At 31.3% G+C, this 141,643-nt stretch overlaps 9 protein-coding genes across 12 annotated transcripts; 7 read left to right on the forward strand and 2 right to left on the reverse strand.

Annotated features, from left to right (window-relative positions):
- Positions 1-14,786: 14,786 nt before the first annotated feature.
- LOC101203890 lies at positions 14,787-19,946 on the forward strand. Its single transcript, XM_031883651.1, has 5 exons — positions 14,787-15,431; positions 15,545-15,694; positions 15,812-15,979; positions 18,464-18,517; positions 18,650-19,946. Exons 1-5 carry the CDS (start codon positions 14,945-14,947, stop codon positions 19,879-19,881), a joined length of 2,091 nt encoding a protein of 696 aa, XP_031739511.1. The 5' UTR covers positions 14,787-14,944; the 3' UTR covers positions 19,882-19,946.
- A 1,861-nt stretch (positions 19,947-21,807) lies between these two features.
- On the forward strand, positions 21,808-30,774 carry LOC101204378. The gene is made up of 5 exons (XM_011650260.2): positions 21,808-22,388; positions 22,467-22,622; positions 28,130-28,291; positions 29,092-29,133; positions 29,273-30,774. Exons 1-5 carry the CDS (start codon positions 21,827-21,829, stop codon positions 30,460-30,462), a joined length of 2,112 nt encoding a protein of 703 aa, XP_011648562.2. The 5' UTR covers positions 21,808-21,826; the 3' UTR covers positions 30,463-30,774.
- Positions 30,775-35,066: 4,292 nt separating this feature from the next.
- LOC101215219 (pyrophosphate--fructose 6-phosphate 1-phosphotransferase subunit beta) lies at positions 35,067-40,194 on the forward strand. The gene is made up of 16 exons (XM_004145380.3): positions 35,067-35,448; positions 35,728-35,889; positions 35,994-36,115; positions 36,249-36,302; positions 36,377-36,483; positions 36,702-36,807; positions 36,972-37,035; positions 37,367-37,455; positions 37,731-37,862; positions 37,995-38,165; positions 38,257-38,375; positions 38,685-38,796; positions 38,937-39,021; positions 39,489-39,533; positions 39,637-39,705; positions 39,948-40,194. The coding sequence occupies exons 1-16, from the start codon at positions 35,253-35,255 to the stop codon at positions 40,022-40,024; spliced, it is 1,710 nt and encodes a 569-aa protein (XP_004145428.1). The 5' UTR covers positions 35,067-35,252; the 3' UTR covers positions 40,025-40,194.
- Positions 40,195-41,874: 1,680 nt separating this feature from the next.
- LOC101215462 (plant UBX domain-containing protein 4) lies at positions 41,875-45,561 on the forward strand. The gene is made up of 4 exons (XM_004145381.3): positions 41,875-42,282; positions 44,081-44,363; positions 44,636-44,731; positions 44,940-45,561. Exons 1-4 carry the CDS (start codon positions 42,137-42,139, stop codon positions 45,321-45,323), a joined length of 909 nt encoding a protein of 302 aa, XP_004145429.1. The 5' UTR covers positions 41,875-42,136; the 3' UTR covers positions 45,324-45,561.
- A 4,008-nt stretch (positions 45,562-49,569) lies between these two features.
- On the forward strand, positions 49,570-53,543 carry LOC101215848 (chromatin remodeling protein EBS). The gene is made up of 5 exons (XM_004145383.3): positions 49,570-49,863; positions 49,946-50,288; positions 50,414-50,482; positions 51,304-51,442; positions 53,142-53,543. Exons 1-5 carry the CDS (start codon positions 49,791-49,793, stop codon positions 53,166-53,168), a joined length of 651 nt encoding a protein of 216 aa, XP_004145431.1. The 5' UTR covers positions 49,570-49,790; the 3' UTR covers positions 53,169-53,543.
- A 1,852-nt stretch (positions 53,544-55,395) lies between these two features.
- On the forward strand, positions 55,396-67,098 carry LOC101204623 (subtilisin-like protease SBT2.4). The gene is made up of 9 exons (XM_004145421.3): positions 55,396-55,405; positions 55,657-56,284; positions 56,420-56,515; positions 57,904-57,973; positions 63,410-63,692; positions 63,772-64,115; positions 64,839-65,106; positions 65,898-66,170; positions 66,545-67,098. The coding sequence occupies exons 1-9, from the start codon at positions 55,396-55,398 to the stop codon at positions 66,961-66,963; spliced, it is 2,391 nt and encodes a 796-aa protein (XP_004145469.3). The 3' UTR covers positions 66,964-67,098.
- Positions 67,099-68,413: 1,315 nt separating this feature from the next.
- Positions 68,414-75,374, reverse strand: LOC101204861 (O-fucosyltransferase 15). 3 transcript variants are annotated; one of them, XM_011661998.2, is made up of 10 exons: positions 74,465-75,374; positions 74,280-74,363; positions 74,088-74,187; positions 73,912-73,973; positions 73,694-73,782; positions 73,103-73,214; positions 72,879-73,022; positions 72,420-72,754; positions 70,518-70,758; positions 68,414-69,080 (listed from the first exon to the last, which is right to left on the reverse strand). In XM_011661998.2, exons 1-10 carry the CDS (start codon positions 75,002-75,004, stop codon positions 68,772-68,774), a joined length of 2,016 nt encoding a protein of 671 aa, XP_011660300.1. In that variant the 5' UTR covers positions 75,005-75,374; the 3' UTR covers positions 68,414-68,771. The 3 variants fall into 3 exon arrangements, with proteins under 3 accessions (XP_011660300.1, XP_011660299.1, XP_011660301.1); XM_011661997.2 differs by having other exon boundaries at positions 73,103-73,223; positions 74,465-75,372; XM_011661999.2 differs by lacking the exon at positions 74,465-75,374 and having other exon boundaries at positions 73,103-73,223; positions 73,912-73,999; positions 74,280-74,297.
- A 4,260-nt stretch (positions 75,375-79,634) lies between these two features.
- LOC101216091 (protein STRUBBELIG-RECEPTOR FAMILY 8) lies at positions 79,635-85,326 on the reverse strand. The gene is made up of 16 exons (XM_004145384.3): positions 84,901-85,326; positions 84,318-84,450; positions 84,155-84,226; positions 83,982-84,047; positions 83,835-83,906; positions 83,659-83,730; positions 82,898-82,969; positions 82,742-82,807; positions 82,590-82,655; positions 82,174-82,487; positions 81,827-82,083; positions 81,027-81,298; positions 80,791-80,926; positions 80,521-80,660; positions 80,263-80,419; positions 79,635-80,153 (listed from the first exon to the last, which is right to left on the reverse strand). The coding sequence occupies exons 1-16, from the start codon at positions 84,986-84,988 to the stop codon at positions 80,001-80,003; spliced, it is 2,136 nt and encodes a 711-aa protein (XP_004145432.1). The 5' UTR covers positions 84,989-85,326; the 3' UTR covers positions 79,635-80,000.
- A 31,142-nt stretch (positions 85,327-116,468) lies between these two features.
- On the forward strand, positions 116,469-121,994 carry LOC101205111 (malonyl-CoA decarboxylase, mitochondrial). Of its 2 annotated transcripts, none has more exons than XM_031880451.1 (16): positions 116,469-116,830; positions 116,934-117,034; positions 117,119-117,209; positions 117,352-117,478; positions 117,580-117,763; positions 118,117-118,261; positions 118,333-118,423; positions 118,813-118,871; positions 118,947-119,024; positions 119,532-119,615; positions 120,223-120,404; positions 120,505-120,633; positions 120,730-120,802; positions 121,075-121,160; positions 121,514-121,598; positions 121,710-121,994. In XM_031880451.1, exons 1-16 carry the CDS (start codon positions 116,744-116,746, stop codon positions 121,740-121,742), a joined length of 1,635 nt encoding a protein of 544 aa, XP_031736311.1. In that variant the 5' UTR covers positions 116,469-116,743; the 3' UTR covers positions 121,743-121,994. The 2 variants fall into 2 exon arrangements, with proteins under 2 accessions (XP_031736311.1, XP_031736312.1); XM_031880452.1 differs by having other exon boundaries at positions 117,363-117,478.
- The last annotated feature ends 19,649 nt before the right edge of the window (positions 121,995-141,643 follow it).

The following is a 141,643-nucleotide window of genomic DNA, read 5'->3' on the forward strand; positions in this document are numbered from 1 at the left end:
GAAAAAAGAAAAGCCATTTAGGTAACGAAAATGTTGTGTGTGTATAAATAAACAATTACGTGTGTAAGTAATTATTTGTTGAAGTGAAAGAAGAAAGAGAGAAAAGGGAGGAGACAAGAGGGATAATGTTCAATATGACTCGAAATTTTTACAGAGCAATGATTAAAGAACAATGGAAGAAGGCGGCAGAGGAATTTACTAAGGAAGATGAATTGAGGTCAACGTTAAAGTTTCCGATGACGACCCAGAAGGACACGGCATGGCATCTGGCGGCATACAGCGGTGGGGAAGAGCCAACTAGGACGCTATTATTGCTGGCGACAAAATTCGAAAGCGAAGAAGATATAGAAGAAGAAGAAACTGAAGAAGTATTTTGGAAGAACAAGGAGGGAAATACGCCGCTACACGAGGCTGCGGCGATCGGGAACTTGGCAGCCGTTAAGCTTCTAGTTGAATACAAGAAAAAGGATATGTTGGTGAAGAACATTTATGGAGAAACGCCGCTGTATAGAGCTGCTAAACATGGACAGTTTCACATTGTTGAATATCTTTTGGATAATTGTGAAGATTTGTATACTCGTTCTCCTTTCAATTGGACTGCTGGTCATGTTGATGCTCCGATCATTCATGCCGCCATTCAAAGTGAAAATTTTGGTTTGACTCAATTTCTCTTTCTGACTTCGATTCATTTTAGATTGTTTGCTACGTAAAGTAACAAAGTTGAATAAATTTATTGAAATATTTTTAAAATGGAAAGAATATGAAATAATAGAGAGGTTTGAAATTGCAGAGGTGGTTTGGAAGTTGATAGATTTTGATGAGTCGTTGTTGAAGATGAAGAATTCACAGGACGAGACGGCTCTCCAGGTGCTAGCAAACATGCCCCATGTTTTTGAGAGTGGATTCGCTATGACATTAGTAGAGCGTTTTGTCTACTGGTGTAAGAATACTCTCATTTCCTTTTCACCCCTTAACTAATAACCAATAACCCCATCAATTATTGCTTCTTAACCATTACTTAATTTACAAGTTTAATCTTTAAATTTATACATTCACTTCTATTTTGTTAAATATTCACTTCAAAATTAAAAATTTCAGCTTCTAACATTTTGATTTTATATATATACATACATAATGGGTTAGTGATCAAGATTAATTTAATAATAATCTTTGTATTTTGCTAGAAAAACATTTTTAAATTTCAAAAACAATATTTAAAAGTATAACAAAATTTTACTTTCTATCGTGATCCCACCTGCTAGACTTAGATACTATAATTATAGAGCTCTTAATTTTAATACTCTTTTTATTCTTTTTTGTCGTCGTTGTTGTTGTTCTACAGTTCTTCCAAACGAGAACATTTACAAATACAAATTTTGTAATTTTGGATCTTTTGACAACAATGATAAAAGTTCAACTACACAAAATCGTAGGAATGAAGATTTGGAAGCAAGATCTAACCCTAAACGTTGTCGCCCTTCAAATTGTTGTAAGTTAATTTATTTTATTTATAATTTTGCTATTTAGTCAATTAAATACATTGATAGTCACTAATAAAATTCTATCAATTTCTTTCAATATTACCAATAACCTATGATATATGGATACACTACCAAAAATCTGACCTTTGATGTCGGTTAGGAAAAATGAAATTTAAGGTTTAATGCCGTTTGTTATAAGACGGATGTTTAATGACAATTTTAAACGACACTAAAGACTAAATTTCTTCTGGTGATAGAATCTAAAATATTACTATATTTTGTAGATATTTAAATTTAAAAAATATTATGTCGACAATGGTTAGATATAATTAAATTTATATTCTTGACGTAGGACATTAATAATATTTGGTTAAAAGAATCTATATTTGCAAATAATTAAATAAAATAAATCATATCTATATATATGATAGAGTAGTATGTTGTGAAAAAAAGTAAGATTTTGTAGGAAGTTTTTGTGGGCAATCCCATTTATCTGTTTGACCCTTCTTCATTAACTCATGGTAATTTCCATGCTTGAAAGAATAGTCTGTTTATTGGTGTGGCATGCAGGGCTATATTTTATACATGGTTTGAAGTGCTTGTTTTGGAGACTCATCATATTAGGTCCACTCCTCTTCCCAATTCTTATTTATTAGTCTTCTTGTTTTTTCTTTTCTTTTCTTTTTCAAAATATCTCAATTCTATACCTTAATTCATGATGTAATTACAAAATTTAGCTAGCAACATCTAAGTATGTAAAAATTATTATGGTAGGATTTTAGATAGAGGCACATGTTCATATCATAAATATCATTTTCGATGTATTGATCTAGCATTCAAATTGTATAACATCACCAAAATGAACATAACTAGCTAGAGAAAAAATGGAGTTGCATAGAGAAAAAACATAATAGTAATGGAACTTTGCAAAAGTATGTTGAAGGCAAAGAAACTTCATGATCAATTTTGGGGAGATGCAGTAACTTGTGTTGTTTATCTTCTAAATCGAGCTTCAACAAAAAGTGTTTAAGGTATTACTCCTCAAGAAGCATGAAGTGGATTGAAATCAACTGTTAGTCACCTAAGAGTATTTGGGTGTGTTGCTTACTCTCACATTTCAGATGAAAAAAGAGGTAAGCTAGATGATAAATTAGAAAATTGCATTTCTATTGGGTACAGTGAGAACTTCAAGACTTACAGATTATACAATCTTGTAAGTAAGAAAGTTATTATTAATCAAGATGTCAATTTCGATAAAGCAAAATTGTGGCATTGAGATGCACCAAATGAAGACCAAAATCCATTACTTGTTGACATGGATGGCAAAGAAGATGCTCGAGACTTGGAGCTTAAAGAAACTCAACCACTGACTTTACTTTCTTCATCACACTCCACAAGTGATGAAGAAACTACTCTAAGAAAGACAAGAAATATTCAAGAGATCTATAATACTTCAAGAAGAATACTAGATGATGAACATGTTGACTTTGCTTTATTTGCAGATGTTGATCTTGTATACTTTGAAGATAAGCAATTCAAAATAAAAAATGGAAAGATGCAATGAATCAAGAGATGGATGCAATAAGAAGAAACGAGACATGAGAGTTAGTCAAATTACCAGAAAATAAAAAGGCTCTTGAAGTCAAATTAATCTATAGAACAAAGCTAAAGCAAAATGGAGAAGTGTAGAAATACAAGATGCATGCTCGTTGTAAAAGGTTACAAACGAAACTTTGGTGTGGATTATGAAGAAGTTTTTGCACCAATAACTCGCTTGGAGACTGTTCGTTTGTTGTTAGCCCTTGTAGCAAAAAATGACTGGAAAGTTCATCAAATGGATGTAAAGTCAGCATTCCTAAATGGGTATTTAGAGGGATGAAATATATGTTGAGCATATCCCCGATTATGCAATGATTGGAGAAGAAAATAAGGTGTGTCGATTAAAGAAAGCCTTGTATGGGCTAGAGCAAGCACCAAGGGCTTGATATAACCGCATCGACAACTTTTTCTTAAAGGATGATTAAAAAGATATCTATATGAGCATGCTCTCTACACCAAAGAAGACGAAAATGGTAATTTCTTGATAATTTGTCTATATGTTGATGATTTAATCTTTATGGGAAACTCAAACATGATGATTGAAGAATTCAAAGAGAGCATGAAAAAAGAATTTGAGAGGACTGATATGGGTTTAATTCATTACTTTCTTGGTATTGAAGTTAAACAAAGTGATAATAAGATTGCAATTTCGTAAAAGAAGTATGCAAAGGATTTGTTGAAAAAGTTCAAAATGGAGAATACTTATCCTACTAGTACTCCTATGGAATTGGGTTTAAAGATAAGTAAGCATGATGTTAGTGAAGTTTTTGATGTCACAATTTATAGAAGTCTTGTTAGAAGTTTAATGTATTTAACTACAACTAGATATGATATTATGTTCCCAATCAACTTATCGGGTAGATTTATGGCATCACCAAAGAGAAGGCATTGGAAAGCTGGAAAGAGAGTTCTTAGATATATTCTTTGGAACTGTTGATCATGGAATCCACTATAAAAATAATGTGGATAATGTTCCTTGTTGGCTACAGTAATAGTAATTGGGGAGAAAATATTGATGATTTCAAAAATACTTCTAGGTATTTATTTAATATTTGGTTTTGGAGCAGTTTCATGGGCATCAAAGAAGCAAGATGTTGTAGCATTGTCAACAATAGAAGCTGAATACATTTCTTTGTCTGTAGCTAGTTGTCAAACACTTTGGCTATGAAATGTACTATATGAATTGAAGTGTCCTCAAGAGAAAGGGACCATCATATTTTGTGACAATCAATCATCTATTTCACTTTCGAAGAATTCAGTTCTTCATGGAAGAAGCAAATATATAAAGATCAAGTATCATTTCATCAGAGAATTGATCAAAGATGTAGAAGTATATATCAAGCGTTGCAAGACTCGAGATCAAGTTGCACACATATTCACAAAAGCATTAAAGACAAACTCATTCTTGAAAATGAAAGAGAAGCTCAGAGTCCGGGAAGTCTAGCTTAAGGGGGCATGTTAGAAATTAATAAGCTAGATACATTATGGATAATACATTAATAGATACATTTCTAATTTCAAGATACAGGCATTTCTAGATACATGTAATTATTTCGTATATGAATTATATGTATACATGTACTTCATTTATTTTGTGTCGTTTAGGAAGTGTCTCTTGAGTACTATATATAGAGATCATTTCCTTCATTTATACGCAAGAGAAAAGAATAAAATCAATGGAAAAGCAAATTGAAGTTTAGAAAGTAAGTGAGTTTCAAGAGAACAATATTCTTCTCTTGTGTTTTCTTGAGTTTTCTAAGAGAATAAGATTTCTTCTCTTAAAAGTTAGTGAGATTTAGAGTAAATTTAGAGTGGACTCGTCATCACTTCCAACACTTATTAGAGTTAAAATTGAGATTTAAGATATTTATCGATCATAATTTTAAAAACTAAGGAGTTAACTTGAATGTAATTTTTAAAATAAGGCTAAATTAATAATAGAGAGAAATAAAGTTAAGGTTGTATTATTAATGGTATATGAAAATTTCAACTTTTCACAGGGTGGCCACAATGGGGAGAGTTGTACAAGAAAAAGAAAATACATAAATCAGTTGTAAACTTAGTTTTGATGCTGGCAAACATTGATGATTCATGGTGCCATCCCAAACAACACCATGAGAACACTAAATTGCTTCCAGTCTTTAGCTACCAATATTTTGAAAACCAAAATGTTGATGATAAAAGTATGATATACAAGGACCACCATGAGATACCATTGTTTGTAGCCACGGCTAAGGGAATAATTGAGATCGTCAAAATAATCATCGAAATTTATCCGGAAGCAGTCGACTACGTGACTACCTATAACAGAAACATTCTACACTTGGCCATCGTGCATCGACAAAAAAATATCTTGGATTGGCTCGAGAGTCAAAAACTACTAATGGCTAGACTCGTCAAAAGGATCGACGTAACGGGGTTCACAATATTGCACCAGGTTGGAATCACTAAATTCCTCCACGAACACCTCCATGGCCCGGCTCTACAGCTTCAACATGAGCTCATGTGGTTCGATCGTGTCCATAAAATGGTCTCTCCACCATATGCCACGCACCACAACAACGCTGGATCGAAACCGCGTGAATACTTTGATGAAACACACAAGGAAATGCTTGACAGTGCCAAAGAATGGCTCAAGAAAACCTCTGAGTCTTGCTCCGCCGTTGCCGTTCTAGTTGCGACCGTTGTCTTTGCAGCAGCTTTTAGTGTTCCCGGTGGTCTCAATAATAAAACTGGCTCTCCTGTCCTCCTCACCCAACCTTTGTACATGGTATTCACAGTCATGGATATTGCCGGACTCACCACATCACTTTGCTCGGTCGTTATTTTTCTCTCGATTTTGACTTCCTCGTTTAGGATGGATGATTTTCGACATACATTACCAATTAAATTGTCATTGGGTTTTCAGTTGTTGTTTTTCTCTATCGCATGTACGATGATGGCATTTGCTCTAGCAATCTTGTTGACGATGAAATCGACGGAGATGGAGTGGGCAGTGAGTGTTTTGTATTTGGCCACATTTTTGCCGGTGTCAGTGTTTATGATAATTCAACTCCCCTTGAACATGGAACTGATGAAGAGTGTTTGTACTTATCAACCCTTTCTTTTTAAAGTCCTTCCAATGGGTTTGGTCACCCGATTTTTAAAAAACTTCGATTAAAATTTCTAAGTAAGAAATTTACTTGATTTTTCATGCATGGGTCACCCAGTTCTTACTTAATTATTACCTACATTTTCAATAAATCTCAAGTTTGTTACGTATGACGATGTTCCGAAAGTATGAATTTTTTTTCACTCATGTAAATGTCAAAGTGTGGATTTATGTTTACTTTTGTGCTTGGGACGATATATAAAATAATCAATTATATGAACCTTTGGATGTGTTCTATATGTGTTTTGTTCAGACAGTTTATTATTTATGAGATATGTAAACTAATATGGAATCGATTTGAGTTATAATACATGTATTAAACATCCAAGCATTTTGAAAAAAGAGCTTTTGTTGTTGTAGGCATGGTCAGTAGGTATGGATCCAAACCTAAATACGATCATTGAGCTGTCATTATTAAAAATATCCTCAACTATCTTCAAAGAATGGAGGAACTATATGCTTGTGTATGAAAGCAAGGATCTGATTCTGATTTCGAATATGACAAAGGTTCAAGACAATCAACATCAAAATCATCCTTCACTCTAAAAAGGAGAAGCTATGGTCTAGAAAAGTATCAAACAAAGTTTTATTACTGACTCCATGATGGAAGTTGAATGTGTGCCTGCCTATGAAGCAGCAAAGAATTAGCATGGATTAAGAAAGTTCATAACAGATCTGGAAGTCATTTTAGATAAGCATTATTGCTTAATCACTTTATAGTGTAATAACAGTGGAACAATTGCAAATTAATTCTAAAAAACCCCGAAGCAATAAATGTGGTGCGTGTTGGAATGCCTTGAATTCGTTATGTGATGTTACGAATAACTCAGTCTACGGAGATCTCCCTGCTTCATAGGCAGTTACATATTAAACTTCCTTGAAAATATGTAGATATTTATGTTTCTTACCCTAGGATTTAGAGAAGTGCAATATATAAACTCTCTAATCTATTATCATCGTATTGTATTATAAAACATTCTCTCTAATAATATATTTGTTCTTTTCCTCTACCTGGGGATGTAGTTAACACACTATTAGTGAACCATACATATGCATGTGTGGCGATCTTTGCTTTCTATACATTATCTTTTTACTTTTCATAAAAATAAATTCAACTTTGTTCTAATCTACCAATGAAAAGAACTGAAACCCATATATACCACTGATAGACTATCAAATACAAAACAAAAATATAATTGAAATGATATATTTTCTTATTTTTCATGAAAAAATTCAATTTTCTTCAAGTCTGCCTGATCGATAGACTATAAGTAATAGCAAAAGAAAAACAAAAGAAAGAAGAAGAAGCTATATGATTTTCTCAATTTCATGAAAAAATGTTCAACTTTTTTCTACTCCTATCACTGTTAAAAACCTATTATCGATAGATAGTACTAATCAACAACCTCAAAAAACAACATTGAAACTATGTGTTTTCTTACCATGAAAATAAATTCAATTTTCTTCAAGTCTATCTGTGATAGAAACATATCATCAATAGACTCGAAACAAAAAAAAAATAATGAAACTACACATTTTCTCACTTTTCATGAAAATATGTTTAGTTTTCTTTAAGTGTATCACTCATAGACACTAATCAACAACATATTAAAAAAGCATAACATCAAAAACTATGTATTTTCTTACTTTTCATTGAAAATAAATTCAACTTTCTTCAAGTCTATTAGTGATATAAATCTATCTGATAGACTCGAAACAAGTTAACAAAAAAATAAATAAAAGCAATGAAACTATACAATATGCTTTTCATAAAAGTATATTCAATTTTCTTCTAACACTGGTAAACACTTATCAACAACATTAAAAAAAAACAAAGAAACTATGCATTTTTTCTTATTTGTCATGAAAATAAATTCAACTTTCTTCAAGTTTATTAGTGATAAAAACCTATATCATCCATAGACTCTAATGAGCAAAAACACAAAAAAAAAAAAAAAAAAAAGTCAATCACTTTAAATATATTTTCTATGACATGGTTCTATCATTAATCATGGAAGGGTTATCGATTATAAAAGTTTCCTATTCATAGAAGCATTAACGATTAATTTCTACAAATTATTATAAACTAAACAAAAGTTGTGAATTGTGGTAATATGTTTTCAGTGATGTGCGTATTTTGATCGTCAATAGAAGTTTATCAATAATAAAACTGTAATCGCTTTATAGGTTGGAACAATTATCAATCAATAATTTTGATCATTTATAGAAAATAAAAAAATATCATGAACCACACTAATATGTTTGCAATGATATGCCTCTATCGTTGACAAAATTATATCACTTATAAAAGTATGTGTTATCACTAATAGATTGGTGATACAAAAATATTGGTGATAGACTTCTATAAAAGGATTCCATCAATGATAAGTTATTACCAAGTGTATCAATGATACGCTTTAAAAAGTGGAAATTCCATGTCTTCAATTAGTTTTTTTTTTTTTTTTTTACATTTTCCATGAGCTAAAGGGTTAGAGGCAAATTTGTTTAGATTTACAACTAGTTAAAAAAAAACACTCTATCTTCTTTTTTGAAAAGGATACCAATGTGGGTCAATAGGCGCATCCAAGCATCCTCACTATTTGGACATCGTGTTACTTTGAGTCTTACTTCGATCAAGTCAGTTTTCTTCCATGTGGCTTTTGAGATATCTAATTCTACACACGTGTTCATAATCTGTGTGAATGTCTTTATATTCCAAGCAGTAAGCGATATTCCCCTGAAATGTGTCTGTCCTCCATAACTTGGCACGAACTTTGGACGGGCATGAAGATCTTCTGTCCATGTACACTCTATCAGTCATAAACTTTTATAAAATCAATTTATCAATGATAAACTTCTATTAGTGATAACAAAGTCTATCATTGAAAAACTTAAAAAACTGTGAATTTTGTAACTCAAGCATATTTTGATGTCTTTAATTGAGTTTTTGAACATTTTACATAGGCTAAAGGTAAGTTTTGCTATATTTGCCATTAGTTTTAAGTTTTGCCATTTTCTATTAGTCTTGGTTTGCTATATAGGCAAGGAGCCTTTTTTATTTGAAAAAAATATATATTTAATCAATTTTGGAAGAAATTTAATTATGAAAAAAAAATTTAAGTCATCCAAATAACTCTCATTTATTTTTCCTTCTAAATTTGATTTAATTTATATTTCCCTAATTAAGAAGAGTTTGAAATTTCTATAAATTGGAGGTTGATTGACACAATTTTACACAAGTGAAAAAATGTGAGCTCCCATGTGGCAAAGAGAAAAATAGCAAAATTTAAATATCCAATTTTAAAAATAACAAAAAATATTTAAAATTAGGAAAATGGCACAATTATTATTATTATTATTATTAATTACCAATTATCTATGTACGAAAATATCCCTAAACAATAAAAACCAATTAATTAGAAAATATAAAAATACAAAAATAACCCCCAAATCATTAATTTGATAAAAAAAAAACTAAAATCAAAATCATAACTGATAAAAAGATTTCATTAACCATAAACTAAAATAGATAGTAAACTAAAAAAAATTAAATTCAAGGATGAAAATAAAATTCTATTCCTAAAAGTTATAAAATTTGAACTTTGAATTTTCTTATCGAGAAAATTCTAACCAAAAAAATTACACAAATAGAATGTAGTTAAAGAAAAAACAATATATATAAGGGTCTTTTCAACCATAAAACAAATCGGCAAAATATTTACAACGTATATAAAAATTTCGAAAACGAAAAGAACTCACACGCTCACAATAGAAAATCCCAAAAATGTCTCGATTAATTGGCATCGGATGTGCATAATATATTTGGAAAACCATTATCATTTAGTATTTGATAAACCATTGTTTAGGATTTGATCGTTTAGATTTGTTGAAATTTCTCGATTAATTGGCATTTGGTGTGCGTAATATATTTGGAAAACCATCGTTTAGTATTTGGGAAACAATCGTTATTTAGATTTTGCTTTTAATAATTTTTTTTGTACATGATCGTTTAGATTGATCGTAAGATTTTTTTTTAAGATGTTTTGGAAAAAGGTCATTTATATTTATATTTGATACACAATTTTTTAGATTTGATCGTTTTAATTTGGGCAACAAAATCTAAACGAATTTTTTAAAAATATTATATTATTTGTAGACGATAGTTTAAATTTGGCTATTTTTTTACGGGATCGTTTAGATTTTATGATTTAAATTCGGGTAGCCAAATCTAAACGATTTTTGTTTAAAGATTCTTTTGGTAGATGATTATTTAAATTTGGCTATTTTTGTACACGATTGTTTAGATTTGATCATTGAAATTTGGGAAGCTAAATTTAAACGATTTTTTTTTAAAGATTCTTTGGTGTTTAAATTTGACTATACACAATCGTTTGGATTTGTCTATCTAGTATCCTATGATTTTCTTTTCACGATCTTTTATATTTGTCACACTATCTACACAACCAAATAACAGTTTAATTTTTTTTTATAAAAATATATTATATATTTGGAACACACGACAGAAAGAAAAAAAAAATGGTAGAAGAGTAGAAGAAAGATGATGAAAAGAAAGAATATTGTTGAAGATCGTAAATAAGAGAGAATAGAGAATGATGCAAAATAAATTGGGAAGACGAAGAATATCGAAATTGAAAATTCGTTATAAATCTAAAAGGAAAAATATGAAATTCTAGAAAAATAATAAGTCTTAATAGGCTTTTCTTAGGTCATAAATATTTTGCGTTTTTGTTCTATTTATAAAAATTAACCTATATATTTAAAGAAATTTGATAATAAATTAAAAAAATATAAAATTCAAACATAAAAATAAAATACCATGGCTTATCAAAAATTCCAAAACTTTCAAAATTTGAACTTTAATTTACGGAACGAAAATTTACCTAAAAAAAGAAATTGTCCACCAATTTTAATATGATCAATCGAAACTTAAACTTACATAAAAAAACTAAAAAAATATATAATACAAACTTGAATAATATTTTTGCTTATTAAAAAATCCTAATGGTAGTGTATTTTTGTTTGGTCGGTGGATAATAAAATAGTAAAATAAAAGGTTTACTTTGGATAAATGACAAATTTATTTTGAAATTGATAAAATAGCAAAACGGAAAAATCTAGAAAAAAAATAGATGGAGTAATGTCTTAAATGCCTCTACCTAAGTGAAAAACTTGAATCTTAAATACAATTGTTCAATAAACCTCAAATTTCCTATAATTAAATAAAACATCCAACGCACAATTAAAATTTAGGAAAAATCTAATTTCTCTCAAAAAAAGTAAAAAATAACATATATCACCGTAGAAGTTCCACCTAAGCTCTACAAAACGTTCCATCTCCTTCCAATCGTGTAAGAATTGAGAACTTCCCATTAATTTCATGTTTTGAAACCTTAGGAATATTTTAAACGTCTCTTCCAATTGCATCTCCAATATCTTCTCTTACCTATCTTCAACAATTGTTCCATCGAAAAGTTTCAATATCTTCACCGAAAACTTTCCATTAATTCCACTAAATAGAAAAACAAAATTCTTTCATATTTGTTTTCCAAACAAAAGTTCCCATCAATTATTCTCTAAACCAAAAAAATATTTTTCAAATAAACCAAAAGTAATATCCATAAATGTTTTCTAAACAAAAAAAAAAAATCCATAAATTAATTTTCAATATATGATATTCTAAACAAAAATATCTCTTAGAAATGTTTTCTTAACAAAAATATTTTCCTCAAGTGTTTTCTAAACCAAAAATGTTTTTCTTAAATCTTTTCTAAACCAAAAAATGTTTCCCATCAATGTTTCTTAAACAAAAATAATATTTTCCATAAGTCGTTTTCTTTAATTATTTTAAAAAAACAAATAAACAAAACAAAAAAAAACGATTTCATAATAATAATTCTTTCATTAAAGATTAATTTTTATAAATATAATAAACCGATAAAATATTTACGGCCCGTGTAACAAAATGAAAAATATCATAAAACTGACCTTATTTTTTAAATATTCCAGGTTTCCCTTCATTTCCATTATCTTCTTCTCTTCCTCTTCTGCAATTTTTTTTTTCTTTCAATCGTCTCGTTTTTTCTTCTGTAATTTTTAAAATACTTTTGTTTGTCCTTCATTTCCATCTTCTTTCTTCTACAATTTTTCTTTTCCTTTCAATTGTCTTTTTCTTTCCATTGTCTTTTTCTCTTCTTCTGCAATATTTTTTTAAAAGAATTTAAAATTGTTATTTGGATTTTTAAGATCGTGTGCCAGATTTATATAAAAGATCGTGAAAAAAGTTAGATTAACAAATCTAAACAATCATATACTAAAAATAGTCAAATCTAGACGATCGTGTAAAAAAAAAATAGTCAAATTTAAACGATCAAATATAAAGGATCGTGTGCCAAATCTAAACGATCATGTACCAAAAAATCTTGAAATTTTGTTTTTAGATTTAGCTACCCAAATTTGAACATTTAAATATCTAAAGAATAGCAAAATCTAAATGATCGTGTATAAAAAAATCTTGAAAAAAATTTGTTTACACTTGGGTAGTGGTTGTCGATTTAGACTTACCACTTTCGTGTGTGTAATGTAAGTGCAATACATAACCGAGTCAGGTCATCGCACGTAATGCACTCATCATAGCTCTTTTTATAGCATACTTTGATTCTAGGTGATGAGTCATGAGTCATGATCATTGCATTTGAAGTGCTCCCATGGACTTCTTCATTGCATAGTCGTTTCTAAGTCCTCGTTGAGTACAAGTTTTTCTACGGCTCGCCTAAGTGGAAGCGAATAGTAGGTTTACCTGGGTGATCCAGGGTCGAACACAAGGAATTGTTATAGATGTTAGTTCCAGATTTCACTAATTGTTTAGGCTTTAAAGTAATTAAATTGAAAGAATGAACACTAACAACTACTTATTTACAGCTCGAAACTCATGCACAGAAAGCAATTTAAGGTAAGAGAGGATGAGTTGAACTAACTTATATGCCGATGACGGACAGGGATTTGAGATTGAGATTGCATCCATAAAATTAAAAGATCCATACAAAAAATTCAAATATCAATTCAAGATCCATAATTCTAATAAAGTCTTCAGTAACATCATATTTTTTAAGATAGAGCAACATATTTTTTAAAGAAAAGTTTATGAATCACAAGTCAAGGTTCCACATATACATATACTATTTAGGAAAAGTTTACAACATAGAAATGGATTTAGGAAAAAAATATTAAAACCAGTTCGGAATAGAGAAAAGAAGGAAAGAAAGAATATCAAAATATGTTTTTTTTTACTCTTTTACATTATCATTAAATAAGTAAATAAATATTTATATTTATATTAAAGTATATATTTGTATATTAAATTATAAATATTATATTATATTAAATTATATTTGTATTTAGGATAGGGCGGGGCCGGGACTGAGGAATGTATTCTTCGTCCTCAACTCCGTGTTGCAATTGGGAAAAAGAACTTCTCCACTCCACTCCCCCATTCCCCGTGTATTCTCGTTCGCGGGTGAGGGGTGGAGTTCCCATGGGTCCCGACTCTACGAGTTATATGGACATCTCTATCTATAAGTAATATCTCTAATAGGCTAGTATTTATATCAATGATACTAAGGTAATGCTACTATAAAGTGATATTGTGGTTGTTTGTTTTTAGCATAAATGGACAAAGAAAAAAAAAATCAGATTAGCACGCTAGCGATAACAGTTTTGAATCACACTAATAACACAGCATCTACATGGTAGCTTCTATTGTTGATAGTTTAAACTAAATTGATAGTTGCAACTTTTGTTAAAATAAATTATTAATTTCAGGTTATGCTATCAACATTTATATCATTTAGAAATTCAAAATTTAAGTTATCAATAAAAAATTCATTAAAACATATTGAAATATTAGACATAATGTCATTAATAGAAGTCATCACCGGTAGCATGATATCAGCTGTGATAGAAGCGATCACTTATAGTACGAGAGGAAAGAAACTGAAGGGCAAAATTAACATTCAAGAAAATTTACTACATGACCGATCAAAAATGGGTGTTTTTGCAAACATTGTTTCCTTGTACAATGTATTATATTATTTTCTAATTTGTGCTCGGGTGCAATTTTTTGAAGATAATGCTAATTAAACAAAACAAAAAAGAAACTTACAAATCAATCTAATCATCTTTTTAAATTTCTCCCACAAGTAATCCAAGAACAATTGTTGCTTGAAAAGAGGACCATATATGCACATGATAATCTCAAGGTAAGCAAATCTTAAAAGAGATCTCACTCAAATTAACAATTTAAAAAGAAAATATATAGATTGTTAAAAGAAAAAAAAAAAGTAAGAGTTTAATATAATTTGCTAAAGCAATTTTTGTATTTTAAACAAAAGTAGCTCTATTATTCTGATAATTCACTTTTTATTTGATTTAAAATTATTTGTAGAATTCCAATACAGTACAAAAGTGATCGTTTGCTTCAACAAGAAAGTGAAAAGTAAGATTGTTGGATGAAAAATTTGTGAAAGGAAAGGGAAAAAAAAAGGAGAAAATTATTGATGAATGTACTTTTGAGGTTGAGGATTACTAGTCGAAGAAGCAAAGGATATGTTTGTGAATCATTGTGAAATATATATGAACACACACACACTTTGGGGTTCAAAACTGAGATTGAAAAGAGTAGAGGAAAATTAGGATCATGGATTTTTTGGTGACAATGATAGAGCCTTACAGGGCAGTGATAAAAGAGGAATGGAAGAAAGTGAAGGAAGAATTAAAAGACGAGACGAAGATTGTGTTTCCGATGACAGCTAGCAGGGACACGGCGTTGCATTTGGCAGTGTACAGCGGAGGAGAGGAGCCATTGAGAACATTCCTGGTGGGGATTTTTGAAATGGACGAAGCGTTCTGGAGGAACAGTGCCGGAAACACGCCGTTGCACGAAGCTGCAACGGTGGGGAATCTGGCTGCGGTTAAGCTGTTAGTTGAGTACAAGAAAGAAGATCTTGTGGCGGAGAATATTTACGGAGAAACTCCTCTATTTAGAGCAGCAAGATGTGGACATCTTGAGATTGTTAATTATATATTAGAAGACTGTGAAGATTTCTTCTCTCGGTGTTCAAGGCATTGGACTAATAGGAAGGGTAATCCCATCATTCATGCTGCCATTCAAAGCCAAAAATTTGGTGAGATAGTCTTGTTTTTTTTTGGTTCTAAACATAAACATGCACTCTTGATCCTCTGGGAAGTAATTAAAAAATAGTTATGAATTAATTGAGATTTGGTTTAATTATTACAGATGTGGTTTTGAAACTGACTGAATTCGATAAGTCGCTGTTGGAAATGACGAATCTAGAAGGCAAAACGGCTCTTCATGTATTGGCCAACATGCCATCTGCTTTTCAAAGTGGATATCCCATGAAGTTCTTTGAATCAATTATCTATAATCGTAAAACCCAAAACCCCTCCTCCTAATTAACTTCTCCTTCAATTTTTTCCTTAAAACTTCACATTTTTCAAATTAAACTGATATATGATGTGATTAATTTGTTCTGTGTTATGACAGTGCTTCCTACTCAGGACATCTACAATTATAAGTATTCAAATTTTGGGTCTTCCAACAATGATCCTAATGGCTATTCTAAAAGCTCTATTATTCAAAATAAGAATGAAGATTTAGAAGCTGGAATTAGCAACTCTGAAACTCCAAACAAATTATGCCATTCAAATTGTTGTAAGTTAGTCTATTTTATAGTGTATACTTTGTGCTTTACCAATTTTCACCTTTGTTTTCTATATATATGATAAATTAACTACTCTACTTTTAAATTCTTATTATAATATAATGCCTATTTAGTCTTTCTAATTTAAAAGTTTAATTTACAGTTTAATCATAGTCAATAATAGATTGATCTATTAGATACAAAATTAAAAATTTAGAAATTTATTAGACATTTTTAAAGGTTGAAATACAATATAAACACAACTTCAAAGTCTAGATAATATTTATGATTTGAAACCTCTTAATTTTGAAGGATTTTAAATCATTATAAATTTGGGGATGAATTTGATTGTTTGTTAGAATGTTTTGATTTGAAATCATATGTTGATTTTGCAAACAATCCTATCTAAATAGCCAGACACTTAGTGGGATTTCATCCGATTGTGAGGTAAATTAATGAGTTACTAAACCTTGGTCATATTCTAAGTTCTTAAACAAAATCTAATTAAAAGCCTATTTATTTAAACTTTTTAAGTTTTTAAATTCGTTTGATAGTCATTTTATTTTTAAAAACGAACTTGGTTGATATTCAATATTAGGTTTTCTATTTTTTTTTTTCAATTTTAAGAAACATTTCTAAATTATTAAAAATCTGTTGGATAACAAATCGATTTTTTTTATTATTTGTTTTCCTCTTTTGAAAATAAAGTTTATTTTCTTTCATTTTCTTATAATGGTTTGCATTATTTTCTTATAGTGGTTAGAAACATTTCTTAACTTATTTTTTTCATTCTATTATTATCTTGTGAACTTATATATTGACTTCATTTCTCTAGTTATCTTTTTGCCATTTTCTATCATATATACTTTTGATACTATTATATATTTTTGACCTATAGTATAGGTTTATTGTGCACATATTATAAAATTAATCAATTTCATGGGTATATTGCGAAGATATATCTATGTATATTACATGAATCACATATTATTAACCAACGTTAAAGTCCATCCTATAAGAAAGATGGCAGAAGCCATGAATGAGGAAGAAGAAGATAGAGAAGGAAAAAAATAATATGGACGTTGTAATTGATAAGGAAGAAGATAGATTTTTCTTTTTTAGGGTTTTTAAAGATGAGAGAGAAAAATGGGTATTTCTAATTTTCTTTCCATATGGGTAGCATTTCGTATTTTTGATAGGCATGGGTGAAAATATCATTCGGGTTTAATTTTATTTAATATCTTAACTCATTATGCTATCTGGCAACTTTAGGCTATTAGTGTACCTCAGCATATTTAAATAGGAGTATAAGAATATGAGTTGAACTCGAATAATTCAGACCACCCAACTCATATTATAAGGGTTGAGTGGTTAAGATAAGTTAAAATATGGATTTGGTCTCGGGTTGGAGGGTTGAAAATTTCATTTCAATCCAACCCAACTCGAATTAATATAATATAAAACATATATATATGATTTAATAAAAAAATAAATTAAGTATACAAATTTTGAATTTATTGTATGAAATTTTGAATCATGTAGGTTTGAAATTTAAATGTAACAATTTTGAACTTTTATAACAATTAGAAACTAGAAACGGAAAAAAACAACTATACAACGGCACAATCGAACTCAACCAACTCTATTTTACAGGTTGGATTGGATTAGAAACTAAATTCGAGTTATTGGAGTTGTCAACCAAAATAATTCGAAAATATGAGTTGGGTTGAGAATGTCCCAACCCAACCTAATTTCATCCCTACTATTTAAATATGTTAGTATCGTAGAAAAAGCTCATAAATTAAAAAAAAAAGGTTTATAGCACATATTTATTTAATTTTGCAAGAATGGCAAATTCCAACCCACTGATATGCATTGATATACATTTGATGCATCTAATACATCTGATATACCTAATATACTTCTATATATCATTGATACAAACTCAATATATATTACTAATAATTGATACATTATTGATATCCATTTTGACACTCTGGATACACTTGATATATCTAATACATCTTATACACCTAATACACTCTTATACACCACACTGATACACACTTGATACATTATTGATAATCATTTTAACATACTTGATACACTTGATATACACGTGATATATGCACTTGGTACACATTGAATATACAGTTAATACACATTGAATATACAATTAATACATTTAGTACACATTTTGTTATACAATTTGATATAGGTAGTTAGAAAAGTGGTAGAGAAGTTTGCAAATTCCTAAAATAAAATTCACATCCACTACAATTTTTCTAATACAAATGGTATTAACTTCAATTCTTTCTCATTCAAAACAAAGTAACAATTATAAAATAATTCCTTGAATGTCAAATCACATGTTTTAAAACCATTTGTTGAGGGTGATGAACACAAATGGAAGGTGAATTAATTTGATTAAATGTAATCATTACCCTTAAAAATCACGGTGTCTAATAAAGTCTTTGTGTAATATAATGTTGCAGGGATACATTTAGTCCACTTCTTGGCTTGCTTCTTTTGGAAATTCATCTTCTTAGGTATATCTACTTAATGAATTAAATTAAATAATATTTAGTGTTTTAAACTAATTTCAAATTAAATGATAATAGTTTGAACTATATATATACATATATGGGAATGGGACACTAAGAATGTGTACTATATCTAAGGATGGCCCCAATGGAAAGAACTGTATGAGAAAAAGCAACAGCACAAATTAGCCCTGACCATCACCAACATGCTTGCTCACATAGATTTTTCATGGCGCCAAACCCAAGCCACCCCACCGGAGATTACCGAAGTCGACTCCTTCGGACTCCCCCTTCCCAAAGAAGGCGATGTAGACCTCCACATCTTAACAACTCATCCATCTTCCGACCACAACCAAGGAGAAATTGGAGATATCGAATTCTACGAACATCACGAAACCCCTCTCCTACTTGCCGCTGCCAATGGAATCATTGAGATCGTCCAACAAATTGTGGAAGTTTTCCCTCAAGCCGTGGATTACGTAACGGTTCACCAACGAAACCTGCTCCATGTGGCCATTGCTCACCGTCAAAAACAGGTGTTCAAGTGGATTCAAAATCATAGACTAATCATGACAAGGCTAGTGACACGAATCGACACCTTAGGATTCACTGCACTTCACCATGTGGGCGTCACGAAATTCTTCCGCGGTGGAACCCACGGCCCTGCTTTACAACTCCAACAAGAACTCATATGGTATGAGCGTGTGCAATCTCAAATCCCCGCCCTTTACAACATGCACCACAACAAGATGAAATGGACCCCTCGCGAGTATTTCTACAAGACGCATGAAAAAATGCTTGACCAAGCCAAAGAATGGCTCAAGAAAACCTCTGAGTCTTGTTCTGCCGTCGCCGTCCTTGTTGCTACTGTCGTATTCGCCGCTGCCTACACTGTTCCCGGTGGGCTTAATAGCAAGACTGGGTCTCCTATTCTACTCACTGAACCTATCTACGTTGTGTTCACTGTCATGGACATTCTCGCCCTCGCCACTGCCCTCTCGTCGGTGGTTCTGTTTTTGTCGATTCTAACATCGTCCTTTAAGATGGAGGATTTTCTGCACACGTTGCCAATGAAACTCTCGATTGGATTCCAACTTTTGTTCTTCTCTGTGGCGAGCACGATGATGGCATTTGCATTGACGATTGTGTTGACAGTGAAGTCAGAGGAGATGAAGTGGACGGTGAGTTTGTTGTATATGGCGACGTTTTTTCCGGTGACCATGTTTATAATAATTCAGCTCCCTCTGTATGTGGAATTAGTGAAGAATATTTGGAGATATGGCCACAAGATTTCCAAGTTTCTTCCCATGGGGTTTCTTGCTCTATGTTGTAAACTTCCTTCCAAAGTTTTGAGTAGGAAATTTGTTTGATATATATTAACAGTCAATTGTCTTTGAATCTGCAGCCATCCATTTATAAATAGAGTTCTTTTCAATTTTGTATGACAATTGAAACACTAACTATAAACGGTAAACAAATGAGTTAAAATCGAGTATAGTTCATGGTGAAGTTTCTTTTTTTTATTATTTGTATGACTTAAAACTTCCAATTTTTTTGTTTAGGGATTCAACAAATACTTTAAAATCAACAACTTTTGCAAGAGATTCAAATTCATTTTCCTATCTATCAAATAGCATAGACATCCAACTCCAAACTTAATTTGGAATTTATTTGCATGATCTAGAGTAATTAAATTAGATTTTAAGGGGTAGTAGTGTGTTTGGTGCAATTGATTATAAGATAATTTAAAGTAGGGGAATTTTCTTTTTTATTTACTTGGTTTGTAAAATCTAAAAGTATGGAGTAGTTGTTTAGATTAACTTACTAAAAAATCATATATACGTCTACTCAACATATTTTCATCATTTATATTCAATGTTTCCTTTTACATCCAAATTAGGAAATTCACCCTCTTTTTTTTTTTTTTTTTTTGTCTAAAGAAATAAAAAAAGTCTAGGAAGTCGACCAATTTTTTAAAAAATATATTTTAAATTTGTCTTTTTTTTCCATCTCTTTTTCTTGCAACTTTTCTTTCCATAGTCTTTATTCTCGTTTTCTTCTACAATTTTTTTTCTATATTTTTTTCAATCAATAAATAATCTTGTATTTTTTTATTTAAAATATTGTTTGGTTCAAGATTTTGAAAAAAATATGTAGTGCAAAAAACTTCTTGGATAGTGGTACAGGATCGTTCATTTAGATTTAGAATCTAAACGATGGTACATGAATTTTGAAAAAAAAAATCGTTTAGATTTAAAAATCTTAAAAAAAATAGTTTAAATTCGGATAGTCAAATCTAATAGATTGAGTAGTTCTTTTGAGAAAACTTCTTTCTTTTGGTGCTAATTTTTTTAATGACAACTACGAATAATTTTAGCATTTTTCCAAATCACTCCAAAGCCTAGCTACATATTGATCTAGAGAGTAACTCGACAACCTAGACTATCCAACCCATATTATATGAGTTAGATTGGGTTAGTTTAAAATGTGGGTTAGGTTGGATTGAAAATTTTGATTTTTTTTCAAATTGGATTGGATCTCAAGTTGTTGGAGAGTTGAAAATTTTGGGACAACCCAACCCAACCCGAATTAATATAATATATATTTTTATTTATTTATTCAATAAAGTTAAGCTAAACAATCTCCCCAATTTGGAGATTTTTTTTTTTTTTTTTGCTTAACTTGATGCGAAACATTTGGATAAAGGATATTCATTTTGAATACATTTTCACGTGTATAATTTAAAAATTAATTATTTTAGAAAAAAATTTAATTATTTTTTTCTTAAGTCAATCCAAACCTGTCTTAAATTTTTAACGACGTAAATTTGATTATAAGATAATTAAATTGAAATTGATTATAAAAATCTCATACCTAGTCTACTTAAGCATTGAAATTGAAAAAAATGGTTTATATTCAATCACTTTTTGTATAGCTGATTTCTTTTTTTCAAATGACAACTACAAATAATAATTTTAGCTTTTTTCCAAATCACTCTAAAATCTAGCTACCATATTAACCTATACACTGCAAAGTGAAAACTTAAAAGAGAAAAAAAAGAAGAAGAAGAGGGTTTTGAAGAAGCTAAGGAACAAATTCTTTTAAACATTTGGAAGCAAATGTTTATAGGTTATGCAATTTTCAAGTACTGATTAAAGAAATAGAATACAAACTTTATTACTTGAAGAAGTAAAGAAACAAAAAAAAATCCCCCAATTTTAGTTACAAAAATGTATACATATATAATATATGTAGGTATGTGTATATAAAGAGATAAGCGTGTAATTAGTATTGAAGAGAGAAGAAAGAGAGAAAATGGATGAAATCAAAAGAGGGATGTTCCATGCGACTGGAAAGTGTTACAGAGCAGTGATTAAAAAAGAATGGAAGAAGGTTGAGGAGGAATTTACTAAGAAAAATAACCCTGCTGCAATAAAGTTTCCGGTGACGAGCAGCAACGATTTGGCGTTGCATCTGGCAGTGTATAGCGGGAAGGAAGAGCCAACAAGGGAACTATTATCATTGCTGGTGAGAAATTTAGAAAAGAAAGAAGAAGATATTGAAGAAGATATTGAAGAAGATATTGAAGGAGATTTTTGGAAGAACAACGAGGGAAACACGCCGCTACATGAGGCTGCGACCGTAGGGAACTTGGGAGCGGTTAAGCTTCTAGTTGAATACAAGAAAAAGGATATGTTGGTGAAGAACATTTATGGAGAAACACCGCTGTACAGAGCTGCTAACCATGGAATGCTTCACATTGTTGAATATTTTTTGGATAATTGTGAAGATTTGTATACTCGTTCTCCTCTCAATTGGATAGCTGGCCATGATGATACTCCTATCATTCATGCCGCCATTCAAAGCGAAAATTTAGGTTTGTTTATCCTTTGTTTATTTTTTTCTTTTTTGGGTTTGATTATTAAAGATGAAATAAAGGCGTTATGTATTGCAGAGGTGGTTTGGAAGTTGATAGATTTTGATGAGATGTTATTGACGATGAAGAATTTACGAGGAGAGACAGCTCTACACGTATTAGCAAACATGCCCCACATTTTTAAGAGTGGATTCTCTATGTCTATGTCATTATTTGGACGATTTCTCTATCGGTGTAAGACTTCTTCCCTTTTCACCTAATCACTAATAACCATAACTAAATTGGTACCTAAATCATTATTACTTCAAATTCCAATTTTCATCTCCTAATTTATACTTTCAATTCTATTTTGATTACACATTTAGTAGCACACGTTTGGTCCCTAATCCATGTTCTCTTTTTGTTACTCTATTAAATATGTATTTATACAACTGTTGAATGCTAAATTTTAAACCAATCCTAATCATTTACTAAATTAATCCTCAAATTATAAATAATTAAAATTTTAGACTAATTAAAAATTTGACATGTCTCCCAAATTCAAATTGAAGATTTGATTGACAAAATCTAATGACGTCACCTGCTTTTATCACGATCGTTAGATCAAATTAACTATTTTGAACCAATTAAATATTATTATTTCTGCTTAAGTTAAGCCCAAAAATAGACTTAAGTTAGCTCAAATGCTACATAAGGCTTATATCTAAATGGATGAGCCCAGAAGGCCAGATCCATGAACCAACAAAACCCAAGCCTACAAAGCCTATTAGAGAACTCTACAAATAGAGAACATCATGCGCTCAAATCAAGTTCTAACAATCGGGATCATAAATTAAATCAAATCATTCAAGATTGAATTAGAGGATCAAGTTCTAGAGGTCGAACCGTATAACATCACATCAACACAAACACAAGTTCAATTCTACAAATTAAAACACGTTTCTCACTATGAGAAAAGGGGATCTCCCAACGCACAAAAACATTGGAAATTATACAAATAAAAGCGTCAGGTCCCCATCAAAGAGATCATACCCCCTTGGATATAGGCTTGACCTCGTCGGGAAGAGCTTTTCAATAAGGAGAGGCGCAATGAAATATGCGATTGATTTGACCGAGAGAAGGTTCAAAGAATATTGACGCTATTTGTTAATGAAAAAGGTAAGCTTTCATAAATTAAGCTACATAGGACTCTTCTTGTCGAGTGTGCTTCTACTAAGAAAAAAGGAAGGGTATTTCATTACTTAAAGATCATAAATCTTTCCCGCTCCGTGGGTCTATCTCCGAATGGGACTTTGGAACAACCCCACTGCTACATGGGCTCCAGGGGAAGATCAAGCTAGGGGGAGCGAGAAGGGGCTCGACTTCCAAGGATACGGGTGAAGGAGCAAAGAATATTGTGAAAGCAAGATACCCACTATGCGGAAAGAATGGATATTGTAGACCTCAACTGCGACGACTTTAAAGATCTATCTATTAGAGAATTCGACTTGCGAATTTGAGATTTTACTCTTTGGGTTTGAATAGTCCTCTGGACCCCTCCAGGAGAAAGGATCTTACAAAGCATAAATGCCCATTGGGGTCAGACAAAATGCATCAAAAAATGATCTCCCGATGCATAACATGTGACGTCCGGAGATTCGAGACATCTCCCAACTTCGTATGAACGGCATCGACAATTGTAAACTCTCGACGTTGTCCACATTGTATCAAAAGATGTCTAGGATCTCCTGACACTACATGTTGTACATCGGAAGATTCTTTTGTTTTTTAAAGAAAATATACATTCCATTTAATAATGGAAGCTATATATTCTATAAGAACACACTTTCAAGCTAGATTGATTTAAGCAACAAAAAAACAAATCTCATTTTCTCCATTTCATCGTGAAAAATAATAGTTCAAACAAGTAAAACATCTTACAATCTACTTTCAAGCATCCAAATTAGCATAGAGAGACGGGAAACTAAAGAAGCTAAAGGAAATATTCAAGAAATAACATGTATTTCACATCATACCAAAATAGACAAATTTATTTACTTTTGGTTTAGGTGAAGGGAAAGAACATTGAAAAATCTTAGAGTTTCATCACCAACATGGAGCCTAAAGAGAATTCCCTACAATCACAAGACTCATTTAACTCCTAAAGTCGGTCCTACACTCTAAGATTGAAATTCATTTGAAGATACAAGCATACTTCCACACCTCACATTCCTCAAATCAAGCGTACACATTCAACCAACAGAGAATTAGAGAATTACATTCTAGAGATCAAACCACATCACATCAAATCAACATAAACATAAGTTCAGCACCATGAAACATGTTTCTCTAAAAACCTTGTGTGAATAATGACAGATAACCTAAATTTTGTTTTTGAAAACTTTTTTGGATTATGTGATTGAAACAATATAATTTCTACAAATAACATTTTTATATTTTGAAAACTTTTTGGATTATATGAAAAGGCCCAATAAGGGAAAATCATTGTTTTGTGTTGAATGAGTGATATAAGATTATATCATATCAAGTGGTTCCGAGAGATGGTTCTGGGTTCAAGCCCATGCATTGTTGTTCTCCCCATTTAATATTGAATTCCACTTTTTGGGTTTTTATTCATAATATAAGCCTACAAGTGAGGGAAAGTGTTAGTGTTATATATATAATTAAATTTACTCTTACTCACTGGCTTAAGTTTTTGGGTTGAATTGGTGATCTAAGACATTATATCCAAATATTTAATTTTAAATTTTAAAATATAGAATTATATTAAATGAAGATTAAAATTGGTTTAATTTGTATAAAATTTAAAAATGAATGTATTAAGTAATTTATTACAAATTAGGTTAATTCCAAATTTTTTGTTTTACGCTTTGGATGAAGTTACAAGTTAGTCCATATGATTTCTGAATTTAGATTTTAATTCCTATTGTTTGATAAAACTTCATATAAAGTCTCAATGGTTTGTTAAATTCTCTTAAGGAAAATTTACATAAATGTAACAGAACACAAAAATATATACAGCCCGAGTAACAAAAAACAAAAATTTATGAAGCTGGTAAAATATTTTTATAATTTTTAGATTTACCCTTGAATATTGCAAACGATTCATCACTTCTTCTTCTTCCTTCTTCGTGATTTCTTCTCTTCCAGATTTTTTTTCATCTCCTCTTCTAGATTGTCTTTCTTCTATTCTTAATCGATTTATTATTCTGTTTAAAACTCATATATCTTCTTCATCATTTTTCGCAAGATTTTTTAAAGTTATTTCATGATTGTGTCAATATTCTTTTTCATCTTCCTCATATTTGAGAATATCAAGATCATTGTTTGAGCTTCTCTTTAATATATAAATTTTTTATTATACATATTTGCTTCACATAATTTATTTATAATTACCGTTTTTTATTTAATTTGTTCATGGTTTCTTTAGAATTTTCTTAATTTTTATATGTTATTTAATATTATATTTTTTCTCTCTATATTTGTTTGTTTTTCTTGTTCTTATTTCTCCATTTTTCTTTCTCTATATAATAATTTTTTTTTAATATTGTTTCATATTTTTTTAGTCTTTTTTTACTCATTATTTGATCTTACATTCTTCTTAATTTCTAGTAATTTAATTATTTTTTTCTATTTTATTTTTAACTTATAGACTATTGTTTGTTTTACACTTTTATATTTGTACATATCCTTATTTAAATGTTTGTGTTTATTTTATGATCCATTTAATATATTTTTTATAATAGTTGTTTAATTTTTTTAAATATTTTCAATTAATTTTTTTTAAGAAAATATCCAACAACAAAATCTAGAAAATTTGGGAGTCTAATTTTCTAGAAGTCTTGAGGTGAGAAGTTGATTCTTTGAGAGTTTGAGATCGATAGAAAATGTTAATGTGTGTTTTTATATATATTTTCTTGATTTGTTTTAATGATTCTTTACTCTTATTTTACTTATCTAATTTTGCTATTAAGTCTCATTTTTATCTCTATTTAAAAATTCATAAATCTTTCTAATTAAAATTTTGAATTTTTTAAAATCTTTCTAATTTTAATTTTTCTAAGTCTTAAAATTTTAAACTATTTTTAAATCATTTAGAAATTTTTCTTTAAAGTTATAATTTTTTTATTAAAAAACGTTCAAAATTTAATATATGATTTGGGTGTATGAGTTTCTAGAATTCTTAAGGTGAAGAATCAGATCTTTCGAAGTCTAAGATTTGATCCAAAGAAAAACTATTTTAATTAATATTAAAAAAAAAGCATCTTTACTAGAAGGCTTATTCTTATAACGAATATTGAAAAATTGTACCTAATCTATCACTTTTCTTGGAGTGAGAAAAATTTATTGAATATAGTCTAATGCTGATGGAATACTCTCCACTTATTTTATGAGGTCATTGCTTCAGATATTTGAGTAATGAGGGTAAAATAAGACATTATTTTAAAAAGAAATTAAAGAATATTTTTAATTCAAGATTTGAAATTTGACCACCGTTTTCTAAACGGGTGTTGTGGGGTTCTAACACATTTCTCATAAATAAATGACTCTCGAATGCAACTCTAGTTTTTGCAGACAATTTTTTAATGATTATATTAAACAATGTGTACTTTATTCAGTGTACAATCACATCGTAAAAAAGATTGGTGGTGATTTCTTTTTTGTTTTATTTCACAATTAAGCCATTTTGAGGACGTCGGCCGCTCCGTATCATCTTAGGCATGTGGTGACACATCTAAATTTGCAATTGTTTTAAATTATAATCTAATGTAGGAATTCAATTTGTTATCAATTGCATATTTGAAAGCATTAAATACAATTTCGCTTTTATTTAAGGTAAATTTTCTATAAATATAACAAAACACTCAAATATTTACGACTTGTGAAATAAATTCAAATAAACCCATGAAATCAGTAGAAATTTTTCATAAATTTCATATTTGCCCTTAATATTGCGAAAATTTGTCACTTCTCTTTGTTTTTCTTTACGATTTAATCATCTTTTCTGTGAGATTTCTTCCGCTCTCTTTCATATTTCTTTTCTTTAGTTTTATTCTTCTTTTTCTTTCTTTCTTTGTTCACCTTCTCTTTTTTTCTTACAACTTCTCTTCCAGAATATCAAAATCATTTAAATATCACTTTTTTATGATCTAAATGATCTAAATGATCATGTATAATCTTTATGATAAGTATATAATCTAAATGATCTAAATATCGTTTAATATTTTTTGCATCATTAAAAAGAACTACACGTTCATGTATAATTTTCTACATGATCATGTATAATTTTTCATACAATCGTGTATCATTTTCTACACGATTATGTATCATGATCGTATTTAGAAGAAGAATTACACGAAATATTTTTTCCATCATTATGAAAAACTACACGATCGTGTAACATCTTCTACATGATTGCAAATCATGATCGTTTAGAAGAAAAATTACATGGAACATTTTTCGCACTGTTAAAAAGAACAACAATATCGTGATCGTTTAAAAGAATAATTACACGCACGCATGTGACCAGTGTTCATACTACCAACACGGTCGTGTATTATTTATTTTATCAGTGTTGTACTTCTTTCATTGATGGATTATGACAGATTTTGTTATACTTAGAATTTTTTTAAAATGTTGTTAAATATGCTAATATTTTAAATTTAATTGTTATAGTTGTAATTTTTCGTTAATTAAAATACTTTACCGTTGTTTTATTAATCTTTTTTTACCACGTACAGTGCTTCCAAAGACGAACATTTACACGTATAAATTTAGTAATTTTGGAGCTTTAGACAACAATGATAAAAGTTCCACTACCCAAGACAAGAAGAATGAAGATATAGAAGCAGGATCAAACCCTGAATGTTGCAAGAGCGGCAAAAACTTTTGTGCTGCAATCGGTAATCTCATTTCCATCTTAATATTGATTTTTACTTCTTTAATTTGTTTCATCGTTTACAAATTTTCGAGCCCATAATTAATGAAATTAAATTTAGGTTAAAATCTTATTATGTTCATAAATTTTGTATCTTCTTCTACTTTACTTCCTTTAACTTTTAAAAGATTTAAAAGCAATCATGTTTCGTCTCCAATTTTCTTTTAAAAGAAAACTTACCTTAGTTCATGTCGTTAGAATTCTGTTAAGTACTCTTTAATGAAATGATGACGTGACTTCTATATTTGAATGATTAGGCTTTAAATTTATCATAAACTACTAGGTCAATCTTAATTAAATAAATCATATTTATATCATAAAGTAGCCTTACAAAAATTAAATTAGATTGTGCAGTAGTCTCATCAACCAACCCTAGCAATTTTATGAATAATAATTAAGTATGTGATAACAATTTTTAAAAACTACAACTATAAAGCAAAGTCTATCAATAATACAGTTCTATCGATCATTGATAGACCATAATATTTGTAACTATATCATTAATAAATTTTGACAAATTTTGCTATATTTGCAATAGTTTTTTGAAATGTTGCTATGCTAATATTTGAAATCTAATTGTTACATTTATAACTATATATATATATATATTTTACGCTTATTAGTGTTAAAAATAACAAATTTAACAAAATATCTATAACATGTAGCAAAATTTTTAGATTTCTATCGATAATAGACATTAATATAAAATTATAAAAGTCCATCAGTTTCTATTATTGAATTAGAATTTGTGTGTACACGTGGCAGGGCTATATTTTGCATGCTTGTTTTGGAGACTGGTCACGAAAGGTTTAACTTCTCACTTCTAAATATATCACGTTGAATCGAGATAGGCAGTGATATTTTACTATATTTATAAATATTTTGATTAATTTTAAAATATATAATTGGAGGTTAGGTGAACTTTTAGATATGTTTTTACACACAGGGTGGCCAAAACTGGAAGAGTTCTACGCCAAAAAGCAAAAACATAACTCAGCAAAAGCCTTAGTTTTAAAGCTAACAAACATAGATGATTCATGGTTTCAAGCCACAACAAACTCTGATAACACTAAAGGACTTCCAGTCTATAGAGACCAAGCTAAAAAAAGCCTTGATGTAAGGGATTATAAAAATATAATATACAAGGACCATAATGAGACGCCGTTATTACTAGCCACAGCTAGGGGAATTATTGAGGTGGTCAAAATAATAATCAAAACTGACCCACAGGCAGTGGACTATGTAACTTCCCAAAACAGAAACATTCTACATTTGGCCATCCTGCATCGACAAAAAAAGATCTTTAAATGGCTTCGTGCCCAAAAACTAGTAATGGATAGACTCTGCAAAAGGATTGACGTTATGGGTTTCACAGTATTGCACCAAGTTGGAATAGTTCAATATGTTCCAATACACCAGCACGGCCCAGCTCTACAACTTCAACGTGAGCTTGTATGGTTCGATAGTGTTCAGAAGACCATCCCTCCTCTCTACGCTACCCACCAGAACAAAGTTGGATGGGAAGCAAGGGAGTTCTTCGATGAAACACATAAGGAAATACTTGATAGTGCCAAAGAATGGCTCAAGAATACCTCTGAGTCTTGCTCTGCTGTTGCGGTTCTCGTTGCTACTGTCGTCTTTGCAGCGGCTTTTAGTGTTCCCGGTGGTCTCAATGGTAAAACTGGCTCTCCTGTGCTTCTCACTCAACCTTTGTACATGGTGTTCACGATCGTGGATATCATTGGACTCACCACCTCGCTTTGCTCGGTCGTTTTCTTTCTCTCGATTTTGACGTCTTCGTTCAAGATGGATGATTTTCAACGTGCGTTGCCATTGAAATTGTCGCTGGGATTTCAGTTGTTGTTTTTCTCTATCGTATGTACGATGATGGCATTTACTCTAGCAATTGTGTTGACGGTGAAATCAGAGGAGATGAAATGGGCTGTGAGTTTTTTGTATTTTGGGACATTCATGCCGATATTAATGTTTATAATCATTCAACTACCGTTGTGCATGGAACTGATCAAGAATATTTATATTTATCGACCTTTTCTTTTGGACCTCCTTCCATTGGGTTTGCTTCCCAATTTTTCAAAAGCATCGTCCAGATTTTTGTTGCGAAAGAAATCAACTTGATTTTCATCGGTGGACTTCGCGTTGGCTTTGGCAGGAACCATCCATGATAGATGATGAACTTAATGTAAGTTCGTACGTACTTAATTACCTACAGATTTAATAAGTCTATAAGGTTTGTACCATATGACGATGTTCCAAAACTATCAACTTTTGCCATTGTTGTTGTTGCTTTTATTTTTATTTTTCTCATGAAAATGTCAATGTACGATTAGTTCTTATTTTCATTTTTATCATGATCATGATTTCGAGTCTTGTAAAAATACTTCATTGAAAATTGATGAATGTGTTTAACTTAAGTGAGCATGCACCTTAGATCTCTGATTCATTTTTATTAAAGTAGACATAATTATGTCGTAGATATGTTTAACATGATACATCCAACATGCATCATATAATACATACTACATATAATTCATTTAGATTTAATTTAATTTAATTATATTTAATCAAATTTAATTATTTTAATCAATTAACTTATTAGTAAATGAAATATATCACGCAATACATAAAAATAAGGTTTTTTTATAAAAAAAATAGCAAAATATTCACATTGCATAAAACAATTTTGAAAACGGAAAAAGTCTATAGGCCCACAATGAGAAATACCAAAATTACTCTAGTCAACACACGACTAATCTTCTACTAAACGATCATCATACGCAATCGTATAGAAAATGATATGCGATCGTGTATGTAATAATAGTACACAATCGTGTAGATTAGTATAAACGATGGAGAAAATGACCCAAATTTAAACGATCAGTAATAAACTCTAAACGACGGCGATAAAGGAACATGATACATGCATAGTGGAATAAAGATCGAATTTTACTCTAAATGCGTCTCTTTTGTACCATATGGTACTTGAATTTTACATAAGATTAGACATCCTATGCATCTAAATCCTCTCATAAGCTCCTCAAAAACTCAAAACCAGAACCACCACTAGAGTATACCCACTATTCTTCAGACTTAGAACCAGGTTGTGAGACTCGATAAATGTAAGAAAATTGCGAGAGAGGTCAAAATTGGAAGGTGAGATACCTTAGGGTTGAGATTTGGTAGAGAGAAAATTATAATTTGGTATAATTTTTGTAAAATAAAAATTTACCAAAAATTCAAAAGCATTCAAGTATTTGAAATAAGCCATTTAAATAAGCTAATCACATGCAAAATTGTATGTAATTAGTTTCTTAAATCTCAATGCCTAATATTCCACTAACCATTAGTGGAACTTAGTGTGCAGCCACCTATCCCACTAAGTGTTAGCGGGATTCATCCAACAAAATGTTTTATTTTTCCTCTCACTTAGTCTAAGAGCAATATGGTCATTTGACCATTCAAGTTAACCTCAAACTTTAACTTTTTACCATTTTATCTGTTATGACTAATTTCGACCTTCCGAGTATGAATTCACATTCATTTTTTAAAAATTTAAATCACATTTGAATAGAAAGATGGTCAATGTTTGACTTTTCAAAGTAAAAAGTCAATATTTTGAGTTTTTACAACTTTGACCATTTTCATCAATTCCAAACTTCCAAATATGAATTTGTACTCATATTTTTAATATTCAAGTGACATTTGAATATAAAGCTCTATATCAAACTTATTCGATGACTATATCACATATATTCGTTAGTTTCTCTCTCTTTACCTAATTTGAACACTTTGAATTATTCCAACATATTGTTCTAAGTTACTTCCATATGAGCTAGCAGGGGAACCTAATAGACCTATAGGTCATAGGTTCTAACGATTCGAGATTAACTAGCTAAACCCTTTTAGATCGAGCTAATCAAAATTTGTTAAGTAACGAGTCATTCAACTATAGTCTCGTAGTTGCACTCCTATTACTATAAATATATTTATGTCCATATGATATAACTATGATCAGTAAGTTAATCATTCACAAGTTGTTTGTAACCTCGGCTATGTCAAAATACCCTTTTACCCCGTGAGACTACATCTTGCTCCTTAAGTCCCTCTAATCCACTATTGAATAATTGGTTTAAGGTCCAGCCTATAAACTGAATCCCTTTCGGGCCAATAAGAGGGTACGTAGTGCCTTTTGTTCAAGACTTGGATTTAATCCTTAAGAAAATAACCTATTTACTAACCCTAAAGTAGGTAAGACTGAATTCTGTCTTGCACCCTATGTCCCTAGTTATCCACCCGATTTTATGCCTGAAATGAGAGGCTTATTGGACCAACATTGTTGAGTTGCCCTCACCTATATATGCAAATCTAAGGATAATTCTGTTTGAACAAAAGTTCATAGTTAGCTCAAGATTAAGATTAAGTTACCTAGGTCATCATAATTGAAGAAGTCAGTTTTATACAGTCAACGATGTTATAACTTAAAATTGACTATTTCATGGTTTTGGTCTTATGTAAACTCTTTACACATAGGATGCCCTCACTTCCATGTCTCTACATGAACGATTCAAAATCACATTGTTTGTAATAACTACAAAGTAGGCCGCATCCATAATGTCTCTAAAATAAGGCGTCCAACCTTATTTATACACTTTAGACTGTTTGGACTATATACTTGAACTTGATCCACGTTTATATGTCTCTAGATAAAGTTCAAGTCTACACTAGATAGTTTCCAGAATTTTGTCTATTGGATTCAAGATTATATTAAATATAATAAAATTTAAACTACAAACTACGAGTTATAAGATATAAATTCCAGTAGGGAAAAAGGTTTAAATATAAACAATCATTTAAAGTAGTTTAAACAATCGTCAGATATATATTCTACAATCGCTTATGTAGATAAAAAAGATCGTTTGAAGAAGCCCTTCATTGTGCATAAATATAACAAAAGTGGATATAAACGATCGTTTCTATAATTCATTAATGCATGATCATTTCTGTAGATATAAATGGTCGTTTATGCACTCCATCCAATTGAACCTCTTTCTATATATAATCCAACCAAACAATTAAAGTTGATTTGGACATCTACCAAAATTCCGGCAACTGAGTAATTCTCATAGACATTATATTGCATCTGTTCATTGACCTCCATAAAAAACAACTATAAAAATACAATTAAATATTTAATAGTGATAGAATGTCACACCTCAAACCGTACTATTATGATAACACCAAAGTAGTAGGAATAAGATGCGAGTTTGATACAACCTTGAAATTTTATTATTGCAAAATTTTATTCTCAACTCTTTTTAAACTATCAACAAAACTCAAAACGCAACAGTGGTTAACCTAAATGCCAAGTATAATAAATACATATTAATACCCTCAATTTCACGAAACAAATGGTAGAAAATTGAAATTATTTATAAAGTCAGACAATATGGATATATATTAATAGGAACAAATAATGATGAGATAACAAGCACACCAAAACATATCTTATAGTGAAATACACTTCATATAATAGCCACTACTACACCCTCCATGCCTAAAATCTTGCAAACTCGTATGAAATAATATCAATTTGGTAAGATTTTAGGAAAATTTTTATAAATATAACAAAATATCAAAATATTTATAGTGTATGCAACAAAAAAAAAAAATCCATGAATTCGACTATTTTATTTTTATTTTGTTTGACAATTTTTTTACGCTAGGGTTCAATTAATCATTGAGCATTTTTTGTATTTTCGGTGGGCCGATGAACTTTTTTTGGTTTGAAATTGTTCTATTTTGTAGCTTTGTTATATTTTTAGAAGACCTAAATTTTATTTATTGATTAGACAATATTTTAAAAATATTTTCTCTTATAAATTTTATTTATAATAAATAAATAACAATATAAAAAGAGCAATTTTTAAAAATTTAACCAACTGGCAAAATATTTGCAGTTTGTTTGGTCATTTTTTTAAAAAAATTCAGTTTGCCCTTACTTATCATCGTCTTTCCTTCGGTCTAGTGCGGTTTTTTTCTTTCCATCATTATTTTTTCTTCTTCTCCAAATTTTTTTCTTTCCATCATTTTTTTTTTTTTGCCAAATGAAAACGATTAAATGATCGGTTTTTAAATCTAAACGGTTGTCAAATCTAACTACAAACTTGAAAAAAAAATGTGCCAAATCAAAAACCGTTCACATTTAGCTACCCAAATTTAAACAAAATCTAAACTATCGTTTTCAAATATATTAGAGACTTTAGGTATTTTTTGTTATGGGGTAGGTTTTTCGATTTTCAAAATTGTTATAAATATATTTCCTACATCCTTTGAAGAGACCCCTCTTTTTTTCTTTTAATGATTGTGATGTTGTAAATAAACCATTTTTTTTCTTGAAATCTGTCCATTCTAGAATGATATGAAATTAATTATATATAGGAATTATGAAATCATTATTTGAAGAAGAAAAGAAAAGGAAGAGATAGTTTGTTATATTATTGTTTTTTATATATAGTTTGAATGGTAATATTTAATATTAGAGGTAACAAAGTTTGATATTAAAAATAGATAAGAAAAAAGAAAAAAAAGTAAGACAATTTATAAACTAAATAGGACTAAATTGTTATTTTACGAAAGTGTATGGACACATTTATTTAAAAGTAATAAAAGATTTACAAAAAGCAAGAAAATAGAACTACCGTAACGACCATCGTTAGGAAACGACGCTTACACTTCACCAACCTCTTACCTCTTACCGTCCCTTCCCATTTCCGCAAGGCGGAACGTTCGAAGTCTGAAACAAACACCAACTTCTTCTTCTTCTTCTTCTTCTTCTTCTTCGAAGTCTGTACCCAAATTCCATTTCATTTAATCTTTCATTTCTCTTTTCTCCCCATTTACATATAGCAATGTCTCCCCCTTATATTGCTGACGCCGATGTTTCTCCCGCCAATCCTCCTTCTCCTTCCTCCACCGCCCGTGTTTCTTCTCTCTTTAGCCAAGTCCAAGCCCATCGTATCCATCAACCTCTCCCTCTTCCTTCTGTTCTCAAAAATCGTTTCCAAATACTCGATGGCCCTCCTAGCTCTGCCGTCGCCAATCCCGGTAATTAGTTTGAAATTATCACTTCATTTCTCCTCAGCCTTGACAGTGTGTTTTTTTTTTACTACTCTGTTTGGTACTGAGTCGATTGATGTCTCGAAGAAAGAGTAAACTGCATGCGTTGAGTTTTTTTTTTTTTTTTTTTGGTTCTATTGCTGTGTTGTGTTCTTGTCGTAAATCTTGATTTTGTTTTGAACTTGAGTTCTTTTGAATGGGTTTTGAGGCGGGTTCTAGTTCTTTGGGTTTTAGAGTGTTTGAGTTGCGTGTTCTATGCACATGCAGATGAGATCGCGAAGCTGTTTCCTAGTCTCTACGGCCAACCGTCCGCAATGTTGGTGCCAAGCGATTCCAGTTCTGTGCAGGTGAATAAGAAATTGAAGATCGGAGTTGTCTTGTCTGGTGGCCAAGCACCCGGAGGGCATAATGTGATTTCTGGACTATTTGGTAGGTTCTTATTTTGTCCACATTTATGGATGAAGAGAAGAATACATGTTTGTTTTTCTGTTGAAGTTGTGGTTTAATTAGTAGTATCTATTATTTTTGTGAAGATTACTTGCAGGATCATGCAAGAGGAAGCACGTTGTATGGTTTCAAGGGTGGTCCTGCAGGGATCATGAAATGCAAATATGTAGAATTGACTGCAGAGTTTATCTACCCATATCGCAATCAGGTTGATCTTTTAAAGGGATTTCTAGTTTTCACTTGTTAGAATAGAAGTGTTGGCGTGAATATCTGTAGTCCTGTTGCAAACTGGTTACTGTTTGAGTGCAATTCTTGTTTTAAATGCATTTTTTCTTTATCAGGGTGGTTTTGATATGATCTGCAGTGGGAGGGATAAGATTGAAACTCCAGAACAGGTGAAACGAATTTGCATTCTGATATACCTTAGTTGTAGTCATGGCATAAATTGACAGTTTTGTTCAATTCTCAGTTTAAGCAAGCTGAAGAAACTGCTCAGCGGCTTGATTTGGATGGGCTTGTTGTAATTGGTGGAGATGATTCCAACACAAATGCATGTCTTCTTGCCGAAAACTTTAGGTGCTTTCAGAACTATGAAATTTTTGTAATTGCCTCCCTGCTTTTTGCTCTCTTTCTCACTCCCATGTTCATATATTAATAAGCAATTAACATTATAAGTGACTTTGGGCGCTACTCTGTTATTTAATTTTCCCTAGGTGGAATTATTATTATTATTCTTATTGGTGCAACAACTCTGTTATTTAATTTTCCATTCTATTCTGTTGTTTTCAACTTAGGAGTAAAAATTTGAAAACCAGAGTTATTGGTTGCCCAAAAACTATTGATGGTGATCTCAAATGCAAAGAGGTCCCCACAAGTTTTGGATTTGATACTGCTTGCAAGGTATTCATTTCTCTTTATAACTTCTCTAGAATTCATATTTTCGTTTAGACTCAACTTTGGTGAATGTTACAAAGTTTAAGTATTTTCTTCATGAATTCAAGTAAAAAAGAAATGTCACATGCATGAAATGAGATTTTTAATAGGCTCTGCTGGTGTTTATGCAGATATATTCAGAAATGATTGGTAATGTGATGGTTGATGCTCGATCAACAGGAAAATATTATCACTGTAAGGATTGTACTTGATAAAATTGAAACTAGAATTAGATCTGATCTGCTGACATTTTCATAATAACTGAATTCTTGCGGACTTCAATTATGAATTACCATTACACCAAGTTTGAATTTATCCATTTAAAAAATAATAAATTAAATAATAAAAATAATAAAGCTTATCTTTGTTGCTCATCAACAGAAAACAGAGCACTTCTCTCTGTTTATCTACCTAATATGAGATTATACTTATTCGTGGCTGTGATGTTAATGTTATACCTTTTTCTTTCTCCCTCAAGTTTCATGTTTATTATCATATGACATTAACAGTGTACATATATTCACAGTTGTACGGCTTATGGGTCGTGCTGCTTCTCACATCACACTGGAGTGTGCTTTGCAAACTCATCCTAATATTACTATTATTGGAGAAGAGGTAACTGCTTTATTTAAGCTACTTAAGATAGAAATATTTGTCAAGGAGGGCATTTACCTCCTGCCTTACCCTATGGCTGTTTATTTTCTTTGAGAACTAGATTTTGTGTCACTAGTATAGTAACTAATAAAATGTCAGAAGCCTTTATTGTCAGCTGTCAGTTTTGAAAAATCTTCCTCTAGCCCCTAGTTGACTCATGGATATTTATTGGTTCCGAATATATATGCAGACAAAAAAATTTCCAGATATCATTCAAAACTTTCTTTTTGCTGCAGGTTGCAGCTAAGCAGCTTACCTTGAAAAACGTTACAGACTACATTGTGAATGTGATTATTAAACGTTCTGAACTTGGTTACAATTATGGTGTCATACTTATTCCTGAGGGTCTGATTGACTTCATTCCTGAGGTATTTTCTTGTTATTGTAACTAATTGTGTTTATTTCTTTAGCTTGTATTCTTGCTGTCCACTAAACTCAAGATTCTTGATATCAATATGTTATTCTTGAACTGATACTCATTTATAACCCGCTTTCTACAGGTGCAGCAACTTATTGCAGAACTCAATGAAATTCTTGCTCATGATATTATAGATGAGGATGGGCTATGGAAAAAGAACCTTACTACTCAATCTCATCATCTTTTTGACTTTTTCCCACAAGCAATCCAAGAACAATTGTTGCTTGAAAGAGATCCACATGGCAATGTCCAAGTAAGTGTTTTTTCTCTTTGGTTGTTTTTCAGATGTCTTCCCATAGATTCCTTATTTGATCAACTATATTATATTTTACCTTGCACGTCAGGTTGCCAAAATAGAAACTGAAAAAATGCTTATTCAAATGGTTGAAATTGAGTTGGAAAAGAGGAGGCAAGAAGGTGCATATAATGGCGGCCAATTCAAGGGGCAGTCACATTTCTTTGGGTACTCATTCCACTCATGCTTGAACTTTTGCTGTTTTACTAAACGCTCCTGATTAATAACTTATGGCCTATTTGGTAACCATTTGGATTTCTTGCTTGGTTATCTACTTTTTATCTATTTTTTCACAAACCAAGCCAAGATTTGAAACAAAAAAGGTCCTAAAGAAAAAGTTTCAATCAAGTTGTGAGTTAGGCTTTCTGCTAAGAAATGTAAAATACGATGGCCACGAAATTATATGAAAAAATTATACTTTTCAGGTTACTGCTTTGTGTGTAGTTTGTCTCTGTTTTATTCTTCTTTTGACTTTAGGTATGAAGGGAGGTGTGGTTTACCCACCAACTTTGATTCAACCTATTGCTATGCATTGGGTTACACTGCTGGAGCTCTCCTCCAGAATGGAAAAACTGGACTAATATCATCGGTCTGTCCTTCCCTCTCCCTCTACCTTCTGATCATTTTAGTTTCTAACCTTTCAACCTTTCATTCTTCTTTCTATTAGTTTTCTCCATAGATTTTTTCCTCATTTGTATTGCTTAATTATATCTTACTTATGCATACCAGGTGGGAAATTTGGCTGCTCCAGTTGAAGATTGGACGGCTGGCGGAACTGCATTGACTTCATTAATGGACGTGGAGAGGAGACACGGTATGACTTCTCCATGGAACCGTGCATTCCTTTTCTCACATGTTCTTGAATAGGATGCTGATCATTTTTTCTCTTTGGGGGGAATAAGAAAGGAAATGCGAGAGAATATCAAGAATCCATACAACATGAGAATAATGGAGAAAAAATTCCCAAATCTATAGTAATTAGGGTACAGTTTTCTAGTTGATGAAATTTAATTTTCTTGTTTGTTTTTAGGTATTTAAATATCGTACTGGTTACTAACACAAAAAAACAATAATAAGAACTAGTGAAGTTGCATGTAAGATTATAAAACAAGGATAATATAGAGAAGTGGAGTATCATCATGCATTTTTATCTAGTGACCGTTCTCTTTCTCTAAACAACTTTGAAAGTGAAAGGCTTTGAACTGACAGAACATTGTCATAAAAGTTTAGTTTAATATTTCATCTTTTGACCTCTTTCTAAAGCTAGAATTCGTTTTCCAGGTAAGTTCAAGCCTGTGATCAAGAAGGCAATGGTGGAACTCGACGGTAATATTTCTTAATACTCAGAAGTCAGGAATTTCTATTTATGATTCTGAGGCAAAAAACGGAGCTAGCATTATACTAAAATTTTCTATGCTTACGTGGTTAGGTGCACCTTTCAAGAAATTTTCATCGTTAAGAGAGCAATGGGCAGTCAAGAACCAATATATCAGTCCAGGTATTTTGCCCTAAAACATTAAGGGGACTTTTCAAAAACTTAAGAAAACACCTTTTTAAGTGTGTACGAAAATCACAATCCAAACCACAGCCTAAACCTCTCCCACCATCTTTCCATCTACTTCATATATCTTGTTGGTTAAAATTAGCAATTCTGTATTCTTTGAGTTCATCAATTCTTGAGGAAATGGAACCCTTCTGATCTTAACTCGTTCTTTATATTCTTTTGATCTCTCCTTGCAGGTCCAATTCAATTTGTTGGTCCAGCGTCAAATGTGATTAATCATACTTTGTTGTTGGAACTTGGGGCTCAAGCATGATATCATATTTAACTAACCATCACCATTCCTTTCCAAAATAAACTGTACTGAACGTATGGGTTTTGGTATTTCCATGTTTCTTATTGAAACTTTTATATTTTGAATAGTAGTGTTGTTTACTAACGGAATAAGATCCCTTTCGAATGAATGAATAGTAAATTCTTAAAACTTGTGTTTGCTGTGTTATTTGACAAGTTCTAAAACTATTTGCACTGATTTTGATAATAATTATCATGTGGTTAGGAATTTAAAGCGAGGAAAATAATAAAATGTGGAAATGTAAATTGCAAAATTTTTCAAGTGTAGGAAAGTAAAATGAGCCTAGCTTCGAAAATAGGATGTACCCAATTATTTGATTTGATCATCAAGTTTTCATAAAGGAATAATTATCATGAATTAGTGCCCTAACCTACTTGCCCGTACACCCTAATCCATTCATTAATTTCGTAATTAAACTAGATGCTCAATCAATTGTTACTAATCAAACGAATTCTTGAACTCTATCCTAGCAAACGGATTATTATAGAACACGACAAAGTTCATACTAATGTATTAACCTCTTTGATGAGAATGATGATGGTCCATATGGACCAATTACAAGATCTAAGGCATCAAAGCTTTGGCCTATGGTCTTGATATTCTTCATTCAAATATTCTTCATGTACAAGAATGGATAGGGTCTTGATACAAGAGACGATTGGAGCATTGAATGTCAATGTTTTCTCGGTTGAAGCAGACTATTGGCCTATGAGGTAGACATTAAGCTTCCATGAATCCAACACTTTGAAAACCTCATGATTTAGTTAATACCACATTTTTATTGTATTTTTCCATTTGTTTTAATTTGACAAGTTAAGGTAACTACTATTAATAAGTTAGTATTAATGATGGTGGTTGGAAGATAGAAAGCCTAGTTAGTGTCTTATTTTGAACTTTGGTGTTTTTATTAAATAGAACAAGATATCTACGAGACTATGTAATACCTTTATCCTTCCATTAGTAAATAAAAGACTTGTGACTGATGTAATTTGAAATCTCATATTGAGACTTTTTCCTTAAATTTGTGCAATTCTTGTTATAAAATACATACGAACCATTCAGTCTAACATTTATCAAATTTGATTGTGGAGTGACTTGAATTTGCTACTTGGTAATCAACATAATGATATGAAGCACAACACTAAGCATACATGAAGATTGGCTACATCAAACATGCATTCTAAGCATTTATCATAAAACAAGTCCAAGAACCACAAAATTCCATGGAAGTATAGAAATTAGGCATTAAAACCTCAAAATCAAACATGTTTCACCAAGCCCTATGCTAAAATACCAACCATAAAATCGATCGAGGATGAGATTTACAATGTTGAAATAAATGAATATACAAGAAATTAAGGATTATTAGAAGAAAATACGGAGAAATGGAGATGGAGGAGTCAACCTGAGTATAGGCGCAACGACATGCTGGTCATGCTTCGCAGCGCTCATTTGCACTCAAAATGACTTGACCAAGCTTTAGAGCATCGAGCGAAGCGTCAGACAAACTCAACTAGGCTTTGTTCAATGTTAACTACACACCTCCTCTCAAATTTTGAAGTAATTTATTCATTAGAACTTCAACTTGGTCCATTCCTTTAAAACACTTGACTCTAATTCTTGGATGCTCGATACATACTAAATAACATACTTAAAAATATTAATTTCACTAACGACCGTGAATTAAGTACTTTTGTGGCGTCACCAAAATGTTTAGAATATAGATGAAAATATTGTGTGCAACAAGTTAGTGGTTGAAGATGATAAGTTTTTATACATAATTGGAGAATGAAAAGTTATGTATAAAATATTTATGGACAACATTTATTGGAGACGTTTTCAAAGTAAAATTGATATGTGTTGTTGATATAGATACTTACTTAGTTGAAATAACAGCGAGTAATCTCGAGATTAGAGATTCGATTGGAGGGTCTACCGGAGTCGTTTGCGTACAATTAGGTTGGGTACATAGCAGTTTGTGAGATTACTTCAATACAATCCCCCATATTACGCGACCCTTCCTCAAGATTCTCTCCCCTTCCTTCTACCTCCTCTCTTCGATCACCATCTTCAATGGCCTCACGAGACGAGAAGCCCTCCAAGCCCTCCAGTAGTCGGACCGGCGGTATTCGAACCCTTTCCGATCTGAACCGACGCTCCCCTGATTCTGTCGGCGACCCCGATAGTCCTCAAGAGTATTATACGGGTGGTGAGAAGAGGTCACTTTTCAGCCCTAATTTTTATCTTTTATCTTTCTTTTTTCTTCTTGCTTGTGAATGTTTATCTTTTATCTTTTGCTTACATTCCATTAGGAGAATGTTTGTGAATGATTTTAGTTCATCAGTTCCTTTTACCTTCTAAAGTTATTCCAAGATTAATGGCTTAGAAACCTGCGGTGTTGTGCATATGGTTCTTTCGGAACAAGGGGTATTTCCCATCTCTCAATTCGTTTAGTTTTTATCGTTCTTTTTTTACGGACAATTGGACTTTGGTAAACGTTGTTGGGAAATTTGAAATCGATGAAATAGTGTAGCGTGTAGTTGGGGGCAATTTTTTTTTTTTTTTTTTTTTGGATGGGTTGAAGATGAAATGGCTGAGAAGAAATTCAGTCACTTTTCATATATTCTTTCGAGTAGGTTTCCGATAATGAGGGATGTTAAGTTGCGGAATTTCTTATATAGAGAGGATGATTGCGGGTTGGAAATTCTATCTTGCTAGAAATCTTAACTCTTTGTTTGGATTTGTTTAGCCATTGCTGTGGATGAATATATTATATATCAGCTGAGGGATAGTCCTCTACAACAGGTGAGTGAAGGTGGATTATTCCCATCTCAACATATTAATGAGCAACAAACATCTGACCGCATTCCCATTTCACCAAGAAACATGGATCATTTTTTGCAAGAAACAATGTAATATACTACGGAAGAGGATTCAAGGGACCAAGAAACACGTATTTCACTGTACAAAAATTCTTTTCTAATTTTAGCCCCTCATGATTATAAATAATGGGAAGTGCTTGATGGTTGAATTTTTGGCCTGGGGTATTCCAACCTTCAGCCTTAGGTTGTTTTCCCTTTCTTTTTTGTCTATAATACGGGCAATTCCTTTCCTATCAAAAATAAATTCAGAGTCCCCAATTGCAATCTCCAATGCAAGAGATGTGTCCTTCCTCTTGAAAATGTGATTTCCAAATTAATCTTCTAAACTTCTCTCCAACAATAGTGCAAATTTTTTGTGATTTTGAAGGTAGAAGAAACAATTAGCAGACCGTAGATAAAGATATCCCTTTGAGAAAAACGCTCTTTCTTCTTTTGATAAAGAATCATTTCTCCACTAGGTCAATGTGATGGAGTCCTCAACATTTATGGTTTATGAGTTAGTTACTGTCGGTCATGAGCTCTGGGGCAAGGATAAAGATTTTGCTGTTGGCTCTTGAAGAATTGGGAGTTAAGGCTAGGCAGAGTGTGAGTTTGATATTGTGTCTGGCCTCTGTGGTGGCTAATTAGCCAGTTACGCATCAGCTAAGTAGCTGTATGTTCTGTGTGGATGGTCAGTAAGCTCACCCAAAGCAATGTTGTTTGACAGTCGTTATAGTGAAGGTAGTTCGTGTACTTTCATTTCAAGGCTATCAAAGTACATGTCTCAAACTACGTTGAAGATATTGTGTATGACCTCTATACAAAATTCTTCTCCTTTTATTATTGAGAATTAGATTTCATTTTTGTAACTAAAAATGGTATTTAATGGGGGGGATGCTTTGTTTTCATCCACCACCTCCTTTACATGGTTTTGTTTTAATGTATTCATTTTTCAAGCAAGAATGAGGTTGGATCCACTGTAATACTTTGATTTTATTGTCTCCCCTCCTCCCTCCATTAAATGGAAGAAGGAAATAAGGAAAAAAGCTGTCCAATTTTATATATGCTCTTTTATACTAAGCTCCTTTTGGAAGCAGCTGATGTTGACAATATTGGTAGATGCTTATTGGATGCTAACGCTGTTTCCTACTTTCAGTGGGATGCTTGTCCAAGATCCTACAAAGGGTAATGATGTGGACTCACTTTTTAATCAAGCTAGGCAAATGGGAGCTGTAGAAGGCCCTATTGATCATGCCCGTTCATCAGGCTCCAGCAGTTTTACCGGAACTGGTAGGGTACTCTCAGGAGAAACTGTACGTTCTGCACCTGATCAGCCCGAGAGCATTGTTCACAATATTGTATTCTGGAGCAATGGCTTTACTGTAAACGAAGGCCCTTTGAGGAGGTTGGATGATCCTGAAAATTCATCTTTTTTGGAGGTAAGTGGAATGTGATGCCAATACTGGTCTAGTGAAACGTATGGGATTATAAGCGTGGAGACAACTTGGAAAATTGGAATACATTTTATGGGCTATACTTGATCCTTTATAAGTCTTAGCAAAATTGCTGAGTTTTTTTTTACATCTTTAAGAAATGTTTCAGAATGAGTTCTCTTATTTCTTTTGCTCTATTAAAAACATTTCTTTCTTTTGGATTACCTATTCTTGTCGTTAGTTTATTATGTTTACTCATTTGTTTTATTTTACTCCAGAGCATTAGAAAGTCTGAGTGCCCCAGAGAGCTTGAACCTGCAGACAGAAGGTCCTCCGTTCATGTTAACTTAATTAGGAGGATGGAGGAGTATCGTGTAAGTATCCTTATTAGATTTCATTGGTAGGTTCTACGATTGCAACATATACGAACTAGCATTAGATGGTTGAAATTTATTCTTTAAAGGGTCGAGGAAAACTGTTTGAAATTTATTCTTTAAGTACTGCTAACATCTTTAAAGTTTGTAGTCTGTACTCAGCAGCATAGAAATATTTATATTACACTTCCTATTTTGCATCTTGCAGGAGCCAGAGAAGCCACGTCTTCCATTTCAAGGTGTAGGAAGAACTCTTGGTGGTAGCGCTCCATCTCAAGCAGCAAACGAGCCAACTGCTACTCCCACTGATGTCAATAGCAGTCCAAGCCCTTCTGCAGGCCTCATCGTGGATGAATCGTTGCCATCAACCTCAATTCAGCTTAGGTTGGCAGATGGAACACGCATGGTATCTCATTTCAATTACCAACACACAATCAGTGATATTCGTGCTTTCATTGACGCATCTAGACCAGGGGGTGCCAGGAACTATCAGCTGCAGCTGATGGGTTTCCCTCCCAAGCTTCTTAGCGACGTGACTCAGACGATCGAGCAGGCTGGTCTTGCCAATTCTGTTGTCATCCAGAAGTTTTAGCAACTTGGGTAAGTTTTCTTTAAGACCATAACTAAAAGAGGGAAGAAAAAAAAAACATTCAAACAATGAAAAGGTTTCTCAGATTGGGAAAGTTTGTGATGGATATTGGAAGTATAGTCCAGGTGTTATGAATATCGTGGGTGTCTATTTTGTTTATGTTTCTGTGTCAGAAGACATTTCCTTGTACAAGTTACAGCAACAATCTCTTCAATAACTATATCTTTTAAGCTGCCATTTATATCTCCCCCTCCAATACTGCTCTTTTGAACTATAGAAAGCTGAAAAGAACGTAAGAAGTGACAGAGCAGTCTTGAATGGAAGTGTCAAATTATTATCCACGTTGGAAGTAATTTTGAATGGATTAAAACCACTTTTGAGTTTTGAGATATGCAAACTGCATTGAAGAGTAAAATCAATAATTAAATAGTTTTTGAATGGTTTAGGACATGTTTTAGAGCTACTTTGAATTTAATAAAAATAATTTTAAAATTACTTTCAAACACGATTTTGCTATTTAATTATTATTATTGGTTTAATCACCTGCTTATTCCAAGTTTTGTTGGAGGTTTGAGAGAATTTGAATAGTCTATTTCATTCATTAATTAGAGTAGATGTTTTTACCAGCTCATATGACATTTCTTCTCGGTTCAATCTGACTTCAAATTTCTCTGGAATGTTTCGATTGAAAAATGTTATTTGTGTGAGATTCAAGTTTTTGTTGACCCCATGAGTGGACACCGAGAATAAATTCAATGCTGTAATTCAAAGGTTAAATTTGTTGAATTCACGTCAAAATAACCCATGAAGAAGCTCCAACATTCAAGTAGCTTGGGCACCCAATTAGACAACCATTGGAGCAACAAGAACCATGACCACATTTTCCAGAGCACAATCAAGAATACCAAGATTGATATTCTTCAAGCATGGAAGAGCAATATGAAGAGTTTGATGATAGTACAACAAAACTAAACTTTAATCTCAGTTTAAAACTGACATTATAGTTGTATGATGTCACTTATAAACTGACATTGAAAAACATGTCATTAAAGGTCTTTAATGTCGGTCTTAAACCAACATTTTATAATGTTGAAAATTTTAATGCTGAGTCTTCAATGTTAGTTGAAAATGGACATTGCACATAGTTTTCAATGTCAATTGAAAACCAACATTGTACATCATTTTCTATATCTGTTTTTCATCTGCTTTTTGTTAGTAATTGTCCGACATTAAATACCTGTCATTGTTTTGTTTTTAAAAATTAAAAAAATATATTTTTTATCACACACGCGCAAAATAATAAATATTGCTTTTACTCGTATATACACAAAATAAAATCCTAATTGCTTTTGTATATACAACTCAACTTTCAACGAACACAAAGATGAACTAACTCACAACAAAAAGAAAAGTGACAAACTTACCTATCAACAAGTTATGTTGGCCAATATATATATAAAGTTTTAAAGTCTAAAGATTTAGGTTGTCTACTTTGGAGGGTCATACAAATACATGGAGCAAAAACAAGAACAAAACAAAAATAATCTCAACAACCATATGAAGTTTAGGATACAAAGGTTTAATTTACTTATATTCTTAGCACTAGGTGAAGTTGCTTTAGTGGGATCGCCACAACAAGTTTGCAAACATTTTGCACAATTAAGAATACAAATAGAGAGTTGGTTGGTTAACCACGTAAGTAGAATCTAGTAAAATATGGTAACGTTTATGAAACTTACCTGATGAAATATCTAATTATACACTTTAATGGACACTCTCATACTTCTAAGATAATATACAATCATTCAGTTTAGACATGATGCCTTTAGCCAACATTGTTATTCTCTCTAAAGCTTCCAATTTTTATTCTTTTTATCTTATTCTTGAGAGCTTCTTATTGTATTGTGATGATTAAATTTGTGAGTTTCAAATTGTATACTCACTTTTTAGAGAGTTTTCTTTTGTGTGATTTAAAAACTTTAACATATTGTAACAGTTGGATCCTAACTCGTGGAAAAGACCGGGTTTGCTCTTGAATCCAAAAAAGGAGCAAGAATCGGTTTGACTCAAATCCGTGGAAAGAGTCAAAAGAAGATTTTCAATCAAAATCCCAAGAGGTGCTTGGAAAAGTGGATGTAGGTTGAGTTTAACCGAACCACTATAAAATTACGGTGTCTTCTTCTCTAACTCTTTTCTAATTATTTTTTAATTTAATTTTAGTTACATATTCTTATTGGTTGAGTTTGATTGCATACTTTCATTCATATCTTTTTATCAATCTTGTTATTTAACAAAGTTTACAAAGTTCTTTAAAAAATATCTAATTAGTTGATTTTACTTTTTATTTGTCAAAAAGTTTATTTAAATCCTATTCACCCACTCTAGGTTGCCATACCGATCCAACACCTTAGTCAAACTCGTGTCATTTTGAGAAATTCTTTCTGCAAGGATTCTCTCAAAACGTAAAAGGATTGAGGCCCTATACGAAGCTTTTGCAGGTCTAACGAATCCTGCACTTCACAATTCATCTCATTGTATCTGAAGTTTACCCAACTCCAGTGACACCGTACAATAAGCATTCTTCGCAGGTGGTTTTGACTTGGGAAAACTACCAGACATTGCATCACCATACGTCTCTAAGACACAAATAATGTCTTTGAGAATTGTCTCCCCCGAGCTTTGTAATGGCTCGAGCGAGATAGACATGAACGTTGGTTCATCTCAAGCAAGGCATTTCTTCAGTTACATGGCCGAAATCATTTCCAACATTGGGTTAGCACAGATTTGTCTGAACAATAGTGGGGATAGATCTAGTGATCATAGATATTTGGCTAAAGGCACTAGTATCACTTGATGTTCAAGGAAGAATTTCATTCCAAGTACTACATCAAAGTCGTCCATCATTACAACCATAAAGTCTACAGAGCTTCTTCATTCTTCCAACTTTATCACCATTTGTTTCACTAGTCCGACAACGGATAAAGCCATAGAGTTCACGATCTTCATTTTCTATGTATTCTTCTTCCAATGAAGATTCAACCGTCTAGCTTCTACCTCTATTATGAAATTGTGAGCTGCACTGAAGTCAACCATAATGCTCTTTGTTGGTTTCTGGTTGACCCAAATATCAACATACATTAGACCTCATTTCACATGTCTACTTGTCTCCCCCACTTTCTTCTAGAGAGACGACAAGAATTTCAAGGCCTCCATTCTAGGATTCTCAACTTCTTCCTCCTGCCCAACTTCACTTTCTGTTTGACTCAACTTATCGTCCAAGTCTAAAGAGGCCTGAAAGGCATTGAAAGTCGTTTGATCAGGACATTCTCTAGCCACATGTGATCCCTTACATATGAAACAGCTGAGAGGACGATTTAGCATATTTTGATTATTGGGTCCTTGCCATGTGTTTTCCGTGTTGGATTGAAAAGGCTTGTGGTCTCCTCCAAGACGTCTGTCTCCACCACTAGCTTCGAGAAAAATCAGCCAGTTATTCCTACTTCTTCTAGGTGAGGAATTTTGGTGATGTCTCACATCTTGAGAGTCACTAGACAGATCAAACAATCGTTCGATCGCTGCATAGGCTAATGTAAGGTCTTGAACCCTCTGTTCATATAACTTAGTCTTTGCCTACGGTTTCAGCTCCTCGACAAAACATAAAACTTTGTCTTTTTTTGACATATTACGTATGTCTAACATCAACCTTGCAAATTGCTTCACATACTCCCTAATGTTGTTGATGCGTTTTAGCTCACACAATTTTCACCGACCAAGAATTTCAACATTCTCAGGGAAGAACAATAGTTAAAAGAGGTAGTGATTGAAGTTTTCATACAAATCAGAAGAGATTTTATTAAACACTTCAAATTTACTTTTCTAAAACCTAAAAATTGGTTTAAAATGTTCATCCCAACCCAACACATGAATTTTTTTCAAAACAACTTAATTTTTAATTTAATCCCTTGAAAAAGTATTCCAAACACACTCAAAATCTCCACGAATAGTTTCCAAACCATAGGGTCCGTGTATACTTTAAACTTTAAAAATATGACACTAAATAAAAAGTGTTAAATCATATAGATGAAGTTTAACTTTTGAAGTGTTTAACTTTTGAAATAAATCATTTTTTTTTATAAATAAAAGTGTTTGAGAACCACAATAGCTTTTGAACCATTTTCATAAAAATAATTTCAATAAAAACAAATTTTCTTATATATATATAAGAAAAAAGAAAGAAAAAGAAAAAGAAAAAGAAAAAGAAAACATACAAACTTCCAACGTACGTGTGAATGTAAAAGGGTCGCCTCGCGATTGCGCTCCAAAGAAGGCGTGAGTCTGGATATTGTTCTTCTTCAACGATGATGAGATTAATGGCGACCAACTACACCTAGGGTTTCTGTTCTTCCCCCCTCCCCAATTTCTACCTCTCCTTCTTTCTTCACTTCTCCTCTCATTTCTCCTTTCTCACTCATGGCCAAAACCAAACCTCCCAAGAAAGATTTGGACTCCTACACCATCAGAGCTACCAACAAGATCGTTAGAGGTAAACTTAATCACTTCTCTCGTTTTACTTCCAAATCCTTCTCAATGCTGCTTTACCACTCCTGATTTTACTCATTATTCAGCTGGAGATTGTGTTCTCATGCGCCCATCCGAAACTAGTAAGCTCCCCTATGTAGCGCTTGTTGAGAAGATCGAAGCTGATAACCGTAACAACATTAAAGTTCGAGTCAGGTGGTATTATCGACCAGAGGAGTCGATTGGGGGTCGGAGGCAGTTCCATGGAGCTAAGGAACTCTTCTTGTCTGACCATTATGACGTCCAGAGTGCTCACACCATTGAAGGGAAGTGCATTGTTCATTCCTTTAAGAACTACACTAAGCTTGATAATGTTGGTGCTGAGGATTATTATTCTAGATTTGAGTACAAGGCTGCTACTGGAGCTTTCACGCCTGACCGAGTTGCTGTGTGAGTTTTCGCTTCTTTTTTTTTTTTTTTTTTTGTTGTTGTTGTTGTTGTTGTCTAATCTAATTTGTGATATATTCTGGTGCAAATTCCTTAAATGGGTTTGTTTATTTTCCATTTCCTTGCAGCTATTGCAAATGTGAGATGCCTTACAACCCAGACGATCTCATGGTGCAGTGTGAGGGCTGCAAGGACTGGTACATCTTCTTGACATTATGGAAACCAACTAATGTTGGCTTTTGTATATTGAATCCCTGAATTCTTTTGTGTATTTGCACTTTCCAAAGTGAAGTGTTTAAATAAGCAATTGGAGGCTTGAATTTGTTTGTAAAGAGACTATTCAGGGCATGATTAATTGAGAGTGAATTTTGGATAAGTTTTGAGGTGACACTTTTTTTAGACGAACTTTTTGAAAAGAGCACTAGTTTAGTGCTTCTCACTTTTAATTTTTAATTTTTATTTAATTTTTTTTTTAGTGTTTTCGGATCTTTCAAAATCACCTTTTGTCATCTGACCAAATATATGAAAATTTTGAAAAGTACTTTTAACTAGTTAAATGTCAGCTTTCTGAAACTCTCCTTAAGTTTATATGATTTAACAAATAAAAATTATTTAATCAAAGATAATGTTCTAGATGCACTGAAATAAATTTTGGCATCAATGGATGCACCATAGCATTATATTAGTCAGTATAGAGATCACCTTAATCAGTTAATTAGCCATTGCTCTATTCATATGTGGAGAAGCTAATAAAGGTTTAAATTCAGTGTGATGTACGGTCTTTTCTTTTATGGATTGTTAACTGTATCAATGTTCCTAGAAATTGAATGTTGACGTGAACTCTATTCTATTAGTCTATTAGAACACCATAACTTAGTTCTTATTGGAGTGGCTATATTATATCATTCTTTTTTATACTGGAACTATTTAGAGAGTCTCAAACTCAAGAGTTCAGTTAGTCTCAACTATTTATTGTTTTCTGAAACCACAACGCTCTTATGTTGCATTTGGTCTTCAGGTACCATCCTGCTTGTGTAAGTATGACCATCGAGGAAGCAAAAAAATTGGACCATTTTGTGTGTTCTGAATGTGGATCTGATGGGGACATCAAGAAAAATGAGAATGCATTTTCAGCATCACCAGTGGCTGATGGCAAGGTTAGTAACTGTTATCCATGGTTATTAAGCTTTTCTATTCACGTCAGATGTTTCTTTCTTTCCTGATGTATTTAAAGATTAACTTAGTAGCTCAAGGACAGACAAGAAGACAAATGAAATACATGCAATATTTAGCATTATTTAATGTTAAATAGCCAGACCTTCAGTTCTGCCCCTTTCCATTCCTTTCAGTCATGTTCTAATTAATTAATTTTGGAGGTTTTTCTTTTGATTAATGTGCCATATGTTTTCCAAAAGCCAGTATTATGTTTGTTAAACGTCGGCTATTGGGTTTCCTTTTTGCTGATAGTCGATTTGAGATTATCATCTAGTTTCACATGTCTGATAAGTAATCAGATGCTACTGTTAATTATTTGTTTGGTGACTTTATCCTATACGGTTCATTTAATTTCTTCTGAGAACTTTTACTTAAAACAGTAGGTTTTGTTTAAATTAAAATACATTCATTGGAAATGTTTATATACCAGAATATATGTTTGTCAGTTGTTAGTTGTTTCCCATTTCATATTTGTCAGTTGCTTAGTTGTTTCTATATAATTTTCAACTTTCTAGCCCACGTTGTTGCAAAAGACCCTATGATCCTCTTATAAAAAAAAAAAAAGGACACTATGATCCATCCAACTAAGGAGGACATCATTCGTTGGGAGACAAATTCCTGAAATTTAAAGGCTCAAAATGTTAAAAGTACTGAAATCTCCCCTACCCCTAGCTCTTGTGGACATAATCATCGCTTTCTTATTTGTCGATGCAAGTACATTATTATCATGACAAACTTTATCATGCTTACCATTTAAACTCAAGCTGTATTGTGTAAGCAAGCTTTTCCAGTAACTTTACAGTTCTTTCTAAGTTCAGACATGTGGGTACATGTAAACTCTGTTACTGATGTACCGAGAGATATAATTTGCAATCTGTGGTCTGAAAAAGATGAATTCTTTGATTTGGGAAGTCATCTATCATCAAACATTAAGATATCTATCTGTTGCTTCCAAATTTTAGATTAAATTTCAAGTTTATTCATTTAACTTGAAAGTTTGCGGATTTCAATTCTGTTTAAACCCTGTCATTTAAAAATGTTTAATTGATCTGTAAACAGTCTATTTTTACCTATCTTTGTGCTTGATAGATGATGGACACGATTCATATTCAACTTTTTTATTATTTATATTTTCGTTTCCAATTTCCAAATCTATATGATGTAGAATTCTTACACGACGGTAAGTTTGCAATTTTTAGTTTAATAAATAAGTTCAGAAATGTTGTAAAATGTCCACTTGACAAATATTGCTTTTTTGACACAAAAGTAGACACAAACTTGTAAATTCAAAGCCTGCAGTATTAGATAATCTGCATTTAATTCCTTTTGTATGGATTATTGGTTACAGTTTCGTAGTCATTAGAATTTTGTCCATTATACGACCAATTTCTGAGTATCATTGAAATGATACACATCCATTTTCGCCATTTTATCTCTTACCCTTGTCAAGCTGTTGATAAGTATACTATTAATCTCTATGACAGAAGATGTTTTGAGGCAGGTAATAATGAATAAAAGATGGGGAAAATCAACTTCCCTTATTCCGAGAAAACTTCTACTCGTGGCTGTAATCTCATCAGTTTCTTTCAATTCTGTTTCTCTAATGAGTTCAACTAACGTAAAGTTCTTAAATGGTTGTAGCTCGAGTCAAAGCGACGGAAGAGATAACCATTTGAGGTGGAATTGTTTGTTGTATTCAACCATGGAAGATGAGGAGAGTTCAATTGTTATTTATGTAGGTGATGTATAGCATAGCTTGGATATTGCTGTGTAAAACTTTTGTGTTCTGTGACTTAATTAAGTTATATATATATGATGTGTGTGTAAGATGTAGTCGTGTAGTAGTAGCGTAGGTAGTAGAGTAGTAGTAGTAGTAGGAGCTCAGGGAGTGTTTCTCCATAAGTATAACAGTTGAGGGTAGTCTTGTTGTATCATTTTGGTAAACTCTCTATTCCGTTTCTGCATTTGGAACCTTTGATGTGATTTATGGGGACACTCGAATAGTGGAAACAGAAATTTTAGAGATTGCTGAAAATTGTCATTTCCTCTTCTCTCTCTCTCTTTCTCTTTCTTTCTTTCTTTCATTTCTTTTAAATAGTGATTTCTAAGTTTACATATGAAAGTATGCCAATTGATAGACTATTCATTTCCTTTTCTTAGTTTTTTTTTAAGACATGCCCCCGAAATTTAGAAAGCTAAATGATCATGTTAGAGGTTGAACAATTATGTAGGAGGTTGTAGGGTAAACGATTGTGATAATATAAAAGGCTAAACAATTGTATGGTGCAAAAATCTGATAGTATAACAATACTTCATTAAAAAAGAGTTAAAACTTTACAAGCATTGAAGTAAAAAAAAAAAAAACATAATCCGACAACTCAATTTTAATTCGGGTTATTCAGGTTGCCAACCCAACTAACTCGAAAAATATGGATTGGGTTTGAGAATGTTACCCGTATACCCTCCTAATATTTACAATGTAAAAAATAGAAAATTAAAATTTTGTTATATTTATAAATAAATTAACTTATTTTGTTACATATATGACATTCCATATTTTTTAATATATTATTAGAATGAAGGAAATAGAGATGCTATGCTTTAAAAATTCATTTACATTTTTATGTGATTCATTTAATATTAGCCTAAAATTAAAATTACAACAAATAAAATTATCTTTTACTTTTAGAAAAAGTAGGAAAAACTATATATATTATGTAATTATTTGTTTGGAAACTAGATAGTCTACCACAAAGGTTGATGGAATATTTTTCTATTTGATCGATGCATTTTCTCTAATTTACATTAATAAGCAAGCCCTTTAGTTTAAAAAGTATGCACGGTTAAAATTGATTCGAGTATTAGTTTATAGTTTAAATTGATTTTTTCTTTTAAATTGGTTTATGAAAAGAATAATTTGTTTAATTTGATAAAACTTATCTATCTTTTGAATATTTTTTGGTCACACTAAAGTTTTAAAATAGATTCAATCTCCTTAAGATTTCATAAATAGTTCTAAATTACCTTTTTATTGTTAGTTGACTAACAAAAAAATGACGTAGAGGATTAGATTGCTATGTATGTATTGATGAGAGGAAAATAGAATAGCAAAGAAATGCTATAACATACGAATACGTTATAACATACGAATAGTAGATAATTGGATATAGTATCTCTAGAAATGAAAATTTAGATGTTGGAAATGCAAACAAAATTTTAGATTATAGTATCTTTATTTGTATGCAATTTTTGAGGTGAAATTAAAAGAAATTGAAGAGTTTAATTACGCTCAAAAGTTAATTAATATCAAATTGTTGCAAATATAGTGTTTTCCTATCATTGCATATAAAATATTAAGATGGTTGAGATATTGTTATGATATTTTCTTTTCTAAATTACGTGGTGCAATGTTTACTATTTGATATTCAATATTTTTAATCTTTGCTATAATGCTTAATGTTTTCTTATCAAGCTAAAATAATATACATATCAAACATATACTATTATAATTCAAACTAAAATAATCTACGCTTCAAACACAAACTATTCGAATCAAACTATAATAACTCATTCATTGTCTCAAACTTACATATTATTGTTAATTTCTCTTGCATCCAATTTTCATCTTATTTTAGGAAAGAAAAGAAAAAGCACTCCAAAGGGAATTGTTTGTTAGGAAATAGATTTCAAATTTCAAAAAAAAATTCAAAATAAAAATCATATTATATATAATTGAAACCTAATATAATTTTTATGTGATAAAATAAAACCAACTAAAAACAAGAAAAAAACAAATTATAAAAGAAGTGGAAGTTAATGTGTGATTTTGAAGGGAAAAAAAGGTTAGAATTTGGTGTTTGTTGGCGTGTTGGGTTTAATTAATTTGAGCTCAAAAATGGGAATCGGTTGAGCAAATTATGAACAACTTTTATACGTTACATTCAAACAATAATAATGTAAACATAATCCCACTTTAGTTCCCTTCCATTTTTGCTTTATTCATTAATTTCTTCTCTTTCCTTACATTAACCTTCCTCCCATCAACCTCTATAAATTTCCTATATAATATATATACAAAATGACCAATTAATTAGAGTAGAATTATTATTATTTGGGATGGGGTTTTCTTCAATAATAATAACAACAATACTTGTAGTTATTATTTTATTCTATGTAATTAGTTTTGATCATCTTGTTTCTTGTTATCATGCAGAAAAGAGAGAAATTTTCCTAGTTGTAATGGAAGATGATGGTGGTGATGAACTAAGAAGCAACAAAGAAATGTTGTTAATAGAAGATTCACACAAGAAGGTTCTAGAAAACAGTATAAAAAACTACAGAAAGCTGCATAGCTTCAAGAAAATTTTGAATGGTTTTGCAGTCCACACAACACCATCAGAAGCTTCAAAGCTCAGAGAAGCCAATGGAGTGAAATTGGTTGAGTTAGATAGAGGAGTGAGGAAAATGACGACTTATACCCCTGAGTTTTTAGGGTTAGTGAAGAATAATAATGATTATAAATATAATTATAGTGGTGGTGGGGATGGGATTTTGATTGGGTTTGTGGATTCTGGGATTTATCCAACACATCCAAGTTTTAGCAATAACTTTGGTAAAGAAGATGATGATGAGTTGGTTTGTGAAGAAGGTCCTTTATTTCCAAAAGGTTGTTGCAATGGGAAGATAGTGAGTGCTAGGTTTTTCTCTGCTGGGGCTCAGGCTGCTGCAGTGCTTAATTCTTCTATTGATTTCCTATCTCCATTTGATGCTGAAGGCCATGGAAGGTATCCGATCCTAGCTTAGCTACTATATTTATTGGTTGAATTTTATTGATCTTTTAAGTAAAATTATTATATATATATACATATTTGGTTGTGGGTTTATTGTTTTATTATCTCCATCTGATCATATTCTCACAGCCACGTCGCATCCATAGCTGCTGGGAATGCAGAAGTTCCAGTTATTGTCGATGGTTTCTTCTACGGTTTGGCCACTGGGATTGCGCCACATGCCCGGTATTCACATTTCATCCATTTCTTCATTCAACCCTTTCTTGATACATATTCTTTTAACTATCAATTGTAGGTTCTCAAATTTTATTATATTTGTAAACAATATATAACTTGAAACTTTTTTCTTACTTCAAAAAATGTCAATCAATAAAAGAAATCAGGAGGAAGTAGGACAAAGAGGACAAGGAAATGGTTAGCAAAAGTTATTTTTGGAGATCATGTGGGTTGAAGTTTGAAAACAACCCTAAAATATAACAACAAAAATATAGAATTTATTAAGTTAAAAATGGTTTATAAACTTAAAAGTTGGCATCATCTTCTAAAAAACATCCTTCGAACTTTCAAAATTTCATCAATACCTTTATCATTAACAAAACAACAACACACTGATATAATTTCAGTGTATCGATGGAATCCAAAAAAAAGTTATATTAGTACGTTAACAATTCAAAAATAAAAGTTCATAATTGTTCTGATTGTTTGTATATGAATGAAAATGTATTATCTGCATCTCAAACCTCCCTGTTGGATCCATTATATTTCCTCTTTCTCTTCTACTTCAGTTTATGACGCCTAGATTAACACTTTCTTATTTCCGTTTTTCTTCCTTTTTTTTCTCCAATACATTCTTACACTCCATCTTACATTAGGCTATAGCAAGAAATGAGAATAATATAGAAACAGTACCAAAATACTTCAGAACTTATATATTTTAATAATGTCCTACTTCAATAGTTGAGTGAGAGTTAATACATTTGAGTTTAATACACAAATAGAGAGACACGTTGATTTGTGTCATAATTTTGAGATCACAACCATGGTGGGGAAAAAGAAAGATAACTAAGTTCATATTCAAATTTGTAGAAATGAAGATTTTGCCGTTGCTTTTTGCACCTTAAGTAGTTAGTCTATATTAGGTTGCGAATAGATTAGGAGTTTTGAGAACGATCGAAGATGATATTCTTTTTGTGTTGGTCCATTTTGTATTTGGATGTCAATAGTTATATTTTGCTGAGTTTTGAGAACGATCGAAGATGATAGTCTCAAAGTGTAGATAAACAAATTTCATTCCTATAAAAATGGTAAGAGTATTTAATTTTTTTTTTCTTAAAGATTATAAAAGTAGATATCAGTGTAAAGTTTGAAAAATTAAGTTATCAATAATTTCAAGTACTGTATTGGAATGTATTTTTGAAACAAATTAAAGTACAAAGTGTATAGATTATTTTTGTATAATATAACATGTTTTGTGTTAAAATGACAAAGTTAAATGAGCTGTAAAACTAAATGATTAGGATAGATAGACAAACTTGAGAGAAGGATTAAAGATTGTATTAATTCAAAATGAATGAATGAGTTGTTATTAATTATTGGGTGGGGTGACATTGCAGAATTGCTGTGTACAAGGCAGTGTATCCAACCGTAGCAACTCTAACAGATGTAATTTCAGCAATAGATCAAGTAAGCTCCTAATTTTATAATTTTATTTAAGTCTATTCAATAATATGCCCTCTCTTATTCAAGTTTAATGCATGTTTCCAAATTCTTCAACAAATTTGCATTTGTCATAGTTTTTTTAAAGACTTATTGAAATATATATGGTAGGTGATGAGTTGTGTTGAGCACTTATATGAAGTTTGATGGTATTGGTTTATTTGATAAATTCTATTTTTCCTAAAATTATTTCTATTAATGAATGTGAATTTAAATCTCAATTTTCTTTGATTAATCTATCAAGTATTGTAACTCATATTTATGGTAGGAAGCATACAAGAATGAATAAAAATATGGAGTAAAGTTTCAAACTAAATCTAAAGACGACCCCTCCAACTTAATTAGGACAATAGATGAGTCATGACTTTGCTGCAACAGCGAGCAAAGGAATGAGATGAGTGTGCTTTAGTGAACAAATCTACGAGTGTATCTTAGGAAGAGAATAAAATGAACAAAAAGTTAATTCTAACCTACTTTCCACTAACAACCTAACAGTCCACCTTACCTAGGTTTAGAATTACTCATTAAGTAGGAGTGTAAACGAATTGGAGTTGAGAGACATTCTCGGGTTGGTTAGGTTGACAATGTAATTTGGATTGAGTTGTTGTATTGTTTATTTATTTATTTTTCTTTTTCGTTTCTAATGTTTGCAAAGTTTAATGATGATGTTACTATACTATGAGATTTTTGCACCATGCAATAATCTCCATTGTTTATTCTACCACCTCCTACACGATCGTTTAGTTTTCTATACAACCAATTACCTCTTACACGATCGTTTAACTTTCTATACGATCATTTACTCTCTTACATGATCACAACTTTCTATACAATCGTTCAACGTCTTACACGATTGTTTATACATGATCGTTTACTCTCTTACATGATTGTTTAGGTTTTTACTTTCAAACGATCGTTTACTTCTTACACGATCGACTAACTTTCTATATGATTGTTTAACAAAATATTTCTTCAAAACTTAATAAAAACAAAATGATAATTAAATATATATATATATATTATGAATTTTTCAACCCAACCCAAAATCCAACCCAATTCAAAAAAAACCAAAATTTTCAATCCAACTCAACCCACATTTTGAACTAGTCTAACTCAACCTATATAATATGAGTTAGATAATCCGAGTTATCAAGTTATTGGAGTTTGACTTACACTCCTAACTCGCGAGAGCGAACATATATATAGACATCATCCCACCGTAACACAGGAAGATAAAAAAGAGAGATACGAAGATCACATGACAGTTGTCTAAGCCAAATAAATATCAAAAGTAGAACAAGTAAGAGCTCGATATTTAGTTTAATTATTATGTCGAGGATAATAAAATAGAAGGTAGCTTCTCAACAGACCAAGAATTATTGGGAGAGGAGGCAAGAAGAATAACATAATAAAAGTAGATCGATGATTGAAGCATCACCCTCCCAAACAGTATAGCAAAATGCTTGAAGAGATAGCTTGCCATGTTTGAAAAGAATGGCAACTCCAGTGTCCCACAAAGATAACGAAAAAATGCTGTTTGGGACACAAACTTTTTCCTACAGTGACCACACATAATTAATTAAATGTATTCTTAACATATCTATTTGGTGTAAAGGCTATGTGTCAATACCTTAGTACTTAAGTAGTGACACTATGTGACAAAGTCTTGTGGGTAGTCATAAATATGTGTGTATCAATAACACGCAAAGACTATGCAAGTGTCCATGAGACGTGCAACGAATAAATTACATGCATACGGTTGAGACACATGACCCGACGTGGGCAGAGGCTACACCACATGCTTCGAGGATACATGGATGCTAAGTGTGCAGGAGGCACACATATTGCTTGTGCCGAGATGCGATGTGACTGAGACTATTAGGACACACAACACACACAGGCGCCAGATCGGGAGCGTATATGTACACATTGCGCAGAATGAGCAAGTGTGTGTGTGTGCAAGCACAACCCAGTAGGAGTATACAAACTTTGTAGACATCATATCTTAATTTAGTACCCTAAACAACCCTATGTTTGAGGAGGCAGAGATCAGTTATTTAGCTATGCAGTTTTTTTTTTGGAATTAACCAAAAAGAGTCTGATTTTTATATGGACCATTGTTCAACCATTCAGTTAATTACACACATATTTCTCCATATTTTCAACATCAATTGCGATGTCAACTTAAACCAAATTAAATTAGGTATATTGTGTAAGTACATTAGTTGGTTTAGAGCACACCACTATTCATAAACATTACATTGAAAAACTTTAACAAACAGTTTAATTATATTTTGAAATAACACACATTTCAATTCTTTTAAATACAAACATTTCAACTGAAAATCATTGATGTTTACATTTTTCTCCATTTATTTCAAAAAGTCATTTTGATTTTAACATTTTTTTAATAAAAACACATAAATCAAAACACTCGCGTGTATAGTTATATTTTCTCAAAAATATTTTTATATAATTGGTTGAGTCTGTCCTTAGAGATAGCCGTTGGAGATGATCAACGAACTAGGTGGTCGGTGGTCGATGATGGTCTTCAAAATTTGATAGAAGTAGGATCAAAGTTTGGTGTTGAGGTAGTCACCAAAATTAATCATCAATGTGATTATCACTTGAGGTTGTTTTCACTAGAGGTGGTTGTTGGTCTAGATATGTCCATTTAACCTAGGCTGGAGCCCTGCGAGGCGAAGAATCCCTGAATACACGGGGAATAGGGAAGGGAGTGGGAAAATTGCAACACGGGACTGGGGACGGAGAATATATTCCATAACCCCGGCCCCGCCTCGATTCCTCGCCCCGCCCTAATTAAAAATATAATTACTTATATAAATTAAATATAAATATAAATATTTATTTATTTAATAATATGTAAAATAGTAAAAAAAGAAAGAGAAATTGCACTAGATGACAAAAAAAATTTAGAAAAAAACAGCACATAACACATTTTTTTGCATATTGAAAATTTGAAAAATATGATCGTAATCGGACGGTAATCAAATGACAATTTGATGGTAATCTGCTATTTTTGCAAGTTTGAAAATGTAAGCAACATGAGCTCTATTATAATGAATATTTTTTTTTTGCTATTTTTGCAAACTCCAAAAAATATATATATATATATTTTATATTCTCATTTCCTTATTCCATTTCTTTATTATTTTTTTTCTAATTCCAATTTTAATGTTGTAAACTTGTATATGTATATGTTGTGTCTTGACTTGTGATTTGTAAACTTTTCATAAAATAATATATTGTTTGTGTCTTAAGATGTAATTGAAGGCTTTGTTAGAATACTTATATGTAGATCGATCTTTTATTTTTTTATTTTTGTTATAAACTTTTAAATTTTATGGATAAATTTCAAAATGTATCTTCTAATAGTTGAATTTTTATTTTTATTAGCAATAAGCTACAATTTGACGTTTTAACGGTTTTAAATAATTAGAAAATTGATAATATTCTAATCGAAAATAAAACAACATTGAAAATGTATATACATTTCAAGTTGTGGATTAAAAATGAGATTTAACTTTAAAAAAACGGGAAATACTTTCTCGGGGGAACCCAATCCCGGCCCTGTTCCCCATGGAGAAATTGGTGGGGAGGGGGAATGGGATAGGGCCGTGAGGACGGAGACGGAGAGTGGCATCCCTGGCCCTGTCTCGCCCCGTGGACATCTCTAGTTGGAGCATGTTAGTTGTTATACCTTGCTCCGCAACGCACCCTAACCCTTATCGACATGCGGACACAACCTGACCAACTCTGACGCCTCAAAATGAAACGTCAGAATGCTCACTCTTAACCTTGGACTTTAGCTTTTATCGCCTAGTCCCAACTTAAATATAATCCTTTAATAAGCAATGAGAAAACATACAACACAAAATGTTAAACAAACTTCTCTTTTATTATTTAGTAACGTGTGTTTCAAAATACATATTACATGCTTTCTTAAAGACACATGAATAATAAAATAAAGCTCGAGGCCTTCAACACCTAGCGCTTGTGTTATCAAATCTTTAGAACGTCTAGCTAACGTCTCAAAACGTAGCAGCTCGCTTTACCCTTTTTAACTTGGCCTTAACGCCTTGTAACTTAAGGAAGGGAAAACTTAACACGTAAGTCAAATACTAATTAGTGAGTGAGATTTGGAAAAACCTTTTGTAGAATACAACATATAAATACATTTTCATAGACAGGCTCTCAATGCCTCAATCAAAACATAAATATCACACATTATTAGCTTCCTCTTATTCCTTTCATCAAGAACATGAACCATTCTCACACATAAACTATCAGAATATCTCATATCACTAGCATCCCTCGGAGAACTTTTCAATTCATTTCTTCTTGTCTAGTGCTTTTTAACATAATAACTTTTAAGTAATTTCTCTTAGTAAAATCTCAAAAGTAAAATCCTTCTCTTTAGAAACCTTACACCTCCAAGGTTTAACATTTCTCTTAGCTATTGCTTAAGCTTAACCTTGACACATAACCCACTAATTAACCACAGTTAGAAAATTTTCTCTCCTCACCTGACTTCTTTTCGCGTTGTTCATCAAAACGTCTTCTTCTTTCATCGTGTTGCCTAGCTTCAACGCGAACCATCAACACGCATATCTCCAAAACACTTTCTTCTAGAAATCCTTTTAATCAAAACACCTACTTAAAAACTAACCCTTCTGTTCTAGACTCACAATCGAGTCTCACATTATTGACAATAATTGTTGTTGGAGTGAGGTAGTGGTAATTCTTGTGGATGGTTGGACATTGGAGGTGGTACCAAAATTGATCTATCAAATGTGTGGTGCTTGTTGGAGGTAGTTGGTGTAGAAAGTAGTCATAGAACCAAAATTGAAAGTATAAGAACTTAGAATGAAAATTTTACGATATATAAACTAAAATGAATCAAAAATTGAAAGTATAGATACCAAAGTAATAGGTAAATTAAAAGCTTTAATGAATATAATTATTTATTTAGGATTAATTAACTCTTGTTTGTTAAATTAAAATATATATGTAACATATAAGTAAATTATATGATAATGTAAAATAATAAATACACAACGTTCTTTAACACAAAAAAAAAATCCTAAATTAAGTAATAATAGTTTACATTCAATCAAATAGTTAGTGTATAACAACTATAATTAGTTCGATGTTTATACAATATTTGAATTTACTTTCAAATTCATACATGAAAATATGAACTATATAACTTCCTTTTATGGAAAATTTTATTTTCATATTTATGTTTTCGAATTATCTACTAAACATATCCTTAACATCTATATCTAAAACAAATATACATGAAAGTTCAACAATCAAAACAAGAAGATTTCAAATTTAAAGCATAATCTTCACATCCAAGTTTGTATTGAATACGCGCAGGCAGTGATTGATGGAGTTGATATATTAGCATTATCAGTTGGACCAAATGAACCATCAGATGTGGGATTTACCTTCCTAAGCATATATGACATTGCCATATTATCTGCTACAAGAGCTGGAATCCTTGTTGTTCAAGCCGCCGGAAATAATGGTCCGGCACGGGCAACTGTTGTCTCTTATAGCCCTTGGGCCATCGGCGTCGCAGCTTCCGGCACCGACAGAGTTTATTCAACCTCACTTCTTCTTGGCAATGGCCAAAAAGTTGGAGGAGTAGGAATGTCTGGTATGCCACCATATAACAATATCCAATTACTATCATTATGGAGCAAAAAATTATAACTAATTACTATCATCTTCCTCAGGACCCAGTTTAGGGAGTGAGTTTTTCCTACATAAGTTGGTATTGGCTAAGGATGCAACGAAGCAAAATGAAACAAATTATAACGACATACCAAGTTACATTGAAGAATGCCAACATCCTGAAGCTTTTGACCCAAATATTGTCCAAAACAGCATAGTCCTTTGCTCTTTCTCACAAGGATTCCTGAATGGAACCTCCTCTCTTGCAGCCATCATTCACACTGCAAAACAACTCAAGTTCATGGGTTTTGTTCTCATTGCAAATCCAAACTATGGTGATTTCATTGCAGAGCCTATCCCTTTCAGAGTTCCAGGCATTCTCGTCCCCAGCGTATCAGATACTCAGGTATAACTTTACAACATATAAACAAATAAAAATGGCCATCTAAATCAAAATCTTCATTTTCCCCCCCCCCCCCCCCCCCTAATTTTAGTTAGATTTCAAACATGTTTTCAAAAAGCTAAGTGGCCAACAACAAAAAAAAAAAAAACATAAATGCATGCCCCATAAAATCAAGTTTATATTCTTCAAGTTTATTTATTTTGTTTTCGACTTCTTTCCAGTTTTTTCATAAACGAAAACTAAAGAAAAATTCGTTTGTTAACACTTGTTTTTCTTATTAGAATGTGATTAAAATTCAAAGGTGAAAACCTTAGAAGCACAAGCACTTCACTTCTACTAGCGTGAGTCAATCCATCCATCTCTGGCTTCTGCCATACACAATTATTGGACATTTCAATTCACTTGTTGAATACATATCAAACACATGTCACATTAGTGCGACATATTATTAGACATGCATAAACATTAATGTAGACCAGAAAGGCACGTATATCTAAAATACATCAAAATAAGTTTCTGAAGCATAACTAGATTTTTAAAATACGACATGTTGTGTTAGATCATAATTGTGTCTTGTATCCGTATCTGTGCTTCTAAGGTGAAAATTAAGTCACAATTTTATGAAAAACAACCAAAAAAAAATTAAAAACAAAGTCATCATGAAAGATACCAAAAATTTTTAATGAACAGGAGTTGACAATCTTGGATTGCAAGCTGAAAATATAGGTAATACTGAAGTACTATGAAGAAAATACATGCAAGGATGAAAGAGGAATGGTTAGAGAATTTAAAGGGAAAGCAGGGATTGGAGAAGGAAGAATTGCTTCATTTGGGAACCAAGCACCCACAGTTAGCAGATTTTCATCAAGAGGACCAGATTACATAAACATAAATAGGAGTTTAGCTGATGTTCTAAAGCCAGATATTCTTGCACCTGGTCACCAAATTTGGGCTGCTTGGAGCCCTCTCAGTGCCTCAGAACCACTATTAAAGGGTCAGCTTTTCATGAACTTATTGTTCTTTCAGTTTCATCAATTTTTCCCTTTTACATTTGTCATTCAATCTATATGAATTTTAAGCAATTCTTGTTTTGGTCTCTTTAGGTTTTAAAACCCCAGTGCTAAAAAAAATATATTTGTTTTTAGTTTTCTCTGTATGAAATTTATATGTACTGTTTTTCTCTTAAATTTTATATTATGGTTCTTACATTTATAAAACAAACAATTGGGTTCTCAGTAAACTTTTACAATTACATGACCCTACTTTTTCTTAATTTCTTGTGATGTTTAGCATCTCTCTCAAGTAATATCAAGTTGAACTTCCTAGCCAAATTCTATAAACAAGAAAAAATTCTTAAAAAGCTAATCTTTCTAGTTTTCAGAACTTTAATTTGAAACCTGGTTTTTGAAAACAACATATAGATAACAAAAATACAAAAAGCTTAGAGGTGGAAGAAGTGTCTACCTGCATGCTTTTAATTCCTAAAAGTTAAAAATTGAAAACAAAGTTGTCAAATAATTTTTTTTTTCTAGTTTTTTAAATTTTGTTTTGACTTTTACAAATATCAATGAAAAGTGAATAACAAAACATAAACAAAGAAACATAGTGAAACTAGAGTTTATTAGTTTAATTTTTTTAAAAAAAAAATTAGTAAAGATGATCTAGATAAATTTCACCTTTATAAGTCCCAATCAACTCAAGAAATTAGAAAGTCATATTTATGTCATATCAAAAGGGCACAAGAGAAGTTGATTGAAACATGAGTGTTGAATTATATATATACAGGATACCATTTTGCACTGATGTCTGGAACAAGTATGGCAGCACCTCATATTGTGGGAATAGCAGCACTTATCAAGCAAAAATATCCTTCTTGGACTCCTTCCATGATAGCTTCTGCTATGTCCACAACTGCTACAAAGTATGATATGAATGGAGACCTTATTCAGGCTGAGGGATTCAACCTTCATGCTTTATATCCTTCTACTCCCTTCGATTTCGGCGCTGGGCTCGTTTCTCCGTCCAACGCTTTGGACCCCGGACTCGTCTTCCCAACAGGTAAATTCTAATGATACATAACTCTCTACCTTTTCATTATTTGGACAACTGTGTGTTTGTTGAATATCTCAAAGCTACTTAATAACGCTTTGAATAGTAAAAAAGAACTCACCAATTAATGTTCTCTTGAAGTCTAACCGTGCTTGTGTTAGGAATACCACTTAACATGAAAGCTTAGAGGAATACAAAGAAACATCAAGATAGTAATATATTACAATATTAAAGAAAAAACTAAACTAATATGTCTGATATCTAAGAATTGTAATTTAACAACTCTAAACTAGAAATACAAATATTGCAAATTTCCTTTGCCAACAGATTCAGTCTAAGCCTATTCAAACATCAAGAGAACTAACCATATCTTCTTGAAACAGAATATGAAGACAATATAAACTTCTTGTGCTCTTTACCTGGGGTTGATCCTGCCGTCGTCAAAAGCGCCACCGGAGGACAATGTAATGCCTCTATCTCACACTCACACCCTGCAGATCTGAACCTTCCTTCAATCACAATATCATCACTGGTTGGGCATCAGGTGGTGCAGAGAAGAGTGAAGAATGTAGGAGGAAAAGTGGAGACATATGTATGGTCAGTGATCCCACCAAACGGGACAACAGTCAACATCAATCCGCCGGTGTTCACTGTAGCTGCCGAAGAAGTCCAAAACTTGGAAATACAGATCATTGCCACACATAAAACGGATCATTTTACCTTTGGGGAGATTATTTTGACAGGAAGTTTAAACCATATTGCAAGAATCCCTTTATCAATTTTGGTTGTTTCTGCATCCTGAGGGTCAGGATATATTGGTTTGTTCCCTTTGAAAGTTTGTTTCTTCTATACATCCTTCATTTATCCCTCTCTCCATGTTTTCTTTTGAAAAAGGTGTCAACATTTTCAAATATTATAATGCCTGTTAAAAATTCAAATGAATGGTTGTTTCTAGATGAAACTAAAATATTGGTGCCAATTATTATAAATAAGTTCAAAAGAATTGAGTTGAACCAATCTTGAAAGGTCTTCTTGTCTTAAGATTTGAATGCAACAGTTGGAAAATGAGAACTGACGTACAGTAGCTCGGATGCCAAGGTGTTTATAGCAATCATTGCGTGTTGAATTAAGTAAATGAAGTGTCTAATTGGTATAATTGTTTCCACAACCCTGCCGAAAATCAAGACATTTTCTTCCCAAAGAGATTCAAACTAACCAAGAAAAAGTAAAAAGCATCACTATTTGGTTATAAACACCTTTCTCTACCTCTAAATTTCCTACTTTGTTAACTATCCACTTTCTATTAATGTTTTCAAAAACCAATCCAAGGTTTATAAAATAGAAAAAGTACGTTAGATAAATGTAGTATTAGCGACGATGAAGGACTGAGAGAAACTACAGGGAAGCACAAAAATTAGTTCATGAAAGTTCATGTTTAGGCAAAGTAGTGAATAGAGTACTGGTGGGAGTGTGGGGGCATATGTGTATGACAATGATAATCAAAGGGAGCAAAAGTATAAATTAAGATGTATTTAAATTAGTTAATAAAATTAGTTTTAGATTTCTACGTGTTAGAGTCAAATTAAATCGATAATTAATTAATTCGAGAATTATTTAATTTAAATTCTTTGAAGGGCATTTAAGGATTGTCAATCATGGAAATCACTACAAACCAACATTTGTCCATAGATCTTCAACAAATTTCCAGGAAAAAAAAAAGAAGAAGAAACCTCAAATGTTGCTATATATTCCAATTACCCTTTTTTTACGATAGGAAAAATCCATTTGATGAATGAAATAAGGAGAAATTCCAACACGTAGAGGTGATTACAACAAAGATATTGGGTTGAAAACTAAATAAGATACACTAAAATGAACAAAAGGGTGCTTAATTTTGCACGAATAAAAAGTTGGACACAACCAAATCCAGCGATCGGTAAAAGGTGTAGAAACAATCTTTGAAAAGACAACCACTATACTCCCAAAAGAGTCCAAAAGAAAACATGTGTCACTGACACCAAACCATCTGCTTAGCACTCCCAAAAGGACGTCCCGCCAAAAGAGACGTGAGGATGTCAAAAATATTGTTATTAAAACATGATACCAACCAACCAAAAACTTCCAAAATAATATGCTAAAAGTTGAGAAGCATAAGGACAATGGTACAAATAAATGAACTAAGGACTTAAAATGACATTGACAGTGTCGCATCAATACGTCAAGATGGAGAGAGACAAATAAGACTTTCGATCGACCATAATTCAAGCTACGTTTAAATAACAATTTTCCAATACACAGAGTAAAATGCTCTATTATTTTTGGCCTGTGGTTTACAAAATCCCAACTCGTCTTACAAGGAAAGAAAGAAACGAATTTTAAGAAGGTTGGATAAAACATGTCATGAACAATGCTAATGAGATAAATATTCTATTACTAGTATGTCAATCTAATAGTGGAGTTTGACCCACTAAAATGGGTCCCTGACTCCTCTAATCCAATCAATTAACAATATGTGACATTTCTTTAATAATTTCAACAAAAAAAAAAAAAAAAACAAATGGTAAACTACCGTGGAAAAATAGATTCAAATCAGTAAGCGATCAAGCAATGTTACCCTGTCCAGCACATACACTCTTTGCACCGTGGATACCTATAAACACTCCTTCCTCTGGGCCTCGTTAAGACGTGCTTTGTTTGCCTTACTGCTTTCCTCACTCTTATCTCAAATATCCGCCACTCTATAGTGTTGTTCCTCGAAAATATGCTAGCAAGCCTTCGCTTGTTTGGTCGAATTGTTGGCATTCTTCCACCCCCATAGTATATCCGGTAACCCGACACAAGAGATGATAATTGACTACCAGAGTCTGTCATTGCAAATGCATCTGAAGCTGTGCAGCCTATGAAGTCCAGTGCTGCCAACTAAAAGGGCATAAATCCATCATTCGACTAACATAGTAAAATGTGACGATAAGTTATTTTTAAGTACATGAAAATCTTCTACACAATGGGAAAAAGGCATATTTTAGAATTCAAGGACATAGCTGTACAACGTACAACTATAGAGCATATCCTATTTAAACAAGTCCATGAAAAAGAAGCATATATTCACAGCCACTTTAAGCCCCCGTGTATTCAGTACTGACCATTCAATGAAATGACATAGAAACAAGATAATCATCAACGAAGCACCTACAAGTGATTACAATAGAGATCTTCAATTGGAAACTGTGAGACCTCCCATTATGAAGATGTATGAAAGAAAGAAGAACAAGGGCAAGAAAGGGACCAGGGAGTGAGGAATTTTTGTAGGGTTTTGGGGATCGGTGTTTGACACGAATGTTTTTGAGAGTGTGAACTCTAAAAGAAGAGAACGGCTATTCAACTTTTGTGCTGTTTCCTTGTGTTTCGTATTCTTCTACATTTTATATTTTCTGCGTTTATTTGTGTTTTGTAGCTGAAACCTTGGAGAACACTGTTTTTGTTGTTAATATCATGTTCAGGAGAGGCTAACAATCCCTTGTTTTGTGGAGTCTTGTTATTTGGTTTGGTATGTGTATTTTCTGAGTGCAGGGAAAAGGATACCTAACCAAAACTAAGAAAAACAGGAGTGTTCAAAAGGATGTCTATTTTTGCACCAATAATGAAGCTGTAGACAGTACCAAATCTTATAACTATCAAAAGATGAAAAAGGGAGCCTATAAAGACGTTTGTTGAGCTTTCCCCATAAAATCCAAAAGAAACAGACAAAAGTTGCTCGAGATCTCAGGAAGGGATATAATATGCAGCCGAAGAATTTCAAGAAGTAAATAACTTCACATATACATAAGAGGTATACGACAATTTTCTCATGTGTTATTCTAGATAGTGAACAGACGGGCATCAACTCCAATAGAGCTGACAGATAAAAAGTGGATACAAGAGGAATTCTCAGCTGTGTCTTTTCAAGGATATTCTCGTAAGAGAAATTTTCCGAAAAAGTAGATTATTTAGTATTAGAATTAATAGGCTTGTTGTATGTTGAAAGCCAAAGGGTAGTTTTGTATTCCATGTTACCCTAAATATTCCTTCCTTTTTTATTTGGCTCTTATTGATTATTAAGTTCCCCTCTTGTATTATCAGTTGCATAAGAAAATAATAAGAAAACTCTACCGTAGTTTTTCTCTCTGTACTAGAGTTTGTACTAGAGTTTCCACGTAAACTTGTGTGTTATTTTTGTTGTTACTTTCAATATTTACCAAACTTGTAAAAACACAAGAATAAAACTAAAAGTAATATCCTAATATAATCCGGCACATAAATACTATAATAATATCCTATCCAATTGATGAGGAATCGGTGACAAAAAAAGTTTATTACCTGAGAAGAAAAGTTCTTGAAAGGTTCAAGCTCGGTTGTTGAAAGCAACTTCTCTTTTGTAACCAGATTAGGATACAGACTAGTTAGAGCAGTCAGCCTTGTACTACCTCCATATATCTGCGAGCCTGCTACAAATATCTTTGTCTTGCGTTTGAAACCAAGAGCAGCGAGCATAAGTACAGCTTCCTCAGGTGTCAAAGGACAAAGACCTTCTGACCTAAGATCTTCAGGAGAAGGTAATCTGCAACAAGAAACCAGGAATTTAGTTAGATTTATATTCTAATATATAAATAATATGTATGCTTTAATTTGCTTTCACAAAGCAGGGTCTGCACCCTTAGACATCTTTGTGGAACTTATGGACATCGAGGGAGAAAAGAAGAAAAAGCTTTACAATTTGGGCAATTATGATCAACGTTTGCCATCTCAGAATAAGAAGAAACATGGAAAAAACTAAAAAGACGTTGATTCAAAATATTAATAAGAAAATGTTAGGAATCCTTCACCTGCAAACAGGAATTTCCCAACAAACAACCTCCCAAGTAAATAGCACAGTTCTAATGAATTTATTTATGAACTTCAAGGGAAAATTACAAGGATAATATCAAGATAAACAGCAAGCAAATGATAGACGTGATCTAAGCAAACCAGCACTTTCTCGAGGGCTGGAAATCCTCTCCCACAAGCCAAGCTTGATAACAAAATTCCCAATTCCTCACCCTAATGCACTCCTCAAAACCTCTCTTAAACCTCCCTTACTGTAAGGTCCCCACTGCCACCCTGTATTCCCTCTTCGTGGTCCCCATTGTTTAGTACATTACGGTTATTACCCTTTTCCTCCCTAATATTTCCACTGCTTGTTCCTTTCTTGCCATCCTCATATACGTCTTAACAATCAGAGGCCTTACAGAAAACAACTTTACAAAGAGGGTCATAGGCTAGGTATCAGATATAGCTCAATGAGGAATTGTTCTACCAGTTTTCTGTCAAAGAACTTGTTACCGAACTGTAGGGGGACAAACGTTCTACAACGCATGATTGTATTGAGCAGTATGGCAATCTTTAAGTGTAAGGTTAACAAACATTATATCTAGTTATAATTATTATTCTGTCTATGACAAAACAGTTGAGCGTGCCACAGACACAAATTAAAACAAGGGAAATTGGAATGGATAACCATTTCAGCAATAATAATTAAGGATATAGCAAAATTTAAAAAAAATTGCAAATATAGCAAAACTATCACTGATAGACTTGTATCGCTGATACACTTTGTATGGTCTATCACTGATAGACCAATATTTGCAATATGGTCTATCGTTGATAAACTTATATCAATGATAGAATTCGACAAATTTTGCTATATTTGTAAATTTTTTAAAATGTTGTTATATACTTAATTATTTTGAATCTAATTGCTAAATTTGCAACTACCCCTTAAACCAATACAATGCCCAAATTTAAATTTATTTTACTGAATACATGTGATAAAAGATAGCAACGAAAGGGCCAATATTGCATCCACTAGGTCCCTCAGTAAATACAACAGTTCTGTTCAAAATAATGAAATTGAATCTTCAATAAATGAAGAATGATGCCCCCCCCCCCCCCCCCCCCCCCCATTTTCTGGGCATGAACAATGAACAAGGTGAACATTAAAGCTCTTATAAAGAATAAGTCAAGTGGAAGAAACAAAATCCACATCTTCCGTCTAAAATAGAGCTAGCAGCAAAGTTCAGAAGTCTTGCTGAAAGGATTATGCCTCCAGAGTAATCCATATTGTCAAAAATAATAATGAAAAATTACATTAACAATAGGTAAGTAAAGTATAAAGGTTGTCATTTCATCTTCCTACACATATGGCAAATCCAATAGATGACAGGAACAGGTCACAATACTTACTTAGTAGTTTTCTGGAGAAGAGACAGTGCAGGGAAATGGACGGCTCGATATGCTTCCAACTCTTCTTTTTCTTCTTTGCCTCCACCAAATTCACAGAGAGAATGAGCTACCATATCAATTTCAAACCTCAAATGTACAGACAGGTATTTAGAAGATTTTGTAGAGCGAGCTTTCTTTTCCTTAATCGTTGATTCTGCATACGACCCAACAAGATGTTTGTCCAATGGTCCTGGGTAGCCTTCTTTTTGACGTAGCCTTTGAAGAATCAACGCACCAGTTTCTTGAATTTTAGGAACAAACCTCAGGGCATGAAAATTGCATCTGCATCGAAGTCTCTAGATGGAATTCCCAAATCAGGAAATGAAATGCAATGAACAGCAACATAACTAAGGAAAATAAAAGGTGAGCAGCATATGAGAGTAAAACACAAAATGCTACAAGACTTCCAGGTCAAATTACCTGTAACTCAAATGACAAAGGGTCAAATGCCAAGCGATTACCAAAACCCAGGAAATGCACAACCTTATTCTTGATTAGAATAGGAAGAATATTTTTCAAATAGAATCTTGGCATGGCCTCTTTAGTAATGTCAGCATCTGTTACCTGAAAATCCATTAATATTATCAATGCAACTGCAAACATACAAATTACAAACATGAGAAAAGCATAAACTCAAAACTTACCACACTTCCAATTGCCTCCAAATCTAAGGACCGTAAATTATCTGGAAGTTCTTTCATTATATGGATGTCAGGATTCATGTAGTTAATAAAATGATCCTCCTGGTAGATATCGCTGAATTGACTATAATATTACAGAATCTTGTAATATCAATTTTTCATCCAAAGAAATAATAACTGAAAAGGATGCAAAAGGACTGACTAATGTATGGCATGAGAAAGACAATGAGGATCAAGCAGTATTGTTAATTAAAGTGGACATCAGAAAAATTAACATCAAATTGGCTTGAATAGGCACTGTTCATCTTTAAGAAATATGGAAGTGTAAATTTAAAAACCATAATCTGCAGCTAAGGAACCCATAACTGTTTTGTTTTCTTTGGGTTTTGAATTAAAAAACGTGTCTGAAAGAGTTATGGAAAGACCTTTATTAACAATCAATCATCCACCAAATGAATTAAGCCATAAATACAGCATTGAAGCATGTAGATTTTCATTAGTGAACAAGACTTTCAACAACATAAAATCAACAATTACAGGATATAATTCTATAAACTAGTAAGACAAGAAAAAGTAAGAGGAAAGAACAATCACCTCACATCTTTCCAAACGCTACTGTACAAAAATCTGGGAACAACCAAAGTTGAATTAAGTAGCCGAGCTAGGACAACAGCATTGCAAACCTAGTTCATGCAGGGAAAGGAACCATAATCAAAGCCTAGCTACTAAAAGTTGAGATACTCTTCAAATCTAATGTAATATCATAAATGGGTATAAATAATTTACAAATCAAGTTCAAGGGTGTCACTCACAGCTACTCTTTGTTGATTCATTCCACCGTTTGCAGTAACCATAATGTATCCAATATTTCTCTCTATTACCATGTCAAGAGTTTTATTGCTAAAATTAGAATAAGAATTAATTCCATTAAAATTCAAAAAACATGAAACGCAATAGAAATGCACATAACTGAGAAACAAAGACTCACCGATCGGCTCCAAATTACGTTTATCAGCACATGGCTTCCAAGCAGACGAAGCAACCACTGGCTCTTGCCACAAGTCCTTTGGCTCAGGTTTGCTTTCTCCCTGCGAATTACAAATTCATTAACGAATGCCCAGAAAATTCACAAAGAAATTAAATGACGGTAGATAGAACAAAAAATGATCTTCAAATGTACCTCAGCCAACGCATGGGCGGCCAAAGCCAACAATCTACCATAGTTACCCTTCGGCCATTTATTTCTACTAGCCTTCCGTTTTCCCTACATGAAAATTATTGATTGGATTCCAGCGTCCAGACGTGAAATAAGATGATGAATTCGTTTGAAGAAATCGAGTGCAATTTTGAATCAACAATACATACCTGAACTGAAATCCTCGAAGAAGACACATTCCCAGAATATTCAGGATTGGAATTGACTGCGTTAGCATCATATTGTTGAATTCTATCATCTTGTTCTTGTAGCCTCAAAAGCATGACCCAATTCACAAAGAAAAACAAGCCAGCCAACAGAATCAAAAGCAAAATCCCTTTGATCCGCTTCCTCTGGTACCACACTGTCCCAGCTCTCTTCTTTACCCGCTTATCGACTTTAAATTTGTCCGAGCTATGATCCGACAGAAGCCCGAAGATGTTGAGCCCTGAAAACGAAGACGCGTGTTGAACGTCACTGGAGAATTTGTCGAAGCTCCCGAATCGACTCGGAGGGAGGCGGGGAGAATGGGTCGGTGAGATTTGACGATTCCTCGGCGTGGAGGAGCCGGAACGAGAATGGAACGAAGCAGAACGCACATGACTGATGCCGACCCTGGTTTCCGTGGAATCAGAGTCTTCTTCTCCAGACAGTGGGTCAGCGTTCAGCTTGAAATTGGATCCCATTACAGAGATTGGAAGGTCGTCCATGAAGGGAAATTCAGGAAGGGGATTACGGATCCGAGAGAAGGAAATGGGTGGAAGTGAGTTGGGGATTTTTTGAAATTATAAGAACAAAAAAGAAATGCTATACATTTGTAGTGGCAACGAAAGAGGAGATATCGAGATGAAACGTAGCTGAGAATTTATAGGTTGAGTCATCCTTACTGGTAAAAGTGATTCAAAGCTCCACCTCAAGGATGAATTCTTGGAACGGACAACAGTGAAAGTGTTGAAGTTAAAAGATGATTGTGGGTATCTAAGAAGGTGGTTAGTGGAGATTGAGGAGAAACAAAGAGAGAAGCGTTGAAAATGCATATAAAGAAATTGATGATTTCAAACGGAAAATTCCCCAAACTAACCCCAAATACAAAAGGGGTCTTTCTAGGGAGAAGATTACAATAACCATACAATTTATCCTTTATATTTCACACTTTTATAAATCTTCATAGAGATCGTTCCCAACATTTCATGTGATTTCTTATGTCCAAAATATTATGATTATATTAAAATTGAAATGGCTTGCTCCAAAAGTTTCAATACCAACTCCCAACAAAGTTTTTAACCCGATATGAAAAATATGGTGATTATGCTAGCAATTGTTTCTTTTAGGTATTTTCATACATAATCTCAATTCTTATTTAAGGATCTCGACCGAGTTGTTTTATATTTGGCCCGAGATTCGTATAGGATTTCAAATCTCGACGGAATGTGTAATGATTTCACCTTGAAATTTGGGTGCATTTTTTATTTTTCTTTATAATCCTGCAAGATGTCACATGTTTCTGTTTGTTTTGGTTAGGAATGAAAAGAGACTGAGAAAAAATACATCGAAGGTCAAATGAAAAGGTTGAATGTCGAGGCTAGTATAAAAGTTGAGAAGGTTTTAGGAGAAATTTATAGAATTAGTGGGATAAATTCTGTTAAGTATGAATTAATTCTAAGGTGCTTGTCTAACGTGAAACCCCTTGTATCTGCTTTTGCTATTAGTAATCAAGAAGATCTTCAATTTTTTTAAGATATTAATATCATCCCATCAATGTAGGAGTACTTCGATGTTATTTACTATTCCAATGGCCCAAAAAACATTAAACTATCGTCACCTGAGCCCAACCTTCAGTTAATCTTAGCGTACAATGGTGTCTTGAATGAGGTTTGAGATTTAAGTCAATTGACTACCAACATGCGTCCTTTAGAGTCGAAAGATAATACAAATGGATTGGTTAGCATGGTACACATGTAGAGTCATCAAACGATTATGTTGTTGTCGTGGATGTTGAGGTGTTTGAGGTATTTGAGGTGGATGTTAATACTCATACTACAAATCATGTTCAATTCATAGATGATCATACACTGATTGCAACAAAGATTGAATGTACATTTAGTGTAGAATCAAGAAAAGGAAAAGGACATGTGGGTGATAGAAATTTCGCTCGTGATGATCAGTCAAAGTGTCTAGAGGACAATGACGACAAACAATCAATCGATGCTAAAAAGCGAAAGCATATTAAAAAAATTGATGGATCGCACTATTAGTAGTGTCACACCCCAGCCTGAGCCTCTTCTCATTAGGCTCGAGATGGTAGTGTCACTCTCCTCCTAAAGATACATGTCGACCCTACTTAACCCAAACCTTAAACTATCTCTTAAACAAGAACATACACACTACAAAAAAAACATCAAAAACTTGAAAAGTATAGAACTTTATAAATCAACTTCAAGTGCATTTTTGAAAGCAACTATGAGCGAATAAATAAACTTATAAATGAATGAGTGAATAAATAAACTTAGCAAGGCAACTCATTTCTCAAAGCATAACTTTTAAATTTTTCTGTTTTCTTTCTTGCTATACCTTGACTTTCTGTATATCTACGGGATGAAGCTCTAGGTACCAGTGGTACACTATCTCGTTATAGCTAATATGAGATGGAAAATCTAGGCGTCCATAGAGACTCTCATCTCTATCTAGTCTCTGTGATGGAAACTCTAAGCATCTACTAGATATCCTCGTTACATGACCTCTTTGCATAAGACAATCTCCCTCGTAGGTTACTACCAACTTAGGACATCTTAGGTATAGACTAAAATATATTAATCAATCTCTTGCAAAACTTTAACTCAATTAAAGTAGCAGGCTCATATAAGTATCTTGCATCAAGCAAGTTACAAATCTAGTTTTTCTTAAACAATTATTTACAAAAATACTTTCACAAACTCAACATTCAAATACATATTCATAAATTCCATGTTTAAAGAAACATTGTTCAAACTTGAATTCTTTAGATAAATTCAACTCAAACATGCTTGCTCATAACTCATTTCTAAACTCGAAGCTCATGCTTTCTAAATCATTTATAAATCTAGTATATTCAAAATATTTTAACTCAAAGCATGCTAAAATATATTTAATTAAGAACATCAAGCTTAGAAATTCGTTTAAAACTCATTTTTGTCACTCACAAACTGTTGGCTAGATCCTTGATCTATAGATTTGCCCAATTTTCTCTTTGTATGCCAAAACAAACCATAACTTGGTATCACAATCCTAAGTTTCCTAGTGATTCCATGACGTACAGACTATAACATAAAAAAGATGTCATTTTCAACTTCTAACTTAAATAACATAATTAAACTCTTCACAAACTACAACCTCAAATCCCATATTCACAATTCTAAATTTAGTAGCTCATAACTTAATCAATTATTAAGCACATTAAGTAAACTTTATACCTAACTCTTTATTTTTAAGTCTTCTACAACTTACATGGAGAAATTAAGACTTAATTCTCAACCAATTTATCCAACTTTTCCCCAAAACAAAAGTTACTCCAATTTGTGAATTCCAGCAATCCTTCAGCTTCCAGTACTTGAATTTTCACCTAATTCAAATTGTTTTCAACTTAAACATTTTGCATAGAAACTATGGACAATGGAATAAGTTTTCTAAGCATACCAATTAGAGCTTCTAACTTCTCTTCTATACTATGTACTAGAAAAACTATAGGTTACTCGAATTCACGCTCAAAACTAATACTATTATAATTTTTTTTGCTATTTTTGCAAGGACCTCTTATAAAAATCCATAAAACCACGAAGATAAAAGTGCATCGAATGAAGTTAGTATGAATATGAAAGTATAATTTTTCACTGCTCAAGGGTAATTAGATCTCTAATGACTAATTAGTTGTGGATTAAGTGTTCAAATAATTTGACAACTCAAACTACCTAACATAAGTTGTAAGAGTTGGTTTGAATTGAATCTTTTTATGCTTTTTTGAATTGGGTTGAATTTGGATTACAAAGACCGAATTCATCCAATCCAACCCAACCTAAATTTTTAACATTTTAAAAATATATATACCATAACTTATAAATAAAGTTTGATGAAATAAATAAATGTTGTTGGAAGGATCCTTTTGTTAAGGATAGATTCAAACTAACACATAGCAACCTCGATAAGGTGCACTTGTAAAAAGAGTTTGGAAAAGCATGTAAAAAGTTTTCCCATGTGTAAATTTGAATGTCTGCCCTATTGCTCAACCCATTAACACACTTTAGAACACAAGTAGGAGAGTTTATTGTAAACCCAACATAAAAAATAGTTTTCCAAGCAGTGGGAACATGTTTAGCAGGACTAAGTATCACGATGTAAAGAGTTAATAAAACAAAAAATTAATGTTAGTTTAGTCATGGAGTGATCGATTCACCAAACACTGTTGTTTGGAATAACGACTAACGTTGTAAAATCTAGAGAATTATGAACACTTGACATCTACAACAAAAAAAAATAAAAAGAACAACTTTTGGTTACAAAACCGATAAATTATTGGAGCAAAAAAGAACAAAATTGAGAACTGTAGCGCACGGAAATTGAGTATTGAGGTAACCAAACCCATAGTGCAAAGTCCTTGGAACTATGAAGCAGAGGGGAAGTGAGGATTGAGGTAACCAAGACAGCAGAGTGCCAAAAAGGGGTGTTCTGATTATGGAATCATACTTTTGATGTCAAGACAAGGGTAGCAGAACATAGCAATAGTGCATCAGATTTGTCATTTTGTTATTTAGCTTTACATTGTGATCTCTTTTTTAAAAGTAAAGCAACCTTCACGTGTACACACTTTGACACTAACACCAATTCTTAACTTTTTATCATCTCTCACTATCTCTCTATACAAATAAGTGAAGATGATTTCTCTTAACAAAGAAAAAAAAAGCATAAAACTGCTACAAATCTATCATTCCTAGACACTTTGTTAACTTTTTTAGTTAAAAATTTCAAAATTAGTAATATATAACTATTTTAACTTTCGTATGGTTAAAGTCAGCTCAAAGTAGCAAAATTAACTATTATGTGATTCCTTCTAAATAAGTATGAAGATAGAGGAAGATTAAAAGAACAATGCTATCTATTGGATCCTCACATTTTTCACCAATTCACAATAATTCCTTCATTTAAAACAAGGTTTTATACTACTACCAAAAATTAATAATAATAAGTGTGCATGTGTAAAAGTTATAGTAAAATGAAATTTTAGGGTAGAGTATAAATTAATTCTTTGAATATTTGCCCTAAACTCCATATGGGTGTATTTATGCTGCTCAATATAATGGGTCCAGAGAGTCCAACAAATTTAGCTTTCAATTACTCAGAACAAAGAGAATTTTATTATGCCCTCACAAAAAAGGAAAAAGGTCTCCACTTCACATCAAATTATTGAAGGAAAGACAGAAGCTTTCTATATAGAAATCATTTCCCTTCTATACACTCTAGAATCGCCATAAGTTATAAAACTTGCAACAAGAGAATAAATATTTTAATTACAATACCTTGCATTTATCAAGATATAGATACAAGTTGGCTTGGTTTCTCACCTGATTGAAAGCTTTGTTTCATCCCAGCCCTGAACAGTTTGTGACTGCCCTCCGCCCTCCTAGGTGTTTTTACTCAAAATTCCAAGCTCTCCATAGTTGAATTTCTCTGGCAACCTCAAAATGGCAACTCAACTGCATCATGCTCGGGTGTTTTGTAGCTGAATCCCGACTCATCACTTGAATGCCTTTTTACCACACTGGCTCTTTGCACTAGACGCACCAATGCTTGTACTACTTCAGACATGGGAGGTCGAAACTCGGGTTCAGGCTGCAAAGGATTTGAAGATTATGAACGAACATTTTTGAATAACTAGTACTGCTCAAGATGAAAATTTTGATTTCATTTTATTTAAGATGTTGATTGCCCAAAAGTTTACCTGAACACAGAGCGCAATGATGTCCGCAAAGCGTGACAGAGATTTCGCAGGGTACATTCCATTCAAAGTAGGATCAACCATTTTTGCTAAGGCATCGATATCATGAAGTTGAGGGGTCGCCCATCTAACGAGTGACTGCTCTGATCTCACTCTGGAACTGAACAAAATGAAGGGAATGGAAGAAATTACTCAGATGTGTCAGCAAGAAATGGATGTGAATCACGTGTAGCTAACTTGGTGCAAAGGAAAATAGTTTACCTGTCAAGTGGCTTTCGGCCAGTCAAGAGCTCCAACATCACCACCCCAAAGCTGTACACATCACTCTTGACGGTGTATATTCCTGACAAGGCGAATTCTGGAGCACTATAACCAAATGAACCAACCATCTGAGTAGAAATCTGGAAGAATCATTTATGTATAAAACATCTGGTTAGAAATTAAGCCGTAGCCATCACGAAAAATGTGCTTAGAAGGACATGAAAACCCATTTCCAAGCTCTGAAAGAATAAGAATTCTCTGAGTGTTAACCTGCCGCTCTGTGTTGGGTGTTAAAGCAGCCAAACCACAATCTGACAAATGGGGATTGAGATCTTCATCAAGCAATATATTTGCAGTCTTCAAGTTTCTATGTACAACAGAAGGCAAGCAAACCTCATGCAAGTATCTACAATACAAAAAAATTCAAATCAGAAGAAAATTGGAAGAACTTTTTGCTCCCACACATTCAAAGAGATGCTGGTTAAGTTGTAATGAACTCAACATACTCTAAAGCTCTAGCAGTTCCAAGTGCTACCCGGACACGTGCATTCCAAGTCAGTGTCTTACTACTTTCTTCAGCAAAATGGAGCATGTCGTGTAAACTTCCATGTCCAATGAACTCATAAACTAAAAGACGCTGACCATGCTCTGCACAATAACCGTTCAGTGTGACAATGTTTGTATGCCTCAATCTTGACATATTTGAAACCGCTTCAAGAAAATTGTCTTCTTCCTGAAGTGACAGCGCTGAATTATCGATTTTCTTAATCGCCATTGTCTACATTGCAAAGAAAAAGAGGAATTAACTCACATTGACGTGGATAAATATTACCAATAAAAGGAAGGTTAGGTTGCTCAATGTATAAAGAAAAAACTACAAGGAAACAAATCAGGTTAAGATAAAAAAACCTTTGACTCTAGGTATTATTATTGCTCACTCGCTTTCTACATTTGATAAAGAACATTAAACATATATAATAAACGGTCATACTCAACAATCAACTACCTTCATCCCAATACTCATCAAGTAGTTTGTAGTTATCATGATCGTTCAGCTACCCAACCAAAATGCTGTTTTTGCTTCATGTTCCTAATCAGTAGCTACATAAAGCTTACTTTGTATGAATTGCCACTTAAGCCAAAATTGATCATAATTACTAATGCAATAGAAACTAATTGGCAGATTGAACGAGTTCAGCACTTTTTGTTAGGAGGATAGGATGAAAGCAGAACTTAACTTCCGATGTTCCACCCAATGGAACATTTTTTTGTTTTGTATTTACGATTGATGATAGGAGGAAGTTACCTTCCCATTAGGAAACTCAGCTTTGTAAACACGGCCAAGTGAACCTTCACCAACTATGCATTCTTGGCTAAAACTATTTGTTGCAGCTTGAAGCGAAGCAACAGTGTAAGAAGTCGCAGTAATAGGGGCTTTTATTCTTTTGACTGATCCATTCTTTGCTTGTAATCTCTCAGGATTCATTTTCTCTGCAGGAAGAGGCTTAATATCGGCAACAGCAGCAACACTTTTTACACGATGCTCTTGCACCTCAGCATTCACTGAAATAAATATTAGAATAAGATATTCGCATAATCCAATTGAATCATACTAATACAATGTCCTACAAAGTTAGATGGCATAGAACCTACCGCTAGTGCCAATAGACAGCCTTCCACTGGAAGCTCTTAGGCCAATGTTCTTTCGTTTTCTCTTCTGGAAGCAGACAGCAAAAGCAACTAACACAATGAGGACAAAAATTATAGCACCCAAAACGATCCCCACTATAGCCAAAACTGGCAAGCCTTTGTTCGAGTGGGATGAGCTGCCCTCAGAACTTGGTGCAGTATGGGTGCCACCGCTAGACCCAGGATGTTTGGGGCTGTTACGAGATCTACCAGGAGGAGGTGGGGTAAAAGGCGGTGGAGGAGGTGCAGGACTATTGTCAAATGAATTTCCATCATAACTGTTTTATGTAGAACAATTAGAAGATGTATTTAAAAATGTTATGCAACAGTTTAATCTATCAAAATAAATATGCAAAACAGAAGAATGTGCAATCACTGACATGAAACTTTCAACCGACTTCAGTTCTTGAGGTATCCATCCACTGAAATTATTATTTGCTACATTTCTGTAATGCAAGGAGAAAAAAGAAATAAGAAAAGGAAGAGAGATAACTGCCAACTGGACCTAGAGCCACATAACATTAGAACTTACAGAGTGGTCAGAGGCAAATCGATAAGAATATTGAGAGAGCCAGTCAATCGGTTGTTCTGAAAAAACCTACATAGTGTGAAGGACCAATAGAATTTAAATGTCGACTTCAGTTTTTCAAAAGTCTTTGGAAAAGAATGCAGGTGTTACAAAACTTACAGGGAAGAAACATTGGACAAAGTTCCCAAGGACTTGGGAAGATCCCCAGTAAAATTGTTGAAGGAAAGGTCCCTGAAAGAACAAACAGAAATTTTGGTGCATTAATCAATTGAGAATTAAATTCAGCTGTTGTTTTTCTCATGAGCATGGATACCAACTCTGAGGATTCAGTAATGACTCATTACAGAAGTTCTCAAAACTCAAGAAACAGCTAAATTTCACTTTCTGCCAGAAAGAAATATTCTTTACTTCAAATACTTAAATCAACTATTATATGCTTGGGAAGGTTTTAAGAATTACAATATAATAAATTATTCTTAAAATAAATAAAAATCAAAAAAATTAAAGAGAGAGAAATCCAATCTCCTTCAACTCTACCAAAACCCAGAAAGGTATATATTCAAGCCAATTAGGTTCAAATACAAATTTCAATGACCTGATGAGTTACAAAAGCTTAAAGTGACCAATAGCGAAGTCTTCAAAGGTTGAGAAGCACCTTACTTCTTCCCCACTCTGTCAGAACCATGGAGGTTTATTATGGTTTCAGATTGACATACTTTAAGGGGTATTCTGGTTATTTGATTACCCAGGATTCTAAAAGAAATACATATTGAAATGACGGATCCAACAATGAGATATGATTAACATGATTGCCATCATTAAAATTAATGAAAATGGAAGCATGGCATAGCAAGCAAACAATTTAATACAAAAAAAAAATAAAAGAAAAATAGAAAAGAGGACTCAAAGAAGAATCTTACAAGGTTTCGAGGGTAGTAAGATTGGTGAAAACATCTCCTATCACCTGAGATAGCAAATTGTGGCTCATATTCCTAAACCAGGGTTTTGAGAGAGAAACATAGTCAGGGGGATCCAATTCTAATGCAATTACATAAAAAAAATACTGACAGATCTATAGAACTATTGAATCACTCACAAATAATTGAGAGAAGCCATGGTGGAAAGGGAATAAGGAAGATTACCAATTAAGCTGTTTTTTGCCATATTTCTGCAAATATGATGGATCAGAAGTAAGCAACTAAACAAGAATGAAACAAACAAATCAAAACATAATTAAGCATACAGGCTCGTGAGGTTCGGCGGCAATTGGTAAGGAACTGCGTCATGAATACTGTTGTCGCTCATATCACTGAAAACACAGACGACCACATCACAAGTCAATAGCACATACAGATAGAAAAATTTTGGAACCTTATATGAAATCAAAAACAAAAGAATACGTGGTAGTTTGCTCACAGCTTTTTCAGTGACAAAAAACTTGAAAGCGCATAACCCATCGTTCCATTCAGCCCTAACCCAGAAATCTCACTATTGCAATAAGCAATAATTAGTTCGATTAAAGCAATCAAGTGACTGAAGACAAAAAGAATCATCATTCATCAGTATCAGCATCACTCACATGGAGACAACGGCAGACCCTTCACAAGTCACCCCTTTCCATGATTCTGCACATGGATCGCCTCCACTAACAATCCAACCAGTGAGCTGAGGAGGACTGTCCAATGAGGTGTACATAACTTGCAAAGCTTGAACTACACCAATACAAAAGCAACACTCAGAGGAAGAAAAACTCAATCAGAAAGCAGAGGAAGAAAAACTCAATCAGAAAGCAGCAAAAAATCTCAGTAACTAAGCTAAATCTTCTCTATTAGTCAAATACCAATGAGCATTTAAGAAAAACCCACAACACCAATATTTATTCCCCCCCAGTTTCCTTCACTCAACTGGGTTTTCTCCAAGCTCAACACAGCTCAGTGAAAATAAAAAAAGAATAAACAAATCAAACCAAAACATACATTAATCACATTGAAAACGAAAAAAAAACCCAGATCACCAATTTCACAATCTCCATTCCTACAACCACACCACAAAACCAAATCCACCAACCCAGACACAAAAAAAAAAAAAACAGAGCAGAAAGGTGAAACTAGAATCGATCAAAGAAAATGAAAAGCTAAAAACAAAATCCAAGCAATACCCACCATCAGAAGCATCAGTATGAGCACGAAGAAATGGAATAGAACAAAAGATGAAGAAGAAGAAGAGCAAGAAAAAGGCCCGGAAAGCCATTAAAAGACCAAAAACATTCGAGGGGTGGCGTGTAAAGCAGTTGGCTACGGGTTTAAAGCATGCAGAAGCAAGAAAGAAGCAAAGAAGGAGAAGAATAAGGAGAGGGGTGAAGGGAGAAGAAGTAGGGGTAGTAGTTGAAGAAGAGATCGGTGGAGAGTGGGAAGAAACATCGCCATAAAAGAAAGTGACAGCTATAGAGAGAGAGAGATTCGAAGCTTAGTGAAGAGTAATGAAGAGAGAGAAGCTTGGGGGGGAAATGGAGTAAGAGTGTGTCGGCGAAAAAGAGAAGGTGGGAATTAAAATTCTGGAAATTAGCGAAAAACAGGAGAAAGGTGAGTTAATTGTGAGAGTAGGCCATGGGCGAAGGCAAGCAACGTATGAGAAAAATAAAAATTTATTTCCTTTTGTTGTGTTTGGTCTCTCTCGTTGTGGTTTTGATTATTCTCAACTCTTTTTATATTTTAATGCAAATTGGTTTGGTTTAAGATCCTTTACTTTTATTCTCACGTTTATATGCTAAATTTTTGGTCACGTCAAACCTTTCACATTTTACACACTTCCCCATCCCCATCCCCTATTACTTTCCCTCTCTTTTCTTTTCTTTTTTCTTACCCTCTAATTCCATTTTTACAAATGAAACTATAGTTGACATAAACAAGAACAAGTAAGATGGAGGCCAAACATTTGAATTTTCCTCATAATCATAACAAATATGAAACTAATAATGTACAATCAAAATCATAAATACTTTAAATTGTGTAAAAAGTGTAAACCCCTTTGTCTATCCATATTTATATATATATGTTTTCATAGTTTCTTTTCCATATGAGTTGGCATCATTTTTTTTTTGTCTGTTCAAGTTTTTATTTTAAATATGGTCTTCAAACTTTTTAACTTTTCTTAGTAGTAAATTTGAAATTGACTTTTAAATTACCTAACAAAATTATACTTTTAAACAAATGTCACAAAATTAGCTTAAAATAGAGGAAACAATGTGATGAATAACCCTCAAATTTAATTAAAAGAATCCCTAATGTCTATTTGATTTGTGCATTTTTGTAATTGACCATAAGAGTCTATAAATGATATAAATACACTTACAGAGAGAGAAAAGTTATAACTACATAATTAAACTATACTTTAAAGTGGGGTTTGTGTTAAATAAAATCTAATGTATGATGTAACATTTCTTCTTTCTTCTTTCTTTTTGAATTTTATTTATAGGAAATGACGTGGCATTAATACTTATTTTCCAATGTAATATAAAAATGAGATACTGTTTTGAATTGTCTATTCAACACTATTATACTAAATATAAATTTAGATTTGAAAAGGAAAAGAAAGTGAATGGGTAGCATTTATAGCATATAGTTATAGCATTGCAATATAAGGATTCAATTTGGATTGTCCAAGTGTCATTTTCCCCTTTTCCCCTTTCCATTTCTTTTGTGGGGAGGAGTGTGGTGTGTGGTGTGGGGATTGTTTTTGTTTTAGGGAAACTATTTTGTGCCTCTCTACTTCTATTGTATGCAAATATTTTAGGATCTATTTCGTATGTTGTTTGTATTTTCTTTTGTATTTTTGGATTTGCTTATTCCCAAAGATTTAATTCACATCTGTTTCGCATATTTCCCACATTTCTTTTCTTTAATTTATCTTTAGCTTATGTTATTCAAATAATGAAATGTAATTTATACGTTGCGTAATAGTGTATGGTGATATACAATTGTTGTATATGACATGGTATTCTTCCTTGGAGGTTGATCCGTTAGATTACTCACTTTTACCATTGTTGTATACTAAAAGAAATTTATTGATTGTTGTTGGAATTCAAAATAACCTTAGAAAGGAAAAGAGAGGAGAAATTTTACATTTCTACTTTTTTTTTTCCATACAATTCTTTTTTGTAAGCACGATTTGAAAAATGTCAGAATAGTAGAGATGTAATAACTCATTGAATTTAAGTGGTTAGTTCTTCCATTTTTGGGACATAGCTCTTTCAGTTTAAGTTTATGTTGATTATTTTTATGTACGTAGTTGCACGTCGAAATCTCTTCATTCATGTATCATTTATGTATGGATGTGATCCATGTAGTATATTATATAATTGTAATATTTACGTCCATTACTAATTTTATCGTATTTTTTTCAAAGAAATAGATTATATATATTTATGAAATACAAAGTTATTTTAGTATATTTCATAAGCATGATTTATAATTAATAAACTAAATCTTTTCTAACTTAAAAAATAAAATTATAAAGTATAAAATTCTTAAATATGTAAATCACACGTGGATCATTACTAATATTTATAAGTATAAAACTTGGTTGAATCCTTTTTCTAAATAAAGTCACAAACCAAACAGAAAAATTTATAAAGCAATCATGGTTTTCTCTTTTATTGTTACTGTATTATGTCAAGGAATGTAAATAGGTGGATCCATAAAATTTATTGACATGAGATTTTATAGTTCAGTTAAAATAATTTAAAATTTAATGTAGTGACTTTCGTACATCACAATTGTCCTCTACGAGATTTCATATTTTGAAATCGATACATAATAACTTCATTTTCTATTTTATCAAATAAATCTCTCTTAATATATGTTACAAGACAATCATTCATCCATTGGTCTCCCATTTGATTGAGCAACTAAGTCTTTATAATGCTCATAGCAGAAAATGTCCACTCCACAGTAGTCGTAACTTGTAAGATCAATACTAAGGTAAGCAACCGATAGATTAATTGGTAGACTTTATCTTTAGTTGTTGTCATCATTATTTAGAAAGATCACCAATACTTATTAACTCAACACACATCAATGATATAACTTTGAAGTTGATCTTCAAGAATAACAAGCTATGAGTATTATAAAAACTTAAGTGAGTTGAAAAATCTCTAGGATAAAATTGTGCAAGGCAAATGAGTTTTTTTCTGTCAAAAGCAGTAAGTGAGTTGCTCGAATTGTGACATGCCACACAAAGAAGGCAACTCGATACTTTTTTTTTTCTAGTGAAACGATTATTTAACTCTTGAAGTTGCATGTCAATAACTGCATAAAAAAATCTCAAGATGATAATGATGTATATTTGTGATTTCTTGAGATTTTCGTCTTTGCCTCCCTCGAACCAAAATTAGAATTCTTGGTCAGGTTCTAGTTGTTTCTAGTTGTTCTCCAACTTTTGATTTGAATAAATAACAATATAAACAATAGGTAGCATTTTTTGAAATACTATATTCCAACTAATTAAGATATTTAGTAAACTAAATTTCTTCAACCGAGAAGTATAACTTTGAGGTTGGCAATGTCCTTTTTGTAGATATGTTCTACGAACTTCATCTTGAATATTACAATTGTAATCTAGAAATTCTCTAATTCTTAGACCAAGATCTGCGGGTAAATCTTTGAACTTTACTTATGTACCTCTCATAACTATTATTACTTTTCTTCACGAGAGATGATGACCCATCAATTTTTTAAAAAAATATTTCTTCATTTAGATTTCAAATTAAATCTACGATAACATAACATTGTAAGGAGAATAAATCAATATATTGGCATATAACAACAATATTATAACTTAAACAACCCAACAAGTTTACTTAAAATCCATAAATTATTTCAAAAATTAATAAAATAGGTATAAAATAAATAAAGTCATACAAAAAATAGGAATGATTTGAAACATTAAAACCAAATGCATAAAAATAAATATAACAAACATGGAAATGAGAAAAAAATAAATCACAAAACTTATCTCATAAATTAAAAAATAAAGTTGAAGCCAACAAGAAGGTGAAGAAGAAATTTAAAAAAATAAAACAAAAAATAAGAACGATTTTAAATATTAAAGCGAATGTATATAAATAAAATAACAAACTTAAAAAGAAAAAGAAATAAAAACCTACCTCACAAGCTATACGAAGATCAAACCTGGTTTGAAGAGGGCTAACAAACAAAATAACCTCGTAAGCTACCTACAAGTATAAAAATTAGATAGTTTTCTTTATATATACTATATACAGACGATAAAATTCAAAGAGAGTTGGATCTATACTAAATTTGTCGGTGTGTATGTATTTATTTGTGGTAAATGTTTAGTATTCAATTTGTCTCAAAAGGAGGACTAAATATTTTGACTCCCATATTAGTTCTATGATTTGGTGAGAATGTTGGATTGGCTTTCTTTGAGGTACGTGTTTTATACACGAGTTCGTAATCAACTTGATCACTAGAATTTCTCAAAGCTATGTAAGCTTTTTAGTAGTGTAGATAAGTTTTTGTATTCCATTATTTTTTAAACATGACTCGTTTAATAAGAATATGTGGAATTAGGTGCTTCCATGGGTAACTGATCTACCTATCAGATCTTCTATTAGGCTTCAAAATTGACTTAGATTTGTGATATTAGTGTAGGTAATTGCTTGCTACTTCAAATTTAGAAAGTGTGAGATGGTATAAGATTTTTTTATCACATTAAGCAAGAATAACATAAACTTTTAAATCAACGAATCTATCGTCCACCTTCCTCAATACAATTTTTTTTTACCGTGCATGCAATTGGGTGTATTTTTTTCAATATTATTTTTGGTTGGGGGCTGTGTGGATGTGTGGGTGGGTGGTCATTTCTTCCTCCTTGTGTGTATGTTTGGCATGCTTGTTGTTCTATCTCATACCTTATTGGGATATGTCTTTCTATACCTTCACATCATGTTCTAAGGTCTTCTTCTTCTTCTTTTCTTTGTTGAATATTCTACCTTTGTTTAAAAAAAAAAAGTTGAAAAAGCTCAGGCAATTTACTTTTATAGACTGAATAATTATAAGAAAATTAATCATTAAGAAACCTACTAAATTTGACCAAATAAATCAAATGATTTAACCCATCTCAAAACCAAACTAATTGATTAAAATTAAATAGGACCATTTCTACCTTTTTCTTACCATAAACAATGTAAAAATCATACCAAATACCACTTTTAAAAAATAAACAAAAAAAATATAATACAAAGATAGAAAAGATTGACAAGTCAATTGGTAAATTATTTTAAGATGTCAAGTCTATCCTTCAATGACTCTTATGGATAAAAGCTATTACCGATAACCACTATCTATGAAGTATAAACATGATAGATAAGTGATACGTCTATGACTAAATAGGATGATTCGTTAATTAATGAAAAACTAAGATATATATACGTATGTTTTTATATCTATAGTATATATAAAAGGGTCAATGTGGAGAAACATTTTTCTCTCCATTATACCCTTAGTTTAATTTTTATTTGTTCCAAATCACTTCTTGATTTTACCATAGTTTAATTTTTATTTGTTCCAAATCACTTTTTGATTTTATGGTAAATTTATTTTTAATTTTATTTTTTTAATATAATTCATTGTGGAACTCATTCTCTCCAACCACTTTTTGAATTAATTATATTTAAGTTTAGTGAAATTAAAGTAATTAAGTTATGTCCGTGTAAGAATTAGTTGGAACGTAAATGGTTTTTCATTTACATTTTAGAAACTAATTAAAAATTAAATATCTTATAAAACCATTCAAATCACTCTATCTCTCACCTATTCATATTCTCTTTCTCTCGTACTAATTATTTTGTTATCTCTTTCAACCTTTCAAATTCTTTTCCCTTTTCAAATTTTGGATATAAATATCTCATTCTTTGTTTTCTATTATGTTCGTAAGTCACACAAAGTTATGGGTGTGAAGAAAAAATCAAATTGTTTTTTATTCTCTTCTAATTTTTTTCTTAATTTTATTTTGCCTATTTTTTTATATAGAAATATGTTTATGTATATTCCTTCATTTATAGATTTTTTAGATGTCTAATGCAAGTAATCAACCTAATAAAAAAGATGCCGAAATTGGTGAGGATTCAAAAATGAAGAATGTAAAAGTAGGAGACTAAAGAGAGAACGGTCAAAAGCGTCATTTTCGAAAATATAACAAAGTGGCATGAGGATGTCAAAGAACTAAGTTTTTCTATTTGTATTATTCTAATAATATATTATCATTTAAATTTAATTATTCATTTCAAAACAATAACTAACTATAATTTTGGAAAATTTTGTTAAATAATTAGACTTCTTCAATACGGTAGAAATACATAAAATATATAGAATTAGCACAAATGTCCAAATAATAATCAAGTCAATGTCAATGTCCAAAAACCAACTCATCGATCTAAAGTTTGATTGAATAGATTGTTTCATAGTCATACTATCAAATTCTTTATATCTTTTAGCTTATTTGATTTATACAAACGCATATAACAAATTGAAAAATGTATTTCCAAAAATGATGAGTAAATAAATATAGCTTCATGCTATTTGTGTAATTAATTACTCTTTCTTTATTTAGTCAAATAAAATAAAAAATTAATGTGCATAGCACGTGTTACCAACTAGCACTACAAGAAAGAAGGGTGAAGAAGACGTTGACAAAGGCATTGTCGACGTACTTTGATATGTCGGCACCAACGTTAAGAAAATTTTTCTTGACGTTGGGTAAGGGCCACGTTGGCGAACCGTAAACACTAAAGTAGGACATACCGATGCAAGACAGACGTCGCTAAAAAGGTAAAGCCGACGTGAGTGAGGCACGTCGGTGTAGGTAATACCGACATCACGTTGGTAAAAGACCTTTCCCGACATCTTGTCCATGCGCCGAAGAAGGTATCTTATGCCGACGTAGATGCTACATGGGCAAAATCTTTATTTTTATTTATTTATTTATTTTATTTATTAAGGTTGAACATTGTTCTCAATTCCATGTTTGGCTAGAAATGTAATGTGCAATCATTTATAAAATTTAAGAAATTAAACTAACTTTAATAAATCAAATACAATATATAAATTTTCTAAATGTACAAATAATATGTTCAAAATGTTACAAACAATTACATTAAAGTAAAAAAAAAAAAAACCTACACCTATCTTGTAAATATCCAGTATTCGCGAACGCCACATAAAAATGAAAAATCTACAAATGAAATAAAAATATAATTAGAATATCACAAATGCAGAATCAAACAAATTTAAATGTTGAAAAGTACGTACCCCAAGTATCCACGAGCCTCTATGTTGCCAACTTATATCCTTGATCATGTTCCTCATCTGTTCCATTTGTCGTGCATAGTTTTCTTCCATTCTTCGAACTGTCTCGTCCATTTTTCTATCACGGTTTGCTATTTGTCGATCAAGGTTTGCCTCTAGTCAGTTCCGCTCTTCCTCTCTTAGTCTTTGTTCTTCAATCATGCAGCTAGTGTTTTCAAGATCGTCCCTATGTTAGTTAACCTTCAGAATGTGTGCTTGATTGTCGTAAGAGGAGGAAGAAGTTGAGGAAGTAGAACTCTTCCTGGACTTGGATTTGAGGCCCCAACCAAGACCTTTTGAGTAGTCCAATCGTCTATCTAAAACAATCTCGCATATCTCATCGTTAGAGAGTTGTTGAGAACCTTCTGGGATGGGCTGAGACTGAAATTATAATATTTGATTCTGCATAATAATACAAGTTGGGGTTATGAGCTCGACTTGTCGTTAAAGTAACGACTTGTAACCGCTCCTGTGGTTGTAAGGTTGCTTCACTCTAGCAGCCTTACAAGCACTTGATTACTCCTACAATCAGACAAAGGGTAATTAAAATGAATTACTATTAATTCATTTTAAGGTAGACAATATAAGTTACCTGGAACTGTTGAGTCATTTAATGGTCACAAAGAAAGTGTCAATCTGGCACTCGATTGACCAATCTGGGCAATGTGTTTGCACGTGCTTCTTTAGGGTCACTGGACTTCTTAAAGTGTCGGTGGTTCTCTCCCCTAAACTCTTTCCACATGGTGAGCATTTCATGCCTCACTAATACTTCACTGATACACATAATTAGTTTGATATACTTGATGCGTTTTTTATACACTTATTATGCTTTGCGGATACACTTGATGAATTAAATAACACTTGATACACACCATTGGTTTGATATACTGGATATGTTATCGATACATTTGCTAAACTTTGCAAATACACTTAATCAATCAAATACACATGATGCACTAAGCATGATACGCTTGATGTATTATCAATACACTTGATGGGTTCAATACACTTAATAAGTTTGATATACTTGATACACTAATGATAAACATTTTATACTTCACTGATACCCTTAACAAATTTAATAAACTTGATTCAATTTGTATATTCGATACCCTTGATGTACTATTGGTACACTTTCTATATTTGCTGATACACTCAATTGATTAAATATACTTGATACACTTGATATACTTCACTAGTACACTTTCCATATCATACATAATAAAATATATAAATCTAAATTTAATTATTTTCGCTATATTTGCAAAATCACAAACCTTAAAGACTTTTTTTTTTTTTTTTCATAATACCAAAAGTATTTCCCCACCCAATATAATTTCCCTAAATTAAATACCTACATACCTCTAGAAAAAAAGTACAAAATATTTTTGTAAAATAATAAAATGCAGTAAGAAAAGAAAATGGAAGATTAAATAAATTGAATTGCAAAGAATAAAGAAGGGAAGGTATAGGAAAAAAGAATCTCAATAATTGAAAAGGGAATTAAATATGGTGTTTTGGCATCCATATATCCCCTATTCATTTAGTGACAATATCATTAGTAATTATTGGTTTTCTTTAATTAACTTTTCTTTTTCTTTTCTTTTTTTCTCTTTCAATTAGCCTTTTCTTTTTCTTTTTCTTTTTCCTTTTTCTTTTCTTTTTCATCACCTAAATATTAAATTTCAACGCGGCCTTTCAATAATCACTTATTGTAAGAAGCCATGCACAATCATTAATCATAACTTTTTTAAAAAAATGTTTTGAGACTTACATTTTTAATAACAATGAACTAAATAATGATATGATATATTTATCAATCAATATACATAATATAATCTCTCTTTTAACATCACATGTCACACCCTTCTTCCATCAATATATAGTTTGATAGCGGTACGATTTTATGATTATATTTTGGTGTTAAAATATGATTTTGGGTTCATTACTAATTTTACTCAAAAATTGGAAGCATGAATTGTATTTTATTTCATGAAAACTATTGTTATTAGAGTTGATTTGTAAATTTTCTCCACATAGTTTAAATAAAATTAGAATTTATTTTCTATATTTCATAACTAAATATAGTTCCTATTTATTTAATAAAAACACTATGTATGAAAATTTTATCAAGAATATATTCTTATCGTATAATATTGGTAATTAGTTGTTGGTTATTTTAATCTTGGTTAAACTATTTTTGTTCTCTGTATTATATTAGGATGGAACGAAGATTATTGGCCTTATTTTGAATGCTTATTCTAACTAATATCCTTAAATTCATTAAGGGGGATATTGTGTAAGATTGTTAGTACGTATTATTCTATTTTAGATTGATCATTTTGTAATTAAAATTACTATAATTTAATCAATTTTGATAAAAAAAAATAATAATTTGTTTTTTGTTTTGAATGTGTGTAGGGATGAAATAAGGGATTTGAAAGTAATATGTTGAACAAAGTTTAAAATAGAGAACCCAAAATGATACTTTGAAGGTCACTTTATTTTTCATCTTCCACCTTATTAATTAATCCATTTATGATTAAAGCATTTGATTCAAAATACAGCCCTAAAACTAGGCATGTTGAGGAGCATGCCCAACCCCAATTGAGTGTGTTCTTTGTTCTCTATTTTATTCTCTCTTTGCCCCCTTTTGTTAAAAAAGAAAAGTACATAGAAGAACAAAATTTCAAAAGTGTGTTCTCTCAAAAAATGAAATTAAAGTCAATTAGTAACTATGTAGCTACATTGAGTGTATTCATTATACAAAGTATGTAATCTTAAGTATTTTTGTGAAATTCATTTTTTTTTTTAAAAAAAAGGGTATTTTGTGAGTTAAAGGATAAATAATGAAAAGTCTAATCCTTAGGATGATTCATCAATATAATTACTACTTCAATAGGGGCGGGTCCAATATCACAATTTCATTGGATTTTGCCATTATGGTTCATCCACTTTTTGACAATAATTTTTCTATTTAATGAATTTTTTAGTTTGAATTTTATGAATTTTGTATACGTAACAGATAGATTGATGTATATTTAATGTTTGAGATTTGAAATTATTGCATGTTTAGTCTATCAAATTTCATAATACATATATTTTGCATGTGAGGATTAAAAACAGTTGTAAAGGGTCGCTACTTATTACTCTAAAATAGTTTTTCATTTTTTTTTAAAAGAGGAAAAACTAATTTTTTATTAAATAATTACAAAACAACGGTTTAAGGATCGAATTTGGCAAAACAGTGAAAATACTATGGAAATATATCGTAGTTCAGGCCGTATCTAATTTTGAAAAGAATAAACATAAAATAATCATTGAGTTTAAAAGCAAAAATACTAACAGTCAAATCATAAAAACATATATAGAAAAGCAAAAGAAAAAACAATGAAGTCCCCATATGGCATGACATGGGTTCTTGTCGCATGACAACTTTCTATTTCTTCTACCTTTGCTTGAAACACTAAACATAGAAAAGAGGAACATAATAATATATCCAGTATGAGAGCCACTACTAATCCCGCTAGGTGAATTGTTAACTTCCCATTAGGAGTTACCCTTAGTCATAACAATCTTGTGATTATGAAGGAACATACATGTTCTAGTGATCCCATAAGAACACTCACCAGTCTAGTTATCCCGTGTGGGCATACATCAAAACGAAATAGTCTAGTGATCCCGTTGAACCATACATGAATCATAATAGTTTAGTGGTCTAGTCAGACACACAACTATATCAGTCAGAAGGTGGTGATCTTAAGGGACACCACACATGTAGAGTACACAACCTAATAGCCACCAGTAACAGACACCAACAGTTTAAAAAGCATGTAATAGTCCAAAATTATCATATAATCAATCAAGCTTAATCGTCACATAAAATCAGTCATCAATATGATGCAACGATCTTAAATTTTAATTCGAAGATCTTGTAATAGAGTATCCTATATGAGGTTAGCTAACAAAAAAAAAAAAAAAAAAATCCTTGGTTGACAATAAATTTTCTCCAATTAAGCTCGTCTTAAACAATAAGGAAAGTTTTTTAATAACTTTAACCAATAAATTTACGAATGGCTAGTATACAATAATTTCCAAATTTAACTTGCTAAAAGAAACGAGGTTGAAATCAGTTCAATTTTGATGAAAAAATTTCACAAATTAATCCTTCCAAAATTCGTCAATTAAACCTTCAAGTAAAAGAAGCCAATTTTTTGTTTCAATTTAATCTAAAATTACATATTTTATTAACCTTTAATGAGGATCTTAAAACCCATAACAAAACTCATCAAGCTCACTCTCAACTCATAGAAAACTAGTGACTAGCGGTGGTTGGAGCGATGATGCGGCTGAGAGGAGACAGATCAGCACAAAACGACTCGCGTGAAGATGGGTAAGTCAAGGACTGACTTGTGCGCGCAACTCGACTTGAAAGGAAGGTAGACTAGAAGACTATTGGCTAGGCATGACGGGTTGTGGCATTTCTTCAATGGACAGTGGAGTTCGAAGGAAAAGCTCAGCTTCACTTGACCCAAACGGTTGGCGGCTTGTCAGACAGTGGAGCGATTGAACCACAGGGCAAAGGCGGACGACGAGGCGAAGGGGTCAATGGGGTCAAGGTGGCGCTAGGGTGTTTGTGAAGGAGGAAGAAGACTTTGTTTTTTTACTTAAAAAACATGCATTTTGATGCTTAATATATATATATACTCCTCGTTCAATTCTCTTCCATCAATCTCTTCTTCATCACCCATATATAGCAAAATATAAACTAATTACATTTCATATTACAAATTAAAAGCCGATTAGGCCCTACTTTGATTTTTTAATAACAGAAATACCCTCGACTTTTAAATCTCGCAATAAGGCAACATCGTCTGCTTTCTTCATAACATCCTCTTTTTCTTTGTCTTTCAACAACGATTGGACAACGTCTTCTTCTTCTTCATATTTCAACAACGATTAGATAACGTCTTCTTCTTCTTTCTCATATCCATCGGATTTCATCGAGCGTTGTCTTTCTTCTTCATCTTCTTCACAACGGCAGAGGCGGGTAGATTTTCTTTTCCATTCTTCTTCTTTTTTTCTTTCTTTGAATTATGTGGAAAACACCTTAGTGGGTGTGCTTGGTTGGGAGTCTAAAGTGTTTAATTTTATCAAAAATACTATTTTGAAAAAAATAGTAGTGTTTGGCAAATTAAAATAATGCGTTTTTTAAAAATTCATTTATAAAACAATCTATTTTGGAGAAATCTTTAGAAACCAAATTCACATATAAACACTTATAAAAAGTGTCTAACCGAACATTAAGTGTTTAAATTTTAAACTCATTTCCAAAAAAGTGTTTAAAAGGAAATGTATTATTGAAAAATATTTTATTTTTAATTCAATTCAAACAGACCTTAAAACAGTTTATCTAGCTAAATTTGTTGGTTTTAACTTCTAATTTAACTAGTGTTTTAACTAAGAATCATAGGAAAGTCTATAAATATCTTGTATCACTTTGATATTTGAGTATGACAAAACCTGAACTGAAATAATATCTTACTCCCAATCATACTGGGATGTAGGCACTTGCCGAACTACTTTAAAACATTGTGTGTTCATCTTCTACTTCTTCCTCTCTTCATCTTCTCTTCAACCCACCATCTTCTAAAGGCAACTCAAAGAACATAACCTAGAAAAATACAATAAAGAAAGAAAGAAGAAGAAAGTCTTGGAAATGATTTCTTTAATCTTCTGTTATCAACATATTCACGAAAAGTGAAAAGAAAGGAAAAGTAAAAGACAAAAGGAGAGAGAATCTACCATTACATGCAAATAGGTGGTTTCCTTGTGGCCATACAGAATACAATGTCTATTCCTATAGTTGTTTAAAGTTGTTTTCTATAGAGGTCAATGAAATGGATACAATGTTTATGAGAATTATATACAGTTGCTAGAATTTTAGTAGAAGCACGAATAGACTTGAATGGTTTAGTTAGATTAATATATGAAAAGATTCAATTGGATGGGTTGGTAAAATTATCAATTTTATTGAATTTTGGTAAAAATAATGTTCAAATTGTTGTGCCAATAAAAAGGGATAAAAAAATGCTTCTTCTTATTATGTTGTTAGTATTGTAAGAGATGATGGTGATTTAATGTTGATTGTAGTTTCTTCTTGTTCTGCTTCAAGGGGTGAGGTTCTAAGAGAAATTTCTTATTATGATGATTTGAAGGAAAAAAGTATTTGAAAGTAAAGAAATGCTTTCAAAGTGCTTTTACATTATAGCAGTTAAGAACAATTTCCAGTTTAGGACTATAATATCAAATTCGAGGTCTCTTGAATTTAGATGTTTGTGAGAAGACTGCAAATGGTATATTAGAGCATCACAATATAAGAAAAGTGGGTTGTGGATGCTACAAAATACATTTCTGACCATGACTGTTCATTGAACACAACTTAAAGCAGTCGCATGCAAGCTTCTGCATCAGTAGTTGGGAGTTGCTTGCTAGATGATTTTAAGTTTATGTATACTGATTGTACCATTCCAAAAGCCATTATCCATAAGGCTCGAACAAAACTTGGAGTTCTTATCAATTATCCAAAAGCTTGGATGATAAAAGAAGACATAGTAAAGATGTTAAAAGGTGATACAGTTGAATGAACATCTTAATTTTAAGCTTTTTTGGGAAGTATAAGGAAAATTTAGTCTAAGCTTTTTTGGGAAGTATAAGGAAAATTTAGTCTAGTAATCATCAGTTTTTCCTAGCAAACTTTATTTTTATTTCTAGATAGATAGAGATAGAAATTATCACAGTTTATCTTAGCTACACAAAGATAAACAACTACCACAGTCTATCTTAGATAGTTAGAGATAGTTGTCTATCTCTATTTATCTATACAGTTTTGTTAGTGGTGGATGTTTAAGTTGTTAGAAATGTTTCTTTGTATTTTTACAGATACATTGACCGCTTTAGGAATGAATGATGGTGGTCATTCCAAGTTTTCCTTCATGGCTTTTGGTTCATCAATTGAGGGGTGGAAGTATTATAGACCCATTATATGTTAATGACACATTTTTTAAGTGTAAGTTTAGTGGCATCCTATTAATAACCTCATCATAAGATAAAAAGTTGCTTGTTCGATTTAGAGTTTGAGTTCAGGGATTCAGTGTTGTGTTTCGTGTATAGTCTTATTGCATGTGTTTGTGTGATTTTGGTGTATAAGTTAAATTTATATCGCCAAACCTCTCTATGTGGCGAGTCATGGTCACTGCATGCGAGATGCTCACTATGTCCCTAGGTCAGGACTGTGCAATAAAAAGGTGCAAGCCCTTGTTTTCGTGTAGCTAGTAAATCCTCGTTGAGTACAAGTTTCCTATTGCTTGTCCAAGTGTAAGAAAAATGACAGGTTTCTTGGGTAAGCCAGGGTTAAACACATGAAATTGTTATCAAATCTTAGTTATAAAGTTTACTTCTTCATCTAGGTGGTATACAAAAATTATACAGTCTAAGGAAAAGTATGTCTATGTGTTATACGTAATAATTACACGAGATTCTATAAAAGGTGGTAGGAATGACGATAAGATGAGAAAAGAACTAACTTATATTAAGAAAAAATGAATGAATGTCTTTGCGTTATTAGACAATTAAGCCGTGTGGCAACCCTTGATGCGATAGAGATCAAGTGACTAGCTTTTAATTAAAGCAAGCACCTCTTAATGCCTTAAATGTCATATTTGCTTGCCTCTCAGGATGCAAATGATAAAGCTCAATCAAACGATGGCTATCTAGAAGTGGTTACTTATAAGACTTAATTAATATTACCTCTCTTTAAGGGTGGCAACCTCTCGACGCCAAGTCACCACACTTGTTCTCCTTTTGAGACACAAGTGATGGAGGTTTAATCGCCAAGGTGGAGTCTATTTTTAGACTCCTCCTTGCGCGCACTAGATATATCCTTACTACTTGCTTTCTCGAGTAGTTGTCAATAGACGCAAGCCAAGTGATCTTGTAAAAGCTCAAATAACACGATAAACTTTATAAGTTAGGCTTCTTATTCAGAACTTATCACAAGTCCAAACTAAATATAACACTTTGATAAACGAACAGTAAATAAATGATAGATTGAAAAGGAATAAATATGCAATGTATCAAAGAATGTAGCCTTAGACCATTGTACAATATAAACATCATACATTACAATTAAATACAAAAATGGAAAGTAAAAAGAGATGACATATGTTACAAGTTAGGAAAAAGAAGATGGTGGATCTTTCTCTAGTTTTATCTCTAAGCTCTCACCTACAAGATTGATCGAAGAAGAGGATGAGCTTTTACAGAGGACAAAAGGGCTAGTCCTTTCCATCAGCTCCAATTGAGCTTTCTAGGTTTTGGTCCATTCAAGCCAGATAGTTTACATGGTAGGGATAAAGTGTTTTTATAGGCTAATTTCAACAAAAAACTTAGATTCTTCTAATCTATTAGCGTCGATTGCAGTTTATCAAGTCAATCAACTCTAACTACCATTCTTGTCTACTAGTGAACCTTCATCGGGTGATGAAGTAGCTCCTCGCCTAGGGATTTTATTCGCCAGACAAGGTTTTTATCCAGTAGCTTTTGCAGGCCCTCCTTTGCGATTCATTGTTTCTTTTTTTTTTCTTTACAATCCTGCGATAAAACATTGAAAAATAAGGTAAGACATGCATGGAGACTTATGGTAATTGTATTATCTTATATTTATGAATATGTGATAGAAGTTACACATTTTGACACATTATCATGTGTTTTGGTTTCATTATCATGTATTTCCACAAGTTATCAGGTAACAATCAAATATTTCCTCTCACATTTTCTATTGTAGATTCTGAAAATGATGCATCATGAGCATGATTTTTTGAAAAGATATGAAGTACGTTTGTGGAGCGAGATAATTTAGTCATTGTTTCTGATAGGCATCTTAGCATTATCCTTAAAGGAGTTTTAAGAGTGTTTCAAAATGTTGAGTACTAATGTGTGTGCATAAAATATCTGTTAAATAACTTGAAACTCCATTTTAAAAATTCACAGCTTGATAAGTATTTCTTTTGTTGTGCTAATGCCTAACTGATGAATTTGAATATCACATGAGATGCATGAAGTCAATATGACGAAATATTAGAAATTATCCTAGTACTATTGAGTTTGAGAAGTGGTTCCATGCATATTCACGAAGAAGGTATGGGATGATGACATTGAATGTTGTAGAAAATGTAAACTTCGTTTTCAAGTTGCTTTTGTAATGAAAATTCATTTGACTTCTTAGGGCATAATACACTATGATTATGAGTAAATGCTTGAGGACAAGCATTATCTTAAATTTTGGGGTGTGATAACTTGTAGAAATACAAGTTATTATTCATCTTTATTCAAGATAATTAAGGACAAGTAGTAGAAAATGCATAAACTAATTTTTTTAATTTCAGGTTTTTACGGTCCATGTAACAAAATATTTACGGTCCATGTAACAAAATAAAAAAACTCATGAAATCGATAAACTATTTTTATTAATTTCAGGTTTTTCGACCTTGATATTGCAGACGATTCATCACTTCTCTTTCTTCTTCTTCATTGCGATTTATTATTCTTCTCTTTTAGATTTCTTTACCTCCTCTTCCAGATTTTATTTCGTTTATTTTTATTCATCTTCTTTTTCTTTCTTTCTTCATCTTCTCTTTCTTTCTTCCAGTTCCTCTTCCAGAATATCAAGATCGTTTAAATGTCACTTTGGTATGATCTAAACAATTGTTTATTTAGTTAACCGATCGTTTAGATTTGAATCTCTTTTCCCACCGTTTTAAAAAGAACTACATGAACGTGTGGACATGACCTAAATGATCGTTTAGCATGACCAACACGATCGTTTAAATTTGAAGCCATTTTTTCATTGTCTAAAAAAAACTACACGATCGTGTGGATATGATCTAAATGACCGCTTACCATAGTCAACACAATCACTTAAATTTAAAACATTTTTCTCATGGATAAAAGAAACTACACGACTGTGTTGATACTACCTACATGATCGTGTATCAGTCGATACACCATCGCGTATCATGATCATTTAGAAGAAGAATTACATGTGTGCGTATGACCAATTAATCGTGTGTTAACTAAGACATATATTTTTGGTATTTTCCACTAGGGCTTGTGAACTTTTTCCATTTTAAAAATTGTTCTATACATTGTAAATATTTTGTTGTTTCTTATATTTTTGAAAAAATCCTTAGTAAAAATAAAGAGAATAATAGAAGCATTAAGAAACTTTAGACTTAAATACTTCAAGAAAGTTGTACATATTGGTTTTTAAGTACGTGTTAATAGTCAAATACATTTTTGATTCGTCTATTTTATCCCGTGATATGTTTGAGAATTGATTTTGATTTTAAAATTAAGTGAGATTTTGTAAAATGTTTTGTTCTAACTAAAATACTATTTTTTTAAAAAGAAATTTTGTGTCGGTGTTGAAAAAACAAAAAGGAGAAATTGAGAATATATATATAGTAAAAACAAGTGAGGGATATCTATGGAATTTGCTTAAACATTGATTTCTTTTTCTCACTTGAGAAAATTTCAAACAAAATTTATCACCACACACTAAGGTAGAACCATTTTAAACTTATTTTTCTTTTTCTTTTACAGTTGATTTTAGAATGAGATAGATATAAAATGTTTCTCTTTTCATACTAGTGAGTTAATAACTCACTCAATGAGAGTATTTTAAAACCTTTGTTTAATTTAACAATACATACCTACATACATATATATTTTAACATTTGAAAGTTTACTAATATTCTTAAAACAAAAGTGTAGCATATTGTATTCAAAATGGATGATAAAAAATACTTTTAAAACTTTTATAAAATTTATGGATAAGAATTTCTGATTTTGTAAATTCAAGCAACAATTATATTGAGACAAAAGATGGGGGGGAAATGGGAGGGCCCAAAATTGCTTCCCAACGTCCAAACTCAAATTTTGTGGCTGGTGGAGACACAGACGGCCACCGACTCCGACTTTCTTAATATCCACTTTTTTTTTACATCCCCATTCCCAGTGGCGCCCCTCACTTTTCACTTTCTAACATCATTTTCCATTGCCTATCCTATCTTTTACAATTCTCAATTACATCTCTTAAAATTGTCCAAATTAGTTCATGCCAAATTGAGATACTTATATTTATAGTTTCATTCTAAATAAATAATAATAATAATGGTTTAGATGCATGTGATTTATTCTTATAGACACTTAATGTTTAAATAAGTTTATCGCGTCCTTATTCATCATCATGTCAAGGAACAATATATATTTAGTGTCCAAGTAATCTCATATTCTACTCACCAAATTGCCTATAAAAAGTTCCCTTTCATGGGTTTGAGGATACAATAAAGATTTGTCTGAAATTCATAATTTTCCGCTTCCTTTCTATTTCTTCATTTATTTTATTACTATATTTGATTTTTCATTTTCTTTATTTTTAAATTTCTTAATGGGTTTTTTTATAAAAATATAATAAACCGACAAAATATTTACATTATATACAACAGTTTCAAAGATGAAAAAAACTCAAAGATCCACAATGAAAAATATCATAAAATGTCCTAGTCAACATGCAATTAATTGGTCACTCGTGTGCATATTATATTTGGTACACGATCGATCGTTTAGATTTGACTACACGATCAATCGTTTAGATTTAGCTACACGATTGTGTACCCAAATCTCAACGATTTTTTTCACGATCGTGTACGAAATAAATATTCCAACGATTTTTTTTCAAGATCGTGTACCAAATATAAATACACGATCTTGTAGATTCTTTTATATTTGATACAAATTGTTTAGATTTAGCTAAACGATCGTGTACCCAAATCTAAACAATCATGTATCAATATGTCAGATTTTTTCAAGATCTTTTATATTTGGTACACGATCGTGTAGCCAAATCTAAACTATTGTATACCAAGATCTGGTACACGATCTTGAACCAAATAACACATTGAAAAACAATAATACAAGATTTATGATTGATTGAAAACAAAGATCTGATTTTAAAAAAATATAAAAGAAAAAATGGGCATTTTTAAAAACAGCAAAATAAATTAAAATATTTACAAGCTATAGCAAAGTTTTGGATTCTATTACTGATAGTCTTCTATCACTATAGTATATCAATGACTATCAGTAATAGAATTTGCTATAGATTGTCAATATTTTGTAAAATCTACTATTTTAAAAAATTTTCCAAGAAAAAATGTAGAAGAAGAAGAGAAGAAGAAAGATGGCAAGGAAAAGAAAAATTATAGAAGAAGAGAAGAAAGAAGGTGGAAAGGAAGGGCAAACCTAAAATATTTAAAAAAATGACAAATTTCATGGACTTTTTGATTTTTTATACTTGTCGTAAATATTTTTGTGTCGTAAATATTTTTGTATTTTGTTATATTTATGAAAATTAACCTTTCTTAATTATATTATTACTATTATTATAATATTTTCATAATGTATACACGTGGTGAGCGTTTTGTTCCTCAATTTTATAACACCTTATCAGCACAAGCTCCGTCATTTCCATACAAAAGGTAGATTTTAAAGGTACGTCATTTTCTTTCCTTTTATAATTATTATATTATATGTTAATTTGCATATATAGTATAAATTAAATTGATCCTAATATAATTATAATATTTTATGATAGTATTACCATGGCAAATCTTGTGAAACTCGAATTTACCGCTTCACATTAATGATAAAAATTATTTATCATAAGTTCTTGGCATCTTGACACCATGAATCTCGAAAATACAATTAAAGAAGAAAACGAAACGACCAATAAAAAAAAAGTGAAAGTCGTAATTTTCCTTCATCATCACGTTCATGAGGACTAGAAGTCAGAACACTTAACCATAAAAGATCGTCATATGTTTGGAGTAAATTGAAAGAAAGTACAATTTATTTAAAATTAGTTCATCTTCTCTCCAAATCCATTTATGACTGAATGCATTTGAGACTAAGATTTTAATTCATTAGTAAATGATTACAATTTTGAATTATTTAGAATTGGTTCAAAATTGTTATGCAAAGAAAAAATTACTGATACGGATATATTGGAAAAGACATTTTCAACTTTTCATATATCAAATATGCTCTTATAGAAGCAAAGAAAGGTTTTACAAAATATCCTGAACTCATCTCACGTTTTCTTGTTGTTGGACAAAATAGTGAGTTGTTGATGAAAGACCATGAATCTCGACCAACTGGAATAAAACCATTTCTTGAAGCAAATTTTATGAATTTTAATCGTGGACGGGGTTGTGGTCATGGTCGTGGTGGACGTAGAGACTGTGGTTGTCACACTCCAACACATTCTCACTTGGCTCGAGATGTGGCATCAAGCCTACCGATATCGTTCTTCTTCTAACAATACCTGTCAACCTTGCTTAACCTGTAACCCTTATGACTTTAAACATAAAATGTGGAAGAAAATGTCTATATACTTAAAAACAATGAATTTAAATCTTTGCAAAGCATCCTCAGGTTTACTAACCAATGAATAACCTGTTCAATAGTCTTACGTAAACAAAAGGAAATTCAGAGTCCCAACCAAATAACACCATTACAAAACTCAACAAATTCAAACTATTAAACTAGTGTAGTACAAAAAATCTCAAATAAGTTTTCTCTTAGCTTCATCATGCATGTATGTGAATGAGTTGTACAAAATCTATTCAACTTCTAATAGAGGAGGTAGATGCTTTATCAGGGGTCGGAACCACGATCTCTACTTGTAAGGAAATTAAACATTGAAAGGATGAGCTATAAAGCCCGTGAGTGACAACTTTTAAAAACAAAGCATGACAATGAAAACCTTGAGCAAAATAAAATACATAAACTTTAGCAAAGCAACATTCTTTTTCAAATTTATCTTTTAACTTTCTCTTTCTTTCTTTTTTCCTATACCTTGAAATCTTTGTATCTACGAGACGAATCTAGCTCCTATATAGATTTAGAGTTCAACTCAACATCCAAATCTAGCAAACTTGCTCTAGAGCTTCTTAAACAAAGAAGATGAGGTTTTAATTACTTGGATCTAAACCTCAAGCTCTAACTCTTCTTCCTTAGCTCAATCTCGCTAAACACTACAACTTTTTGAGTAGCTTCTTAACAGGAAACTCAAAACTGAAGTTGATCGAACAACAACCTTCTCCTGTGACTCCAACACTTTCAAGAAATCTCAACTTTTCTCTACTTGGCTCTTGAAGTGAAATGGTGAGAAAGGAGAGGAATGAGAGTTTTTTGTCTTTAAAAACACCCATTGCACTTGAAAAACGCTAACTTCACAAAATAGAAATTTTTGGAAATCTGTTTGTCACGTTCTTTTAAGTGATCATGGTCGAGATTGTCTCAAGATCAATCGAGAACCCTAATATTCCCTTTCTTACTTCCAGTAACGATCAATCACAAGCCCGTAATGGCCCGAGAGCTTTGAAAATTTTCTTCTTTATTTTCAATCTAAATCGAATTCAAGCTTGAGATGGCCCAAGATTTGCTTTATGCCTTTTCTGTCTTTCAATCTCAATCTACCACAACCCTGAGAGGTACCGAGATTAACTCTCTGTCTTGTATGTACTTTCTATCGGTCGAACAAGGCCTAAGATTATCACTTATGTCTAGAGATTTCTTTGCTTTTAGCCTAAGACTCTTAATTAAGTAAACTTTTAGCTTATGATCTTCTCAACTTTCTAGCAAGCAAATGGGATGTAAGATATGTGTATTACAATAGTAAGAAGAAGAAAAAATTATTATTTTTGTGATAGTCGTTCTGATAATCCAAATTTCAAAAGAACCACACGAAACAATTATCATAAAGAGTGAAAGCTCCACAAAATAAGAATTCAAAAAGTGATTGAAGAAAAATGCAATGCTCAACTTAATCTCGACACATCATCAACTGTCTAATCAAGATTAAGAATTTCCTTCAATTTTTCTAACTCTGAACACCTACTCTTCTCGTGTTAGAACACAAAAAAACACCTATATTTATGTTGTTGAGCTTCAGCGCTTTTGTGTTGCCCAGACTTAACGATCTATCCTTTAAAAGGCTTATTCACAAAATGCCTTCTTCAAAATCCCTTCTATTCAAGACACATGTCTCACACTTTCTTATGAATGGATGTTCTATTTTAGGAGTCAGGTTTTTTCCTATTTTAGGGATTCATCTAGTAGACTCGATAGGACGACTCATCTTTTGGGATGACATCAAATGAATTTAAGCATAAGTAGTCTTTTATAAATTAAAGATCATAGATTCACTGTGACTTAGTTAATAATTCATTAATGCATTTGATAATGAGATTTTCTTTTTTTAAAATGGCTTCAAATTATAAATGCTCATTTTCCGACTTGAAGTCATGCAAGCAAGCTAGGATAAGTTAATCATAGACTATCACAGTAAAGCACATAACAAACAAGAAAGAACATTCATGCATTTCTTTCTTCTTCATACAATCAAACAATCATTTCAATCATGCTTTCATTCAATGATAGAAATCCACAAATAATATATATTCACAAATCAAAAAAATTTCACAAAACCCGTGCTCGCTTAAGGGCTATCCAAACATGCAAGAGTTAAGTATAAATGAAAGGCTTAATATATATATATATATATATATTTAAAATAGACCAAAATTTCTAATACCCCAAGATTTACTAAAACATGCAAGCATATATGCAAATGAGCTAATCCCTGGTTGAGACATGTTGGTGCGAGGAGGTGAAAGCTTCGTCATTTGACACAGGAGTGGAAGAAGATGCGACTTGGTGTGAGGTTTTCGTCAAACAGAGACGGGTTGGACGCATTCGGCTAGGCACGGCAAAGGAAGCAGCTCAGTTGCAAACTGGAAGCGAAAAAAGGCGAACGATAGAAGGTGACCTTGTTCATGCGGTGGCTAGGGTTAAATAGTTATAATGATTTTTATTATTTTTATTTCCTTTCCTTTTCTTTTTTCAAATAATTAAAATCCAACTTCTCGTTCTTCCTCGTTAACTCCCATCAATCAACTTTTTTTTATCTTTTTCCAAAAACATATATCTTTTCACAATAATTATATTTTTACCAATAATCTCATTCCCACATAATCAAATAATTCTCACTCAATAATTCAACATAAATAAACAAAAGTTAAGATATAATTAAATTCAAAATTATCCTAATTTTTGAAACGTTACAATGTGTATGGTTAAGATCAATGACTCAACACATTTTTAGAGCAATACGTGATTTGTCTTCTAGTAAAATTCTTCTAACAATACTATATGAAAAAAATATAGCTCAAATCAAAAGAGGTTATATTAAAGAAGATAGAACAAAACATATTTCACCGAACCTTTTTTAAATTCATGATCTTGAAGAAAATAACTTCACAGTACAACAAATTTGTTCAAAGGATAATTCGATTGACTTGTTTACAAAATCGTTATCTACCACAATCTTTGAAAATTTGGTACAAAACATTGAATTATGGTGACTCATAGATCTCAAGTGATGTTTCCACGAGGAGTAAATTGTATTTTTGTAAGTTAATAAATTATATAAAATATATACTATTTTTCCTTCGTTAATATTTTTTCCTATTGGGTTTAATACGATTTTAACGAGACATATTTCATATACGTAATGGACATCTAAGGGAAAGAATATTATAAATATATTGTTAAATAGATGTCCATTATGGTCCATATGTTGCCCACCTCATCCCACCTAAAATGTCATGTCTTGAAGAGCATCCATTGTCATGTGTCACTTCCTAAACGTTCCTCCATTTTGCCAAATGTCTTGAAGATACGAATCCTTAGTAGCCATATAATCTACTTCATGCTTGCTAAATTGCCTACAAATAGTGACATTTTGTGGAGTTTTTAAGCCTCATATGGGATAAATTTAATTTTCAAATATACGGGAAAAAGTGGAGTCTTTTGAAATTTTGTTTTTATTAATTTATTAATTTGTATTTATTTTAATGTTATATATTATCTCGATTTTCATGTTCTATTTGTTGCCTCATAAGTTTACTTTAATTTTAAATTGGAACATGTAGTTTATAGAAAGTTTTGTTCTTTGTAAGTTCCTGTCTTGGTGTTTTTAGTTTTGTCTTTGGCTTATACATCAAGTTCCCATTTTTATGATTGGGTTTTTAAATTTTTCATGGTTTCTTTTGATAATATTAGTTGTTTGGTAGTTCTGGGTTTGTTCAAAAAGAGGGTTGTTGTTGTGTTAATGTCTTTCTTAGTGAGTTTTGTTATGGTTTGGTGGGTCATGTTGTTTTTGGATTCATAATTATTATTGTGCTATGGAAGACTTTAATGAATGAATTGAAAGTTAAATTTTGGTGATAATAAGTTGTTTTTAATTTTGATATTGGAACGACAATGTGGCTTTACAAATATAGTTCTATTCTTGATAAGTTCATGCATGGCTTTGGAGTGTTTAGTTTTATCTTTGGTTTTGGTGTCAAATTCTTATTTCCATGCTTTGGGTTGTTAAATTGTTAAATTTTTCATGGCTACTATAGCTCAATTTTGTTTAAATTGTTTGTGTTCATAAGTTTAGAAATTTTCTTAAAGGAGTGAAGGAGAAATTTTAAAATGTTTTAGTAGGAAACATCATGTTAAATATCTCATGCATTTTGCCCATTTTTTCATCTCCCATTTATATGTATCTTAATCTCATGCTTGAAAGAACCACTCTCCACGAGCAACAAAGGTTTTTTTCTTTTCTTTCTATTGAATCTCCCCACTAACCTCCTTCATGATATGATTTAAGTTGTCGTTGTTCAAATAATTACTGAGTGCCATGAGAAATTGAAAGAAGTGGTTGTAGGATTGCTATTCGCAGCTGCTTCAAGATGTGGAAATGTTTCTGAACTTCATCACATCAAATCATTAAACATTAGTCTTCATAAGTATCTTAGATTTTATTTGGAGGTTTACATAAGTATTTTAAAGTTTTAGAATCATGTTTTTATTGTAAATAACCATCTTGTTTATCTTTGTAAATTTAATGTAGTTTGTGGTGAGTGACAAAGCTATATTACTTTTGATAGAGTGAATTGGTTAATTGTTATACGTTTGTAGAAAAATTGAGTTGTGGTGTATAGAAATATCATATTGCATAGAAACATTAATTATGGTAGTTGGCCACTGTGCATTAATTTTTTAATAAAGCAAGAATGAGAAGTAGCATTGCATGTAAAAACAATTGTTTAATAACATGCATGTAAAAACAATTATAGACATTATTCCAAAAATATGGCAAAGTTATTGAAAAACATTCGGTAAAAAACCAACACATGAAGATGGTGTACAATGTCAATTTTCAATCTACATAGAATATAATTGGCATTGAAACTTTGGTCATCTATAATCTCGGCTTTAGCTTTAAAGAAAATTGACATTGAAGATCTTTAATAACACGATCTTAGATGTCAGTTTAGATTTGATGTTGTATCTAAATAATGTCAGTTTTTAAACTGACATTAAAGACTAGTTTTGTTCTAGTGTCAATTGTGCAAGTCTCAGCGTTGTCAATCTCAAATCTCCAATTTTGTAGAAAACCATGGAGCATTGATGTCTCGTACAAAACGCATCCCTACGCGCGATTAACAACTCAAGTGTGTTCCTACAACCAAGTGTTGTTGCGCTTCAACCAAACATTGCTACCCTACCCTTTCCTAAATTGAAATTTGATAATTTTCGTAATTAGTTAGTGTGCGAGTTTGGAGCGTCTACTTGTATGAAGCTATTCAACACTTAAAGAAAATATAGTTTAGCACATAAGTCAGACATAAAAGAATGAATTCTTACCCTAAAAAGTGAAAGAGTGTGAGAGTTTCTTTAAGATAACAAAGTGAATTCTAGTCCCATTTTAGATCTCGGTTTGACAACTAAACTAATATTGCCCTTCAATTTTGATAGCAAGATGTTACAACTCTTTTATATCAAAGTAAGTTTGTCTATCCACTTGGTTGGCCAATTCTTGGTTCGTTCCTCCAAGGAATCTTGCCATTGTATCCTATTCATCTCCATTAATATTGATTCTATTCATAAAGGTTTGCATTTCCTTATAATAGTCATCCACACTTTTTGATCCATGTTGTAAAGAGTAAAGTTTTTGCTTGAGTTCTCGAATGTAATGCTTAGGAATGTACCTTTTTCGCATTAGGGCTTTCAATTCCTCCCAAGTTTATTTATTATATTTTTCATATTCTAACTATTTTTGTTATAAGAATTTTCAAAAAGTAAAATAAAAAACCGTTTGATGTAAAGGTTTTCCTTTTAAGAAAAAGTAATAAAAATGGAGAAGAGAAAGTTGGTTTATTCAATTGAAACAAAATAATAATGTAATATAGAAATAGGTCGAAATGAGAGGGGAAAAGGAATTTGTTGAGAATTATTGTAAGAGCAACGCATGGAATCCCATGGAGTGGATCCTAAGGCTCCCAAAGGCTGAGAAATAAAGAAGGAAAAATAATAATGAAAAAGAAGACAAAGTCGACGTTGGTCCTTCTCAATTTCTTTGCAGTTTGATATGGAATCTCATGCATGGATTTGCTCATTTGTATTCTTTTTATGAGAACCAATGGGACAGACTTAACAAAGAAACCTTTCTTCTTAACATCTTACACACAATATTTTAAAATTTTACATCAACCTTTCTTCATAAATTTTGGTTTCATGCTCTATGATTAAATTTATGTTCACTCAATTAAACTTTAAAAAACTATTTTTAAAAAATATTTAACCTAATAATAAATTCTTTCAACCATATTTTCAACGTTAATTTACATAAATATAGCAAAACCAAAAATATTTATGACCACGTATGTAACAAAAAGGTTAGAATCCGATAAAGTTACCATTATATTTTTCATAAATTTTAAACTTGTCTTTTGTTGTTTTTTTAATGTTGCAAGATCATTATGTTACCTTCACTTTTCTTCTTCTTCTTTGCCGTTTATTCTTATCCACTTTATACTATTAATTTCTTTATATTATTATTTCTTCTTCTTCATGTTCCAACTTATTCTTGTTTGTGATTTCTTCATTTCATCTAAACGATGTTGGTATAGGATCTAAATGATTGTATGTATTAAAAACCAACATTAATTGTCTTGGTTTATGTAAGAAAATACATGTTCATCATCGTATATTGTTAAAAATATATTTTAAAAATTCTCTATCTAGAAATAGTAGTTAGTACAAGACCGCCCGTCCTTCCAACAACTATGGAACTGCTCATACATCTAAAAACTCGTCAAGATTCGACACTTCACTATATTACTTGTAGGAACCACCCTCCCCTACAAAAGATACAAGCAAAAAGACCTAAAACACTTCTAAAATATATGGACAACCAAAAGTTCCTCCTCAAACTACAGTCAACATCTAACTTAACTCCCACCGAGACAAGAAAAAAAAAAAACATGTATAAGTGAAACCTTACACAAATCGTCCAACAAAACTTGTCCACTTAGTTCAAATCTTAGTAATCTCTTCTTGACTATATGCATTTTTTGTATTATGAACTACATAAAGAAAGAAAGATAAGGCAATAATGAGTTTAGATAATGTGAGACTCATTTCTAATTTGAGTAAAAAAGTAAAATTTGGCTAAAGTATTAAGAAGTTGGCGTTTGAATAAATCCGTGGAAGGGATTAAACGATAAAATATTTTATGGTTAAGTATACGTTTTTGCGATTAAGTGGGTAGTTCGCAAAAGAAGTTGTGCGATAAGAAGAGAAAAAGTCTTTGCATAAGTTAAGAAGTGAAAGTTTTGACAAAGTGTTAGACAAGGCATTTTGGGTGGTCTTCACAAGAAGAACCAAGTGTTTCGTGGAGAAGAAATCTGCGAGGAAGACTTGGAGTTTAAGTTTGCGATAAAAGTTCTATGCGAGTAAAAGTTGGTTAGTTCGCGTGGAAGGTTTCTTATAGTAAAAATATAACCAAGTTATAAAGTTATTCGCGAGAAATGTTAAGTGGTTGAAGTTATTTGCGGTTTGGGTTAGGCGAGAAGCAAGGCCTAGCGAAGAAAATGTCAAATCTGATTTGATAGGAGTTAATATATAAGATTAAGGATTTAAGAATGGTTAAGTTGAATATTAAACTTACACGTGTAAAGGTTTAAGTCGGAGCTGGCTAAGTGAGAAGAGTTTATGCATGACTAAGTTAGTTTAAGGACTCTATAAATAAGAGGATTTGGGTAACTAAGGAGGGGATGATGAGAGCTTTGTTGAAATGTTGCTGGTTTAGCTACGTGAGAAGAGGCTTGCGAGAAGAAGAAGGACTTCTATAGTAAAGTTTTGTGAGCGTTTTCTCTCAAATGAATTTATGTTAAAAACTTTATTATGATTTCTTTTTACTGATTTCAAAGAAGAATTCAAATGAGAATGTTTCAAACAGATTTCTATGAAAAGTTATGTTTTCAAGCATGATTTATAATGTTAAAGCTTGATTTGATGATTATGATTTCAATACTATAAAATGTTTTTCAAATCATTAGTTATTTATTTGAGATGATGTTAACTTTTATGCGCACATAAAAAGTCAAGCCCACCATGGGGTATAGGGGCTACATGTTGATAAGAAGCTGGATTATGTGTTGAAATGAGCGTATAAAGCTTACCGACCTGAGCAGTAAGGACGAATCTGTATGTTCTCAGATGTTGTTGATACATTAGTCTAAATGTGAGGTAATGAATCCATGTGTAGAGAATGATTCGGGATCCTTGGCGAAAGGAAATTATTTGTTAAGCATAAAGAAAGGTTTATGTGAAATGAAATGATTTGTTGGTATGTTTAAAATAATTTGATATTATTTTTGCGAAATGATTATGAAAATGTATTGTGAAAAGTTTTCATAAAACCTCACTAAGTCATTCGACTGACGTTTTGAAAATTAATCTTCCAGGATTAGGCATTTAGGCCAAGTAAAGAAGGAAGTGGAAGGTTTTACTAAGGGATGTGAAAGCTACTAGGCATTTAAGAGTTTGCTTAATGTAACTTTTGGTTAAGAGTTGTTTCTTTACATTGTAGTACGTACTAAATGCTTGTTATTAATAAAATGTAAGTTTTGACTGAATTGAGATAACGTTAAGTTTTAAATTTTTGTTATTAGTAAAATGTAAGTTTTGACTGAATATGGATTTGTTTGATAGTTTTATTTTGTTCTATTTGTGTGGTGGTTCATATGTTATATAGAACATTTGTAAGAATTATATTTTAAAAGAGAGATGGAGGAGGAAGCTATCAAATAACTCTATCGTTATTATATTAATTGTATCATATACAATTTATTCCCTTTAATTAATTTGAAAAATTCAAATTAAACCAAAATAAATTTGATTCTCATTTATTTTTATTGATCTAACAAGGAACATTATGGATCTACAAATTGAAACTCCAATGATATGAGATTAAACTCTTTAATTAAATTAATCTATATTCATTAACTATCAGCCATTCCACTAAAGACTATCAGTTGCACTCTTCTTACTGTAGAAATATTTTTGTGTTCATTAGATATAACCAATCAAATGTGCAATCACTACAAGAAATCGAAGCTTTGCAGACACAGCTATACGTCACCAAAAAGCTAATGTGCATTAGCAAAGCCTTCACCGACGCAGAGACGGACGTCGGCATGGGCGTCATAAATGACGCGTCGCAAGAGGTAATGACGACGCAAAAACTAGATGACATCGGCATAAATGCTCATCATTGAAGTTGCTTGAAGAGAGCTCCGTTGCGCTTGACCATTTTCCACACGAGCTTTGTGTCACTTGACTTAGGCTCCAAGTCAAGTGACACAATACTGCTAGGGGCGACACACCTCTTCAACAAAATTATAAAAATGTGATTGATATTGTTTTTGCCCATTTTTACTCGTTTTAGCTTTATTTTAAGCAATTCTCATTGTGTTGGGTTTGTTATGATGTCTAGACTATTATTCTCTAAAAAAAAAATGAATGTTGTTAATATATATATTGATGGGTTGAATAATGTATTGATGAAGAGTTATATACTAAAAAAATCACTACAAATATAGCCCCAACACTAACTCACCACCCTATCAATCATTTCAATCCCACCTTAACGCACATAGTAGTTCTATTTTAGGTAAAAAAAAGATACCGTGAATATAATTGGATAATGTATATGCACCACCTAGGACAAAATCTCAGCGTTATAATTTAATTATCATAAAATCTCTCTTTTCGCTTACACACTTGAGTAAGAGAAGAAAACATGTACACAATAGACAAATCCTAGTTTAAGCAACATGATAGAATTATGCATAGTGCACCTTTTATCACATAGTGTTTGTTGCCTAACTTTAGTCGCATACTTAGAACCTAATTGATAAACCTATAATTAGTCAGATCGCATGAACATTTACACCACAACGGACATATATCATTACAATCATGTAGGTGCACAATAATGCATTTGGCTAACATACGACAAGTTTTGGCACCATTATCGAGATTTTTTAATTTGATAATTTGGATTGAATATTTGTTTTCTGTCCGATGTAGAAGTTCAATTTGTTGTGTATCATGCAGTTAACTAAATAGTGCATGAACAAGTTTGTAGGTTGTACGCTTGTGATGCATGGAACAAGTATAAACACTTCATTGTGAATTGCCCACACAATGACCTTCTTTCATGCATGGAATGGGTATAAACGCTTCACCGAGAGTCCAGTTGTGTCCCTAAGAGATCACTAGATAGCGTGCCTTCGGAAGCACAATGGTTAGACATTACCTTCTTTCTTACATGACTCTAACGAAAATTTAACAGACATCTAACGACGGTCTGAGTATAAATTTATACTCACCATTTTCTATGTTTAATTTTACACGTATAGGTAGAGGCAAGTTGGCGAATGACAAGAAGTGACTGTAGTTCGCCATAGGGAATCGTTTAACTTTTCTTTAGCATTTTATTTATGTTTTCGGTATTTAAATTTTCAGAAACTTATTTCAGAACTTATGTTTACTTTTAGATATTTTCTTTTCTTTCAAATAGGGCCCGAACTAATACTTTTAATTATTATTTTCTTTACATAATTTACTTATAAATAAATATTTAAAGTGTTACTTTTTATCAAAAATTAGTATTTTTCTTTAAGTTTAATTTAAAAAATCTTTATTTATTTTGATGGTAATGATCTGAGCTCACAATAAAAAGTTGGGTCGTTACATTGACTTACTTTAATAATATATCGTTCATATACAAATATACTGAGTTATATAATTCATATATTTATTTCATCAATAAATTGCATACGATTTGGAAAAAGTTCTCCGGGTCTGCTCTACATTTGTTTCAAGGAATTTCTCCTTAGCCATAGGGAGAGGAAGAGGAAGGAACGAATAAATTCCCACGGGTTCGATTTCGAATCGACTGTTTCCTGAAAGGCAAAACATGGCTTTAGCTACTTCCCAAGTGAAGAATTCAAGTCTACTACCAATTGTTGAAAATGAAGTCCCAACGAACCCATAACCAAACAAGGATTACGATCTTCATCCCTTGAAGTTTCCATTCAATCTTTTAAACACTATGAACAAGAAAGGATTGGCAATTTTGATGCGAACCAAGATGAGACCTAACAACGATCTCTCCAACTTCTCTCTCTCTCCTCTTTCTGTATGTTCGTCTTTCAACGTTCCTTTTCTTCTTCTTCTTTTTTTAATTCCACTCATTTTCATCTATTTATCGTTGTTAACAATTTTATTGATTTTTGATACAGAACCCCATTCAATCCAATACCCAGGAATCAACTGGACGTGTAATGGAGCATAGCCTGGACGAAACTGGAAAGCGGCTCAGTTTCTCAGGCAAAGCAGAAGGGTATCTGAAATTTTATGTACTTGAATTTTATTATCCATTCCAGACTGTGCTTTACTTTATTTCATTTATGATCAATGTTGTTAGAGATTTTGATCTTGTTCGTGGATGGATGCATTCCGCTATTTCTATGAAGAAAATGGAAGGTCTAGATGCCATGCTTAATGATTTTTCAAAGGCAAGTCTATGAATCTAACTACTGTGTTTTAATTTCTACCCATTTCTTATTGTATTCAAATGGGTTAAAGTCATGATTTAATTTTGGATGTGATTGTTAATTGTGTTTTTGTAAAAGTTTCTGTTCCGTTTTAATTACTTAGGGCTATTTCAGTCTCTCTCTTGAGAACCGCCGTAAATTGCTTCTCCTGCTTGCCAAAGAGTATGACTTTAATAGAACACAAGTTCGTGATCTGATGAAACAATATCTTGGTATTGAACTACCTAGTGGTAAGATTAGTTTCGTTTTGTTTCTTTTAAATGCAATGTATTATGTATGATGGTAGATGTAGAACTGTAGATTGATTTGGACCAGTAGTTCATGGCTTCAGGTGATAATGCACAACCTGCCGGTCAACAAGATGACATCCCATTTTCTGCTTTCTACTCTCTTGAGCGCAATTTGAGGCATGCTCTAAAACCAACATATGAAGTTCTTTTTGAACGGCTTAACACACATCCTGGTGGGCTGGGTTTTTTGTCGATATTACGAGCTGATATTCTTTCTATTCTCGCGTAAGATTATGATTTATGTTAGTTCATTTTTTCTTGATGGGCTCATCTAATTTTAATTGGGATCCATTTGTAGTGTTGAAAAATGTGAGTGTTATAACAAAATATTTTTAAATAATTTAGAAGATGTATGACATTTTAGAGAAGAGGTGCTATCGTGACTTTGTATTAACAGAGAGAACATTGTCTTTGAGAGCATTGGATAGCTACTCTTAGGAAAAAATGGATGTGGTTCAGTTCTCCTGAAAAAAAAAACATTGTTAAATACAAACAAATATTGAACTAGTAGTAGTAGATCCTTGAGAACTGGAAACACATCTTTCAGAAGAGATGATTTTATGACTTTGTTTTATCAGAGAGGAAAACACTGCGTCTTTGAGGGCATTGGATACCTACTTAAAGGAGAAACTTAGTATGTGGCTCAGTCCTGCTGTCTTGGAGCTCCACCAGATAACTTGGGATGACCCTGCTTCTTTACTTGAGAAAATTGTAGCTTATGAGGTACTTTCTTCCTTAGTCACTCTTATACCTTTTGTTATAACTTTTGCTTATTTGTTCAAAACTTTTCACAGGCTGTGCATCCAATCAGCAATCTTATTGATCTTAAAAGAAGGCTGGGAGTTGGTCGACGTTGTTTTGGGTACCTACACCCTGCAATACCAGGTTTACTCCTCTCCCCCCCCCCCCCCCCCCCCCCCCCCTGTGCAGTTGTCTGACTATTATTGTTTAGATACAAGAATTATCTAATTCTCCCTTTGAAAAACTTGAAGACTTCCCAGTTTGGAAATCTTAGTACACTATTTGTAATGTATTTACTTGGAAAATTTTCTATTGGTTGTCTACATGGAGACTACATGATTATTAAAATAATGAAAGATTTAAGATCAATGTTTGATGTTTGTGTAAATCCTTAAATTCATCCTCTATTGTAGTTGTGGACATGTAACTAGTCTATATTAAGCAGCAATTACGGATTTAGGTACAGAACCATAATGGAATTATAGTACAATGGTCATTTCATATCCAGCATTACAATCTCAAGTTTTCTCCAGGTGAACCTCTTATTTTTATTGAAGTTGCACTTTTGAAGAATGTAGCTCAGACAGTTCAGGTTATTTCCTGCATCTGTAACCTATTATTTATTCATTTTGTTATTAATATAACTCACTTTATCATTGTTCGGTAGGAAGTTTTGTGGGATGATCCTCCAATACCTGAAAGTGAAGCAACCTGTGCATTGTTTTACTCTATATCCTCTACAAAGGTATGTATAAGTTGTAATCTTATTTATTACAAAAATAAGAGACTTCAAATTGTGTGGAAAGATGTTAAATATATTATCAGAAAGTTACAAACATAATGCAGTCTGAAAAACATTTCCCGTTTCCAGTGTAAGATTTGGTAGGACATCAGTTGCACTTCCCATTTTTAATGAACATTTCATATTTCATATTTGTTTTGAAAATATTTTCCTTTTCAGTTCCTTAAAAAATCTTCTTCTTTCCAGTTTTCTTCATTTTCTTAATTATATAACTTGTGTTTGTTATGTAAAAACACAATCTAGAAATTTAAACTTGATGAATATGGTTGCCTAAAGAGAAGCTTATGTTCTTTCGTTTGCTATTCGTTTGTTATAATTAATGGCAACGTTAGATATTGTTATTGGCTGTATATGTTTCCTTTGTGCTCTTCAAAAATGGTTGGTTTGGTCTTCATGTTGATAACAAGATATTGCATTGCATTCTGATCTTAAACCATTGAATTTATGCAGCCCGGCTTATCAGGCATTAATCTTGGGAAGTTCCTCATTAAACGAGTAATAACACTTGTGAAGAGAGACATGCCATATATCAACGTATGTAAGCAGATTGTTTGTTCACACCATGGCAAATTTTGAAGTAAAAACTTCTGCTAGACCTCATGTGAATAATTTTACAGAAAGCAGCCTGAACTTTGTAATTTTGTTATTTCTTTGATGATCGATGCTCTGCTTTGAATTTGTAACATTTGAAGTTAGTTTGGATGGTGGTTTCTATATGTGGTAGGATGTATCTACGGAGGAGGCTTCTATTCATGTTAGAGAAAAACTTTGCTCTTCATAAGGAGCTCCATCCTCTTATGAAGGGGGATAGAGGGAAGGAGAGAGAGAAAGGTGGAGGACAGGACAAAAGGAGAAGAGGGCATAGAATAGTTGAACTAAAGGATATTTTGGGCTAGAAAAGTTAAATGTGATTAGAGGATAGGATAAATTGTAAAATTTAGTTCCTATGCGGGTGCATCTATAAGTTTCTTCAGGTTGATAGAAATACGGTTTATTTGAGCAACTAAAACATCCTCTTCATCTGTTTTGTTGATTGAAGATTTGATAAAATTTGTTTTAGAGTTCCATTTCCCATTAAATCACACGATTACTTGGTTGTTTGCTTGGAGCAATCACTAATTTGGAGGTATATCCTCTGCAGACATTTGCAACTCTAAGTCCAATCCCAGGTTTCATGCAGTGGCTCCTATCAAAGTTATCATCTCAATCAAATCGGGCTGAAACAGAGGTTGCGTCAAGTACATCCGGGGATGAATCTGCTTCCACTTTCTGGGAGAACATTCTTGAACCGGAGGAGGAAAGAGTGATCATTGAATCATCGCAGTAAAAGAATCCATACATCATTTATTTCATTTCTAACTTCTAAAAGAGTGGTTACTGATGGTTCCACCTAAACACTGACATTCTCATTAATGTCTTGCAGAGATTTTGTCACTGGAATGAATGGCATGGAGGTCATGTTTAGGTTATTGACCTTGTCAAACCATGAGTGGATCAATTCAACGAAATTGCTATCAGCATTAAAACAGCCTCTAATGCGCTTGTGTGCAAGGTTAGATTATAGTTATGATGGATTAAGGGTTATGTAGCCTTGGTTTAGGAGAGAATGAAAGGCAATTGATAAATTGTGCCATTTGGTTGATTTTAGGTACCTTGTGGAAGAGAAAAAGAGAGGAAAAGCTCTAGATTCTGTGGCAAACTTTCACTTGCAAAATGGAGCAGTACGTACCTTGCCTTCAATTTGTAGAGAAGGAAACTTCTCTTGAGTTTCTTTTCTTTTCTTTCCTTTTTTCCTACAAAATAACAAAAGCTTAGATGTCCCCATTTGGACGTTTTATTCTTATTGAAAGTGTGATGGCTTTTTTAAGTGTCTGTCTACAATTTAAGTAGGTGTGTTACATTTATACTTTAAATCAACAGAAGTAATAGATCATGCTCTCAAATTGTGGGCCTTTCTTTTGTTTGCTCTGACCAGTTCTTAAATGTGGAACAGATGGTTGAGAGACTTAACTGGATGGCAGATAGATCCATAAAAGGCCTTCTTCAAAGTGGAGGTATAATGGTGAACTATGTTTACAGGTATTCTCCCTTCTCCACGGTGTTGTTTGGTTCCTTGTTAGATTTCATGTTTCTCTCGGGACTTTGATTTTTTTGTAACTATTCTGTAGGGTGTGTTTTGTATAGTTGGAGGCCCTTCTTTTAATTGAACTCCTTTGGTTTTTCTGCATGCTCATATGTTCTTTCATTTTTATCTTAACAAAGTTGATTTTATAAAATACAAAACAAAATTGGATTGGTTCTCCTCCACTCCATCATGTCGCTGTGTAAGCATTCTTGAATTGCAATATCTAACATTCCCATCAACATCCAACTATTTTTGCATTTGAAAATAAAAAATGACCATTAAAATTTGATGACCATCGACTTTATAGGATGGAGAAAATAGAAGAATATGCTCATTCTTATTTCCGCACTGGCCAAATACATTCCTCACCCGACATTCTTCGTTACGTCAAGGTAGAGTTCTTATTAGACAAAACTCATGTATGTTGAACAATCTTATTAGGATAACAGCTCATCAAATATTTACTGACAAATTCCATCTCGTTCTTTTTTATTTGTTTGTAGTCCAAACAGTTGGAGGATGAATCTAAAGAGTAGACAAATTTCTGGAAGATTCAAATGGTACATCCACCATAAGATCAGTTATTTATTCTTCTCTACTGCCATTGTTGTTTGTGTTAGGAAGGGAGGTTAGATATGACAGGATAACATAGATGTGTCTCAAGTGTGGTGTAACATCACTATAATATGTCATTAATTGAAGAAAATATTGTGCTTCTTGTGCATATTATCTTTTTTATGTTATTTTATTTAATAAAATGTATAGCAGATATAATTTATATCCTTAAACTTGGATGTGTCTCAAGTCAAACTCTTTAAAATCTTAACATAGGACTGCTTAAGGAGAGGAAACCTTCATTTTTTTTCGTGCACAACAAATTACAAGTTAATAAATTCAGATAGATCATGTATTAGCGATTCATATCTTTTTTTTACTTGATTCTATTTAAAGTTTAGTTTGAAATTGTCTAAATAAAATTATATTTCTCAAAAGATTTTTGCTGTGAAGAAAAAAACAGATTTAAGATTAATTTTGTTGAAAACTCAAACTGAAAGCTCATTTGTTTGAGTTTTCTAGCAGCCCCCATACTACATTATTTCAACTTCATTTGATCATAAATATATTATATATATATATATATCAAGTATGACTTACCTATTTCAGAAAAGTTGTGATGTGCTTTTATTATTGTTTTTGTTCTTTTCAAAAAATGTCATCAACTATAAATACGAAATAATTGTAAGACAAGAATCAGATGAATAGTTTTCTTTAAGCAAAATCCTCATATTTCTCATTATGATAAAGACAAAATATTAATGAAATAAGATGATTTATTTTATTAAAAATAATATACAAACTATTTAAAAAAAACAGTAAAATCAATCATAATATTTATAAAATATAAGAAAATATCAAATATTTGTACTATTTGTGTTATGATAGACACAAATACTAGTTTATCTCGGTCTATCTTAGTTTGATTGGATGTTATTTTGCTATATTGATAAATATTTTAAGAAGTTTTATGATTTAAAATAATTTTCCACAACTTTTAGCGTCTCAAACACTTTCAAATTCCATAAAGTGCTATTAAAATTAAAATAATAAAAGGTAAAACTATTCATATTTTAGGGTTGAATGATATGTATGATTTTGGTTATCCATTCAAATGCTATTCCTATTATAATATATATGTTTGTACTTGTGTACGGTCGTAACTATAGATAATGCAGATTAGAATTTGTTTGTTAATAGTGACTCAATTGTGAATGGTACAATGAACATTGTCCAAATATTAGGTACATGGTATGGGAGTGTGTTTTAGGTCTCACAAGGTTAGGTTAGGGGTTTGAAGTTTGGAGGGATCATTTGTGGACGCCACCCACCTTAGAGATAGAAGCACCATAATTGTTTTTTCCAGGTCTCTCTTCAATGGTTTTCTTCTTTTCGCCGTAACAGACTGCACCTGGAAGATTTTGTTCTCATGTTGCACATTGGGTGTGAGGGTGTTTCGTTTTGCTTCTCGCCACTCTCTTCTACTTTTCCACCGTGTTCTTGTGCAGTTTGTTGGGTGAGTTTCTAGTTTTGCTACCATCCAGCTTTGTTTATTGGGTTGTCACATCTGCTATATATCTTTGTGTGAGTTTTCAATGGATGCAATCAAGAAGAATATGATGGTGTCTAATGCTTATACCACTAAAGGTGACGTATCTATTTATAGATGAATGATCCTCCACCTTTATTCATGCACAAAGATTTTTACATGTCAAAGTAAATTTTAAAATAGACCTTGAAAGACATATTTATCTCTTTGTAATCTTCCTTTTTGAAAGGATAAATTTACGATAAGATCTGTGTGGAACAAAATCCCACTTATCCTTATCTGTTCGTACTCTAAAAAAAGGACAAACAAAATACAAAAGGCATTTGCTAAGTCTTTTTCAATATTGTCGTCTTTCTCGCAATCATCTCTTCACAATGTGATAATGTCACCCAACTTTATATTGGCTTGGATGGGACCTCTGTACGTCATCGATAGTCATTATTAATTTTGTAAAATCTGTGGGATTGGATACATCTTAATCCCTTTGAATTTATTGGATCAATTGGATGTGATAGGTTTTCCTACCCGAAATCAATCCTCGTGATCTTAAGGGGTGAGTACGTTATGTTGGATTCGAACTCATAATTAAAATTTGTTTTGTTATTTCCTTTCAACATAAATGAAAGTTGAGCGAGACAAGATAGCTACAATATTTTTCTAATGAATTTTATATTTTATTTGGAATGGTACGATGCATGTTCTTTCTTTAACGAAGTTTATTATTTCCTATTCATCATCTTTTTTATAATAATAATTACAATTTTACTGAGTCCAAAAATACATTTCGAATACAAAACTATTATATCGACATTTGTGGGTATTTGATCAATAAACTATACTTTTGGGAGATAGTAGAACATGTCTAAATGAGAGGCAAATTTAAAAACAGATTCTAATGCCTTCTTCATTGATTTAAAAATAGATTGGATTCTGATTTAGTTTGTTATATATTTGTTTTGGTTTAGATTTGCTGAAGGATTTTTGGGTGAATATTTGATTTGGATTTAAAAGTTGTTCTTTGGAGTTAGGAAGTTTGTTGGAGTAATGGCGCCCATCCCCTTCCCAATTTCGTGGGCTTCCATTGAAAGTGCTATTTTAAAGGTTTTTGGTTCATTACCTTATAACCAGAGCTGCTTCCATTCCTTGTGTGCATTTGTTTGAGAGTTTATAAAGTGATTTGATTTGATAAAATTTGATTCAAGTGCAGTAGATTTTGTTTGAAATATGATGTTATTTGAGGAAGGGTAGAATTGTCCTTTTAAAATTAAATAAATTTTGAAGAATGGAGTTGTTTAGACATTTTTGGAATGAAAAATACTAAATTCTAATGGGCCTTTGTTGGGCTTATTGGGTTCTTTTTAGAAAGGAAATTGGCTTGCAAAATTCATGTATTATTTGTTGTCCTATTTGTTTTAATTCAATGTATTTCCAAATTATAGTGATTGATTCAAATTAGCCCAAATATTCAAGCATAACATATTTTACTTTTCAAATATCTAGGGTTTATTAAATATTTATTATATTTAATTTGCTTCTTATTTGTTTTTTTGTAATTTCAAATTCAAATTAAAACTATTTTTGTTTGTTTAGTTAATATATAGCATTATTTTGTTTTTATTTGGTTAAGGAATATATTTTAGGTTTTATCGGATCAAACCAATTTGATTTATTTCTTCTTATCTTAAGACACATGTTTAACATTTCTTTTACACTATAACTTACTTTCTATATTCTTATTATCTTAAATATTCTTTCTTTTCACAATATATCTAAAACAAAGTGTACAGGAAGGAGTATTTTTTATAATTGATGGAGCGAAATTTCCCTCACGATTATCGTGTTGAGGTTTATGTTAGTTTAGTTAACGTCTTCGTTATCTCTGTTTCAACAATTTCTTAATTGTATTCAAGTTAAATTTTTTCATATTTCAATTTCTTTATGTCTCGTTCAACGGTTGGTTCCATGTTCATTGGAACTGTTGCGCAACAATTCGAACCTCATTTAGATCCTTAAAAGACAAGATATTTGTTGGCTTATGTTAGTTTTATTGAAGTTTTCTGATAATGATTTATTCGTAGCTATTGATGATGTATCATGTGGTACCTTTGGAAACATATTTTAAAGAGTGAGTTAGTCACTAAAATTTTCATTCCATTAAAGTGCTAAAATCCATTAAAGTACGCTCAATGTTTAGAAGCAAATCTATATTGAAAAAAAAAAAAAACTTTGTTCCTAATAATAGTTTTGAACTTAGTACGACTAGGTTAAATCCTACGTTTTGATATTTGAGGTAAGGATTTGTCATGTAATTGGTATTTACGTAAATTTGGTTATGTAGTAAATTCACAAATACTCACCTGTGTTATGGACTTTGTAAAAGATGATCACAAAAATCTAACATCTTGGATTGTTGCTGAGTGTACAAAGTTTTTTTAAGATGAATGACAAGCTAAGGCTCCATGTACCTGATTTGAAATAATCCAGGTACATGTTTTTCATATATAGTGTAATTCATATGTAATAAATTTTAAGTTACTAAGAAACTCATTTTTAAATTCGTTGGTTGCAGAAACACGTACAACTAAAGATGTAGATGAAGGTAGGTTTAGGTTTAAGTATTATTTTATAGCTCTTGTTGCTTTTATCAATGCTTGGAATTGTTGTTTACTAATAATATTGATGGTGCATCTATGAAGAATAAATACTTTGGTATGTTAATCTGCATGCACTCTTGGTGGTAATTTTTATATATGCCTCTTTCATTTCTTGTTGTTGATTCAGAGAATCGTCTATCATCGTTTTGATTTTTTTAGTCTTAAAGCCGCGTTTGGAGAATCTAATGAGCTTGTTATTGTGTTTGATGCTTATAAAAGTATAGCAAATGATTTTACTTTTGTGTATAATTAGCTAAACATTGTTTGTGTTCATTTCATTTGTATAAAAACCTTTAAAAGGTCTCTTCAAATTGAAGATTCTTTCCACAGTTGTACTAAATCATATATATCTACAGAGTTTGAGTACTATATGAGACAACTTAGATGATCTTTCTCCACATGCCTAATAGATAGAGAAAGATCTATCTTTATCAAGTTGTCTCACGTAGTATACTCAAACTCCAATGGTGTATACGCTCTTCCACAACTATGGAAAGAATCCTCAATCAAAAGAGACATCTACTTTTTAAGATTCTTATACAAATGGAATGCACATAAATGTGTCAAGCTAATTCATACACAAAATTGAAAACATTTGTTATACTTTTATGAGCATCAGACACAACAACAAGGTCATTAAATTCTCTAAACCTAGCTTTAAAATTACAAAAAAATCAAGATCACGATAGATCGTTGTCTGAATCAATAACATCAAATTCAAGAGGTACAGTCTGAGAATTACCATCAAGAGTGCAAACAGACATTAATGTACCCAAGTATTTATGCTTTATAGCTACACCATCAACTGATATTATTAGTAAACAATAATTTCATGCATTGATAGAAGCAGCAAGAGCCACAAAATAATACTTAAACCCTATTTAGTCCATTTGCATCTTCAGTTGTATATGTTTCTATAATCAACGAATTTATAAAAAATGAGTTTCGCTTAGTAACTTAAAATGTATTACCAATGAATTGCACTATATTTGAAAAACACGTGCCTTGTCATTCATCTTAAAAAAGGACTTTGTACATTCAGGAACAATCCAAGACGTTGGATGCATGTGATCATCTAATTTCACAATGTCCATAGCACATTGGTGGGTATTTGTGAATTTACGAACTATCCAAATTTCACTTTCCTTAAACACCACCAAAACACGAAATACCAATTACATGCAAAATCCTTACACCGAATATCAAAAGTCGTAGGATATGACCTAATTAATCGTACCAAGTTCAAAACTATTATTAACAACCAGCAAAAATTAATAGTTTTTTTTTTTTTTTCCAGTATAGATTTACTTCAAAACATTAAGCCTACTTTAATGAAAATTTCATCATGAGACACTTCAAAATCAATTATTTTTGTATCATGATATGAGTGTTGGACGAAATGCTCAGATCTGACTATTTCATTACTAAAATATGTTTGTACTTCCAGAAGTACCACACGATACATATAGTCAATAACTACGAATAAATCATTATTAGAAAACTTCGATAAAACTAACATAAACCAAGAAACATGCATATATGCTAAAACCTAAAACCTTATTGATCAAATAATTTTTGGCAAATTTTGATTTTCTTCATATACTATTTAAATTTGCAATATAGATTATTTGATGTTTACTTAATATTATTCTTTTCATTTTTATATTTTTTATTCCCTTTATTTTGTCATATGTTTTTGTTTAAAAAATTGGGTTATTTGTTTATGTGTTTAACATCGATAAAGACACCAATTAAAATAATATGGTTGAACTAAAAATAGAATTTCAATCATTCCTTTTTCTAACTATAGAAATATTTCCAAAACTTAATAGGAATATTTTAGTACAATAATCATGATTCTCCAACTATACTTTTATATATACTAAGGACCAAGAAGTTTGAAGCAAATGAAGAAAAAGGGTATACCTAATAAAGTGAGGGAGTATGAGATAATGAAAAACAACAATTTGCATCAAATTGGCTTTCCTTTTCATAAATAAATTGGTAGACAAAGGTGCATGTGTACCCATTTTGATTTTGGTGGCCATTTTTTTGTTGTTTCTATTTTGAAATAAGTAATCGTATATAAAAGCACTAATTTGGTGGACACATTTATGGCATATGCAGTTGTGCCAACAACCATTTCATACTTTGTCAACAAAATCATTCCTAACCAAACCATTTGGAAATTCATTTTAAGTCTTTACATATGATGAACCCAATGTATTACATTTATGTATATAAAGCCTAATAATTAGATAAAAAGAAAAATGTCAACTTAATGAATCTTCAAAAGTTCTCTCCTCCACGACCATTCCACGTGAGAAATTATTGGAAGAGACGCTACCAAAAATGTTATATGCTTTAATTTCACCACTTATGTATGATTAAGAGGCTTTATATAAAATATTTCACTTATAATTTTCAAAACTTATATATTAACTTTTCAAATTTTGAGAGATCAAATGCATATTTTTTTTCAAAATTTATTTCATTTTTTTCAAACAAAGATTTTAAATGTACCTACAGTTCGAACAGTATCAACATTGTATTGGTCATAGCGAATAATTTTGGGCCCAATATATATACGTATATTTATGGGAGGACAATTTTAAGACTAATAATTAAGAATACAACAACATTTAAAAAAAAAATTGCAAATATAACAAAATCTATTAATGATAGGCTTTTATCACTAATAGATTCTTACAACAATATTACAACATGGTCTATTGATGATAGACTTTTACAAATTTTGCTATATTTACAAATTTTTTAAAATGTTGCTATATACTTGATTATTTTGAATGTAATTGCTATATTTGCAACTATCCCTCTCTTTATATTTTGTTGGATGAGAATGCTTGATGAAGTGGGTAGATTTAATCGAATTAATAAATATGTCTATTTGGATAGATACTTAGAGTACTACTTGTAAGATGCGACTTTCCTATGTTTCATTTTCAATCTCTCGTACATTCAATAACTTTTCTTTTGGAGTGGTTTGGGAGAAGGATTGAGTTGTGTAGAAAAGAATTGTGATTTATGAAATATATTGAGTTATGATAAGATGTGTTTGAAAGAATGATTACAAAATGTTATAATAAAGTGTGTTTGGGTGAATAGTTATGTGCCAAGGATTATAAGATGATTATGATAAAGAGCTGTGACGTGGAAAGAATTATAGATGTTATTTTTTGTTATTATTATTTTTTAATTTGTATTCTAAATTCAATACACAAATACTTGTATATTTAATTTACCAAATGTCATATTTTCATAAAACAAGTTTTATTAGTTTTCTAAGTAAGCTTTTCGTTCCAATAAATTATTGATTTTTTTTTTAAAAAAATGTATTCTATCTTCAACACACAAATTTCATATATATTTAATTTACCCAATCGTCCTAGGTTTCGTAAAATAATTTTCAGTAATTTTTTTTAAAGACGATGTCTATTTTCAACCTTTTTAACGTTGGGTAGTTACGTTCCAATAAAATATATTTTTGTTTTTTAATTGATATTCTAAATGCAATACCCAAATTCTAGGAAGGAAATTATAAACTGAAATCAATTACATGGAACACATCACAGGACCAAAAATTATTAGTTTTTTAAAAAAGTTCATATTTCAACTCCAATACACAAATTTTGTATATTTAATTCCTCAAATCGTTCATCGTAAAATAATTTTTCTTAATTTCTAAATGCGACGTTTATTTTCAACATTTTTTACATAATCGTTACATGCGAATAAATTATTAATTTTTTAAAAATTAATATACAAATTTCATATATTTAATTCACCAATTCGTCCTAGATTTCGTAAAACAATTTGCAATAATTTGTTTAAATACGATATCCATTTTCAACCTTTCTTACGTAATCGTTACGTGGGAGTAAATTATTAAATTTTTAAAAAACACATATTCTAAATCCAATACACAAATTTCTTATACTTATTTTACTAAATTGTCTTACTTTTTGTAAAACAATTTGTCTCAATTTCTTTAAACATATCGTCCATTTGCAACCTTATTTAAGTGATTGTTATGTTTGAATAAATTTGTTTTTATGAATGGACACATAACCCGTCAACGTGTAAATATGTGCAAATAAGAATTGTTTTATACAAATGATTAGTGGAAATAAAATTTTCATTCAAACCAAACCATGTGATTGAGTAAAATAGTTCATTTGAAGAGAGTTATAAACTGAGGGGAGAAAATTAATTTTATAATATACACATTGGTTTATTTATTTATCTCTACTTTAATTTAATTAGGTTGAATCAATCATATATAATTTGACCAAATTTCACAAATGAAGAAAGGTGTGTAATTTGTTATTATATATTTGGGAATGAGTACTCTCCCATAAATTAAATTTGCATGCTTTACGGATCTAATAAAGTGAGTAAAAGATTGGATGGATACAATTAAACTTTGATTAATAGCATAGATGGTGGATCTTCCCATTCATTTTGGTTCAACGTTCCTTTGCAATCTTTTTCAACATGTCATTGGCTGCTTTTCTTATTTCTTGAATTCCCTTTTCTAGCTTTAGGTCAAAATGTTCTTGATGGGTCACAATAAAATGTTAACAAACTTATTATATATCTCATCAATATTAATTCTTTGTTCTCTCTTTTATAACAAGTTATCCGCACGAGTCTCGCCATTTTGAAGATGGTGTAAAAAATGGTTTTGATTCACGTTAAAGATCCACTAGAATCTTCTTTATAGTTTTGAGGTATTTAGAATAATTTCATTAGAGTATGGTAAGTATTTTAATTTAGGTACCTTTGCATATGTATGTATTTGGTGTATTCATAATTTATCTTATCACCACCATCATTCATCTTTCTTAAATTTAAACATAAAATTCAAAGAACGTAGGGTACTCTACTTTGATCATATATATGTAAAGTTGTGTGTTTGCAAATTGATTGTTAAAATATATTTATATTTTACATATGATCTAATAACATTGTAAAACTCATACAATGTTTAATATGAGCATTAAATATTGCGTTGTGGCTTAAAAGACATTTATGAATTTTTAAGAGAGAATTTTTTATAACTGTTATACTTTGTATTTAAGTGAATTAGACCATTGTTTGTCGACAAGTTTCTCAATCATATTTAATTTGTTTAGACATATACTTGTTAGATTCCAAACTCTATTATCTGAAAATTTAGACTTTTAATTAGCTTATTACATATTGTATATGTGCATGGATCTTCATCACAATCTTTTCTTGTTGAGGACGTAAATTTCATGAATTGTAGGTAAAATATCTATATATACTATATCATTTTAGATGTATGTTCTAAATGTTAATTAGATTAAGGTGGTAAATCATACCTTATTTTTAGATATAATTATTATATTTGAAAGATTTGATTGGAATGTCTAAATTAGTATATATTTTCCTATCTTCGAATATAATTGTTTTATATGAAAATTTTAATTAGGATATTTATTTTCTTAATTGGATTGCATTCTTTTTGACAAATATTATGATAGTGTTTATCTTTTAGATGTTAAGATTACTTTTCAAATACGAGAACAAATTTTCAATATTGTCTTTAATTTTGTTTGTTTGTCAAGCTTGCGTTCAAACTTATTTGATTGTTGAATATTTAAATTATTCTCATGTGAATTTTGTGAGTCTTACAGGTTATATATATTTAATTAAATTCTCTTATGACAAAGTTTATGAAAGTTATGTATAATGGTTAATTATTTCTTTAAACCCAATTTTGATTTAGTGCACCTGAAGTTGCATAAATCAGTTAGTACTTATTGTTTTTTCCGTGCACTTGTAGTTGCGCATGTCCAAACATCTTTGCTCTTGACAACAACAATTTGAGAGAAAAAGTTTAAAACATTATATTAGCTATTGAACATATGTTTCTATAAAAAAAAAATGGTAAATTTCGATCAAATAATTTAATAGTGTTTCCTAAAGTGAGTGTTACAATATTTAGTAAGATCGAATTTATGTTAATAGATAAGAAGTGTTTATTTGATTAGAACCATACATACTTATATGAGAATTTTATTTTTCAAATATGTTATGAAAAAGATACATTAATCTTGTACTTGTCGTACATTAAGAGTCTATTTGAAAAAATTAAAATCCTTAACGAGGAAAAGGAGAGCGAGGTATGGAAGCAAATTTTGAGAAATTATTTGTATCTCTCGAATAGATCATAATTTTTATTTTAACCTTATAAATATGATATTATTTAGATATCACAAATTACTTACAATCTTGTGAAGAGAAGATTATTCTTCTTAACTATTATACCTAGATAAAATATTTGAGTTTTTTTTTAATCTTTTGAAGAGAATAAGAATAATTGATATTTATGTGTTGCATATAGTACATCTATGCATATTATACGTCTTCAAGACTTGATAGTCTTGATATACTTTACTGTCTTTGTAAATCTATCAAAGAAAAATTTAGTAAATTGGAAAGACATATGTTGTAATTGATATCATCTAGAGAGATTGATTATGGCTTCAGACTTACCTATTCTTATTAATTGCATACTATAGTTATGGGATTTCGACATTTTTTTTCTTTATTTGGCTGCAGGTTAGGAAAGGAGTTGACATCACTGATTTAATTTGGTCTTCAATATGATAAGATCTGAAAAATATGTAATTTTACTGCTCCTTTTGTTGTAGCATCATGGTCTCATCCACAATCACTGATCTCTTTATAGAATAAGTGTAGTTTGTCCTGGACATCGGTTCTTCGAACTTTCATATTCTATTCGGCATATACCATGCTTCTTGATATCATGTACACAAGATCATTAGGCAAATAATGGCATGTTGGATTTCAACTTTGCGTTTCTTTGTATTTGATAATGCACAATATTTGTTTCTACAATGTCATGTTATGCCATCATATTGTGGTATCTTTACTCGGTTTGTTGTCTTCTAGATAGTTCATAAACCATATATATTTTTTTTTTTGGTGATGCTTGTGTAGAGAGAGAAAATTGGTAAAGGGATATGTTGTTCGAGTTAGTTAAATTGTTGAACAACTTCGAACATTCGACCGGGAGTTCAGTAATTTGGTTTGGATATTAAAAAAAAAAACGACTCGACCCAACCCGGCCAATTTCGACCTGAGTTGAATGCAGGTCGAGTCGAGCTCTATCAGTAAATTGCCCGTACATTTTGGGTTGGGTTTAAAGGAAATCGACTCGACCCAGGCCAGTTACACCGCTAGTTGGTACGCATAGAAGTTGAGCAAGCAATCTAAAGTATTTTATACTCTATAATTCATGTAATTAGAAAATTATTTTATCTCAATTTTGTGGGAGCTAGGCAAGGCGTTTAAATTTAAGTTTAATTGTTTTAACTTTCTACTAAAGAAGTAAGGAAAATGTAATTGCAGAACGTTTGGTTCAAGTAATAAGAAATGGTTTGTGTATCAATTTTTTTCTTTGAAGTTAGAATTTTTCATTGCTTGTTAAAGTTTAAATTTTAAGTGATATTCGATGATTCACTTGAGCTACCAAGGTTGTTCAAGTCGTGTTTTGTGCGCATAGCAAGATTAAGGACGCGTGTGGGACGGAACGGGACACGACATTAAGATTAAAAAAAATAAAGTTGTACATGAATTGAATTGTATAGATGAAAAAGCTACATTAACTATTCATCTATCAAATAAAGATTTGGCCTTCAATTTTAGATTTTAAGATATATGCAATCTTTAAAAGGATGATGTCGACCTAAATGTTAAATTTTAATTTTACATAAACAAAAATATCAATGTTCATCGATATGGATGTAGATAGATATTTTTGAAAAAAAATCAAAATTCAAAAGAAATATTTAAACTAGTAAATAACCAATATATACTTCTAAACCAAACTAGAGTGTTCATATATTATTAATATTATACTCATATTAGTAAATATCTTCTTGTGTATTATTCCTGTTTTAATAAAAGTCTATGACGTAGTAGAAATGACAATTCATGTCTAATCAAAATAGATTGGTATTTGTTTAAAATTTTGATTGATGAAAGATATAGTTCATTTATTTGGTAGACTTTTTGATTTATTTGGTAGACTTTTTTGAGGTGTTTGTTGATTTATATGTTTGTCAAGTTTTGAGCTAAATACTATTTCTCCTATTGATAAAATCAAAAGGAAAAAGCAAGGCCCCAAGTAGACTTAGAATAATCCTATATATATATATAAATCCATGGCCACAAATTGAAAAAGATTATTTAATTATTTAGAGCGGTCCATGCTTTATTTAATATCAACTCCCATCAAACATATAAATCATGCTTTACTCATTCTACTAATTATAATGTTCATTTTATTTTTGTTATTAAACTTTTAAGCACTCACTTTTATGTTTTTTAACTTTTTTTTTTTTTTTTTTAGTTTTTATCAACAACTAGAGATAATAGGATGGTGTTGAATTTCTAAAGATTTAAAATTTTAAATGAGTTTTCTAGTAACATTTGTATAAAGATTTGCAATTTAAATTTCTCAATAGTTTAGTTCGATAATGTTGGCTTTTTGGTCCTTAATATTAAATTAATTTATTTTAATTATTTAATTAATTTATGTTTTGATGATAACAAATATGATTTTTTTATTGACAGTTTTAGTAATTTGAATAGACCATTTGGTAGAGCTTGGAAAAATAATTTTAACGCCTCTTGAATCACCCAAATTGAAGAAAATATTGCTAAAAGAAGCTTAACCGAAAATTATGGTAGATGGTGACGTGGCTACCAAGCATTCAATTTGAACCAATTAGAGAAAGTCAGTTGGAGCAATTGAGGAGTAACAAATGTGGCTTTTGTTATGTTTTATTGGCTTTTATAAAGAAAATGATATTAAAAAGAAAAAGACTTTAATATTACTATTTTTTCTTGTGTCTCACAGCTAGTTTTTTAAAAAAATGGTGAAATTGTTTTAGTGGTTTTTTTTAAACAAAGTATTTTGAAAAGACATATTATTATATTATTTGTATTGTGTCCAATGGCTAATTGAGTTTAAATCTCAACCATTCATTTTTCTTTTATTTATATCTAATGACCCAAAATGATTTTGAATTTATCTTTCCTCTCTTTTTAAATACTTCACTTTCCCAAATTTTAAAAGTGACAAGATCGTTAAATCTTTACATCAAAAAGTGCAAAAAGCCAACATTGTTATTTTCTCTAAAGCTTCCAATTTTTATTATTTTCATCTTATTCTTGAGAGCTTTTTATTGTATCGTGAGGATTAAATTTGTGAGCTTCAAATTGTATACTCACTCTTTTAGAGAGTTTTCTTTTGTGTGATTTAAAAACTTTAACATATTGTAACGGTTGGATCCTAACCCGTGGAAAGGATCGGGTTTGCTCTTGAACCCGAAAAAGGAGCAAGAATCGGTTCGGCTCAAATCCGTAGAAAGAGTCCAAAGAAGATTTTCAATCAAAATCCCAAGAGGTGCTTGGAAAAGTGGATGTAGGTTGAGTTTAACCAAACCACTATAAAATTACGGTGTCTTCTTCTCTAACTCTTTTCTAATTATTTTTTAATTTAATTTTAGTTGCATATTCTTATTGGTTGAGTTTGATTGCATACTTCCATTCATATCTTTTTATCAATCTTGTTATTTAACAAAGTTTACAAAGTTCTTTATTTAAACTAAAAAAATATCTAATTACTTGATTTTACTTTTTATTTGTCAAAAAGTTTATTTAAATTCTATTCACCCCTCTCTAGGGTTGTCATACCGATCCAAGATAAATGCTATGCTATTGTCTGGAAAAAAGTGTGTGAAATGGATGTGTGGAAAGAAGTTTAAAATTGTGTATTGGATATTTTAGATCTCTAATAATTCTAGGATAAGTACCACACTCTCTTTTATCTTAAATAGCCTAGCAAAACCAACAAATATTATAAAAGAAACATCTTTCTTTTTTTTTTACTAGAAAAAATATCTCATGTTTTCTTTTCTTAAGAGTCATTGGCCAAAAAAGAAAGAGTTTTTTAGTCGTACGTGTGTTGAACTCAACACTTCGGTACATAATGGTTTGAGCTACATAATATTTTAGTTGGCTTCTTGTATTCTAGAGGGGACAAATTAGAAAATATTTTTTGTCCACTAGTGGTTGATATAAAGAAATACAATACATGTCATAAAAGACTTAGATCTCCTTGGATATAGAACATCATATTCGAATATTTCTAAAGAGTCATAGGTATTGGTGGGTTTCATGTCCTAGAACTCTTATAGTTTGTAAATGTTAAACATATTATGTTATTCAATAAAGTTATTAGTGAGGTACTGTTTTAAAATAAGCGATTTGCTCGTTATAATTCTAAATTCAATAAACTAAGGTTCCTTGACTATAGTATGAACCCTTGAACTTTATGTGATGACATAAAAGTGGATCAAGTTTGAGTTATTAGTCTAAATGATATGTAGTTTGGGAATAAGGTTGGGAATGTCACACACCCCTCTCAAACTACCTTCTCTAAAACTAAGAGACGATGTGAAGCCAATAATATCGTTATACTGTCCTAAGTTTAGGAGAGGGATATGAATGAATCAATATCATATCTGAATGAAAGAAATCTTGAGGACATGAAAGTAAAGTTAAAAAAGAATTAAAAGTCACTACCTATACTCAGAGGCAGATTTATTAAGGGGCCAAGGGGGCATGTGCCCCCTCACATTCTCAGTTTTATATTTTAATATTAATTTTGAAGTGTCAGATTACAATATATATTACATAATGTTTCATTTTACCTAAATTCTGGTTTTAGTGTAGTGGTTAGGTTTGATTCTTGCTTATGACAATTATTTTTACGAAATAGTTTTTATTTCAAATATCAATAATTTTCTCAATTATTTTCTAAATGAAAGATAATTTGGTCTCCTAAAAGGAAAATGATTTGGTCTCCTAAAAGGAAGACAATTTGATTTCCCAAAAATGAATATATTTTGATTTTATAAAAGAAATATAAATTTTTAAAAAGAGGAAAAAAAACCTATCTAAGATAAAAACCCTACTTTATTTCCTAACCCTAATTTGTTATGTAATAAATATTTAGAAAAAAAATGCAACAAATTTGGTGGTATAAACTTTCGCTCTTAACAATATTCCACACGAAAAATGTATTATTCTTTTGTTTTTTTTCTCTTCTTTTATGATGCAATTTTTAAATTTTTAAATTTACATTACAAAAAATCAGGTGAAAATTGTTGGTATTTTTTTATTACTACAAATATAGTGAATGTTATTGGAGTATCGGTGAAATGTCCAGATTTTTTTTAACAATGTTTATTATATAATGTATGGTGCTATCACTACCTTTATAATAAAAAAACATTAAAATAAACCTTACATTTATATGTGTCATATAGAAAAAACAAGTAGGGAAACTATCTACCTATATATATAAAAAAAAAGAGATAGAGATAGTTTCAACAAAGTTATATATGTTTTTAATAAAATAAAATAAAAAAAGTTAGATATGATTATTGAAGAAGAATTATGTTTATGAGCATAATTTACTTTATTTATTATAGAAAATTTTAGATTATAAATTTAATTCATTTTAATCTAAAATCAATTAATGAAATTATTAGATATAGGAAATGAAATAATGAAAAGAGGAAAGAGAATATGTAATGATCCAACTTTTCTATCTAAGCTGAAATCGTTACTTTACCACAAGGACGTCTTAGTAAATTTTATTTGAAACAATAAAGAAAAATCAAATAAACTTTATTCGAGCCCTACTTCAAACAAAATAAAATTTATAAAGTATCGTTTATAAATCACATAGAAACAAACCGTTCTAGACATAAACCTCATTTTAATCCCATGACATATCGTATAAGAACTCCACATTTTGCTTTTGCTTTTATTTTGAACTTGATGGCTATTCATTTTTTTTAGTTTCATTAAAATTTTGATACGACTTAAACTTGGATTATGTTGTCATAGCATTTTTACTGTTTTGCTAAATTTGATCTATCCATTGTTGTTTGAAATTATTTAATAAAGAATTTGTTTTTTCTCTTTTCAAAAAAATAAAAATTTGTTATTTATTTTAAAGATATAACTTTGGCCTTTAATAAGTTGGTCGTTACAACTATTCCCAAATTTATTACAATCAAGTCTAAAATCAACCAAACTTTTTAAAAGATGTTTTCAAAAGTAAATTTGTTGAAAGGGTTGTTTGTATTCAATTAATTTGATTTACTACATTTTATTTGAAAAATTGAAAACACCATGTGCATAGCACATGTTGAAAGAGTGGTTAGAAATAGAGCAACCACATCCAAAGACCAAAGTATTAAATGGTTGCTACTATTGCAATATCAATGCTCAAAATTAATATATAGATATATATTTTCTCTATTTTGTATATTCTATTTTTAAATTATATATTATTCACTTTATATAAATAGATTCATGAAAAATATATTTTCTTTTCTTAAATTGGAAAAAGTAAACATATTTGGAGGTATTGTTTATTAAATTTAGTATAGATAATGAAATGAATAAATTTATTTTTGAGATGATAATGTAAATCCGCATTTTAATCAAAGAAAATTGAGATAGAAAGAAAAATGATAATTATGAAGAGAAAGGTGGTGGGAGGAAGTTTTTGTTATTTCAACCCTTGGAATGGAAAGCCTATCCCTTACACATGGGTTTAGATTACAATTCCATTCTCATCCAAATTTAAACTCATGACCTAACAACTCATAAATTTTTCAAACATTGCACCTTTTCTTCTTTTACTTCTCTAACATTATTTTTAAGATAATTATAAAAATGTAGCTATATACCTATCATGTTATATGATTTTACAAAAGCGACAAAATCTTTAAGCTTAACTTAATTGAAATATATATTCAGATGACTAAAACGTGTGATTGTATCAGATTTATCTATTTATCACTGTATGATTTTTATTGAATTGATATTTTTTGTTTGAGATTATTTTTTTCATTAATTAGATATAATAAATTGGAATAATGTTTTGGAGTGGACAAATTTGATTAAGACTACTAATAATTCTCTCTTTAGTTGGGGGAGATTTTGTTTGGCACTTTAGAATGAAGCCAAATGGTTTTGTCACTAATGGAAATAACATTATCTTTCCCCATTACTTTGATTGGTCCAATTGAGTGATTGGTGATTCTTTTTTTCTTTTCTTATTATTCTTTTTTTTTTTTTTATGGATAACAAGTGATTGCAGAACTTTAAAGGCTTATTATCATTTCATTTCAATCTTTTTCTATTCAAAATTTATTATAATTTTATCACATTAACTATTACTTTTTTTTTTCAATTAAACTATCTAATCATTTTTTGAAAAATTATAAAAATAAAAAAATCGAAATGTAATTAATAAAATCAAATAAATAATTGACATCTTCTGCCTCCAATCTTAAAATTTAATGTCTCGTCGGCATAAATTATATTGATTTGACTTAAAATATTAGTTTAAAAATATATAGTAATTTGTAAACTAAAACTCGGAAAATCACAACCTACGCTCCAAAAGACTTAACAAAAAAACAAAATGAAAATATATGAAAATCTAAAGGCAAAAGGGACATGTAAATAGAGTCCATTATAAAAAAAATAGAATTATCTAGTTTAGTAAAAAAAAATTCAATTAGGAATAGTTTTATTGGAAGACTTAAAATGGACAGGGTTACATATTAATATAAAAAAACAAATATTTCAAAGTGACAATTATGAAAAGTATTTCAAAAAAGGAAATAAAGAAAACTATAATGAAACTGTGAAGGTTGTACTTTTTTGAAAATTTAGAAAAATGAAAGGACGAGTTGGAAAACTCTTAGAAAAGTCCAAAGTGTGAGATAAAAATATAGTAGGTATGTATGTGTGTAACTACCCCATGACCGTTTTTATTCACACCATAACCATGACAGTTAACATGCAAAATTTCACAAAAGAGGTGCGCGACGGCAGAATATGATTGAAAGTTAAAAATGTTTTTCTATTGGATTGGCCGGTTCGGGCCGGTCTGGTCCAACTGTCCCCAGCGGTGTCAAAGACTCAAAATGTTGCCGCCCATTAACCTCTCCAACACGGCCGCCACGCGGAACGCACGAGGGGAGCGTGATGTACACCCCCACCCACCATTATATAATATTTGTAATAATAAAATATTATATTCTGACAAAATCTATCCTTTTTTTAATCATCAGTCCCTCTCTCCATGCGGATATTTATGGCGTAACTTGAAAGGCTTCTTTTCCTAGTTTATACAAAATCATTTAAATAATTACTATTTTAAAATTCACTTTTCCACTTCTTACGCTTTTGCACAAACATATTTTTTAATTTGTAAATTATGGTCACTCACTATTTACTTAACCTAATCTCAACTTTGACTACTAACAAATTTTTCTTTATATTTTTTAAAATTAGTTAATTAATTATAACTTTAAATTTGGTGTCTAATCGGTTCGATTTATGAATATTAAAACTTTTAATTTATTGATTAATTTTGAAAACTTTGAAGGTTACAAAACTTGATCGACACAAATTCTCCCACTCTTGTAATGTAATATAATACAATAATCAATTTTTAATTCCAACTTTAATTATAACGTGGCTAGTTTTGACTGTCGTATTTTCAAATTCTATTGAATTGAACCCTAATTAAAATTAGGATTTTAAATTTAATTATCTTTGTATTTTCTTTAAATAATTGTAAGGAAACGGTAAAATTATATCACAATAAATTTTTTAGAATTTAGAAACATATTTTTAACGATAAAGGTGCGTTGTTATTGATCTTAGACTTAATTATGTTTAATATATTATTGTACATATTTTGTTTAACTAAAAAAATTATCTCCATTTAGGTAGTAAATGTTGTGCAAATTCGGTTGAATAATAATTATTTGACATAAATTTTGTAATGGAAAAGTAATCCTAATATTTACTATGAAAATAAAATAAATTGTGGTTGATAATCTTTTAACGATAAATTTTATGATGAAATATAAAATGGTGAAAGTGAAAATTATAAATATACTTGACCTTAAATTTTAAAATAATAAAAAATATATGCATAAGAGTGATAGAAATGAATATAAAAGTTATATATTAATTAAAATTTATAAAGCACAACGTAATGGAATATTTTTAAAAAATATTTAAAATTAAAGAAATGCTTTCAATGTAATGGATAAACTGTCAATTGTTTCTATATAAAATATTGTTTTGAAGATTTGAACGTTTAAAATGTTAAAATAATAAATTTCTTATAATTTGAATAGGGTATTAAAAATAAAATCCTTTGATTATGAGTTCAATATACACATATGGATGTTCTAGCTTCTAACACAAACATATATGAAAATAAAAAAAGATCGAAACAAAAATTTGATGATAAAATTGTAGTAAAAAGAGAGAAAATAAATAGATGAAATATTTGTAGATGATATGTTTTACAATATGATCTATGGTTTTTCATTGGAAGAATGATTGACTTGTTGAAAAATGTAAAGATGTTAGGTTGTATGTTTAGGGTGTGCACAAGGAGGATCGGTTTTTGAATGCATGAAATGGTTACGTTGTAATGTTTTACATTTTTGAAAAGATGCGTTTGTTGGAGAAAAAGGTAACTTGGAAG

This window comes from Cucumis sativus, chromosome 1 (genome assembly GCF_000004075.3).
Source record: "Cucumis sativus cultivar 9930 chromosome 1, Cucumber_9930_V3, whole genome shotgun sequence".
NCBI lineage: Eukaryota > Viridiplantae > Streptophyta > Magnoliopsida > Cucurbitales > Cucurbitaceae > Cucumis > Cucumis sativus.

What these genes read in the sequence shown, in the direction of transcription:
- LOC101203890 (XM_031883651.1), top strand. Translation starts at nt 14,945, where the DNA reads ATGGATTTTTTGGTGACAATGATAGAGCCTTACAGGGCAGTGATAAAA. An exon ending in CATTCAAAGCCAAAAATTTG is followed by an intron (nt 15,432 to 15,544) that starts GTGAGATAGTCT and finishes TAATTATTACAG; the next exon opens with ATGTGGTTTTGAAACTGACT. An exon ending in TTGGAAATTCATCTTCTTAG is followed by an intron (nt 18,518 to 18,649) that starts GTATATCTACTT and finishes ACTATATCTAAG; the next exon opens with GATGGCCCCAATGGAAAGAA.
- LOC101204378 (XM_011650260.2), top strand. Translation starts at nt 21,827, where the DNA reads ATGGATGAAATCAAAAGAGGGATGTTCCATGCGACTGGAAAGTGTTAC. An exon ending in CATTCAAAGCGAAAATTTAG is followed by an intron (nt 22,389 to 22,466) that starts GTTTGTTTATCC and finishes TATGTATTGCAG; the next exon opens with AGGTGGTTTGGAAGTTGATA. An exon ending in AAACTTTTGTGCTGCAATCG is followed by an intron (nt 28,292 to 29,091) that starts GTAATCTCATTT and finishes TACACGTGGCAG; the next exon opens with GGCTATATTTTGCATGCTTG.
- LOC101215219 (XM_004145380.3), top strand. Translation starts at nt 35,253, where the DNA reads ATGTCTCCCCCTTATATTGCTGACGCCGATGTTTCTCCCGCCAATCCT. An exon ending in GGCAATGGTGGAACTCGACG is followed by an intron (nt 39,534 to 39,636) that starts GTAATATTTCTT and finishes TTACGTGGTTAG; the next exon opens with GTGCACCTTTCAAGAAATTT. An exon ending in GAACCAATATATCAGTCCAG is followed by an intron (nt 39,706 to 39,947) that starts GTATTTTGCCCT and finishes CTCTCCTTGCAG; the next exon opens with GTCCAATTCAATTTGTTGGT.
- LOC101215462 (XM_004145381.3), top strand. Translation starts at nt 42,137, where the DNA reads ATGGCCTCACGAGACGAGAAGCCCTCCAAGCCCTCCAGTAGTCGGACC. An exon ending in AAAATTCATCTTTTTTGGAG is followed by an intron (nt 44,364 to 44,635) that starts GTAAGTGGAATG and finishes ATTTTACTCCAG; the next exon opens with AGCATTAGAAAGTCTGAGTG. An exon ending in GGAGGATGGAGGAGTATCGT is followed by an intron (nt 44,732 to 44,939) that starts GTAAGTATCCTT and finishes TGCATCTTGCAG; the next exon opens with GAGCCAGAGAAGCCACGTCT.
- LOC101215848 (XM_004145383.3), top strand. Translation starts at nt 49,791, where the DNA reads ATGGCCAAAACCAAACCTCCCAAGAAAGATTTGGACTCCTACACCATC. An exon ending in TACCAACAAGATCGTTAGAG is followed by an intron (nt 49,864 to 49,945) that starts GTAAACTTAATC and finishes CTCATTATTCAG; the next exon opens with CTGGAGATTGTGTTCTCATG. An exon ending in CACCAGTGGCTGATGGCAAG is followed by an intron (nt 51,443 to 53,141) that starts GTTAGTAACTGT and finishes AAATGGTTGTAG; the next exon opens with CTCGAGTCAAAGCGACGGAA.
- LOC101204623 (XM_004145421.3), top strand. An exon ending in GGGATTGCGCCACATGCCCG is followed by an intron (nt 56,516 to 57,903) that starts GTATTCACATTT and finishes GTGACATTGCAG; the next exon opens with AATTGCTGTGTACAAGGCAG. An exon ending in TGGAGGAGTAGGAATGTCTG is followed by an intron (nt 63,693 to 63,771) that starts GTATGCCACCAT and finishes CATCTTCCTCAG; the next exon opens with GACCCAGTTTAGGGAGTGAG.
- LOC101204861 (XM_011661997.2), bottom strand. Translation starts at nt 75,004, where the DNA reads ATGGACGACCTTCCAATCTCTGTAATGGGATCCAATTTCAAGCTGAAC. An exon ending in CTTCGAGGATTTCAGTTCAG is followed by an intron (nt 74,364 to 74,464) that starts GTATGTATTGTT and finishes ATTTTCATGTAG; the next exon opens with GGAAAACGGAAGGCTAGTAG. An exon ending in TGGAGGCAATTGGAAGTGTG is followed by an intron (nt 73,023 to 73,102) that starts GTAAGTTTTGAG and finishes ATGGATTTTCAG; the next exon opens with GTAACAGATGCTGACATTAC.
- LOC101216091 (XM_004145384.3), bottom strand. Translation starts at nt 84,988, where the DNA reads ATGGCTTTCCGGGCCTTTTTCTTGCTCTTCTTCTTCTTCATCTTTTGT. An exon ending in CTGAGTTTCCTAATGGGAAG is followed by an intron (nt 81,299 to 81,826) that starts GTAACTTCCTCC and finishes TTTGCAATGTAG; the next exon opens with ACAATGGCGATTAAGAAAAT. An exon ending in TCATTGCGCTCTGTGTTCAG is followed by an intron (nt 80,154 to 80,262) that starts GTAAACTTTTGG and finishes AATCCTTTGCAG; the next exon opens with CCTGAACCCGAGTTTCGACC.
- LOC101205111 (XM_031880451.1), top strand. Translation starts at nt 116,744, where the DNA reads ATGAACAAGAAAGGATTGGCAATTTTGATGCGAACCAAGATGAGACCT. An exon ending in TGCTTAATGATTTTTCAAAG is followed by an intron (nt 117,210 to 117,351) that starts GCAAGTCTATGA and finishes TTAATTACTTAG; the next exon opens with GGCTATTTCAGTCTCTCTCT. An exon ending in AGAAAATTGTAGCTTATGAG is followed by an intron (nt 118,262 to 118,332) that starts GTACTTTCTTCC and finishes AACTTTTCACAG; the next exon opens with GCTGTGCATCCAATCAGCAA.